This window comes from Melospiza melodia, chromosome 1, assembly GCF_035770615.1.
Source record: "Melospiza melodia melodia isolate bMelMel2 chromosome 1, bMelMel2.pri, whole genome shotgun sequence".
NCBI classification, from domain to species: domain Eukaryota; kingdom Metazoa; phylum Chordata; class Aves; order Passeriformes; family Passerellidae; genus Melospiza; species Melospiza melodia.
Genome location: NC_086194.1, coordinates 155440476 through 155572716, shown reverse-complemented (window position 1 = coordinate 155572716; position 132241 = coordinate 155440476). Strand labels below are relative to the sequence as shown.

The 132241-nt window shown below is 36.8% G+C and overlaps 3 protein-coding genes across 6 annotated transcripts; 1 reads left to right on the top strand and 2 right to left on the bottom strand.

The window, feature by feature from the left end:
• Positions 1-1398: 1398 nt before the first annotated feature.
• On the bottom strand, positions 1399-15463 carry RMDN1 (regulator of microtubule dynamics 1). Its single transcript, XM_063172902.1, has 10 exons — positions 15353-15463; positions 14634-14745; positions 11866-11953; positions 10749-10908; positions 9365-9454; positions 8688-8743; positions 6524-6611; positions 4947-4977; positions 3626-3759; positions 1399-1599 (listed from the first exon to the last, which is right to left on the bottom strand). The coding sequence occupies exons 1-10, from the start codon at positions 15461-15463 to the stop codon at positions 1561-1563; spliced, it is 909 nt and encodes a 302-aa protein (XP_063028972.1). The 3' UTR covers positions 1399-1560.
• Positions 15154-44689, top strand: CPNE3 (copine 3). 4 transcript variants are annotated; one of them, XM_063172892.1, is made up of 17 exons: positions 15154-15268; positions 18424-18482; positions 25136-25275; positions 25924-26103; positions 27261-27335; positions 27751-27822; positions 28580-28663; positions 30233-30322; positions 33624-33722; positions 34885-34971; positions 35540-35599; positions 36586-36719; positions 37145-37199; positions 37301-37352; positions 37991-38124; positions 40194-40430; positions 41819-44689. In XM_063172892.1, exons 3-17 carry the CDS (start codon positions 25144-25146, stop codon positions 41927-41929), a joined length of 1602 nt encoding a protein of 533 aa, XP_063028962.1. In that variant the 5' UTR covers positions 15154-15268; positions 18424-18482; positions 25136-25143; the 3' UTR covers positions 41930-44689. The 4 variants fall into 4 exon arrangements, with proteins under 4 accessions (XP_063028962.1, XP_063028936.1, XP_063028952.1 ...); XM_063172866.1 differs by lacking the exon at positions 15154-15268 and adding an exon at positions 15700-15762; XM_063172882.1 differs by lacking the exon at positions 15154-15268 and adding an exon at positions 16028-16194.
• A 3024-nt stretch (positions 44690-47713) lies between these two features.
• On the bottom strand, positions 47714-107008 carry CNGB3 (cyclic nucleotide gated channel subunit beta 3). The gene is made up of 18 exons (XM_063178370.1): positions 106901-107008; positions 104428-104503; positions 96260-96371; positions 81138-81292; positions 79516-79719; positions 78322-78530; positions 76278-76328; positions 74167-74253; positions 72488-72552; positions 68892-69014; positions 61747-61888; positions 59644-59803; positions 59140-59237; positions 58037-58120; positions 56353-56471; positions 51807-51953; positions 49111-49291; positions 47714-47985 (listed from the first exon to the last, which is right to left on the bottom strand). Exons 1-18 carry the CDS (start codon positions 107006-107008, stop codon positions 47752-47754), a joined length of 2355 nt encoding a protein of 784 aa, XP_063034440.1. The 3' UTR covers positions 47714-47751.
• Positions 107009-132241: the final 25233 nt, after the last annotated feature.

Genomic DNA, 132241 nt, shown 5'->3' with positions numbered 1-132241 from the left:
TGGGAATTTCAGATAGACTGTGTTGTATTTTTTTCTTTTCCCACTTGAATTCCCCATATTTCACCTATACTTGGGGAGAGTAAGACAGCAAAAAGAGGGAAGGCAGCAATGGTTGGAGATCAGACCAGGGAAGTAATACGACTTGAAGGAGCTGTTGTGTAGTTTATGGGTTTTGTTGCTTCCTTTCTTTCTGCAACTGAGCTGCTTTTCACTACACACTTCACAGCTGTTACTTTGGATATTCTTCCTTTGTGCAGCAGTAGAAAAGGCACCTAAATAAAGATGCCTCTGCCACAAAGCTACTGGAAGCAACTATGCAGATGTTTTGGTAGAATATGAATGCACAAAATTCTCTCTCAAACACTCTATCACCCACCCTGAGACACTGTAACATAGAGGACTTCATTATGATGCTCTACTAATAGAAAAATAATAGTTACTTTATGGTAGTTGGGAAAACCCTGTTTTAACTGTAGTTTTGTGGCATCAGGCCCCAGATTCTCTCTCAATCATGAAATTTTACTACTGACTTAGCTTGGTTTGTTAGTCTAAGCAATTTATGCTGTTCTTCATCTTACTCCTAGAATTACAATACCCTTTCCTAGTATATTAAATACTAGGTATTTTCTAGTAATTTTATTTTTAGGCTGTTCTATTGAGAATACCACATGTTTGGTATTTCTTCATTCTTTGGTCCACTTTTTCTCTTGGGTAATTGGAATATATTGTTTGGCTGGACACCTATGACTTCGTATTTCTGATGAAAATTCCTGCCAACACAGTAGAAGGACCAATAAGAAAGTTTTATGTCTACAAACAGAAGTCCATATCGTTCCACAGTAGTTACTGTCTAATGTACTGGGAGTGTATTTCTCCTGTTGTTACAGTCTAGGGTAAAGTGTGTGTGCTCAGCAGACATTTATAGCCACTAAATCATCACAAAGCTTCTCACTGCACGTGCTGGTATCACCCATAAAGGGATTTTCTTAGATGTTCCCTACTTGTTCTTTTTTCCTTCATTTTTTATTTTAAACCACAACACTTTCTGCAAAGTCAAACACTAGCATTTAAGAGCATTGGAATTAAGATAGTGCAGCCTTAATAATAAATCTGTAGGAGTATCTATTACTCTTGAAGGCCATTGAACCTCACAAGAAAACACTGTAGAAAAAACCTGCAAGATTATAATTATGTCATCACCCTGTCCCTCCTTTCTTTAAACTAATGCTAGTCACATTTCTTATTATTTCTCATAAATAACTTGTAGTTTAGAAGTGTAAAAAACTTAATTTAAACCCCAGGCTATCACTCTCCCAGCCTTTTCTGTCTAACTATTGACCCTGCTTGTGAATGAAGACCCCTTCATTCCCATGTAAATGAACACACAGGATCACATAATGAAACAGATCTTTCAGTTCAGATTTTAATAGAAATGAGAGGGAGACAGAAGGTCTGAGCTGTACTTTTAGTAACAGCTTCAGTAAACTGAAGTAGTATTTGGGGCCTTTTTCCTATGCTGCTGAAACCTGAGGCACTTACTTCCCATTATCTTGTTTCTTCTTATATAGAATTAAGCAGCTCCAAAGCTTCTTTCTGCACCTGAAAGAAATAAATGTAACATAACAGTCCCAGATAGTTACAGTCTCTTCTAGCAAAACTTCCCCCAAAAGTACCCAAATGTTTCCCTGCAGCTGTGACAGTCCTAGGACAAGTCATTTTTCTTCCGTAGTTTAAGATGCTCAATACTTGAAATATGAATCAGAATAAATCACTTAAGCCAGTGTCTTCAGTGTCATTCACTTAATACATAAATGAAGTTTATTTGTGTTGAATACAGACACTAGTTCTTGATTTGCTGCAGTCCAATAGGAGCATGCAGGAAACTGTCCTACCTCTGACCATGCCAAACCAGCCTAGGGATTTCAACACTTTAGACAGCAACTAAGAAGTGAGACCATTTCTGAGGCTCTGTTTGCCTAAGGTTTCCAGCTAAAACCTAGTAAAATTTTAATATGGTCTCCAACATTCATATTAAAACACTCCCCAACAACAAACTGAACAGCAAAAAAATCTCAACACTCTCTTCTCCCTTTTTAAACCACAAAAAATCTCCATCCCAACAATGGTAATGACATAGTAAGCCATGCAGACAGTGTAAGCCAGAAAACCTCTGAGTATCTGGGGTAACAAATGTTCAGAAAACCTAGTTATGCTGAAACAAGATTCAAATGTCTTTGCACAGGCCAGTTCCCTTCATAGTGGACTACCAAGTCTAGTTCCCAATGAATTTTGCATTTAACACCCAGAGAATGGAGAGAATGCTGCCTTTCTCAGTTCAGCAGCTCTGCACCCCTCTAAGAGATTAAGAAATAGATGTCAGTACCAGGAGGCCACAAGTAGCTGAAGCAGATCAGTGGTTTAACAACTTGGCCACTGCACAAAATACACTCCTGACTATACTTTTTGAATGGTTCCTAAAGAAAAACAAGTATTTGGGATCACTGGTTTCATGTGTGCCTCTGGCTACTAGTAACTGTCAGAAGAACTGACCAATTCCTTACACACCTGAGACCACTACTCCTTTAGGCTATTAAATTCCTAAACATTGTGCAAGGCACTGGAGGAATGCAAGACTTGTTTTTCCAGTCAAAGATGTTACTAAAGGAACTCAGTTTTGGAAGAAACAGTTTCAGGCTTACTAGCAAGTGTACAGAGGGATTCTGAAACACTGTCTCAGTAGTGTTTTTTTCTGAGGTGTGAAATGCAAAATCCTACCAAAGTATTTCTTATGTTGGACATTCACAGTGCTGCATCTCAACTGCAGCTTTAATGCTAAATGAAATAGAGGTCAATCAACCATAAAAAAGTCAAATGCAAATTGAGGCTTTGTTAGTTGTGATGCTAACAGGATTGTTTCTGAAAGGTAACTGCAATTGCATTGGTTTATACTAAATGCACTATCAGGTATGAACAAGTCCAATGGATTACCTCTCTTGTAAGTTCTTTGAATGTTTAGGTAGGAAGCAGATGCCTACCCTCCCAACCAAAATCCTTCTGCAGAGTTTCAAAGCGTAATTAAGTGACTCATGACATCTAGCACTGGAGATCTGCTGTCAAAGATACATTACCTTCATTTGTCTTACTCAAATCATCTGAATCTCTCCCTAGGGGCCTGGAAAGGACTGCAATGTTAAAGTTTTGTTACATCTGGGTTTTTTCTTCCTTGTGTTCCCATGATTGTGAGCTATTCCAAAATGTAATTCCTACCTTACCCATTTCAGGCACATGAAAGGTGATTCTGTGTTCACACAGAAACAGGTAGTGAGGTGCCTGTGTGACCTTCAGTAACACAGCTAAGGCTGGGTTGTTGTTGGCACAATAGAACGACCATGAAGAAGAAAGGGTAACAGTTCTCTGCTATGAATAAAACAGAGTATTTCCAACCACAGTTTCCAGAGGTGGCTAGTAACATACTAGAATTTTTTTAGTGCTGATGTGATTCTGAGTTAAAGGGTGCTGAACTATAAGTTGCCCTGAGTTACTTTTATAAGACATTCCACTGCCATGATGTCATACATATTGGATACAATATATGATTGTATGATCACAGTTCTTAACTTCCCACCTGTTTGTCCTCCTCTGTCTGTGCAGGATACTCCTTTGCTTTGCTTAACCACAGAAGAGCCATTTTCTTATTGTTTAACTTCAAGTATGTTTTCCCCAAAAAGAGCAAATTTTTGCTGTAGAAATTTGGATCAGCTGCATAGAGACAGAAGAAAAGCTTCAGATGAGAATTAGCAGCATATTATACTTTGATACTTGTTTTAGAAAACATGGTTTGGCTTTGGATAAGAAGGAAGTAAATGTAAAACTTTCACTTGTTAGATTTTTTTTTCTTCTCATAAACAATTATATTAATTAGCAGCTTGCTAGTTAATATACTAAATGACACTAGATTCCTCAGAGAGAGCAAAGCAGTGAGCTTAAAGCACAACAGCTTTGCTGTGCAGGTTTTGGGCTTTTCTGGACTTAGGAGGTACAACAGGCAATGCAACCAGCTTAGCAGGTATAGGCAAGGGAAAATGGGGCACATTTGCTAGCACATACAGACACCAGCTTAATTTTTGCTGTGCAGAAGAAACATTTTTTAAGGAGAGATTTTAACCTTGCTTTTATAAAGCACCATTCCCTATTAAAAACTAATCTTGCCTGCTGTTCATATTTACAGCACAGGCTTTCTCTATTGCTGGATTTAAGGTCAGGTTTTGAAACATATGGAGGTGTTTTGGAGGCAAATTTTGAGATGAAGTTCACTGTTCCAGTTCACAGCTGCATTACCTGACACTCGGGAAGACACACTATGAGCCTTTCCTCTAATCTTCAATAACTTAACTATGTACAAATCTTTCATAGAACACTGTCCTCCCTTGTCTTCCTTTATCTTTCAGCTAGTGAGTTTTGCTTATGGCTTCACTCCTGGAGAAATAACACGTTCATATTTTATTTTAAATCATGTGCACAGTTTAACTGTCAGATTGGCATAATACCTTCTGAAATAATAAAAAGTCTGCTTTTTCTGTTTTCTATTTAGAATACAGAGGATTTTTGAACTCTAAGAAAATTCTGAAAAAGTAACACAGAATTCCCTTTTTTGATTTCTGCTGCCTCCCTGTATTCCTGTTGAATTCCTTAGGGAAGAGTACTTTATTCTCAGGAAGGTATGAATTTCACTTTGGTATTTATACTAGATGTGTAACATACTGATAAAATATTGCAATGTAAGAGCTCAGTGTGCTGAGGGGCACACCACATTTATCACCTGATCATATTATACTGTTTTGGGTTTGGTGACTACAGTTACTAAGGTAATACTGACAGCTAGAGGTCTGCTGGAAGTCATCAATCCTAAAATATATTTTTCAGTCAAAATGAGCCACAGGTCTTACCTTCTTCTGCCATGTGGAAGTAACGAAGAGCCTGTAAAACACAAAGTTGTATTCTTTAAAGTGGAGAATAAACTCAACACAATAGTCAAACTAAAGTCTTATGCACATACCTGAAGGAGTTCCTATCCACGATATTATTTTTATTAATTCAGCATGCTACTGATGTCCAATTAGATTTGACATCATCTCAAAAGAACTAGTACTTACCCAACTATCCCCCTACTACTTTTTCCCTAAGCATAGTACCTCCTATTTGTTCCTATCAAACTGGATTGTGTTTTTCCAATTCAACTTGTCAAGATAAATTTTGGATTTTGTTTGTACTATCCAGCACATCTGCAGTTTTCTCCATCTATTTCTCATGTATAAATTTAATAGATGAAAAAAATCTTATGATTTGGGTCATTAATAAATACTGGAGAGAGAACTGACTCCCACAATGCACCAGTCAGTAACCTCTCCTGCATAAGGATAAACATCTGTGATATCTACACATTTTCCATAAGTTTCCCATCCAAAATTTCAGTCCATCCCTACCTTTTCCGAATGGTAGCAGGGGGAGGAAAAAAGCTCTCACAGAACTTGAAAGTATGGATGTATCTACAAAACAGTTTTTGTACTGAAACTGCAGAAATCTTACCAGTACAAGTTTACTTCTTCAGCAAATTTAAGTGCTACAGAACTGAATGCTGGGACTGGCATTATTCTGGCAATATTTGAAATCCTGGCTGACGCTTTGTATTCTTCTGAGAGTGGTTTTTCAGGAAAACTTACAGGCTTGACATTCCATTAAAGAGTTTTATTTCTTTTTCAAATAGCTCTTAATTTGTTTTTTGTGTAACAGCAAGCAGCCTGCCCACCCTCACTTTAAGAGAACAAAAGAGTTATTGGTTGCTCTAAACAAACAAAGATTAAAACAGCTGCACCAGTTTTTTCTATTACCAATTTAATTGTCAAGCTTCTATATATGTATGGGTGTTTAAATAAGACGCACACTGGTACTATTTTAAAGGATTAACATCTTGTTAGTATGTTGTAGGGTATATGGCAGCAAGAATGTTCATGGAAAAGAGGAACAAAAGTACTTTCAAGTGAAAAAAGCCCCACACCACATGTGGCCAGAGAATTAAAGGGTATTTGTTCATCTTAAGTAACAAAGCGAGCTGTTGCTTTTTGCATTTAATATAAGGGGACAAATTCTGTTAACTAGCAAATAGGTGCATGGCATAACACCACCATAAAAATCATCAGCACTGGACTAGTACAGGCAGTTATCTCCAACAGGGCACAACAGTAAGTACAAGCTAAGTTACACATAGTTTATTATTTTCTCATGCAAAAACTACCAAAAAATTTTACACTATTCTGTATGTGCTACAGCTGAAGAAAATTAAAGGTTTTTATGTTTTTAGATACCTTTCACTCTCATGTTCTCATTTTATTATTGACAGTTGTAAACTCACAACTCCATGCCTATTGCATAATCTGAGGTCAGTTTTTGTCAGGAAAATAAGTACAAAGTGTAACATCAGCTTTGTGGGGGGAATAACCATCTGTGAAATATTTTCATACTCTACCTCTTGAAATGTGGAAGTTGGTGGTGTGGCAAACAGTGTTGCAGCTATTTTTCTTTGGTACCATGGCATCTCAGCAAAAGAGTAACACCTGAAGGAAAAAGCAACATTTATATCTACCCTTCACATTTCACTTGTTTTCAAACAACAGTCTCAGAATTGTTGTTGGACATAAAAACTGGATGTCCTAATTGTTGGTGCCAAGAGTCAAAACTGCAGACACACTGCAAGTTCTATAAGCATGTTCTTACACCTATAAACAAAAATACAAGATGCCTGAAGCTGCTACTAAAGAAGTTTTGGTGTGTCTTTTACTGGGAACTAACTACATTAGCTAAAACTGGAACAATTACTAAGAATGAAACAGATTTTGAGCTTGAATGATTTTCATGATTTATTTATATTTTGTTCTAATGTATTTGCAAAAGCAACACAACTGAATAATGTCATTGCCTTACCTCAACACTACTTTGCTTTTCTCAATTATTTATATAAAGTAGATCTGCAGTACATTCCTGAGACTCTGATCTATAAGAATGAAAATAAATTCAAGAATCAAACCACTGTGCTCTAGGCTAAGCTATGCTTTGCTGGTTTTCTATCTACTAAATAACACAGGTAATCAATCAGTCACCTATCTTATTGGTGCTGGAAGGATTAAACATTTCTATTGAAGCATTTCAAGTGCACTGAACATTCTGAGTGCAAACATTAAACAATGATATTCACTTTGGCAGCCTCCCACTATGAGATTACAATTGCTATTAACTGTGTAAAATAGAGCATTCTAGAGGAGATGAAAAATTAGTAACTGTAAATGTTTGGAGGAGAGGCAGGCAAGACATGGAATACACTGCTGGACTTGAAATGCTGTCATTAGATGTGCCTTACCAGAACAGATTTAGTCCTGAACAGATTAGAAAGAGAAGAGGGGAAATACTCAAGAACTGGCTGATACTAAATGCCAGTTTCAAATCAAGATGGCTCTGGAATTCAGTAAGGAATAGATTTAAATATACAACATGGGAATATTTTAGAGCCAAAAGCAGCATTAATCTAACATTTCTGATAATATTTTCTAATTTTCCTTGGGAACAATGTCTGAAGTACTCTCCAGAACAAGCTTCCTGTCTCAAAACGTACTTTGAGGCTTAGTCAGTTGGTAGCATGTACTTCTGCTTAAAAGTCTGGACTATTGCAATGGAAATCATGTGGGAATGAATGGTGGATTCCAAAGGTTCTGAACTAGTAAAAAACTCTGGAGCATTTATCATTATAATTTTCTTTGATACTTAGGATCAAAAAAAAACCATGGAAAAATTGACTGTGGGTTTTAGTAGTCTTTTAGGCTAAAAATACATTACCTTTCTTTATTTTCAATCTCTCAATCTTACAATAGAGATCTCTGGTAAATCAATGTGACATCTTTGGTCTTTTTCAGACAAATAAGCAAAAGTGCTGTCTAGAGTGTCTCACTAACATGTACAGGATATTGCTTTCCATCACACCACTTGCACAGAATACCCTGGGTTAGTATGGAAAGTTCTATTTCTAGTCCATTTACCTGCTATGTAACAGTAACTCTTAGTATCATTTTCACTGAGAAGTAAATTCAATTTCAATGATTTTTGGTTAATATATATGCATAATATATATGGTTAATAAATAAAGCTCCCTTTATTTAATATAACTTTTAAAATACTGTATCCTGACAGATAGTAAAAAAAAATATTTTCAGAATACATCTCATTTTTGATAGCTTTTCAGGGACTGTATTAAGTTGCAGCCATCACTGAAATTCAATGTAAAAGTCAGTGCTGAGTTTTGATCCCATTCATAATCCAGAAAAAAATGAGCAACTACTTGCTATCACTGATGCCCACTGTGGATTCCATGAAGCAAACTTAACATCTGCAAAAGGACTTTTTAGCAGTTCCATACAAATAAATTAAATAAACAATTATTTTTCATCTTTTACAACTGCATAAGAATTGCTAGACTTTTTCAAGGCATGACTTCCTATATCTGTTCAATATGTTTTCATGCTTGCATCAATTACAAGTACATTCTATATTATTCCAAGCAGTTCTGCAATTAATGCAAGATATTTTATACTCTTGCATTTTTCTGTGCCATGCACTAACTTTAGTTCGAAAATACATCTTACCAAATCCCTATAAGATGAATTGTTGTAGCATCTTTTGGATTCAGTTCAATGGCTCTCTGGTGTGGGAAGAAAAAAACAACACAATATGTAAAGAAGTCATTCTGACACATGGATTAAAATATATTTAAAAATAGGCTTGTTAGCATACCAGACTATGGTATGTAGAATTTCAAGGCAACACACCACTTACTCAGGGCACAACTTAATCAGCTCACCTCCAAAAGTCTGATGACACTGACAGATGTCTAGCACATCTCACTGCATTTGAGACTTGGCATGTCTAGATTTTGATATAACCTCTGGTGATATAAAATTAGTAGTTCTTCATCTTCTCCAGTATTTGTCCTTTACTGTTACATAATCCACAGTTAAAAGGACAGCCACACTGCCATTTCTCAATATCACAGTTACAACTGATCTAGTCCTAAGAGGTGTCTAAAGCACTTTAGCTATTTCAAGACTCCCTTCTAAAGTGACTTAGTTAACTGCAGGACAGAATTTGTACTCCATGTTTCTGGGGCATTTCTGGAGCATATGTCACAGTAACCCAAAAACCAAAGTGCTACTAGGAAGTCTGAAGAGAAGTATGCTTTCAATATTTCACCAAAAAATCAGTTACCAGCTGTCACACAATATACATACACATTAATCTTGTCATATGCAAAAAACTGCATTACCTGGAAATGCTCTTTGATGATAATTGCATTTCCAATTTTAGTCTTGATTCCTTCATAGTCCCCAACATCACTGAGGCAAATTCCATACCACTGTAATTCAAATAAGAAGAAAACATTTAATACAGCACTATATTAACAGTACCCTTTAAAAAACTTCCAAGCAGAACAGCTGCCACTGCCACAAACAACCACCAGCAGTGCTGCAGTTCATGTTTATTTCATTAAGTTGCTGCTAAATGGTTCATTTTGTTACACTCCCACATTTTCCCCAAGTTGGTTTTTCCATCCCTTAAAGCTGTCCCGCAAGAATTCCCCTCCCTTTGTTCCAGTCTCCTCCCTGCCTGTCAAGGTAACCCTGCCAATGACCCCTGGGCCAATCCCTGATTGAAACCCCACTTAGAAATCCCCTCATCCATTGGCCCATGTGACCTTTCCCTCTTCCCTCTCCTCCCCCTGTCCTGACTGGTCCCACAGTGTTGATGTAATCCCCTCACTCCTCCCCTGAGGATTCCCTATTGGTTAACTGTTTGTATCCACCCCCTGAACAAAACCCCTTCCATATGAGGACAAGGCGCTCTTTTCATCCTGCTTCCTCCACCTGGAATAAACTTTCCCAGTGGAACCTCAAGACAAAGAGTCTCCTCCTTCCTTCTTCACCTGGTCCCTGCTGTGGCTGTAGCAGTGTGCACTGTAGAGTTTGCAGCTCTTTAGGTTCAGCTGTGGGCAAATCCCAGTCCCCAGCTGTTCCCCACTCCTGTTGTGGCTACTGGAGTGTACAGAGCCAGCCCAGGTTCTGGCAAGCTTCAGCAAAGCAGTAAGAATTTGTTGTGAACAGCTTGATCAACATCAGAGCAAGCCGCTGGTCTGCAGTCTGCATGTGTAAAGGGAATTAATGTCCTCTCCTGATCCAAGATACCAAGGCAAGTTACTACATTTTGCTGCCTCTTTGCCTGTGAGAAAAGCAGCACACACAAACCCCCCCCCCTGCAAAAAAAATGGGGGGCAGAATGTAGCCAGGGCCTGAAATATTTCCAGTGAAACTCTACAGAGCCCAGAAAAGGCAAGCTGAATGTGTGACATACAACATTTCAACATTTTTAAGGCGAAGTTGGGATAGGAGGAGCTGATTTCATCAGCTGTTATCACCCTGACCAGTCACTTCTTTCCATGGTCCTGCACTGAAAGTTTCTGCTTCCCTAGAGGAAGTTTACCTGGAAAAGTCTGAACTCAGATCTTCCAAAAACTTCAGGAAGAATTAGAAGTCTCATTCATTCTCAACTGAAAAGCTAAATTATGCTAAAGTTTCCTCAAACAGCACAATGACATTTGTTCTATTTTCTGTAAGCAGAAATCAACAAGATTTCTGTTATTTTGCAAGGCTCACCTTGTGCGCTGCAAAATTTGATTCGTTTCTTTCCAGTGCCTTTTTTGCATACTCAAGGGAGTCATATGTCAGTTTTTTCTTCTCCTCTGCAGAAGTACTACCAAGCTGAGCCAGATCCCGTGATGACCGTGCCAGCCGCCATAACAACTCTGCATCATCGCTGGTTAGGAACAGAAACACTGATTTTTTAAAGCAATCAGAGAAACAAAGAAAACAAGGAATATTTTAAAGTGTATCTCAAGTGGGTGATAGGACAACAGTGAATCATCTGTCATGCTATGCTATGGACAACTCCAAGGCAACAAACAGCAAATGAAAGCCCACTATTACAGACTGTCTGACAGTACCTTTGGCTGCCATTCTGGTCTGCAAAGCAAACACATCTGCAGGAAAGGTTTTTGTTTTCTCCAAAAAAAAGACAGATTTAAGAAACCCCAATGGTACCACTCAAAACACCAGAAGGAAAAAGAGGGATACTCTCTTCTTAGCTAGATGGTATTTTTTCCAGCACTCTGCTGATTTGTATTGATGTCTACTTGGAATACTTAAATTATTATGTGTTTTATTTTCCTTCTAATTGTATTCAAATTATTAAATTCTTCCTAGAAAAACAGTGGAAAAACCACAGATTAGCTGTACCACCAGCACATAAACCTGTACCTGAATATATATAAATATATATTTATTTATATCATTTACCAAATGGTGTATTGTAGGTTACAGTCCAAGCTTATGGATCTTAAGTTTCATTTTGTTAACATACTGCTTTGGAACAGTGATTACACTTCATTATACTTTAGATAACTACCACTGGCTTACTAATTTAATAGAGACTTTAATATCTTTCAGAATTTTGCAGTGTATTCTAAGGGATTCTTAAAGTAATGAACAACCATGACTAAAAAACTTGAATGTTAACCCTCACCTTCTAGAACTATCAGTTCTTTCTTCATTCATTTTTCCATCAGGAGGAAAAAGATCACAAGTCCTTCCTTCCTACTTACTTAAGGGTGAAAAATAGGTTCTCCAGCATTCCACAATGAGTATATCAATTGAAAAACTGATACAGAAGAGCACAGAAAAGCAGCTACACTAATGTCCCAAGGCAATGAAGTACCTGTTTTTATGCTGAACCAGCAACCGATACAGCTTTTCAGTTTCTCCACTCCCATACAGGTAGTCTGCTTGTTCAATCACATCTTCCACTTATGAAGGAATTAAAATTGTGAAAACAGAAGAACGAATGGTAGGTAGTTAAGACATCATCACCAAAACATTTTAAAGCAAGACAACTTAGCTGAAAACAACGTAGCTCATTTTTAGGCCATCACTTCAAAGTTACAAGCACAGCAGGATTGAGTAAGCAGCATGCACAATGCACAACGAGGATGACAACTGGTGCCTCTCCAGTGAGACTACAACAGCTTTCAGCATGACAGCTTTGGCTGCTGGACAGATTTAACATCCCAAGGTGTCCTTCTCAGTGCATCAGACTACTAGAAATAAGTTATTTTTTAACTTGTGAAAATGGTAGAACAGAAAAAAAAAAGTATGGAAAACGGATGAGGAGAGCAAGTGCAGTACAGAGTTGAGAGTAACAAAGCCCCTTCATTAGTATATGTAAAGAATTTAAATCTTACAATAACAATGAAAAACCTTCAACTTTTAAAAATATTCTTCATTCTCAATATGGTTCCACAGTTTAGCCAGAACATTACTGCAGTTTGAGTGAGTCCTATTATTTACTCAGAAGCCAAAACAAAACATTGCTTAAAGGTTTTCTGACCGAAGTCCAAAGGATTTTCCCAAATACAATCCCAAAAAAGACAATCTACTGAAACTCCTGCGTGTTTAAGATACTAATAGCAAAAATAATTTTGAAAATCAGAATTCGCTTTCTAGAATATCAACTTATGAACTAAGTTTCATTATTTTTATGCTTTTTCCAGAAAATACTCTGAAACACAACAGTCGTGGGGAAATATAATTTCCACAACTGCATGAATATAATAATATATGAATAATATATAAATAAATATAGCACTTGGAACAGCATACAGGAAACAGAATTATCAAACACACACTATAGAGGATTATAGCGTGAACAAGGATAGAATTAGAAGGAGAAATACCCAAAGGGAAGCAGATGGGTAATTTTGTTGATGTATGTAAATGTACAGGAGAAGAACAAGCTTCAAGTTTACTCTTCTGCCAACATCAAAGCATTAAAAAAATAGCTGTTAAGTCAAAAGCCTTGTCTAATTTTTTACAGACCTACCTTTGCTTATTGTCTCTTTGGTGTTACTCCTGGGTCCATGATCAAACTCAGAAGTCAAAACATAAGTTCTAACCCCTTTCATAAAAATTAATCATGTTTATAAGGTTTTTTTTTCAAGTTGCCTGCTAAATATGGTAGCCAATTTAAAGTCAACACAGTTTTCTTTACAGAAGCAAAACATTGAAGGCAACTGAACACAAAAGCCTCCTCTTCAGCTTGAAAATATTCTAGAATATCAATCAGTGCATTCTGGATAATTTTTAACCTTGCTGTCTCTAAATGTCTTCTTTCAACCCTTTCAAAGATAAGATAATGGTCTATGTGGGCTTTGGATTTTAGTGTCCAAAATGAGCTTCATGGTACATCTTCAGTATGATCTTCACTAAATAGTTATGTTTGCTTGCTGACCTGAACACTACGAACATATCTAAAGACTAAATGCTCAGAACTCAAAACTTCTGAATGCATTTCCCACAAGGTGTTTAATGCAAATTATTATACTTTTATTACTTTAGAGTATTTTTCATGTATTTCTGTTTTATCCTTGTTTTTACCATATTTATCACATCTTTTATAGAAAGCCCATTAGCATTGCTTTTCTTGGCAATGTAAATGTCAGATTCATGTGGGAGCACTGAAAAGACCAACTAAGCAATGTTATTTATCTTTATGTTCCTCATGAGAAATGATGAATTCTTTATTCCTCATTATTATTATTTCTTAATTGTGTAGAGTAGCTACTTCAGATCTACTCACTGATACTCCTGCACATGAAACAGCTCCTTATCCTTTTAAAAATTTATTCTCTGAATTTTTATTTCTCTCTGCATAAACATCTAAGATCTTCCTCTTTTTCAGACACAGAGAAACAGGCTACCTGAACTGGCTACTACCTCAACTATGCAGTGAGCAAGCACCCAGTTCAGGCTCATTCTCCTTTCAGTAAGGCTTACTCTGAAATTCCTTATTTAGACAGGAAGTTTTAAGTCTGCAACAATATCCCCTTTTAAGATATTGTTACTGTCCTTCCCACAGTGAGTCTATTCTTATGCAAAGGATACAAAAAACATCTTACCACTTGTTAAATTGTTTTCTAGTCGGTAAAGCAAGGCTTTGCTTACTGCATTTTAGTGTTAGGGAGATAGAAGATATTTCTCAATTTTATATGAGGAGCTATCTTGGTATTGCTCAACTAGATTAAACAGAAATTACACAGTGTTCATACTGAAAATCTCAACTAGCTAAAATTTATAGAAATATATTAAGTTTTGCTCTGCATTCCTAACAGACCCATTAACACTTAATTAAAGAGTAAATAACAGTAATTAAAGATTGGGCAACCAATTAATTATTATCCACCTTGTGCATGTGTTCTATCCCTGACAGGATTAGCTACTAATCTGCTTTCAGTTATACTAATCACTTGTTGAAGTGCTACCACATCACCCATAACCAATTCAAAAGCATCCTATCATGGAATGACACTGCATGCAGTCTTAATGGAAAAAATCAAAAGCATTACACCATTTTCCTCTATAATTCTGGTACTAAAAATTTTATATTTCATATCAGAATACCCAATATACTTCAAAATTAGAAAATATTACCTTTGAAGCTTGCATGAACCTCAGCAAAGCCAGAAATCAGTTTATGAGCTTCATAAACCAAAAAGGAGCCAGTTGAAAGCACAACTCCTCTCTGAAGGTTTTTCCTAAGCACCTGCGTAGGATCATAAGATAAGATATTAATGAACATTATCACTCCGAGTCAAAAAAGGTTTTTCTTGTCTGTATCACGGGTTATATTTCAGATTCTGAGCAAAAAAAAAGACTTTACAATTTTAAAAAAATCTTCATAATACAAAATGTCACTTCATCAAGCAAGGATTTGAAGCATATTCACCAGAAGCTCACGATTACGCCTGAAAACGAACAGAGCACTAGACTGGACACAAACCGTGAGTACGGAGCAAACACAAGGTTTGAAGCAAAAATCAAATGCGTACTGCTCAAACGAGCCCAGGGCTGTTTTCGCACAAACAAACCATTCCTTCGCTACGCCCCGCGGTGCCGGAGCCTCCGCCCGCCTCCCTCCTGCCGCGGGGGCGAGCGGCGGCCACACCCGTGGGAATCGGAGTGGATTCGGCTGGAAGAGGCCTCTGGATCACCGAGTCCAACCTCCGAGCGAACCCCACCCGGCACTGAGCACCACGTTCGGTCTTCCCCAAACGCCTCCAGGCTCGGTGACTCCCCAGCCCCCGGGCAGCGCATTCCAAGCAGTCCCTGGAAGCGGCCGCGCTCCCCGCATCGAGCGGCACCCCGGCTACCTGAGTCCCCCGGCCGCGGGGGCCGCCCATCGCCTCTCGCCGGAGCGCGGTCCCCAGGCCGGCGGGGCCGCGGCGGAAGGGCCGCGCCAGCGCCGCCATGAGCGCCGCCATCGCCGCTGCCAGCACCGCCCCCCGCCTGCGGAGGAGCCGCTCCGCTCCGCCCCGCGGCCCTGCCCGGGCTCGGGGGCACACAAGGGCAAGGGCCGCCGGCCCGGCCGGGCAGCCCGCCGTGCCGCGGGCCGGACATTGCGCGGCCGGGCCCCGAGCCACGCCAGGCCCGAGCGGCCGCTGGCCCGGCCGGGGCGGGGGGGCGCGCGCGGGGGCTCTGCGCCTGCGCCCCGGGGCGGGGCGTGTCCGGCCGCGCGGGTGTGGCCGCCGCGGGTTGGGGGTCCGGAGGCGCCGCGCTGCAGGTGAGGGTGGGGCCGGGCCGGGCCGGGCCCGAGGGCTGCCGTGTCCGGCGGGGCTTGAGCTCTCGGCCCCTCTGCCCGTCCAGTGGGACCCGTGCGGGGCTGGGACGGCCGGGCAGGGCTCCGGGCTGTCCTCGCCCTTCCTCGCGTGAAGCGTCCCCGCAGCTGCGGCCCCGCTTCCTGCGGGGGGAGCGGAGCGCGCTGCCAGCTGCGGCTGCTGGGGGATCGAGGAATCGCTGCCCCGTCCCCGCCCGCGGGTGCTGGAACTCGGTGAAGTTAAAGCTGTGGGCCTGAAGGTTTGAGTCCGTAGTGCCGGTCTCTGTGGCGGTGTAAACGCCGCTGTGAAAAGCGCCCTTACCTCTGGGAGAGGAGGTTGTCGAGAGTCAGCATCGTTCCTGAAAACCGCATGCTGTTCTTTCTGAGCTGCTGGTTTGAGTGGGTGGTTGTTTTCTTTCTTCACTGTAGTTGCATAATATATACAAGACAAATCTTAGATAATGTTCATGTTGTCATAACTTACTCTTCCACTAGGGAAAAGTTTTAAAATGTGGAACCTCTTCACCTTTCCTTGCATACTCCTATCTTCAAAGTACATTAGGTATCCTCAAAGTAATATGTATTGCCCTGCCTCCAACACTTATATTTATTTTCCCGGAGGGTTATGTCGCTGAAGATTCGAGTTAAAGATATTTCTGTCCTGGTACCAAAAGTTTGTTTAGTAAAAGTAAAAAACAGTCAAACTTAATCACAGCAATTTTTTTTCCCTGCAGCTGGAGCTTTAAATTGTAACTTTATATAGGCATACTCGTAGAGGAAAGATGTTTCAAAGTGCATGCAGAATACCAAAAAGCATTTGAAGGAAAAAAAAAAGTAGGAGAGATGCTAAAGGAGTCCTTTAACAGACGTCCTTTTGTTTATCTGTTGTGGTGCTAGGAAGAATACAGTGTTTTTGCAACAAGTATGTTTGTGCTAAATGTCTTAAAATTAAACTATACAGATTCATTGTAGGTGACTGTCAGACTAATTTCAGTTCAGGTAACAAAAGCAAAATGCTATTTCTGGTAGGCTGAATAACTAAGCTATTATTAAATGTCATCCAGAAATCCAAAGCAGCAGAATTGGTACCACAGTGCTCATACAGTCTTCTTTTATGCCCATTTTTTCTCCAGAATTGAATGCTAAAGGGAAGCCCTAGTGTTAGGGATAATAAAACTAAAATCTCAACTGTACACATATATGGGATGGAATTGAAATTTTTTTTAACCTTAGTTTGATTTAGGAACAAATGCTGTCATTACATGGTTTCCTGAATGAAATACCTTCAGGGATGAAGTTAGGGAGTAAGATACCTTCTATTCCTTCCTGTTTATTTTTCTGTGAAAGTCAGGATGCTCTTCCAACATAAGTAATATATGATCAACTTAGTATTTGTAGATCTTAGTTCCTGTTAAACCCAAGAATATTACTTCTGTTCATAGATCAGTTGGGCAAAGATTAATACTGGCCCCTCCTAGTGTGACATTTGAAGGTGTGGTATGACTTGTGCAAGCAAGTAGGCAGGAAGTAGAATTGTGGTGTGTTTTTTTTTATAATCTTAAAGGTCTTTTCCATTAACTCTGATTCTACTTGATTTCTTTGGTTTATCTTTAATATTGCTTTAGATGAGATGCTTTTGCTCAGACATTTTGAAAGGGCATTATTAAGTGTCTGAAGGGTTTATGAATAGAGGAATTTTAGGAGTTTGGTTGCTGGATCCAAGCTTCTGTTTAAGGAATAGTCTTTACTGATTTGAATCATACTTTGTTCTCTGATTGAAGGAGACTATCCTTTGGGTCCATTTTCCATCTTGTAGATGGGTCAAGTGCACTTTCACTCAGTGCTTTATCAAAGGCACAGTTGGGAGGCAGCTGAATTAGTTCAGTTTGCTTCTGGTACTTCCCCTGCCCAGAAGGGTTTTTAAAAAAATCCTCATGGCAAGAGATTAGCACATGTGATGGTTCCAGGAATTAGCATGACTATTGTGTGCCTGTTTTAGGAGCCACTGCCTGTGGATATGCAGAGCATGGCTGCTGCCTCCCAGGTGCAGGGAATGCTGAGTGCAAGTGGCTGCTGTGATACAGAGCTGGAGGGCAGCTGACTGGAGAGCACTTGGTTTGCATACAGGAAGGTTTGAAATACTTCTGGGCTACAGTGAAGTGCAATTTTGTGATAGTTGGTCTGAAAATGTTATTGTTTATACTGAGATGTGCTGGACCACTGTGGAATACTGATTTCGTGGACTTTTCTTTGTCATCCTTTAGCTGTGTAATGATGCACAGATTAGAGCATAAACAACATTGGGGGCTACTGATTTTGATCTACTTACTCTAATCTAATTGAAAAGAAAAATAATTAATGAATATGACAAAACCAGTAATTGGGTCTTTGTTCTTAAAATCTCAAAGGGCTCTTCTTGCTGCACTTTTATAATATTTAGTATATATTATTCTCTAATAAAGGCTCTGAGTTACCCTTGACTAATCCTTACCGTGCTGCTGTCATGGACACATAAAACTGTTGGATGGGTTATTTATTTTAAGAGGAACCGTAGTTCCTCAAACCTCTTACTTTGATCTGTGGGAATAACAATTCTTGGTTTTAATTTCCTTTCATTTCCATTTTTAGTGCTACTGTTGCTTGAAGCTTTAGCCTTTTGCTGAGAGGCCTGGAGGCAGATTTCTGTGGTAAGTTACTGGAACTCATTTTTAAGAACTAATATTTGTAACAGTGAAGAGGGACAATGTCCCTTGAAAAGAACTGTTAAAAGGATTAGTTTAAAACATGTGTTCACCTGCATCTTGTTTCTACAGTAAGTACAGCAAGGTTTAGTGAGATAAAGGTTTTTTCTTTCTTATGGGTAATGTTAATTATGTAGTCAATTAGTCAGTGGCTCTACACAGGGAAATTGCAATGAAGAACACACAATTTAAGATACTATTCACATTGCATAGTTGATGGATGGTTTTACATGAAATAATTGGTGTAAAGGTACTCTGATAAAGCATATAAACATATATGCAAGGAACATGTGTTCCTCTGGTTTGCTGCTGTATGCTTAAAATAATTGAATTTTGAAGTCGGAAGATCTGTATTTCTTAATTTTCTTGTTCAAGGCACAATATTACCTTTTACAGTTTAGCTCACTTGAAACATCACCTAAATACTTTTGTGTGAGGAAGATGCTGGGAAGAACTAAGCCTTTAAGATGTGCCTAAAGGGAAAACTCATGTATGCAGGATTAAAAAAAATAAAATATATAAAAAAGGACCAACAGAAAGGTATTTAGAAATAAATATCTTCTTTTGAAGTAATTTTGTGAGCAGATGTGCTATAAGTCAAATTAATAATTTCTTTGCAGTGGATTTTTTATTTAAAAATAGAATTCTAAACTTGTTCTTTGGCAATGTAGCTTACTGATAGATATTTTTATATACGGAAACAACCTGCAAATAGTTGTCTAACTTGTTATACCAGTGTGCTACCAATTCATTAGAGTATCATAAAGCTTGTATAAATAGGTGATTCATTTCCCATACAGAAAACTATGCTTCCATTCTCATGCATGCATATACCTCAGATTTCTTAAATATTAGCTTGTGTTTTTGATTGGCATAATCCCCAGTAAAATGAGTGGTGTGGTCATTAGGATTTTATCAACCTGATCTTACTTGTTTAGTTCAGAATGCTCTAATTCCCTCCTTTATACTAAATTGTGAGTATGATAATCATGGAGTCATTTAGGTTGAAAAACACCTCCAAGATCATCAAGTCCAATGTGTGACCTATCAGTGTCTTGTGAACTAGACCATGGCACTAAGTGCTGCAATGAGATGCTTCTTGAACATCTCTGAGAGTGGTGACTCCACCATCTCACTGGGCACTCCATTCAAATGCTTATCAACACTTTCCATGGAGAAATTCTGCCTGAACCTCCCCTGGCACAGCTTGAGGTTATATTCTCTTATGCCATCACTTGTTGCTTTGGAGGAGGCAACTCCCACCTGGCCACAGCCTCCTTTCAGGGCGTTGTACAGAGCAGTAACATCATCCCTGAGCCTCCTTTTCTCCAGGCTCAACACCCTCAGCTCATTCAGCCATTTGACATAGGACATACTCTTTAGACCCTTCACCAGCTCTGTTGCCCTTTTCTGACCTGCTCCAGCACCTCAATGTCCTTCCTGAACTGAGTGGGCCAGTACTGGACACAGGATTTGAGGTGTGACCTCACCAGTTCCAAGTGCAGTGGAGCAACTGCAGAATTACAGCCCTTGTCCTGCTGGCCACTCTTGTTTTGCTACAAGCCAGGATACCTTTGGGCTTCTTGGCCATCTGGACACACACTGGCTCATGTTCAGCCAGCTGTTGACCAGTATGCCCAAGTCCTTTTCCACTGGGCAGATTTTGAGCCAGTCTTTCCCAAGCCTGTGCTGCTTCATGGGGTTATTGTGCCTCAAATGCAGGATGCAGCACTTGATGTTAGTGAACCTCATACATATTTCCTGAGCTATCTCTCAGGAAGTGATAGCTGTATCAGTTCTAGTAGAAGATAAAGCTTACACTCAAGATTTTGTGTGATTCTTCAAATTCAGAATGACTGAAGCTGCTTCTAGTACTTAGCTTGTCAGCACATCAGCTGGACAATTTTTCCACCTGTATTGCTTGTTAACAAACTGAAAAGAGGAGTCATAATTCCAGTTTGGAGGTAGGATTTTTAGAGGAGCTGGTTTTTGGGGATTTTTTTCAAACGTGGTGATGAAATTAGGTTGTGAAAAAGTCTTAGCTTTTGTAACCTCATATGAAATGTCTGTTTCCTGTGAAGCACTCTGTTTCCTTAAAAACTGAATGGTTACCTTGAGATTTTAAAAATATATATTTATGTGCATGTAGCCCAAGATCACTAGCAATTGTGTTGCTACCAGACTTATCAGCGAGAGGAAGCATCCACTTGTCATAATTTCATTGTCAGCTTCTTGCAGCAGATGTAGCATTTTCTGCCTTTTTCAGTTTGGCACACAGCTGACATAAAATGCTTAGGTGTAGCATTGTGGCAAGAAGATTAGCTGATCAGGAATAGACTTCATTTGCAAGTTTCTCATGGCCATTCGGTGTTCATTTGGGCCCTGAGATATCTAAAAATTACAGATTTCTGATCTGATGACCTTAGCAGTTCACAGGAGCTAGGAAATGTTCAATGACATCAATAATTTTCATCAGAACAGGTTTGAGACTTGTGACTAAAGACAGTGATGCCAAACCCACTTCATTAGTTTTTCTGTCTTTTAGTTGGGTATTTCTGCTTGTCAGAATAATTGGGAACATGTCATTGTAATGCTCTGCAAGGTTGTCTGGGCAAGCCAATACTGTCCTCTGACACTGCAGCACAGAGAGGATTGCTGCAGTCTAGCAGTTCCCAACTGAGCTGCTAGATAGATCATTCTGATAATAGATGTGTTCCTTTCCAGGTAGAATGCCATGTTTGCAGTTTCTGTTGGAAAAAAGACAATGACTCAGTTGTTTGATGTGTACCACTTATCTTCATTAGAATCATCACTGGAGTTCAAAGAACATTCTGATCTATAAAACTGCAAGACAAGACTAGTCCTTGACTTAGATTTTTCCTTTGATAGTTACAGCTCAAACAGAAAGACTTGTCATATTCTTAGTTGACCTAGTCATGCTCTTGAGCAGGCTAGACATGGCAGAGGGTCCCTTGTGACTGTACATCACTGCAGTTCAGATGTATGTTATATATAGTAATTTTCAGTCTTTTCCTGTTCAGATACACTTTTTAAAGCCTGGCTTTTGCAATTATGAAAGCTATTTCAATAAAATGGATGATGGAGCTGTCACCTGCACACATTCTGATGTGCTTTGCCTCCCTTTATAGTATGGAGGGCAAGTTGATAACTTGAGAAAAGCAAAGGTTTTAATTAAATATGACCAACGTGGAGCACAGCTACTTTAATAACACTAACTAATTAAAGAACTAAGTCTCTTGTTTTGTGTTATAACTTAGTGGCACTTGAGGCTTTTCCTACCATAGTCTGAACAATATAATCTGTCCATGATAAGTTATTCCAGAATTCCAAATGTTCAAGTAATCTGGTCATGTAGCTAGAATATTTTACATTTGGTTTGCCTACTAGATGTGCTGTAGAATGGTATTTCAAGAGGTAATGCACCCATGGTTTATTTTCACCATCCTGAAAATATGGCAGTTTGCCAGACTTTATTACATCAAGTCCTCAAGAAGAGATTGCTTGCTTACCTGGCAGTGGCTGATCCTTGAGGATGTTTATCATCTTTAAAAACCCTGCCATCCACCTCTCAAACCTTGGGAACTTTTCAGCTAACATGGGCTTTTAGAAGTGAGAAGAATTGGGTCGATCTGTGTAATTCTTCCTTTCATGCATTTGGGACGATGAGGATTTGTGCAGCATGAGCAGAACCCTACCAGGTAGTGCTGTTTGAAAGACTCCTGACTTCACACCTGTGAAGCATGTGTACCCTCTGCAAATTCTGTAAGGTGTGCAATGTAGTAAGAGATGTGTCTCTTATTTACTAAGTTTCACTACCTTAAATACTCCTTTAGGTTAATGAGACATGACTTTTTCTTGCTAATAAGTATTTTACTAATTTTTAACATTTATAATGTTACTGAAAATCAGTATAAATATTTGCAGTAAAATGTGTCAATTTTTATGGAGAAATACTTTTTTTTAGTAAAATAGCAAAATTATTTCTGGAAATGTATTTGTTTTACAGACCTCTTCAACCTATTATAAAAATATGTATTCCTAATAGTCTCAAAACTTCTTAGAAAAATGCCTTGCATTATTTTTCATCTTGGATTTTTCAAAACTGGAAACAGTAAAGATTAAAGGACCGTCTTGTGATTTGTGAAATTTTGCTCTTTATCTGAATTTTAAGTGTCCTGCACTTAAATAAATGCATGTTCTTGTTACAAGTTGTCTTTTATCTAATATGGAGACAATTGTTGCATCTCAAATGAGCATTTCCATTTCAGGGAAGGGAGTCAGCCTTTTTATTTTTCCCTTCTCTATGCTAAAGGATGCTTTTTGCACAGCACCTCTTTCTTAATCTTCTCTTTTCCTGCATTAAATGCATAGTGGGAGAGTTGGTGACATGGAGGAGGAGAGGAAGTAACAGAATTGATGTGTCCATGTGAAAAGTACTTGAGTTGTACCAGAAGTGTGAGTACACACACAGACAAAGAGGAAAAAGCTGACCATATTTTTAGGTTGACTCAATGCTGTCCATTTACCAGTGATTTTGGAAATATTACCTTGACAAAAGAATTGGGTGCTTTCAAGAACTCTTAATAATGAGGAGTTTCAGACAAGTTGAAGCAAGAAAATTTTGAGTGGCTTGAAAATGCATCTCAGTTCAAGTTTAAATTCTGTTGCATTTCATGCAAACCCTTTCTACTTGCTGTTGCAGCATCAGTGGGAGTTAGAGCATCATTTTGTCAGCAGAAATTTGTTTTTCTGAAAACTGTCATTAAGGGGTCATGTACTGGTCTGCACTGGATTCTGTGGGAAAGGCATTGACTGTTAATGAGCTTGGTCTGGCAGCCAGGAAAGCAATAGGGAGTGGAAAATACCAGTATAAAAAAAGAGAACTAGGAATAAAGGGGCAGACTGCTTTTAAGAGGTGTGCTTTCTAAGCCTAAAAACCATTGGTCTAAAATTATTTTAGTACTTAGATCTTCACTCTTTTCTCCTCAAGGTCAATGAATTAAACTTTATGAAAGTCAGGGGAACAAAAAGATACTCCAGGAAGAAATGACATTTAGGTTTTGGGAGGTGCATCAGGACTTCTATGAATCTGACATGCTTCTTAAAATATGTGCATAGATGTTTGAGTGTTTCTTTTACAGGTAATTTGTATGTACTTCAGTGTCCAAAAGGTTCATCACTGAGATAGCAAAATGAAGATGAGATATGTGAATTGTGCCCTAGTGGAACAGAAGAAGCCTGAGGAAATTTTCCACAGACCCCACAACGTTTTCTTTCTTCTATTTTCAGTTTCTTCTTTGCCTTTTCCATGTTTCTATTCCTTTTTTCCTCTAAAAAATCACTCCTTTTCATGAAAAGTCTTATGAATACAGTGAAAGGAATAGAGCTGGGTTGGGTTAAGTACAGTTTCATATTCAAATATGAATATGTATGTTGCTAGGACAGTGACCAGATAGAAGCTGATGCCTTTCCTTCTGCCTTGTTCTCTTTGGTGTCTCATGCACTTCTAAGATAAATTAATCCAGAGGGATACTTGATCTAGACTGTGGATTTACTGGAAAAAAGGCAAACCTGAATCTAAAGAGGCTTGGGAGCTTTCAGGGTAGGCTGCTTGTGGAAAGATTTGGAAGTTTTAGTCTCTGAGTCTAGGACAATTGTACTGTAGAGGTTTACTTCCCTAAGAGTTGATGGAAATTATCAACTCTATCCTTGAAGTGTATCATTATGGAGATTTTTATATATATGTATATCTATAGAAAATAATCTGGTGCTCAGACCTTTTTGGGCTTGCAAATGCATGTTATGCCAATGTGGGATTCATAATGATAATCAAGTTTTTCTGTAGGTTTGTAATATGTATTGGTCTTAGTGGACATTGTCCAGTGGACAGTGATGGAGGTACTCAAAGAGAAAATGTAAAAATGCTTTCAGTTATTCTTTTTTTTTCATGGATCTTCACAAAGAACAGTTCTCCCAATTTCTCTGTTTTTACTTGACTTCAAAGTGTTTATTATTAAAATTTGTAGTTGTTTTTTTAGATTTACTAGAGCAAGATAACCTGTTACCTGCTTAAATGGCTTTTCCAACTCTGCCATGCTTATGGTTTCAGCACTTTGTTACAAAGATTTGATAGAGAAGTATATAATACAATGTGTTTTCCCTACTAATGAAATTATTAATAATATCTTTAAGATACTGGCATTCATGTGGGCTTTTGGATTTCATTTAAAGCTTCTGAAGTTCTATTGTCAGCAATTCAAACCACTGTGCCTTCTTTGAGGTATATCCCACTTTTCATTTGTTTCCTTGGGTGTTCTCAGAAACCTGATCTTGTTTTTTATGAGCAGATTTTGAAATTAATTTTTATACCTGTGTGGAAAAAAACAAGAGTGTGGCAGTAATACTGATATAATAATGTTGGTACATCATAAATTTTAAAATTCGCATTTGTAACCTCAAATTATGACTTTTGACAAGCTAACACTTCTTGTGATCAGTAAGAGAGTTAATGCATTGTGACAATCCTATTGTTTGCTTTTTAGTCCATTTTAATGGTGAGTTCTGTTGCTGCTTTCCAGTGTAACAAATGGCGGCGCAGTGTGTGACAAAGGTGGAGCTGACTATTTCCTGCACCAATCTCTTGGATAAAGATGTTGGTTCCAAGTCAGACCCTCTGTGTGTGCTTCTCCAGAACACAAGTGGTCAGCAGTGGTATGAGGTACATCCTGATGCTTCTCACAAATCTGCTTGCAGGACCTTTTAAAACATTACAGCATATGGTTTCATTAAAATATTTTAATTTTGTACCAGCACTTTTGAGTACTTTTTATTAGATGGTAACTCTAATAGTCTAGTAGGTTTGGATTTTTCCCTTAACTAAAAACCAAGCTATGTCAAACCACAACAAACAGTTACATGGGCAGCACATGAATAATCATTTGCTGTTAAATACTTAAACTGTCTGATTTTTAGCACTGTTCCCCCGCCATATGCGGACCAACACAAGAAGCTTTCTAAGAGATTTAATGTGCTTTTATAAATACAGTATTCCAAAACTGGGATCTCATCCTGGATTTGACAATACAAGATTTTATGTTGGTCTTTCCTGTGCAGGAATAGGTCCCACCTTAGAGGGAGTGATGAAAAATAGGTCAAGTATCCCTAACTTAGAGCAGTGGATTTTGAAATATAATGTATATATATAATATAATATTTTGTACTATAACTTATATTTAATGAAAGGTTTATAGGAAGGTACTCCTTTGTACTTTAAGAACTTTTGAATATATTTAATAATACCGCATTTGATTTTCTTGCTTGTTCAGTTTATTAAATACTGGATAAAGTGGTATCTTTCTAATTTCAGGTTGATCGCACAGAAAGAGTTAAGAATTCCTTGAACCCAAAGTTTTCCAAGAAATTCTTAATTGATTATTATTTTGAGCTTGTTCAGAAACTTAAGTTTGGAATATATGACATTGATAACAAAACCTATGATCTGAATGATGATGACTTCTTAGGAGAATTAGAATGTACGCTGGGACAGGTAAGCATGCAGATGATTACCCGTAGAATTAAGTTACTGAAAATCATTAGCCACTTTTACCTTGAGTTTATCACTATGTTCTTGTGTACTTGTAGTACTCTTAAGTTGAATAGGATGCTCTTAATTTGTTTTTTCAAGCCTCAGTTCAGTGTACATGCATTTTATTTGCAAAAGGTGTTGAAATGATGCCCTGAAATGTGCTCTAGGATGGTGACTGTTGGATTGCTAGCTAAAAGTAAGTGGGCCGTCAATGAGCACAAAGTTGTAGTAATTGCTATTTATTTACTCTAATACACAAATTCCTATTTTTATGTTCCCAAAAAGGAGAATCAGTGTAGAACAACGTATGAGTGCTCACAAAGGCCATGTTATCCTTGTAATCTGCCTCCACTCGATGCAAGCAATGATCCTGGTTCTGCCAGCTGTAGATTTACTTCTATTTCCCACTCATATTCTGCTATTGATACTATGACAATTGGGCAGCTTCTTTTAAACTTGTTCTTTTGAATAGATCCTTCAAAGGCACTTCTCAGAAGAGTTGTCTTGGGATTTTTCTTCCCCTGTGTCTTAAGCATTTATCCTTATAATGCGCTTAAAATAAAGAGGCATTGTGAACTGAAATTCAATGTCAATTAAACATTAATAATTCATTCTCAAGGTAAAGGAGGAGTAGACACACTTCTGAGGAAGCATTGCCTGAATAGGGTAAAATAAAATCAGCTGGAAACTGTGCAGGCGAAGGCTGATGATTTTTTTGAGTGACAGGCATTGTGTTTATAAATTTATTTCCTGAATCCATTTATGAAATACGCCTTGCATGCATTTTAAAGGTATGTATGGAGAACCTAAAGAACAATTTGACATTGGAACCTAAGGTATTATCTTTGTCCATGTGTGTCATGTTACTAGAAAACATTTTAATTCTTATTACTCCTGAAGCTCTGCATATGTTCATCTGCATGCGTGTTTTAAAAGTTTGAAGTGAATAAAGTATAACCTATTTATTTATAGAAGATTATGGTAAGTAAATGTAATGCTGTCATCTTCACAAAGAGGAAAATTACTAAAATGAAAATACCTCACTAACTCATTTAATTCCTTTGGAAATCTATTAAATTGTTTTAATAATGTGTGATACTCAATTTTTGTCTTGGCAGGTAGTTTCTAGCAGGACTCTGACAAAACCATTAGTACTTAAAAATGGCAAACCTGCTGGAAGAGGAAGCATTACGGTAAGAGAGTTAAGAAATAAATGTCTTCAGAGCTCATCCTTAATTGTTTCTGGGTTTTATTTTTAGTTAGTGGCTTGAATACAGTGAGTCTATTCTATAATGCTGTAAAGCAGATTTTTCCTCCACTAATCTATCTTTGCCATCAAATAGCAGCCTGCCTTCTGAATTATAAGTCCCATTGCAAACATCATGAGGGCATCCAATGGGCTTCTGGTTGGGGCATATCTTTGTCAGTGCCATCATTTATGGTAAATAGATGGAATCGAATCCCAGTGTCAAATCAAATTGTTCCTCTCCTTCCCACCCCCATTTTTTAATGCTTCGCTTGTGAGAAAACATGAGGGCCTTTTTAATGGGCATGTCATAGGAATTCTGTGAATATGAGTAAACTGAAATATTTTGTTTGCCTACCTAGATTACAGCAGAAGAAGTAAAGGATAACAGGGTGGTTGTATTGGAATTAGAAGCAAGGAAACTGGACAATAAGGTATTTAAGTGATTGCTGTTTCTCTGATAAAGTAGTAAATCAGAGTCTTGTCAAAGCAGGAAACATTTGAGTATTCTTTCTCTTTTTTGCTTATAAAATAAAATCCATTAAGATTTTACTTATACTAAAAAAGAAATTGAAGTAAGATTCCTGCAGAGTAACTTCATTGACTGTTTTGAAATGAATTGTAATGTATTTCTAAGTAAGATAAATGCATTTCAGGGGTAGTCTGTGAGCAACATGTAATGTTGTTTAAATGTAAATCTTTACATTTATTCATAAATAATAGGGAGTTTTGTATATCCATTGGTTTCAATGGATATATAAATGGTTGCCCATTACCTCTCTGAAATAAATAGTAAAAAGTGTACTTGGTGTGTATGAATTTGTTATGTTTACTATAGTGCTGGCTATCGAGAGACTTTAAAAAATAAAATTAGAAAAAAAATAGAAAAATATTTCTATTTTTACCTTCTGATTTCATGATATTTTTTTGAACTCCTTAGTTTCCTGTCTATCTACTGTAGTACTTATAGGTATAAGTATTTTGCTTGAACTGTCAGGTGTTTGATGTGTGGACATTCACCACTTTCTTTTCCTCTTTCACAGGTGGTAATATAATCAGATTTGCATTTCATCATCTAAAGCTTTTGTTCTCCGAATTTACTTTTTGTTAATCTAAGTGTGTGTTAACTGGAATTTAATGGTATTCACTCTAATGGCTGTTCTGAAATAATTGCATGTTATTTAAATACAGGATTTTTTTGGAAAGTCAGATCCTTATCTAGAATTCCACAAGCAGACTGGAGATGGAAACTGGGTGATGGTTCACAGAACAGAGGTAGGATATTTTCAGTTAACAACAAAGAGGTTAAAGTTATTTAATTTCCAGTGTGTCACAGCACTAGATATAAAATGCCTTACAAAAAGAATTGACTATCCTAGATTTGATGTGCAGACTAGTTAGAAATTGCATCATCTCTTCCACTGACTTTTCTGGGAAATCTACCTTATTCTCTTTATGCTGATTTTGATATATGCCATTCTGTTTGGAAAGAAAGTACTTTTTTTTCCCTCCAACTTTCAGCAATCTAGGAGAAAAGAAAAATTTTGAAAAAGAGCTGCATACTTAGAGACATTTGCTTAGTTCTTCCAAGTGCTGGGGTAGGACTTGGGCATTCCTGACTCTGCTGTTCTTAGGAAAGTGACACCTGGCTGTACCCTTTACTAGTGAAAGTAATGGTGCTAAATGCTTGCATAGCAAGGGCAAGCCAAGGAGAATGCAGAGTGAAGGGAAACGTGCTTGAGCAGCAGCAGCCTTTCACCCAGGAGGAGGGGTAGGGGTCCTGTGACAGCAACTGACAGGCTGAGAGTAGCTCCAGAATGTCTCACTGCAGTGGCAGCTCAGGCCCCATTACAGCTGAGGTGCTGTACCCATAGGAAGTGGTGACTGTATTCATTTTGAAGTATGGACGTTGAAGAACTATAAATCCTTTTTGTCACAGCTTCTCTATGAGGTGATTCTTCTGCTTAAGGTGCATCTTTTCTATTGTGATTTCAGTCATCAACTTTAGGAATAAATCCAGAATTTGATGTTTCACCCTAGAAATGTCTTGTGGATTAGTTCTTTATGCTACTGGTTAAAAAACCCCTCTTTTTCTAGCTACAGTTTTTATTGGTTTCATTTTGAAGAGAGATTTTTCACAACACTCCTACAGTGTTGAAAGTATTACTATTGTAAGGTGGTATTAATTAAGTAGCACACACTATGTGTACTTTCTTGTGCTTTTGTAAGATCATTGTTTGGTGTATTGGATATATTTACAGATAAAGACAAATTTTGAAGATCTTTCAGTATTATTTGTAAATAACACTTGAGATTTTAACTTGAGAGGCCTTTTATCCTCATGCACTGTTCTTACTTTACTACACCATGAATTTCTTAGGGGCATATTTCCATAAATGACATTTCAGAATAAATAATATGTGGGAGTGAGTTGTAATTTCTGAAGCACTGGTGTATTCAGAAATTGCAATGTAATATTTTTGCACATGTTTTTGGTAATGCATGGCTTTATATGTGCATGTATATATGTGTGCTTATTAAAAGAAAGCAATCATGGTCTTATTTCTGTAATGATAAATTTAACTTTTTACCGTGCAGTGGCTGAAGGGTGTAAGTAGGTGATAGTGAAGTGTAGCAAAAAATGGAGCTGAAAGAGAAATCTCTTTTTGAAATATGGCATGGTAAGAGTAGCTTGATTTGTATTGGGATTTGTAGTGCATTGACAGCAATAGTAGTCAATTGTTGTTTGCACACAAAAATCATGGCATGAAGGTATGACCCGTTATGATTGCTACTTTCCACCCCTATGAACAGTGGTGTTTTGCCTTTTTTTTTCCCCAACAGGTTATTAAAAACAACCTGAATCCTGTTTGGAGGCCCTTTAAAATCTCTCTCAATTCTCTGTGTTACAGTGACATGGATAAGTCAATCAAGGTAACATATATTAAATGTGTGTATAAATTAATGCATTAAAAGTTAAAATATGTAACAAGGGGAAGATGTGTTATTCTAGTTACTGCAGGTTTTTTGTTTCAAATTTAATTGAAAATATTAGGTTTCTTATTTGAAAGACACAGATACATTTTTTTAGGGGAAAAAAGGAAAACACTGCACATTTGTGATGTATTGTGTGGTAGAAGCTGGTCTTTGAAAGTCTGGGAAACCAGCTGAACACAAGTGTCTTTGAAACGTCCAATGCAGCTTCTTATTTTTATTGTACAGTTCTAACGTTATCTTTAACACCACCAGTATAAGCTACTGTGCAGTGAAAGAAGCATGTTGAAGGCTAGAGTATGCTTTGTTCTATGTGATGGATCTTGTAATACTTTGTTATTGGTGCAACAGGTAACATTAATGAAATTTTTAATATACTGCCTGATAAAATAAATTAGACTTATTATACTAGCTAACAGATGTGGGTCAGCTATAACTTGTGAATATCAGTTTTAGCAACTTTTTCTCTTCATATAAAACTGAATTTTCTGACAGAAAGTTAATCAAACCTGTGAAGTAATAGTTCTACCAGGGTTTTAATGTTTTCTATTTTCCAATTTTATCTAGAATAAATTGTGTTTAACTAGAGAATATTTTTCTTCATAAATTACCTTTAGGGGTGGAACTGAGGCTAAACAGCCAATCAAAATGCCATTTATAGGCTATTATGATCATGTTAGAAAGCTGGTATTTTAGCATTTGAAAAAGAAATCTGAAAACCCAAATGCAGCAAACTTCTATATTTGATGTTCTTCCTCTGGGAAGGGAAATTTAGAGCATGATTTGCCTGTAATGGGTATTAGTCATATGGCTTGAGGCAGTCCTGGAAAATCCTTAACAGCCACGGGAATCTGGGTGTTACCAGCACCTGAATGGATTTAAATACATATTTATGGAGGAGAGTAATGAACAACTTTACAAGCCCAGAACCTTCTTCCCTTGCTGCTTCTATGTTTTTTCCATCTCATCTCTTTCTGCTTCCCTTGTCCCCAAAACAGCTGTGATAGCTCTTACATCTCCATATACTATAAATATATTTCTCCTTTTCAGTAAACAGCCATACTAAAGCTATAGACCATTGATCTAAATGTATCTGTGAAGAGTTACTCTCAGCTCTGTCACCTGTTTTTTGAAATCTTACCTGGGAACTGCAGGTTTATATCCAGAGGAAATAGACTTGACTTGGAATTGTTATAGACTTGCAGACAGGCTGTTTGATTATGCCTTAACTTAGAAATGCAGGATCTATCACTTCAAACATTAGAATGTAGTCAGGATTGTATTATGGAATGTTATTGAAAGATTAAACAATGCCTTTAACACTTTTATATGCATACAGTTGCATGTGTAATGGGCTGTTTGGCATAGTAAGTAACACCGGCAATTTTTCTATGAGTGGCTTTTCACCTCTTGAAAGGCTTAGTTTGTGTATGCCCAGCAGTGCACAAACCAAGTTGATCCTTTATCTTCTGGTTATCTTCCATGTGAGTGTGTTTGCAGTCAGTGAAGTTTTTCTGTGTCTCAAATGTGAGTCTTTCATCTGGAGCATGCATGCCTAATTCTGCTGGGAAAAATATGTTCAATCACATTGTTCCCTACTGCTATTGCATGTCCAGGAGGGCATATATGGAAAGAAAGGAAATGCTTCTCTCTTGTCTGGAATAAATATTAAAAATTGGCTTAAATGGGTCAAATATATCAAGCAAGACAAATTTTTATGCCTTTGAAATAAAAAGGAGATATATTTACCAGCTGTGCTAGCAAGTATCAGAACTATTGGGTCAGGAAATATGTTACATTTTAAATTTCAGCTACTGAAGCACTTTGCTGAGTATTTGATTGGCATAATTTATGGCATTCAGAAGAATTTACATAGCATTTGCCATGAACATTAATTAGCCTGTTGGTTCTTTGGCTGCTTGTATAATTTAAGGTGCTGTTCAGTGCATGTGCATGCATTTTTTTATTATTTATTTATTTATTAGTGAATTCAAAATGTTGTAGTGCAAACTGCAAGATAGAGGTATGTTCTGTGCAGAAGAATTCCCAATCTACACATCATGTTTTGTGCTTCAATATTCCTGTTTGTTGTCAGAAATTTAATTTCTTTCAGAATCTCAAGTGTGTGTTGAAGTTGTTTGTTTTGCTTTTTTATTTCTATCTGAAATGCTCAAGTAATCAGTTAAATTGATTCTTGAATGTAAGTTACAATATTTTTAGACTTGAAAGATGGACATGCAAATAGCTGTTCAGTTTAAGCCATACATACTCTGAATATTTTTATCGAAGCTTGCATTTTGATTCCAAGTAATGTGGGATACCTACTTTACTCTTGATTTATTATTGTTTCTATTTATCATCATCATTATTAAATTATTTTAGTATATTTTTATGTGGTTTGATTAAGTTAGCTCTCATGTCTGTGTTGCTGAACTGAAATAAAATATCAGAAATGGATGAAATTCACGTAAGCTTTTATAGATAAATAACCAGCTTTTTATGTAGAAAGGTGCATTGATCACATTTTCAAAGAGAAAAAAACAAGCTGTTTTTCACTTCTGCCTTCTTTGGCAGATTGGGCTGTTAGAAGAGTGCATTGATTAAATAATAAAACTTATCATTCAACTCTCACTGTAAGAAAAGAGATTTTTAGTTCACATTCAGATCCATGAAGTGTAGATCAAAGTTTAACTGATCCACTGTTAAGTTTTCTAATCTTAAAAAATAAAAATTCATATATTGTTTCTAGCTTCAGGGCTGAACCTTCATATGTTTATGAATTCTGTGTTATTTTGAAGATTAATGAAGTAACATAAAAGTGTTACTAAAACTCTTGTGATTGCTTACATAACTGATTTACTAAATTTTTAGCTGGATGCTCAGATTCATGATGAATGTATAAAACCCTGTGTGGTTTTCCTACTCTTCCCAACACCCCATCACTCTCAAAACATAGTTCTTCAATATAATTGATGTTACTTGCTCATGTAAGACCTGACACTACTTAGTATTCTCATCTCTCCTTCACTTGAGTAGATTAGATTCAAGACTGAGTGTATTGGCATCTACCCAATTTTAATGTTTTTTAAGTGCAACCCTATGCAGTTCTAAAACTTCAATGCAAGAAAAACTCTGTGATATAAAAGATACAGGGATTGGGATGTTCAGGTTTGCCATTTCAGTGTTCATTGTTTTTGTAGGGCCATTTGTGTTACTTACACTAAGTAATGCTGCATTTTAGGTTGAGTGCTATGACTACGATGGTGATGGGTCTCATGATCTCATAGGAAGTTTTCAAACAACGATGTCAAAACTGAAGGAAGCATCTCGGTCATCACCTGTAAGTGTTACACAGTCTAAGGTGCCTGGGTGTTCTTGATAAGCTGTTTCATTCATATTGCAGCAAAACCTGGGTCACTTGGCCATGGGTGACCTCCAAGTTGGGCTAGGTCATGCCTTGACATTGCTATTGTAGTTGAGGCTGAAACAGCATTTGCATTGTTCATCCATTTTCCTAGGATTAGTGTTGTGGTTACAGTTTATTATTATGTATCTAAATGTCCCACCATCAGCACAAAAAAAAATCACTAATCATAAAAATACAGAAATAAAAAAACACTGGATGGTCAAAAGACAGAATGCAGCACAAATTTAACTACAGCTAAAAGACCAAAGCTTGTAGTATTTTTTTCAAATATTATTTAATCCTTTATGCCAAATGTGGCACTTATTAACTATTATGTATACTTCAGTGAATATGAGAAAATTCAGTATTTATGCCACTGCACAAAAATGCAGCTATGTTACATTAGGTGGCTTTTTTCTAAAGTGATACTACCCTTCCTATCTTATGAACTATAATAGTTTCCAAGCCTTTCAATAGGCAAGGTTTACATGTGGAAGACAAAAGTTAGCATAGGAAAAATAACATAAAAGTATTTGTTTTATAGATATCTGTGTTATCAACATGTTTTACCATATTTTCCTTTAGTCCTGTAAAACCTCCAGAACTATTTCTGCATTAAAAATACTGGAATCTATAGACAAGAGTGCATGCTTGTACTTTCCTAATATTTTGCGTGTTGTATTTATACTAAATAATAAAAATAATAGTAATTGCAGCCACAGCTTCTGGAAACACTGATGCTTTTTTTGAATTGCTATGTCTTTAGCAAAAAGAAAGTTGTTAGTAGAATCCTCAGAGGGAGAATGGTACAGAATTTCTTTCTTTGTTTGAAATACAAAGAATTTCTTTCTTTGTTTGAAATACAAATTTGTCAAAACAAATGTGTTTGTAGACTTTTGGATAAGAGAGGATTTCTATCTTGAGAATGTTTTTTTCTTGCTGATATTGGGCAGTCTGGGTTTAATTTTGCTGGATTATGAAATGAACTTCATTTTTAATATAAGCCCAAAGTATGAATCCTGAAATAAAAGATGATTAAACTTATTACATAAATGATACGATAATGTTTTTGTTGCATTTGTTTGCATTCATGCAGGTTGAATTTGAGTGCATCAATGAAAAGAAAAGACAGAAGAAAAAGAACTATAAAAACTCTGGCATCGTGAGCGTTAAGCATTGTGAGGTCAGTAATATATTCTGGAATTATTCTGGTTTTAAGTGTTAAGGTGTAGCAACTCTTCATCCTCAAATTGTAAGAAACTTTAAAATGTCTGAAAGTTCCACATACAGAAAATATTTAAGGGACTCTGGTTTGTACAAGAAGACAAATTGAGAGCTGAATTACATACCTGTCCCCCCTTGTCCCTTCACTTTATCTTGAGAAGAAAGGTCACTTAACAAATTAAGTAATTTCTGAACCACTGCATTTCCCAACTCGCTGTTTTATGGCAAAGTAAAAAACTGTCATAATGTGTTATTTTATAAATGAAAGTTGTTTTGGAGCTGCTTTGGTGTATGTCTATAGTTTTGTTGAAGGCCTGATTCTGATGCTGTCATGCAGCCATACTGACTGTATGGTGGCATGTGTTGCAGATATCCTGGTTGCAGTGAGTGGGTGGGATAGCTCTAGGGCAAAACTAATGCTTTTAATGGGTAAAAACAGCATATTTAGAACCTTAGAAGTTGCTACAATAATATTAGCTGGGTTTTCTCCCATTGAAAAAACTAAAATTTCTGTCTTCTATTTTTAGATTATTGTAGAGTGCACATTCCTTGATTACATCATGGGTGGGTGTCAGCTGAATTTCACCGTAAGTTAAATCATTTATATGAATACTTTTTGAGTTTTGGAGCAAATTGAAGTATAGTATTGATTGGCTGTGTACTTTATTTGATTATTGTATTTTTTTCCTTGTCAACTTCATTTTTGTTCTGTAGCATGGAGCAGGATGCTATTTTGCCAGAGTGCTTCTAGTCTGTTCAGAAAAAAATAGTCTTTACTCTTGGCAAATGGTTCTGAACCTATGGTTATGTTCATTAGGAACTAGCTAAGTTGTGTGGATGGAGATCAGTGAGAAATTTACTGTTCTTTGAAAGCAGCACACAGAGGTCATCATATGGGTTAGAACCCTTAAGTTATGTAATTTGTGAACCAAATTCATCACAACTAACAGTACGATATCTTCACCTTATTAACATGCTTCATCACCAAAGCAAAAAAGACCTGTTGAAGTCAGAGAGGCTTCTGTGGAGCCTGACTAGTTGTACTTCTGAGAAGAAAGGTGTGTGTGTGTGTGTGTGTGTGTGTGTGTATCAAGATAGAGAATTAAATTAATTTACCAGATTTTGAAGAGCTGCTGTGAATAGTAACTGAAAGCAAACACAGTGAAAGCCTGACAGTGTGCCCAGAAATCTGCAGATGCCCCATCTCTGAAAGTGTTCAAGTCCAAGTTGGATGGGGCTTTCAGTAACCTGGTCATGTGAAAGCTGTCTTTGCCCATGGCAGGGAGGTTAGAACTGGATGATCTTGAAGGCCTCTTCCAAGCGAAACCATTCTGTGATTCAGATGAAAGTAATTTTGGCCCTTCTGGAGAGATGCAGAGCTTTTGAGGGTTTTGTTGGGACATTGTTTGAAGGGTGTTAATATTCCAAGAAACCTGCATCCAAGTACTGTGCCTGTTAGAATTGTAGATGTCGTGTTTACTACTCTTTCATGGTTTTCACTTTGGCTTTGCCAGAGATAAGAAGCATAATTTAACCTTTAAGAGCAATGAGATATGACCGCTGCATTTGGCAGGTGGGGATAGATTTTACAGGCTCCAATGGAGACCCTCGCTCTCCGGACTCTCTGCATTACCTCAGCCCCAATGGAGTTAATGAATACCTAACAGCCATTTGGTCTGTCGGGATGGTTGTTCAGGATTATGATACGTAAGTGTTAGATTTTTATTTGGATCATGTTTTCACATATGTATAGACACTTGTGGTAGCTTTTTAAACCAGTGTTGAATATGCCTGCAGATATACTGGAATGCAACTTGTGAGCTAAGTTATAGAACTAAAATACCATCATATAATTGCAAGTGTAAGCTCGTGTCTACTGCAGACCAGCAGGGCTTTTCATAATGGATGAAAAGAGCAGCACTGATTTGAATATATGCTTGCATTCTTGCCAGTTCCATATTTAAGACTACTTTGGGTCCCAGAAACAATTACAGTGAGGAACTTCTGTTTAATTTTGCCTCTTAAATAACATTTTTAATGATGAAAAGCAGCACTGATAACTACACTTACTGATCTATGGCAGCTTTTAATGGAAGGTACTGACTTTGTTTTCTTTAAAATTGCTTCTTTAGAGATAAGATGTTTCCAGCCTTTGGATTTGGTGCACAAATTCCTCCCTCCTTTCAGGTAATGGAATGTGTAAATTCACTACCTAAGACAGCTGAAAGCACTTACTTCAGGAGGAGATTGTATATGCAGTCCTGACTATGTTTTCTGTGTCTTCACAGGTATCTCATGAGTTCCCAATAAATTTTAATCCTTCAAACCCATTCTGTAATGGTAAGTTTGAGAAAGTAACATCAGACCTAGAGAATAAAATACCTAAGTTGACAGCATCAAGACACTTGAAAAGTGAACTGAAGCTTGTTGTTGTAATTAATTAATTTGTTTTGTCCTGTAGCAGCAAAAATTTTATAACCAATTTCTTACTTAGGTGAAATAGCATTGCATCTGTCTTCTGTAATGATTTGTTAAAGAAGTTGTTTAAACAGGCAGGGCACAGGGAACAGTTCTCTTGTGCTGTCAAGACACTTTATGCTACTTAGCTGCTGGTGTGGAGTTGTCTGGTTTGAGTGTGGTGCTGCTAATGCCTGTTCAGTGTGGCCTCTCTGATCAGACTACCAACCACCACAAGCTGCCAGGTGAAGAGAATTGCTGTAGTTGTTTCACACCCTTGAGCACAGAGTATGTGGCCTGTCTGTTCACACAAGGCAAATCATGTTATGTATGTGCCTTAAGCATTGGTCAAAGGGGAAAGCTTCCATCGCTCATGGCTTTTTTTTCCCACCATGGTTTGTTTTAAATCTTTGCGAAATCACCTCAGGTAACTGATTTATACAGCTTTAGAAAAATCAGGTGCTTCAAAATACCCTAAATCTAATACTAAAAAAAATGAAAGATCTGTTTCTGTTCTCTAGGGATCCAAGGCATTGTTGATGCATATCGAGCCTGTCTTCCTCAAGTGAAGTTATATGGACCAACAAATTTTTCTCCAATTATAAATCATGTGGCAAGATTTGCTGCTGCAGCTACTCAGCAGCAAACAGCATCTGTAAGTTCTTTATGGTACTCGTTGTTTCTCTACTTTTTTATTGTCCTTCTTGTTTAGAAATACTTTTTTTCTCTTTTAAATTTGTGAGTGTATTCATTTGACAGTTGGCCTTTACCTTGTGAATAAATGCTTGTTACCCTTAAAACAAGAGAAAAGCTAGTTGTTTTTTGCAGATTGTACATAACAGTCCTCTTAACCAATTAAATAAATAAACTCTTCAGATTTGAAATAGAAACTGAGAAGTACACAACACCTTTATGGTATCTTCTGTTGAAAGCTCTTGCAGTGCTATACAGTTGCTAAAGTCTAATTTAGGCCTTTATATCTAAGACAGTGATTTAACCTCAGCTAAGAAAAAAATTCAACTAGCCCTTGTTTCACATTAGATAGCTGGGAGAGAGGATTAACTAAGGTAGTGAAGAAGTGGATGGTATAGCTCCTGACACATAGGTACCAACACGGATAATTACCTGTACTATAAAGGTTTAGGTGCTGTATGGGCTGTGCCCTCCTTCATATTAACATTTTATACATGAGTTGTTGACCATATTAAAAATAGAAATTCTGAAGACCAGGTCTTGAGTATTCAGTCATGTTGATAATGCATGGAAGTTCTCAAAATCCTAAATCACGGATGACAACAAATACTGGTGTATTGGATGTCCTGTAAAATCAGGAAATAAAATTAGCTATTTAAAATGTAAATTTATCTGTGGAAGCCAATTTGAAAAGGAGCTATGGATTTTCATATGCCATGAGGCTGCTAAGGTTTTACCCTGGTAGTTCTTCACTAGTAGCTGTAAAAAAAAAAAAATGTATGTATAAATATACGTATATGTATGTATGTCTATATGTCAGGAAAGGAGCAAACCTCTTGTTGGTTTTGTTTTTGTTTGGGTTTTTTTTTAACTTTTATGTAGTATGCCTAGCAACAGATTTGTTTTTCCTGCCTGAAAGGATGTATTGAAGACAATTTGCTACCTTGACATTTAATACATATCATAGTGATTTGGGGTTGGCTTTTGATTCTGATGCTGTTTTTTTTCCCAGTATGGAGGAAGTATGAGAAGAGAGAAATAAATCCAGTGTGATGTGCTATCCTGCTGTAGTTGCTTATAGCTTTCTGTGGTCATAACTGTTTTATAGATGTTCTTGCTGACGTGGGGGAGCAGACTGGCAGAAAGCAAGGAAAAAGACAAGATAAGGGAAGAACAGTTATTTGAAGGCAGATGAAGGCAGATGGGAAGGAAAGTAGTGAAGAGTGACTTCCAGGAATAATGGGGGGAATCTTTGGGGACTTGAATTTATGCTATTCAGTAAGCATATGAAATGAAGTGAGGGAACACTGGAAATTCAAGAAGTGTTTGCTAATTTCCAGACTTGGTACTTCTAGCTCATTTTTGGTGTTCCAATCCAGAACAGAAGCGAGGATGCCAACTTTTAGAAGCCCCGACAGAATAGTGGAAGCAACTCAGGTGGTAGTTAATTAAGTTACTGATGTACTACAAAGATACCTTGATAATTAACTTCATGAAGCAACTAGAAAACATAATTAGAGGAATTTGGAAATGACTGTGTGTTTCAGCACTGAAAGGTGTGGTTTAGGACTTTCTGGATACAATACAGTAAAGGGTAGTGTTTCATAAAGGTATTGATAGACCAGAAAAGAAAAAAATACAAGTTTCAAAGGTGTTACCTTTCCAAAACCTCAGTAAACTGCCTTCTATCTCAGAACAAATAATGGGAAAATAGGTTAACTGTTGGTTTGTCTGGGGATTTTGGAGGAAAGAAGGGTAATACCACTGGAGTTTTGAATGGTGGCTGCTTATTGACACCTTTTATAAAAGATTATGTTGTCCTTACAAGTTTTTCCAGATTGTGCAGATGAAACCTGACCACAAATTAGACGTTTGATTGTAAAATTCAGTGAGCGCACTGAACATGCCAAAGTGGCAACACTGTGTAGTGTTGTGAGTTTGTATGTGTATCTGTATGTGGGTTTTTCTAAGTGTACATGGCTAAATGTTTGCTGTTTCTTTGTCATAACACAGTGTTTATTGGTTTGACAGCAATACTTTATACTTCTGATCATAACGGATGGTGTGATAACAGACCTTGACCAAACTCGAACTGCCATAGTTAATGCCTCCAAGTTGCCCATGTCCATTATCATTGTTGGTGTGGGAGGAGCAGACTTTGATGCCATGGAGTTTCTTGATGGTGACGATGGAGTTCTTAGGTCCTCATCAGGAGAACCAGCTGTCAGAGACATTGTCCAATTTGTGCCATTCAGGAAGTTCCAAAATGTAAGTAATCTTACTGATATGCTTAATAAATATTGTAGAAGTATGCTGGGCTTGCTAGGATGTCCTGCATCTAATCCTAAGCTTTTGTGTAGTGTATCCAATATGTACTCTTAAGACAAGTCTTTATCAAATACAAAAAAAAAACCCCAAATCCCTCAGTTTCTACTTCCAGCACTGCATTTCTGGCTAGTTTCTGCACCTGAATGACCCTTGTAAACTCCCTCAGACTTGATTAAATGAATGGATAGTTTTTTTTATTTGTGAGGAAAAACTTACTATTACTTTTTTCTTATGGTAATTTTTATTTTTATTGTGAATGCCCATTTATGAATGTGAATTAGTCTCACAATTTAGTGCAGTATTAAAATTCAAGGCTAAGTTATAATCAGGGAGGTCAAAATCAGTAGAAACTCTGTGTGACCATGGTAGTAGTGGTAGTTTTCATTTTCATACAAGTAAATACCAAAAAAAGGTGGTGAAAGAATGAAGTCCTGGTATTCTTTAATTTCTGTAAAATCCAAGAATGTATGTGTAGGCCAATGGAAGTCAAATTTTAAGCGTCATAATGTTGAAAATAGTTGACTTAAATAAGAACCACCAAAATTTCCTCAGGATGGGCAAATAATATCAATATTTTTATTTCCATCCTAATATATATTCTAATTTTGTTTCATGTCTTCGTATTAACTTGTTAATAATACCCCTTACAACTTCTTATTTTGCTTTTATATTTTTACTTTTAATAGAAATTCTTAGTTCAATCTGAGTAACTCAGGCAAACTGAAATGAGAAAGCAAAATCAATACAGAATATGCTTATCAAGTAATGCGCTTGGATGTAGATTAACTAGGGTCATTGCTCAGTATATTATATTCACATGCTTTCAGTTTCTAGAGAAAGAGATTTTTTTTCTTATGGATATTTAGTCTTACAGTAAAAACAGTATCTACAGAAGAGCTGCTCCATAGAAATACTCATAGCTGCTCATCCATAGTTATTGTGGATGAGACTTGATGCAAAAGATTGCAGATGATTTAGACAAATCCCTGAAGGGTCATCTTAAGCAGATAGTGGAAGTATGTTTACATGGCTGAAGTCTGATATCTGCACTGCATATTTCGTGTGACAAAAGGTGTCTTCAGACATGGCAGCCCTTTACTCAGCTCCTGTTACTTCAGATGGCACAAGACAGCCATCTGATTCATGGTAACAGGAGTGAGAAGGTAAGAGGGAAGCTTCTGTCTTGTCTGTCATACAAGGGCACTGTGTAAATCCTCTGTAAAATGTCAGACTTTAAATTGGCCTCCTAGAGGAGGTGCTTATTATTTGCCTTAGAATCTTCATTAGCAGTTAGTGGAAACTGATGCTTGGTGTTCTTTTTTAATAAGTCTCCCAAAGAAGCTCTGGCTCAGTGTGTCCTGGCAGAAGTCCCTCAGCAAGTGGTGAACTACTTCAGCACCTACAAACTTCAGCCTCCTAAGAATCCTGCTGCAAAATGAATGGGCTGAGCAGAGGAAAGACTTTGTGCTTGCTTTACTTGCTGTATCTACAGACTTTGGTTCTCAATATACTTCTGTATATGTGTACTCATGCCTCTGTATCACGATGCCAGATGTTAGCTTTTGCCTACAAATCACTTTGCCAAGTGTGCCTTTAAAGGGCCAAAAATGTAATGGTATTTAAGTTTCATGTTGATTTGAGAGAGTGTGCTTAAATGGATGCATTTGATTTTGAAAGGAGTGGAAAAAAGAGTTTCTATTAAGCCACCATAACACAATTTTGATACAGGTGTTTCATATTCAGACAAGTGCCACAGAGTGTAAAGGCCCTCCTTGCACAGCTGTTTCTTCTTTGCTACTTCAGTGCCTTTGGGCAATGCCTGGGATTCAGGGCTGTGTGAACATAAGCCAAAGAAGTCATTAAAGTATATATTCTTTTATACTATGCCTTCTCTTAAGGTAGTATGGGAATAAGTAGGGTGAATTAAGGTAAACCTCTGACATCTCAGCATGGTAGTACTGGCCTATGAGGCTACTACTGTAAAGGCTGTAAGTGTTCCAATGTGCAGTGTACTGGAAAATGGAAATTCCAGATTTATTTTGGTAGGGGTTTTGTTTTGGGGTTCCATACCCCCCCCCCATAAAACAGTCATGACTATTGATATTTAAAGGGCTTTTTGTGAAGTAGGAATTTGGTTTTTAGTTTAAAAGTTTTCTCTGATTTAGAACTGCATATTTTGAGGTAAAGCAAGTTCTTCAAATTACTACTTGTATTTGCTTTTGTCATATTTTGAGTCATGTTGCTTTTCCATGAGCCCACTAATGAAAAGTGCCTACAAAAAACCCGATATTCCCTTTTTCTCTCCTTTTAGGAAGACTCAAGAAAGTCAAGTCTCTCAAGCCCTAATCCTGTAGTCGTACTGCATTTCTCTAGGGCAAAACATTTCTGATTTATTTACTTGGGTTGAGTTTTCCCTTCACCTTTTATGCCAAGTGTAAATCATGTGTTTGGTTAGTGAATAAATGAAAGTTTCTTGACCTCCAGCTGCATACTGCTTGCTGAGGATCTCCTCTGAGCCTGTCACTGTGTGTAACATAAGTGGATGGAAAGGTCACATTTATCACTTCTGAAATGCCAATCTTGAACATTAATTTTGCAGTTTCACCTTTGAAGTGGTTTAGAGTTAGACATCCAACTTATCTCATGTGGATGGTCTGGCTCTAGTATGTAAGAACAGAATGGGCTACTGCTAAATTTAGCACACTTGGACACTCAAGATTTCACCAGGTCATAGTGTATTTGACTTTTAGCTGCTGGAGCTGCATAGTGTGCTGCTTTTTTTGTTTTGGTTTGGTTTTTTTTTGTTTTTTTTTTTTTCTTTTTTGTTTTTTTTTGTTTGTTTGTTTTTTGTTGGGATTTTTTTGTGTGTTTTACATGTATAATCCTGTAGAAAGTCTGAATTCACATTAACGTTGATGGGTGAAGGATATATCTATTGATATTATATTACACAAGACATACCAAATGCTTTGTAGACAGTTGACGTTTATCAGTCGATCATGAATGGATATATTATCTCCACTCCATTTTTCTTGGTGGAAGGGGATCCTAAATACTATCAAGTAGTGAAATGTTAAGGAAGAGAGTTTGTTTCATGTTAAGCCAAGCTCTTTCCTTTTTAAAAATGTAATTCATATATTTATGTAAAAAAAATCTGTAATCATCTTTTTATCAGTGTAGTTAAAATCTGTTACTACTTTATGTACAAATTACAATGAAGTGTCATATCACATATGCAACTCAAAATGTTGAGATCAAGGAAGTTACTATAATAAACCTAAATCACACTGCTGCAAATTGAGAGTGAATGATTTTGGAAGAGTAAACTGTTTCACAGCTGTCTGCTTCATGTACACAGAGAACTGGATGCAATATTAATACTTTGCATTAATTGTAGTGGATGATAGGAGTACTACTGATAGAAGTACGGGATACTACTGAAGTTCCTCTGAGCTGTCTGCCAAAGATAAAATGCTGCACCTGTGTCATGTGTTACCAATTCCATTTTAAGTTGCCATGGAAGTGCATTTAAGTGTGTTAGTATGTATTGCTATACTAAGTATCTGCTGCATGTAAAAGAAAACCTGTTGTTCTGTCTGCATTCGATACATAAATTCTGAGTTTCTATGGTAGAGATTTCATTACCTCTTATTAGAGAATTGCTCCCATGTTCCTCAAGCTTAGGGAGTTAAAATAGCATATCAACAACATCTAATTCTCAGTGTGCCCTATTCTTTTTAAACTAAATGTTTTAGACAGGACCGTGGCAAGAACTGGTATAACTTAGAGAAGTGCAGCTAATGCCTGTTGAAAACTTCCAGGGCAGGCTAAAGTGATATTTTGAGTGAAGAAATGCAGCAGTTTGTGAGTCAAGGGGAAGGGGAGTTACTGTGCTGTTTTGCCATTTTTTCTTTATTTTCACATGTTAAAAGTGCTCAAACAGCTTTCGGGTGACAAAGCAAAATGTTGTCCAAGTTTGTAAAGTGAATGTGCTCGTAGGTCACTGGCACCACCTTGTGATAAAAGTGATGTATGGCAATCTTTGTCATCAGATGCTTTTTGCCTTGTATTGGTCATAATATATACATATGTACAGCAGAGAGCTCACCTGTAACCAGAATTTTTTACTTTTATATGTATTTCAGTTCTGATGAAGTTAACTGATTTATAATACCTGTGCATTAAAACTATCATTTCAATATACTGTTCTGTGGTGCTTTTGTATTCAGCATGTCCTGTGTAATGCTAAATGCTGTTTTTGTGATTCCTATGGTAAGTATGCCACAAATTTATAACAAGTATAAAAGGGAGAGGAAAAAATGCCTTTCCACTTAGTGGTAACGACTCTGCAGTTTATTCTTCATAAAGCATCTTAAACAGGCTTCTAGCAAGAAGCTATTCTGAAGTTGGAGAGTTTTAACTGTGACTGTTTCCTATTCTGTGCCACATTAGAGTTCTCCCATGCATGTTGTTTCATACAATTATTCAAAACTTTTTATCCCAGAACAATCTCTACATTTTAGTTAGAGAGGCATAGAGAGATGGTTACTTGTAATTTTCAAATACCTTATCCTACTTTACCCTTTAGCTTCTTTACATTCAAATGTAGCCAGATCTGAGGGACTGAATTAGGACACTAAGATACAGGAGCCAGTGTTGCAGTGGAATGCGATGCCACACAGAGACAACTGTGACACTGGAAACTGCATCTTCTAAGTGCACCAGAGCAATTCATTCTGCTTCTTCACTAATCAAGAATCTGCAGGGTGGAATTAGTTCCTGAAAGAATTTATTACATCTTACATCTTGTAAGACGTAATAAATAAACACCTGTAGTAAATATACACCTTTCTCGTATCATTCTGTCTGGTGAAAACCATACAAATAGTTGCAACTTTGATTTGTGCAGCCTTCTTGTGCCTGCCAACCCTGAGAATGGAGGAATTGTGGGAAGAGGAAAATACCCCAATAACAGAAAAGTAGGATGTCGCAGAAAACCAGATGGATGTTCTTTATGTGTGGCCGCTGTCTTCTGCACTGATACTTCCCCTAGTTTCTTTTGGGTCTAAGGAACTCAAGAGCTGTGCATAACAGTAGTCTTGCAGATAGAACTGTCAAACTTTTCTGCAAACCTGAGCTGTAGCAAAGCGGCAATTTGTGGGAAGCTCTGTCACTGCACTGAAGCACTTGGTGCTGCAGTCTCAGCCTTTACTTTGTAATTTATGTCAGTGTGTGATTGATGAACTTAATATGTGCACAGAGAGAACATTCAAAATTACCTGGTAGCATTTGTGCAGGCAGAAGGGAATTGGTTCTTTTCAATGAGAGTGAGCTTTACTCATTCATATAAAGATGCTAAAATATGGGGAATATTTTCCCCCCTTCCATAATGCTTTGACAACTCTCTCAAAAAAAAAGGATGTGAAACTATATATTGCAATTCATAGAGTATTATTATTCATATAAAGTCTCATTCATGGAACAGTTCAGCAGTATTTCTAATCTTGAGATTTCATTGAGACAGTCCTGGATGTGCAATAGATGAATAATTCTTTATGAAACAATTTAAAATTTTCTCCCCCTTTTGTGATGTCATTTTTTCATACATATCAAATAACTAGCTGCATACAAATAAAGATGGTTCTTTCCAAAAAGCAGTTGAACCTTCACCTCACTGCTAATGCAGCAGAAATTTCTTTTGAAAGACATTATGGTTTGGGTCTCGTCAGAGGATTGCGGAATATGCAACACATGGAATTCACTCATTCAGCTTTTACTTGGACAAACTTCCCACTGATTCTGGTTAGGCTTCCAGTTTTGCCTGTGATTACAGAAGTTGAAAGGCTTTAAAGAACAGGCCTACAGAATGCACAGCCTGTAGGGTCATATATAGCCTGCAAAGTGAGTGTTTTATTTTGGCATGGTGCCTTGGTGCTGGTCAGCCAAGGAGCTGTGAAGCCTGCTTTTCCACTTCTTGGCTTGGCCTCTGCATAATGTTTTTTGTTTACAAAACTGTTCATCCAGTGGTATCTGAAAGGAGATTGGGAGAGAGAGGAGATACAAACCCATAGAAGAAAAGAATGTAGTTGGGAGTTTAACTTAAAACACAGCTTCAAGCTTTTGTGTAATACTGCATCTGAGACTGATGAGTCAGTGCAGAAGGTTGGCAGTGTGGGAGCTCCTGCACGGGAGGCTATATCCCCCAGCTGTGGCACTCATGAAGGATTTACTGTAGTTCACAAATGTGGTGTAGCTAAGACATGGAGACACAGGTTTCTCTTTGTACAATTAGTCTAAGTTTATGATGGAGATGAACAATTGGAGCATGGGTTGCAACTTTGCAATGCAGAGCCAGAAAGTGTAAATCCAGCTTTTTATAAAATAGCCTTTATTTTTGAAGTAGCTGGTTTAGATACCAAGGTTCTTCAGACAGCTCTATCAAATGCTTACTTGATGAGATATAACAGGGAGCATGCCCAACCCCTTAACAAGATCAAGCAAGTAAATCAGCAGCCCAAAATTATATGTCACATCTGGAGGGTGAACTCTTTCCCATGTTAATTTGTCAGAATCAAAGACAGCTGGAGCAGATGTTTATGCTTTCAGAGGGCTGGCAACAATTATATAATCTGCTTCCCTATTGCAGATTTTGGGATTTGTTTTTTGACAATGCTTTTGTTATGTTGCCCTCTGTCCCAAGGTAAAACATACACATAGCAGCTGCTGTCTGCTCTGAGCCATGCTGGTCACAAACCCAGGTCACCGATTAGAAGTATAAGGGGAGGAGGGAGAAAGATAGAGAGAAACATAAGGAACCTTAGTAACAGTAGGCCAGTAGCAAGGAAAAGGATAACTATGGGGAGGCAGAGGAGAAAACAGAAAAGAATGCACACAAAAGCTAAGAGCAAACTGAGCAACAGGAACAACAGGAAGAAAGCAAGGATAAAAAGGAGAGGGAAGAAGAGAAGTAGGAACAAGAAAGAGTAAGAGAAAAGGGAGAGCATGAATAAAACAAGTGGTCGTGAAATACAATCTGAGCCGTAATTTCTAATACACCAAAAGTTCTTTCTTCAGTGTCAAGGTTAAGAATATAAATAATTTGTGCAGTTGTGCCAGGAGAGGAGGGCAGGAAGATGAGGAGCTGGAGTAGATTTTTCTCACACGTAGCCTCTACTTTTGTATTCTATACCCAAAAGCAAAGTCCAGCCAGGCCTCTGAATGTAGCAAGACAAATAGATGGGGCCACACCCCACAGCACCATCTATTTCTTTTCTTTCTCTTTAATTTCAACTTTAAGGATCTCTCCTTCTCCTGCTCTGGGGGATGGTGTCATACTAATGATCAGAGACTCCTTACTCGTTGTTCTCTGCATAACCGCAGGCTTAGCATCTGCCTGTGGCTTTTCCTTTTTAGCAGGGGGTGCAGAGGGGGCTGCAGGCTCCACAGGTTTCTTCTCCTCTTCTTTAGGCTTGGTCTCTGTTTCAGCTTTCGTTTCCTAGAAACAAGAAGTTTAATGTTTTCCAATACTGCAAAGGAAGTTCAGGAAGTAGTTCTGTTCTGCACATGCCATGGACAGGCACAGCATGACAACTTTATTAATGGTATGCAACACATGTAAACTTCTATTCAGATGCTGAAAATTGGTTTCTAAATGAAAAATGCAATTTCCAAATCAGAATATCAGTATAAAACCTAGAAAACACTTGTGGGTATTAAAAACATCTGCTTTTTACTAATGTAGGGGGATGAAACAGACCCGTTTGGGGGTACAGAACCCTTCCTTAGGTCTCGTCTTCCTTTATGTCCTTAAACTAGTGAAGAAAGAAAGAGTGTTATGTAAACCTTAACATACTTCACACTGCCCCCATTCCTTGGCCAAGCCTATTTGCTAATAAGTTCACAAATACACACTAAAATGAGCAGTATTTCTGCTCCAATCATATTGTTATTGTCATTGATGCGAGCAAAGTGCAAAGTTCTTTATTTTACTTAAATATAACCACAGCTATTTCAGCTATAAAAAAAATAATTCTACCACCTTTGGGTAAATATGTAGAAGTGAGCAGGTTCTTATTAACATTAGCATTTCTCAGAACAAGGTCTTATGTGGGAATTATTTTTCATCAGTTAAAACAATAGTTTTCTTATAAGTGCAAGATATTAGAGATGTAATCAGTTTTAGCTGTGTGGGCTACACTTAATAGTTTGTCTTCAGGATTTTTACCAGAGATCTGACACTGAGTTGGAAAGTTCACCATATGCCCGAGTCAGCTGGATCAGATTACTGTGTTTGGGTATTCCTGTATTTACTGTTGTTTGCATAAAATTAGAAGATCAGATGCCCTTAAGACCTTTGTAAAATCCATTTATCCTTACTTTCTTAGAGGATTTTTTGTTTGCTTGCTTTTTTTCCTTGCTTTGGTTTTCTCTGGTCTGCATAAAGTCCAGGTTCAGAAAGATGGAGCCAAATTTCAGAATTAGTGTTTACAGAGATTAGGAAAAGTGATTATATCTCAGCTACTGGGAGTTTTTGCTGTTGATTGCAGCAAGGCTGCATTTTCATCTACTCTGTTTGCCCAAGCCCTCTGCATAGATTCTACAATGTTTTCTGTGGCTTTACCTGAGTTTCTTGTTGTTTCTTCAGCTGCAGCAGCTTAGCAAGGCCTTCTCTTCCTTTTCCTCCAAGCATTGCTTTAAACAATTTTGGAGTTTCCTGTTTCTGCCCAAAGAGACTGGCCAAGCCCCGTGGCTGTTGCACTGGTGGTCCTGGGGGAGGTTTCCCCTTCTGCTTCAGCAGCACCCTGGAGAAAGAAGTGGATAAGAATACACAATGGTGCTGTGAAACTGAGTGAAGTTCCTGCAAAGTTGAAATACCACATTTATGATATTGAAGATCTGATGGCTCTTTCTTGGTTCCTAGGTCAAGTGACAAGAGCAAAATGGGAAACAGTAAAGGTTTTGCCCTAGGCTCTGGTAGAGATGGAGGCAACTGTTCAAATCTGGAGTTGCTTACCTATATCCTGGAGTACAAACAAGGGCTGGCTCAAATTAAGGTGTCACAAAAGAGATCAAAGAGAAAGATAAGGAAAGAAGAGGTGTGTGGGGAGATGGGTGCCCCATCCTGAGATGGCAGTCTCTTATCTGGCCTTCTGGATGCAAATCCAGAGAGCATTTGGTGCTCCACCAGGACTCCAGTCGGCACTTTTGGAGGAAATACTTTACCAAAGTAACTTCCAGCGTGGCTCATCTCTCATAGGTCAGGTCAGACAGTGGTACTTAGTTTTGGTCCTCTGCAGTAGAAGAAGACACCCTGACAATACAAACACTACTGCCAGCCTTGTGGCAGACTAGGTTTTCACACCGTTCCGTAGCTGCACCGATTTGCAGCCATAATGACAAGAACTGAGAATGAATAATGAGGGTAAAGATTAGATTAAAAATCCAAGATAAATGGGACCAGTAAAAAGCAGAGGGTTCCCATGCTTTCAGTTTCTATTAGATTACTGTACAGGTTTCAAGGCCACTTTTCTATCCTTGCAAAAGCCTAACTTTAAGGTTCTTTGTGAATGAAGATTATATTCACAGTCTGAAGTATAGTAAATCCCATAATGCTGTAATATTCTCCAGCATCTTGTACATTGGGAATTTCAGAAGTGAAGGGTTTACTTACTTTTTTTACTTTTTTTTTTTTTTTTCGTTGTCACAAATTATAAAAAGGTAGGCTTTAGCAGCTTGCATGCTTTATTATGCAAAAAAAATACAGGAGTTATTGGGCAGGTGATAATAGAACAAATTTCTTACTTGAATAAATCCTTTCAGTTTATTTCAAGGATCCCTTTAAGGGTGTCAGATGGCCAAAAAGAACTCTAATGAAAACTTTCCAGGGCAGAGCAACTGGTAACTTCATTCCAAAACTGACCATAACCACAATCTTTATGAAAACAGTGTACAAACTTCATCTTTGTGTCTAGTTTTGGCAGAATTTGTGGATGCCTTGACTGGTAAGGAACATGGCCTCCTGCACAGGGCAGGTAGTGCATATCTTTAAAATCTAACAGAATATCTTGTTTTTAGTCTGATACCTAGAGAGGTCTTTGAGCTCAAATGGGAGTGCAGATATAAAAGGTGTATGATTAGCTCCACAGTTTAGAAAGACTGTCTGGAGGAAGCAGAATTTAATGGATGGGCAGAATATCCCTAGGGTGGGCAAGAAAGAGAAGAGGCAGTGTGGGACAGAGACAGGAGTAACAAGGTCATACTACTTTTAGATAGAAGCTGGAGAAAAGCCAGGAATGATTGATGCTGGGGATCATTGGTCCATGCATTTGTTCCCCTTTTCTACCTGTTAATGCTAGTTTTGACGATTGAGCAGTCAGCCCATTCTGTGTCTGGTTTCCTTGTTCCTCAGGGGCATCGTGATTCTCAAGATACTGATATTTGACTACCTGGGCTGTTACAACAGGATGAATGCAGCCATTTGCTAGCATTTCCAAACAACAAAATGTCTCTCCTGTGCTATATTTAGTCTTTGGGGGAATTTCAAGTGTGTGACCAACCTTCCAACCTTTGATAGCAATTTGAGACAACAGTAAAGACCACTAGGGGTGCTGAAGTATACTAATAATGACAAACTGTTTCAAATATTTGGATCTTTTACAAGGTAGCAAGGTACTCATTTTGTCATAATTTTATGATAAAATCTGACAACACTTTGCCCTTTCAAAGCTGTGAAAATGGTGATCCTAGCAAGCTACAGCCAAAGGAAGGTGAAAAGCAATCTTGGTTGGAAATCCCATTCAGGAATGCTTTTCAATGAAATGCACAGGTATCTGATTTGTGTAGTTCCATCTTGTCAGGCCTTACTTTCAATCCATTCCTAACTGCTGCTTAAGGTTTTGGAAATGCATACAAATCTGTGGATGCATTGAAGCATATCTCTGTAGAATTAATTGCAAATGTTTTGTTGCATCTTTGAAAACCTTTTCCTTAACCAATATCTGTCCTACAGTTTCTCTCTTGGTAATTTAAGAAGTACTGATATGTGTCCTTGTCTCCTATTTTTTTTATTGTTACCTTAAATATAATGCATAAGGCAACCACATTCAGGATTTCATTCTACTTACCACATTTCCACAACCCTTGGGATTCCTTCCAAGACCATGCTTTCAACTAGAAACTACCAGGCAAATCTGACCCCGAGCACCAAATGTGTTTACAACTGTTATTTTCCAAGAAAGGAATGCAAATCGTCTAGAAGTCACGACTGTCCACCTTGCAGCCAAATGGTATGATTTAAAAACTGTTGTTAGGACATACTTTGCTTTCTTCATGAGAAGTTTTTCTGAGTCAGGATAGTTCACCAAGATTTCATTGAGTGTTTTCTTGTCCAGAATGAAAAGGTTGGCAAAACCATGAGCCACCACGTTGGCAGTCCTTCGATTTCCTCCACCCGCAGCTAGCAGGCTGGAATGAAAATAAACACCATCAGTCACAGTGTTACTTGCCCTAGTGAGGAATCTCTCTGCTGCTGCTTCTCCTCTAAAGTCACTGTAAAGCTCATGGAGCTGGCTGTTCTGTCCAGTGCTCTGTAAAGGCCCTGTGCAGTTGGGATTAGAAATTCCATCTCAGGAAGGCAAATTGTCACTGGAGGTCAGGCATATGTAGCTGCTAAGGACTGTGACAAGTTTTGCTAATAGAGATACCCACAGTTCAGACTGCACTTTCTTTAGTTCTTATGTGAACTTGGCATATCCTCAGTTTTATTGGTGAAAATTACTTGCCCCAGTAGTAGAGCAGCATTATTTACAGTGAATAAATGATTCTCCCCCAAGGATTTTTTCCTGAGTGAATAACTTTTGTGGGGCTCATGTTTTCGGTTTTCTCACATACCTCATCTCATGTTAGATGTTGGCAATGAACAATGCAGTTTAGGAAGATCTTTCAGGCTGACAGTTACAAATGTGTCTGCCAGAAAAAGAAGGCTATTTTGTTTTGAAGGTAAGACATTAGACCTGTTTGGTTAGCAGCAGTTGGCCGGAGGGGGGACATATAAGAAAGAATTAGATGTACAAATAAAAATAAATTGTTCATCCTGCACCAACCTATTGAATAGACTTCACTTGTCAGCTCTGCTGGCAAGTGAGAGAATTTGCATTCTGTCCTTACTATTAAAATTGCTCTATCACTTTATTCAAGATCTACCCCAAAATTTGTCCTTTAAAGATTTCCCAGTGAATTAATATTTTTAGAGAGCATTTAGTATTATCTAAATTTAAAAGTAATTAAAAAAAGATATTCTGAACCCCAGCAAATAGGAATCAATACCCATCTGAAGTAATAATAAAGGAGATATATATTTGTTTTAATATTAAAGATATTTATAAAGCATATTTCTAAGTATTGAATCATGTAGTTAATATATTTAATTTATAAAGGATAGTAGGAGACCTCTGCAACTGTGTGTGCAAGGCTAGTTTTACATGCCCGCAGTGTGTTTTTCTGCAATTCAAGACAGCAATCAGTACATGGACTGAAGCTGAAAATGCAGTTTATCATCTTCTTTTTAAACAATTCTCTATGATTCCTCAGATAGAATAAAACTCTTTGCACAATAGGAAAATCTGCTAAAGAAAATTGCAAATACCTTTTGAGCTCTGATGAATCACTTCTCAACAAGTCATTGAACAATCATTTTTAGGCTTTCCTAAGAGAAAGCTCATTTTATCAAGGTAGACAGGGACTAAAGAGATCAGCTTTTTCATTATGGTGATGTTGTGAGGTGAATTTTACAAGTAAGGCAGCCTTTGCTCAAACAGAATCATTTTGACTAAGGACAAAGTTATGGTACTTCAGCATTCAATCTGGTTTGGTTAGTGGTTAGTGTGTGAAGAGTTACATGACCAAATTTTTAAAACAGATACGTTTGCCTTGCAGGCATTCTTGGTAATGCAATATCTATATTAACCACAAAATTTGCTTTTTTTACCTAACAGTTTTTACTCCAGTTTTGAGCGTCAAATGCTCTAATAATAGTAGAAGTTGACAACCTTGGAATTCTTATGGTAGCAAATTAAATTTCAAGCTAAAAAGTTGTCACAGTGATGACTCAGCTTACCTATTGTTTTTGTAGCTGATCTCTGTGGGAAGCTACTGTTAATAGAAATTGGGGAATGGCTTGTGTTATCAGCTGAACATGCAGGGTTGTGGTGGCTCAGCTGGGCACCTATGTGCATATGAGGAGAACTGGTAAGTCAGGAAAGGGAAATGAGTCTGGATCTTGCTTCTGATAAGGATGTCAAACTCCAAAGGGCAGAGACTATGAAAAATAGCAGCTACTACTTTGAGGGAAATCCTGGACCAAAGTACTGGAAAACATCATCTTTCACAAAACTAAATAGTCCCTGTAGTTTGGATTTTTTATATAAAGTTTAAAATTACAAAACAACTGAAAGCTGATGCTGAGATCAAACATTTAGAGATCTTCCTGTAAAAATTTACATAAAATTGAGAAATGTTTTAATTTTTCCAGAATTAACATTTTCTGATAGGAAATACCAGTAAATGGATGAATGAGGACATCTGGCTTCAAGTGCAACTTTCTCTGGGCTAGTGAAATGCTTGTATAACTGAATTTCTCTTGTTCTGAATTGTCTTTGCTGACAGGCTCTCATTAAGACCACAATCTGTTTGCTTCTGATTCTGAAATTATTTTACGTCCCCAAACTGATATCTATACAGGAAAGTATAGATGTAGCAATGAGGGTAAAATGTTAATTGGAACTCCCATTATTTAATCCCTTTCTGTAATAATTTTCAAGGATGAAATTGTCAAGGGACATGTTTGTTTGTTACTCTTACATTGGTTTTCTAGCATAATTCAGGGAATTTTTGGAAATAAACAGTTTTTATTTTCTTCAATTCCTTTGCTCCTGGAGAATTTTAAGCATCATTGACATACATTTTTAACAGAGTTAGATTAAATAGCAAGCATATAAATCATATGCCTAATCCATTCAGAAGGAAGCTGACATATTTCTCCAAATAAATCTTGAATTGGAAATCAGAAGGAAATCAACCTGATATCAGGTTATAACCATTATAAAGTGAGAGGAAAACTTGGATGTCCTAGAAAAAGTAGTACATAATCCATTAAAGAATATTCTTTTCCATTTGCCTGTGGTATTCTCTATTCAGAAGACCTTGAAAAAATTTATATAGAAAGGCACAATACAAACTCATTATTTTCTAGCACCTTGCCACTAGGAAGAGCATATCTCTACTGATAAGCTTTGTGCATCGTGTCTGCCAGTTGCTATGGATTTTTCTCCTTGAGTTTATCCACTGCCTGATGTTTTATATGCAAATTACACGTGTCTGAATGGGTTTGCTGCTGCAGTAGGTCAGTGATGAATAAAACAAGACTAGAAGTGTAGTGTTATAGCATTGCTGAGGGTTTTGCTGGCCATATTGGCAATTATGTAAAGAGTAACACATACAGGGAAATGAATCTTTAAAGGTTGTTCTGTGGTTCTCTCATGGAAACAAGCGCTCACCTGTGTTAGATCAAAAGTGTAAAAATCACTTCCTTGTTTTGAAACCAACAGTTATAATTTCTCAGTTTAAAATACAAAGTTCTCACTTCAAATACCAGACTAATAAATAATTGAGAACCATGTGTATGTTACATATGGGGGCTGCTTTAGCTTTTCTTCTGTCTTTTCATTAGTCAGCCCTTATTGATGAGTTCATTCTCAATCTTTCTGCATAACTTACAATACAGCCTTTTGTTTGGAGGCTTTGCTCAGGTAATTATATTGTCACACAGAGAAATACCTCCCATATAACCTTCTCCAAGAACTAATATAATTTCACTTTCCCACTTAATGACCAAGTTCTGTAACTGAGATATATCAGGTGTTTTCCACTTGAGGTCTGAGCAAGTTCTGTACTCACATCACTGGATAAACTGGAATGTTTCCCCTACTACAAAGGGAGACACAACTAGAGGACAAATGTAAACCTGGACCAGAGCTGATTATTGCTTTTCAAAAGGCAGATTAAAGCTACCAGCAAGAGCATTAACAATAACAGAAAGGCAGCTGGAAGAAACCAAGGATCCATTTTATCACATGCAGCAGCACATTTATTTTATTACTTTTCCGTGGGCCATCCCCAGCAGAGGGATGCAGTGCCTAAAAATTAGCACTTGATTGGCTAACTGGGGAACTTAGCACATATGAGTTAATGGATTTTGCATAGAAAGTACATGCAGAATATAAAAACCATTTGTAGCCACCAGCAAAAAAAAATCTCATCCAGATAAATTCAGACAAAAAAATCTGGTCTATCCACCTTTTTTGTTGTCTTGTATGCTTTTAAATAAATACTTTTTCAATTTGGGTTGTCTGATTTTCAGCAATTTAATCAGCTCTTAAATTAACTGTTTTAATTGCTATTTTAGATTTTTGTATCTATTTTGTTGGAGATTAATTTTTATCTTTGCCATCTGTCATTTAATGGCACCTAGTCTTATTATACAGACAATAAAATACATTTGGTCCTCCTGTATTGCAGACAGTATAACAGAGAGATGTGTTAAATCTTTAAAATGCTAAAGAAGAAATTTATCTCTATATCCCTGTGTGCATTGATCAAAACACTGGTCTCAGATCTTACTCTTTTAATCACTGGTGCTTCACTTAGATTTTCCTTCACTTACATGCATCTCCTTGCTCAGTGTCCTCTTTGTTGATCCCACCCACTTTCTAGCCTCCCCACTGTCACACTTACCACAGAGAAGTTAAATAACCACTGATTATTTGACAAGCTCTAAAACAAATATTCAAAACTGTGAAGGACCTACCTGATCTCCCCAAATACAGCTCCTGCTCTTAGAGTAACCAGGACTTTGGTACCATCAGGGCCTCCAAGGACTTGAACTTCACCCTGTTTGATGATGTACATCTCTCTGCCAATCTCTCCCTGGGTATAATAACACATAAAGAGCCCATGTTTTAGCAATGGTTCTTGTTATTAGAATTATATTACAGGTTCTTCTTTAAATATCTTTCTACACTCTCATGAGCAGAGGGTGTACCACTATTATGAGGCAAAGCAGCAATTTAGTTTTAAAAGTGAAAAAGCAGCAGCAACAGAGCCAGGACTGAAAATGAAGGGACTTGCACTTCCTGTCTCTGCACTTGGTGCTCCAAGCTTGCATGCAGCATCTCCTTGGGGAATAGGGTGAGACTGACACACATCCAGGGGGAAGGTGGCTCCAACATTCCCTACTTCATGTTGCAGCATTAATAAGATTGCTATGGTTGTTGGTCACTTGTATAGTAGACTTATACAAGTGAGAGGCCTTTTAGCTCTGAATCAAGCTGTAATAAGTTGATAGTTCAATTTCTCATAACTTGTTAAGAACTGTTTGCATCGGACTGCAGTATCAAGGCATTGAATCTGTTGCTGTCCTTTATTCCCTCCGTTGTGTCAGAGTCCCAGCTGTAGTCTAAGATCTTTTTATCCTGTGCACTGTATAAGCAAACACACCAAACTGCTCTTCCACCCTTCTTAGCCAACAGCAATTCTGGGATTGGTCTTTGAAGGGACACATTTGATCCTTCAGTGTATTCACAAATGTTTAACTTCAGCACAGTGGAGTCAGTGGAGCCAGTGGAGCTAGCCCCATGTTCTGGGGCAGGATTGTATGCTTAACTCTGTGAGGGAGCAGGACCTTAGTGGAAAAGTTGGACCAGAACTGCTAAAGACAAGTTAAGGGGTTCTGATGGTCATTTGTGTAGGTGGTGGGACCTGTGGGTCACTTGCCAAAGCAGTACTAGTACAGATTACTGTTCATCTTCCCCAAGCTTTTGCATCTGACTTTGGTCTCTGTTTACACGCCTCCTGGAAAGAGACGTGGGCTCCCTGGTCAGAAGCTGAGATATTTACCTGTGAACTATCTGTCTGGCCAGGTTTAAGCCAAAAAGCTGAGACAAGATAGAAATATTTACTAAGAGACGACAGTGTGACAGCATTCAGCTGGAAACCTGGCTCAGAGCTGTGAGTGAAGGCAGAGCAGATCCTGCTGGAAGGAGCTCTATGGGATGCAGTGTATTTTCTAACATTCTTAAATAATCCTATCTAAGTGTGTCTGAGTACACCAATGAAGCACAGGCAAAGCATCATAGACTGAGACCTGTAGGCTGGGTTTGTATGCATAGAAGTATAGAAACATTATGTTTGATCAATTTTAAATATTAAAATTTCACGAGGTATCATTAGATAAACCATATTTACATTAAATACTTTCCCATATTACTATAATTTCATGGTTGGTAATGTAAATAATAAAATTCATATTGTCTTGTTCTAGATTGAAATTTGAGAGCATATTTGTTGTTATTACACAGAGTAGCTTAATTAATTTTATGCTTTCTAATTCAGTCAGGATTAAGTTTATTTAAAGGACATTGTTGACCGATATCTGAACTCTTTTTCTAAAACACATAATATAATTCTTATCTGAATAAAACAAGAATTCTCACCTTTTTGCAGACAAAGTCACCAGGTAAATATACAATGGATTTCAACCTTAGTAGCATGTCATATATCATCTGGGTATCACAGCCCTGTTAAAATAGAATTGATCACTCTTCTAATTCAGTATTAAAAGTGATTATTAGTGCCTCAAAAGCCAACAATACAGGAATAACCCAGGGATTTCGTAATTAGCATGCAAACTCAAAACATCATAAAGATCAGCTACTAGAGCTGAGAAAGGACTGAAAGAGTTGTTATTTCAAATACTGATGAAGTTCTCTATGGGTTGGACATATTTCCATTTTTTAATAAAGTGAAGATTTTCTGAGGAAGCTCATTTAGTGTTATGTGCAGAGCTTTATGTATCTTTTATGGGGATGTTATGGGATTTTTTTTAAACCAGTCCAGGGGAAAACAACAGATTCTGTCAAATGCTTATATGAATCTATGAATTCTACCAAAGGCTCATATGAATCTATGAATTCTATGTCTTCAACAGATGTAGAAAAAATGTACAGCCATGTAATTCTTATATAGGTATATCAAGTGATTTCTTACAAATATCCTAATAAGAAAATTTTCTGTGTGTACTTCTAAAAACTCAGGGTCTCCTTGCTTTTTTTCCAGAATACCAGTTTTGAACTACCATGGTAAGTAAAGAGAAAGCTCCTTTGCACAAAAACTGACTATGATGCAGCTTTCTGTACACCAAAGTTACATTGCCAGAACACTGAGCGTGGGTGATCTCTGAGGCAGACCTGGGTGGCCACAGCAAGGTGACTGTGTCAAAAATTAAATTATTCTCTGATATTGAGATGAATTGTACTCTGAACTCACTCACAGTCTGACCATGCCATCAGCTAGAGGATGTGGTCATAACAGGACTTTGTTCTAATCTCATTTGTTTCTTTCAAGATCACTGCCTCAACACAAAAGAAATCCAAATGCAGGCACTTGGGTTTGTTCTGACGTCTCCATTCCTGAGATATTTCTTTGACTTATTTTGCCTTGCCTACTAACAAACGTACTTAAGAGTTGCAAGATGCACAAAACAAAGTTTCTGTATGGAATACCACATATTTCTGCATTCTCTTGTAAAACTACTTACTTTGAATAAGTCCACTTTGTTGACAATGGCAAAGTTCACATCAATTGCTACAGCTAAGTGCATTTTGGTTGGCATCTGCTCCAGTAATTCTGATTCATCTGGGAAAAAAAAAAAAAAGGCAAATTAAGGAATGTCCACAAAAATGAGCAAAAATAACTTAATGGAGTTATTCTAACACTTATGAGTTCAAGTGAGGAAGAAGCTAATATGCTTTTAATAAATCTTGTCTAAAATTATTACCAAAACATTGTATTAATGAACAGAGTTTGTAGAGTAATAAGAATCTCATTTCTTTGTAGTTTCTTTCTTTTCCAAAGTAAGTTGAGCAGCCTGCTCTCACTTCCCACATGCAATTCAGAGAAGGAGAAATAAGAATTTCACTCTGTATCTGTATCTGTATCTGTATCTGTATCTGTATCTGTATCTGTATCTGTATCTGTATCTGTATCCGTATCTGTACAACCACTCTCCACTGAGACATGCTAAGTAACTGGAAATCCTCACCCAGCATTCCCTGAGAGTCCCATGTGTATTCATACCACGTTCGAACACGATTCTGCACCAATTTTGGAATGGAATAGGTGTTCATATAGGAGACAGTGTTGTCCACACAGGAACGAAAGTAGTTCTGCCCTGCTGTTGCTGCTCCAATTACGTCTCTCATCTGCAAACATCAATTGTTGTTACCACACCTTTCAGAAAAAATAGCCTTGATTTTATTTTGTCAGCAACTTATGAAATATAATACTTTTTTCAAAAAATTATGCATTTGGCTGCATGTTTTGAATAGGTGCTTCATCTGCTTTTTCAGAAACATTAGATTTAATCTGATTGTCTGATTGTAACATGATTTTAGAGGAATAGTTTCTGGGTTTTAGCTTATTCTTCTGTCTTGCAGTGTTGGACATGGATGAAAATGATAGATAATACTTTTCTTAAAAATCCATAGTAAAGCTACTCTGTATTTGGCATGCAATGCGACTTAGAAGCAAAGAAAACTGGGCTGAATTTCTGTAATAGCATCATGTGACACCACTAAAACTAAGATTGTGCCACTGTTAAACAGCTGAGATCAGTCCTAAGCTCTGAGAGCTGAAAGGTGACCTTAAAGTTTTTAGCACAGGAACATCATTTAACATTTCAACTCAAATGTGATTCAGTTTTTAGAAAGTGGATGTGTTAATGTTCATAGATGTTCCTTCTTCAAAAGAATAAGTATTCAGATGTGAGTTTAGTGGAATGGCCTCATGTGGCAGCTGCCAAGGATTAATGTGCCATGGGCTCAATTTTGCTCTTTATTACAGAGATGCAATTGATTGTAATGGGAATAAGAATTTTTAGGCAAGTGTGCTAAAGCACAAATAACTCAATAATTTTAAGGGTTCTTTGTAAACAGCAGTTATAACCAACAAACTGCAATGAAGCAGCTTGTGTGTTAAGGTTTAAAGTTTGAGACTACAAATGACTACACTGGTCACAAAAAGTCATCTGTAGAGTCTTCTTGGGGAAATGAGGCCTTCATTGATAGTTACAACAATTCAGGGAAAAGTTATAAATATGCAAGCTCCAAAGCTTAATTCTATATACTTGAATTCAGTTGTTTTCCAGAAGAAATATTTTATATGTATGTACTGTTTTATTTTTGGTAATTCTGGTTTATGGGGGAATTTTAAATCCTATAGGGAAGAGTCTCTTCAGTCACAGTGACCCCTTCTTGCAGTTCCGAAGAGCAAGACGCATATGCAATCTCTAGCTGCTTGATTGAACTTTTCAAATACTGTATTCAAAATAAGAATTACATTTCAGTTCTAATTTCGGGGTTTTTTTTAATAATTAATTTTATAACAGGCATGGAGAAATCAAAAAGTCTGGAATGGTTTCTACAGAAACTGATAATGCACAGCGTCACTCAGAAACCTCAGCATTTATTTTTCTGTAGGCAATGTGTTTTAAAACCCATGATCTAAAGACCAAGTTTAATAGTTACAAACCAGAAATATTCCAATTATGTTCATTTGGAAATAGAACTGATTTGCTGTGCTATTGGCTTTTTTATTTCCCTCCTGCCAAATGGGAGGCAAGAGAAATGAAAACCAGTTAATTTTCAGGATGACAAATATATTGTAACTTGTGGAAGAGATCAGAGTGCTGGTTTGACAAAAATAATGGGATTTCCATTAACAGAATCCTATTGGTAGTAGTACTGAGCATGACTTCCTCAACAATCACAATTTTTATTTCAGATTTAACAGTATAATGCAAATGTCAAGGATTTGTCTCTTTGGCTGTGAGTACGGAAAAAAAAAAGGAATTATACATAGTTTCAAGAGTCATCTGTGTCCTGCAGAGTCTTGGCTTTTAATCAGCTTGTGTGAAAAAGAGCTGCAAGATAGGGAACTTATTGAACATGTGTATTTATCAGAAACATAAGTTTAACATTAAAAAATTTTGACATTAAATAAGTTTGACATTATAAAAATAATGTTTGATGTTAAAATAGAGGACAGAAATGAAACTTTTTTTCAGAACTTAAGTCCATTAAATTGAATATATCTTCACTACATTACAGTAATTTGAATCTAAGTTGTTATTGATTTTTTTATGTACCTGACCAATCAAGCTGGAGAAGACAAAGACACCCATGAAATAATTCAGCAGCTGAAAAATGATCTCAAACAGCGTTTGTGGCTCTGCAAGGCCACCGATGGTGATTAAGCTCCGAACTGCCCAGTAGTAACACCTCAGGTACCTGTGGATACAAACAGCATGTTTGTTATGTGTTTGAAGTCGAGCATATGCTTAACTGACCTGACCTGAGTTGGGCCTTTCAGTCATGCTTTTCAGTCCAAAAGACTTTCAGCATTTTATAAAGGGTTGTGAATTTATAAATTATACAATTACGTAGGCCAGGTTGAGTTGAATATCTTAACTCAGAGCAAAATAAGAATGTATGGGGCATGCATATAATTTACTGTTCTCTAGTAATTCTAGGTAGCATTAAAGAAGATTTGTGTACAAAATAGCCAAGCTGGACATTACAGTGTTGGAATGCTACCAGTGAAGATGGTCAAAAGCAGTGTAAAAGTGTGGGAGACTTCCCAGAATCTCTCTGTAGCAGCATAACAGGTGCTCAAACACCTGAAGGTCCCTTTCTTTAGTGTGAGGACACCAGTGTAAAGCCCTATGGTGGGAATGACAAATGCAATACCATTCTTCTTGCGTCCATTTTTACTCCATTTGTTGTGCTGGTCTTCCTCCCACTCTGCTTCTGAGCACCCTTCATTGGCTCAGTCTGCAGGTTATGCCTAAAAAGTTTTATATTTCCACAAGCTGTGTGTTAATTCAGCTTCTCCAAACCACTAATTCAGCACTGAAAGGTTGACTCCTCTGTTAATATCTCCTAGCTGCTCATCTCCACAACTCCTTCTGCCACCTTAACAAAATCTTTCATGCCTTTTTCACTACAGAGCCTTTTGCCTTCAACTTGTGTATTTCTACTACAAGTTTATGAAAGGAGCAAAGGACCTGGACGGAATGCTTTAAAAAAGTGCCTTGGCATCTCTAAAATTCTTGTTTAAATCACTTTCTAGAACATGGTAACCTCAAGCAATGCAGCACTGCAGTGGGGAATAACTAGTTCAAATCATTGTTGTGAGAATGGTATAATTTCCTTCTTTTCGGAGCAAACAGTTGACTGGTTTAGATATATTTTTAAAAGCCTGCTATTAATTAGAATGCGACTTCCCAAGTTTCTGGATAATCAGATTTCATCTTTGCTGATGATTAGGAATGGAGCTTCATTTTCCTTAATTATAAAGTGGTATTTTCTATTACTTTAGCTGTGACTACTGCTTCTGAAGCAATGATGATTCCATATGTGTGTTGAATTTTATTGCATTTTAAATAATAATTTAAAAAACCCCAAACAACCCCCCCATCCCCAGCACTAAGACACAGAAGAAATACTTTAGGAGATAAGTTTGTTTTGAAATAGAAAGTCTCATGTGCCTTTTCTCATGCCTGCTCTGAACCTGAGGACACCTGGTCTGCTTGCAGACATGAGGTCTGTTTCAGACTCCTCTCTTTATAAGGTATGAACTCCACTATAATAACAGGTTCATGTAATAATACAGCTGCAAGGTCTGTTTTGTGCAAATATGAGAAAATAAACTCACAAAAACAACCAATTCCAATGAAATTTGCTTTTTCTTAAATCACTTGAAAGTGTTTTCAAGTTTTTCACCCAAAATACAAGCCTTTACCAAGCAATTGATACCTGCTTTTCATTACAAGGTCCCTTTTTTATTTGGTTGCGGACAAGGAAATGCAGTAACAGTGATCACTTTTACCATAATTTTCTAGTTTTAGATGTTAACAGAACTGGCCATTTTCATTCAGAGTCCTTAAAAAAATTCATTGCATATCTTCCATCTTAACATCTTTGCTTGTTAGGGATGCAAAATGAACTGCTGGATTGCCCCACAATAATATTTTCACTTGGATAAAAAAAAAATCACATATGCATGTTTCCAGCAAAGTATGCATAAGTGGCAGCTTTTTCTTAGACTTCTGTAGCATAAACAAATAATAAGAAAAATACTGAGGTCCATTTTGGAAGAATTACAGATTTAAGCATAAAATGATGCTTCTAGTTTGACTGAGCGTAATTATGTAAAGCATATTAATATACTGATTTGCCATAACTGAACATGCTGTGGTGCTTGAAACATGTATAATTGGGTAATATAAAAGTAAAGAAAACGATATTTCTGTGGTACTTTAGGAAAAAAAAGTAATTAAGCAAATCACTCACCCTCAATGGCTCTGTGTGCCAAGTTTGCAAACCACCATGAAAGACAATATAATCTTTATTCTGGGAATGTCTACAAAGAATGAAAGCAGCTCCTCAGAAGAATTTAGGGGTCACATTCTTTGCAGTGTTGTATGTCCAAAATGTGAATGTTTTTATATCTCTCTACCCTTTCTTAAGATTTAGTTAACATAGTGTATTCTTCTGCGATTTTACTTCAAAAGAAACTTTCTATTGGTAAGGTACGTGATATTCTCTATCTCTTTGGATCAGGTTTTCTCAATTTATGCATTTTTTGTTTTTATTTTAATCTGAAATGGAAGTTGCACAGTTGAAATACAGAACAGCTTTTTTCTTCCCTAAGAAGGGGGAAAATGAGATTGTAAATTTTGTTTGAGGAAAGCCAGAAAAAACAACTCCTATTTCAACAGTATTAGCAGCTCTGCTTCCTACCAGCATGTGTCTGGAAACACTCACTGTTCACTACACAGCTTACCAGCCTGCTATAAAATTACTGTTGAAGTAAACAACAGTCATGAGACAAGAAAGGGATTATTTCCTCTGCACATCATAGAGAGTATGTTTATCCTTCAGGCAACCAAAGTACTAGATTTTTCCTTTAAAAAAATCCTAGGTATGAAAATATTCAGAAACACTCCAAATAAGATACCTTGTAATATTATGTCAATAGAAAATTCTTTGTCAGAAAAGTCCATTTCAGAGCGACCTACACTTCTTTCATGGTTTTGGTTAGTGCAGGTAAATCAAGTCCTTGTACATGTGTCTCTCAACTTTTAAGGTGATATTCACATATTCATTTCAGCCCAGGGAAGCATTGCTTCAGGACTATCATGTTTGACTCCTCTCAGAATGCAGCCAGGATGGGTTTAAGCAAAGTAAAGCAGCAGCCTTCATAAACTAATGGCTTCCTCCTTGGTACCTCTTCTCGAGTGATGTGTTCATCAGGTGCCTGTGGGTCTGAGAATCTCAGGCACAGTGGAGCGAAATACAAAGCTTTTACTTAAAAAAGTAAGTAAAAGTGAAAGTCTGATGTATGAGTTGGGCTGTGCATTCACAGCTTGCCTGGAGGCACAAAACTGCCTTTGCATAGCAAGCACTGAGATCGTGACACATCAGACCAACGCACAGCTGAAAGCCACGAGACACCTTTTAAGATTTGCCAGTCTCACTGTGCATTGGGCAGTGCATACCAAAGGAGTGGATTTGTTCTAGACACTTACAGTGACCATTTTCTGGGACTTACAGATATCCACTAAGTCTGTGCCCAGAACAGGCAGGCAGCATGCTGCAGAGAAACATAATTGGGATGCAAATAGATGTCTTAAATTTGCCAAATAATTTTGCAGACTTCTTACAAACAGCAGAAGTACACCATGAGCGAAGTGAAATTATTTTTTTTCCCTAAACTTACTGCTGACCTGGAGGGTTTGCTTGAGAATTTCAGCTGCCTAGTTTTAATTTCTCTGTGAACAGCGATGAAAGAGAGACACTTCCTCGGAACAATTCAGAGCAATGACATTGTCTTGAATCCCTGAAAAGGGAAAGATTTGTGCATTTTCCTCAGGAATTAGGGAGATTGATCTTTTACTTAGGTAGTTAAGTTAGATTGTAAATAAACACATATAGTTGGAATTGTCCACTTAAGAGACCTTTTCAATATCTGCTACTGTCCTTCCATAGACTCTACGCTCTGCTGTTGCTGTGCCTCTGCATTAGGAGAGACTGAGGTCTTGCCTAACTCAAGCTGTGCACTTTTAATGCTGGAAACACACTGTGTGGCTAATTTGGGTGTGTTTCAGGGAGGTAAAGTTGACTGCCTTTTACATCTCAAGTCAAAGGGTTTGACTGAAGGCTGCTATGCAAAAGAGCTCAAGTCTTGGGCTGACACTAGCACTTTACAGCCTGGACAAAAACCAGAAAAGAATAGAGCTTGCATAAATTTGCAGGAGAGCTACTTTGATCATTTTGCTTGTGGTTTGTGTTGTGTATAGCTGTTAGTTATAGATTTAGTTCACCAGCTAGTGTGCCTGGTCAGGAATATGTATGTAATCAAAGCAATAATGGGAAATACTGTCTGTTAATTATTTTTAGACTGGAAAAGGAAAAGAAAAAAAACATCTTAGGAGTGTTGACATTATTAAGAACTGGTTTTGGCCATAACTAGCAATATTTTATGGACAAAGCAGGGATTCCACATAAAGCATTAGGGCCACTAAATCAGCGCCAGATCATTTTCTGTGCATCAGTGTAATCTGAGACAGCTAGAATTTTGGTTTACTTGTCAAACTACTTACCATCATTTTTCAAGATTAGCTAAGTAGCTATGTATCCCTAATAGTATTTCTGAATATGTTCCCATTCTTTGTGACACTACTGGCATATTTGACTTCAAATATTGTCAACCCTGAATGCTCTGTGAAAGAAAAATTATAAGTTCTCTGCTGTGCCATAATATATGCTGCAGTACTAGTCACTTTTCCTGAAAAATTGTTCTTATATCTGCTTCCCTAATAAATGAATATACCTAGAAATATCTTGTCTGATAAGCTTAAATTCACTTACATCTTTAATTAAACTAATGTTCACACGATGCCTCTGTGTGTGAAAAGAGCCTCAAACAATTGATGATTAGATTTTATGTCATGCCTAAGTCTTTAAAGCAATGACTATTTTACACAGTCAGCATTTGCTGTTAGTGGAATACAAAGCTATATTTTATGAAATGCAGCTCATTGTAGGATACTCTTTGGGGTTCTATGTTCATGGCATTATATATTCCAGTATGAGTTAGATACAGGTGAAAGAACAAAGTCATACACTCACCAAACAATTGCCAAGATGAGGTGGGTTAATGTCTTAATGAGGTTTAGATGGATATATCATAGAATCATTGAATGATTTGGGTTGGAAGGGACCTTAAATATTATTCAGTTCCAACTCTCCTACCATGGGTAGAGACACCTTCCACTAGATCAGGTTGCTCAGAGCCCCATCCAGCCTGGCCTTGAACACCTTCATGGATTCAGAGTCCACAGCCTCTCTGGGCTATATGTTCCAGTGCCTTACCCCCCTTATAGTAAGGAATTTCTTCCTAATATCCAACTTAAATGTGTCCTTTTTCAGTTTAAAATCATTCCCCCTTGTTCTATCTCTGCATCCCTTGTAAAAATTCCCTGTGCTGCCTTATGGAGGCTCTCCTTTAGGTACTGGAAGGTGCTGAGTTCTCCCCGTGCCTTCTCTCCTCCAGGCTGAACAGTCCCAACTTCCCCAGCCTGTCTTCACAGGAGAGGTGCTCCAGCCCTGGGATTAATTCAGTGGCTTCATCTGGACTCATTCCAACAGATCAATGTTTTTCTTGCATTTGGCTATTTGTATATCCAAACATACATTTTATTTAAGGATCTCAGTTTAATGCAGAACTTGAATTATCATTTTATCATCAATGTTTATGACAAATCTGCTCTAAATTCCATGCGATTGCAGTGTGACTTCATTTGAGAACTTTTTTTTGACTCCTCATGGAAAAAGCAGCACAAAATGTCAAAAAACCTGGCCACTGTGAACACACAAGGCATTGTCTGTAGTAAAGCCAGCAAATAATTTTGACTAATTGTTTTTCTGAGAAAAATGTGAAATATTTTTGTCTGTGAAAAACAGGTAATTCTTTCCTGCCTTTTCTCTAGACTGTTCTGAAGTAGCATTAAAAACTTGAAGACTCTTCTTTCAGAGTTTACGCGTTTCTTATTCTTATGTACCTTACTTTTTGTGTATGAGACAAGTATTCCTAAGAATCACATTAAAAAAATAGCTATAATGGAAATTGCTTCTGCGTTTTTCTTGTCAGATTTCTGGAAACTTCAATCCTGCAAATAAACACCCATCTACAGCTTCTCTACTTAAATGGTTCCACTAAGCTCCATGATCCTGCTTGCACATGTCTCACTGCAGTACTCAAGTTGTGTATTTTAATGGTGTGTGTAAACTTCAAATATGTCTTTTTTTTTTTTTTTTTTTCAAGAGATAACCCTGCGTATGAAAAATCAGTGCTGATATACACAAAGTTTGTTTTGCTCTTCAAGGTAGTGACAAACAAATAAGGAGCACATGTCCAAGAGAAGGATGAAAAGTTGTTTAGAAGGCAGTTTATGGCAGCATTAGGATACTATATGTGGTTTTGCAAGGAATGTAATCAAAGAACAAATTGAGCTTCTGTGGCTTTATATTATAGCCTTTGAAAGAAAAGAATGTTCATACAACTGAGCCTAATATATATCTTTGCAAAACTACACAAAGAAAATATTTTGACTTTACTTTTTTCTCTTACATCTTCTCCATCATCCTGACAAATGGTCCTTACTTTGCACCCAGCCAGTGCTGTCACAAGGAGTTTGTGGAAAATTGTGCCAAAATCATTGTTTCCTCTGAAGACGCTCTGCCACATGTTTAAGCACGACCTTCTCAAAAGATCAGAGAGAGCTGGTGGAATTTTGTCAGACTAATCACCATTGTGTGGAGGGACTAAAATGTTGCACTTTTATGACACAATGCTGTGTGGCAGCAAAAAAACTCTCTAACTCTCCCTGTGTTTCCTTTGAGGAATTGCTATACAATCCTTCTAACAGTTCCCATGTGCATATGCAATCAGTAAGTTTAATTTATGACCCTTTCTGCTTTCTAAATGTTTAATTAAGTCAGAACTTAGCACTGACTCATAAACCTATAAAAGCTCAAAGTGTTGAACCGATTATTCACTGCACCTGCCCTCCAAATAGGTGTTAATATTGAAAGCTGCTGATCAGCAGTCATGATACTGAAAATTTGCTATCTAAGCACTTAAAAAGTAAGCAGTGACATGGGAGAAGGATGGGGAGGCAGGAATGAGCAAAACAAAAATAATCTGTTGCAAAAGAAAAGGACTTACATGTTTCCTTCGCCATCATACACCCATCTAGTGCTGCCAATTCCTTCATAGTCTGAAGCCCAATAATACAGGCATGCATTAAGGTGCAAGATAAACAGCAAGTATCCAGTTGTTCGAATGACCCTATAAAAGTAAACAGATTCCTGTAAAACAACTTAAATTTTTCTTTTTTTTTTTCTTTTTTTTTTTTTTTTTTAATATAGAACCCATTACTTTTTTGGATTAGCAATGTTAATGTTAAGCCTTTGCTAAGTAATTCCCCACCTGTATTGAGTCTATGAAAAAATAGCTGGCAGTTGCCCATCTCTCACATCTGTCCAAGGTCAAATAAATATCTTCCCTAAAATATTTTTAAATTACGGTTCCCTGAGGAGTTTATACTCCACTTCTTTAAATGGCTATGAATATTTCCAGAAATTTGAAGCTATATTAATGAGCGTACAGGGTAAAAAATAATGTTTTCCAAACTCTATCCAAGATAGGCTCTAAACTTGTGAACCAAAGCCAAGAAATGTCTGAGGTCAGAAATGAGTTGCTTTACAAGACCTGTAGTCTAAAACCTGCAGTAGATCCTCTAAACAGTATGATTTAGTTGTACAGCAGGAGTTATATCATTCCTAATCCCAGTTCTTATGCTTGTGGCCAGTGCTTTGAAGAATACCAATGATTAAGCACCAAGCAGCTTTGTGTTTAATACAATAATGATCTCATTGTATAACCTCTGTTCAGAGCATGGGGATCAAAAGAAATGTCTCCTGGATTTAGCTATAGAAATATTCATACAAGCAGGGGATGAATAAGCAGGAAAAGGGCAGGACTTGCCTAAACACAGACTGGTAGTTAATGAGTTTATCTGCTACAGCTAGAATTCAACAGCATTATGCAGTACAGAATAGCTGATTAAGTGCTTTTATGAGAATTTAATAAGATCCAACTAAGTTGGATCTATAAACAAAGGTAATGGGAGCCAATATCTCTGTGGTTACTTCATGAAGCACTCCTCTGCTGCTTCTTCAGGTACCTTTTTATGCCCTCCTTGGTCTTTCCGTGCCATTAGATAACCTACCTAAGTGTATTATTCTTCTTTATGATGCTCACAAATGAATGTTATTTCTCTGTTTAAAAGTTGGTGTGCTTCCAGGACAGCTCTGTTTAGGATTGCAAGCTACAGAGAACAGCATAGAGCTGTTGTGGTCTTGTAATGCTGCAATATTGTCCATGCTAGGTCTTCTGTTCAAGTTTGAATCCATGAAAGTGGACTCCTGAGGTCTGAGTGGAGATTCCAGAAACCTCTGCTCTGTTATATTTCTCCAGACATATATTGAACATATCACAATGAGAAGATGTAAGTAACTCATGCTAGCTCTATTTCTACAAACTCAAACTAATTAGTTTGAGGAAGGAATTCCCCTTGCTGTAGAAGCTTAGTTTGATATTATCTAGCTATTATTTGGTGCCTTATTGCTCAAAGTGTGGTTTCACCAATCTCAGACCAAAGCATGATTGCCACATTAAAATTAAATGAAGTAGTTTGCACAAAAAGACTGGGGTTTTAAAGATTTTTTAGCTCCTGCTTGTACTCTTCTGTAAAACTACCCCTGTTGTCCATTTGTCAATGAGAAAACCAGGAGTCAGTGTTTTCTGAAGTATGAATTAGAAAACAGATTCGCTTTGAAATATTTAGATTCTGCAGTTTACATTCTGCAAGTGATTTAATACTGGAAATCTGAGTGGGCCTTTGGCCAGGAAGCAAAGACAAGCAGCAAACACAGTTGTGGTTCTTAACCAATATCATGCTAAAAAACCTCTCTGACAGGGCAGAGTGGCTGGCTCTGCTACTGCATACATTTTACAGGACCAGTGAGATTTTGCTCTGTGTGTCTTAGCCTTTCAAAATGAGCACTTTTCCTATTTTTGACATGTAAATAAATATCACATCCTTCGAAGCTGGTCTAGCTTGAGGATATACGCACCCCCTTTACAACTTCTCCTTTGAATCTTCATCTCCCATTCCATATTTTTATAAGAGTGTGAAACTCTGTCCCTTGAAAAACTTTATTTGGGTGAAAATCAGTTTTAAATTTGTTCTCATTTCTTTGAAATCCATGTACTTATAACAGTATTGTTATACAAAAACTAATTACTTGAGTCAGAATTGTCTATATAATTATATATTATCTATAGATAGTGTATCTCTCAATAATCTCTGCAAATGTTATAGGAAATACAGAAAAAATATTGAATTATGACTCCAAAAAGCAAAGAATATAATATGGAAAATAATTAATTTAAAAATAATTAATTTTAAAGCTTATCAATAGTAGAACAAGTTAAACGCCATGGGCAGATGAAGGTTCATTCTTAAAAAAAATGAAATTAGAAACTGAAGAGGGCAGAGATTCAGAAACTGACAAGAAATTTCTTCATCTTGTGGAAATTCAGTCCTCTCTTAAACGAAAATAATTTTAAAAAAATTCAAAAACCAAACCAAACCAAAGAAAACCTAAATCAAACCACAACAGAATCTTCCATAAGCAAAAAGAGAAGTAAATATAGGAATAAATTTTGTGAAGTTCAGCATATCAAAACTATTTTAGTATAACTTTCAAACCTTCAAGTTTTGTTTTATTTCGTAGGTACATGAAAAAATGAAAGAGCAGATATTTGAACCTCTTTTTGAACTTTAGCTTGTTTTTAAATCTCATAAAATATCTCATTGGAATGTATTAATATCAAGTGTGCTGTTTAACTGCCATAATCTCTGAAATGAAATAAGATGGTAGCCAATATATTTCTACAACACCAGCAGACAGGAACAATACATGCCCCAAAACTGGGATAGGGAAAAGGATTTATTGGTGTAGGAATTACGCAAGGTAAACCAGTGCTGAAGACTTTGACAATAATGATAACAAAGCAGATGGGTTCCTTGCACCTTAGCAGCATCACTGGCAGCCCAGGGGCCTATGAGTGTTGCCATAGCTCTGCCCTGGACTACTTGAGTTGGATCCAAAATTCTTTCTGCCAATGCAGAAGGTGAGAACACAGTTCAGCAGACTACAGCTACAATCACTATTTGTGAACTGTGCTGAATTGATCCTCATTCCAGCTGTAGTCAGGGCAGTGGAGGATCAAGTTTCTGAACATGCCAGGTTCATGGGGAGAGCATGTTTGAAGAAAAATGTTGACATAGGCCCAGGCTCATAACTCCTATTAAGTACAAATAAACAGCTTCTGAGGGTTTGGAACCACTATTAGCAACCTAAAGAAAGTGTTCTTTAGCTCTTTCAGAAAAGAAACTTTCTGAAACTTCTCATCAATTAAATTTTGGCAGAAGCCTCAGTTTGGTGAAAATTTTGCCAGAAGCAGGCCAGCTGAACTGAGCTAGATTTCATACATAAGTGAGGCCTTATATATATATATATATATATAATTTTAATGATTACCATAAAGGCAGATATTTAAAAAAACCCTTTAAACGGAACAGTTAAAGATGTATCATATTTCACCCAATGCTTAACTGACAACTCATGAAATAATTTGAAATGCATTCTGTGCCAAGCTTTGCATGCCACTTGAGTTTTATCAGCACATACCTGTAGATGTATGCTTTTTCCATAATAGCTTCCAAACGATCATTAAACTCAAAGAACGTGTTATGCTGAATGGAAAACAAATAAAAGTAATCTAATCATTATTTTTCAGTACACATTTTTTTTATAATAGTACTGGCATTAATTCACATACACATTTTGAAAATGGATTTTTCAGCAATCAAACTTTCTATAAATATTGGTTCTGGCCAGGACAGGGTTAATTTTTGCAGTAGCTGGGAGAGGCATGACTAACACTCATGCTATTCTATACAATCTCAGGTCATTGCTGGGAGTGGGATAAAGGGACTGTTTCTTCTAGGGAAGAAAGCTGTTCCTTTCTGTTGAGAAAATCTAGCTGAGGGAGCTGTCTGGTATTGTTTATTATCGGGGAGTTTTTCCACGTGAATCACTTCTTTTCTTACACCCTCTGTCATTAGCAATGTTGTTGCTAGTGTTATTTTCTTGTCTCATTGTTGTTTCCAGTAAATTGTTCTTATCTCAACCTGTGATCATTGCCTTTTGTGCCTCCAGTTGAAGGTGGAGAGGGACCAGGCATGCAGTTTTAGTGGGAGTACTAAATTGGAGAACACTATTCCTAAACCATGACAAACATTTAACAAAAATATGAGCTGAAAAACAAAGATAAATTTGAGTCAAGTGTTTTTCTGGGTGTTGAGTGATTACAGAAATAACCTTGCTGTTTGGGTCAGAGTACTTCAGATTAACAACTTCTACTGCCTCATACATATATAATTGCTTGGGCAACATGATCACAAAGAATTACATGCATTTTTTCTCTTCCTGAAATTCCAGTAACTTTCCCCTAAGTGATCATATGTATCAACAGCCACATTCTAGAGGATACTCTGTATCAATGGCAGCTGTATCAAATTATTCCTGTTCAGTATTTGCAGTTGATCAATCAGGGATTGCATGTAGCTTTTTCCTTTGTTTTGGTTCAATACACAGCTGGTTGCCTAATACAAGGTACTATTTAACTTTTCATTATTTCATATTATTTTAGTTCTGATTTAAGGAATTTTTGAAGTTTTATTGAATACCAAAATGAAGAACACCTTCGTTTTATTGCCAGAGTTCTGTATTCTCCCAGCTTTAAATGAAAGCCAATTCTTTGTAAGCATGTTGATTGTGTGCAGAGAAATGCATTTAGCCACACAGTGGCCCGTGTTCTAATCCCTTCTCAGACCTTTCATTACACAACTTCAAGGTCTTTGGAGTTGATAACAAAAGTAGGTTTGTGTTTTCTGTGTATAGTTTTTGTCCTCAAAATTACTTCCTATGTTTTTGAACACCTGACATGAGCAACTCAAAGGGAAGGTACATTGGCATTACTTAGTGATTTTTTTTTAATCTTTGAGAACGGAACAGTTAATTTGAGATTAATCTAGTTTAAATAATGTGAAAAATAGCTTAAATCAAAAAATACTTTTTAATGTTAGGAAATAATAAGGTCAGAAGAAAAATAAGAAAATAAGGACTTAATTTGGCTAGACTATGACCTGTATTTTTTGTTTCTTTATTAAGTTATGTTGTACCTTAGCCTGAAGATATTTTAAAGTTTCTAAATTTCATATTCCTAAATATTATAAAAAAAATTTCTGTGGCATTGCAAAAACATCTAGGCATGGTTAGCAATCCATCACTAACACAGATCTTACCTTCAGCATCCTGTTTGCTCGAAGTGCTGGATTAAATCCAAAGAAGAAGTATAAAATGTCAAATGGAAACACCGATATCACATCAAGCTGTTAAAGAGCAGAGAGGTCAATTTAAACTTCATAGTAATCATAATGTATTTACTTGCTGTCAAAAGCCTGCTTAGACTGAATCATGACTGTGATGATATTTGAAGAGTCAGCATGCTAAGCATGTAGCTTCCTAGGTACTGGCAGGTAAGATTATCTCCTTGAAAACACCAACAGCTTGGCTCTGCCCTGCTTTTGAGTCCCCTGTGCCTGAGATTTTAATCTGTTTCATGTGGATTATTAACAGTATCTCATATATTTGATCATTAATACATTCTGTTTTTTCAGCTGTAGTTCTGATCGGACTAAAATGTTTGGCATGGAGCTGGTGAGTGCATGTGGGGAGGCCACTACACAAGCACGTCTTAAAAGGCCTTTAAAACACTTCTTAAAAGCAATTCTTAAAGGTCCTTCTTGAAAGCTTTCAAACAAGGCTGCCTAAAGCAATTTGAGGGAGCACAATGAGTTAGATTTCTTGCTTGCAACCTACAAAAGGCATGTGTTCCAAACAACAGTTTCATATTCATCGTAGGATAATAAATTTGACTGAGTTGTATTTTTTTTGGTTGTGTTTTTTGTTTTTTGGTTTTTTTTTTTTTTTTTTTTTGTTGGTTGGTTGGTTTGCAGTTTCTTTTCTTCTATCAAAATTTTATGCTGCTTCTTCCCATATCACTCAAAATTTTATGCTGCTTCTTCCCATATCACTAAGGTTTTCAACATCTCCCTGCAGTCCATCAACAATGTGATTACTCTTCTTATATGTATCTTTATTATTTCCTAAGATAGAGAAGGAAAGCTGTGGCAAATTTATCTTTTCCTTTTTAAAGATCTTGGGATACCTTGCTTTGTTGCTGCTATTGCTTGGAAGAGAGGGATGTCTAACTCTGGGCTTCATCTCACTGAATCAGAAATGTGTTTGCTCTGAGGGGTGTGAATTGTGTTGGCAGCAGCCACCCTGCAGCTCTGACCTTTTATTCCATGCAGGCAAGAAGCAATTAATACCTGAACAGTGTGCAAAGCAAACCAAGAAATTGATTGAGAGAAACAGCCTCTTATGGTCTCCTTTCTCTCCCACTCTCAGACAAATGTCTAAGAGGAGGGAAAATTTAGTCAAAAGTGCATTAATATCAGTAACTGCTAATTAGTACCGAATCATATGACAAATTCCCACACTATATCTATATCTTGTGTGTCATGACAAAACTCACATTAGTTTTTTTCAGAAATCAAGAGCCCTAAACATACCTCAAGTGGGAACTTAAACTCCTACAAATCCACTTTGACTGTATGGTGTATATCCTGCATTTTGGATAGCTTAATATCAAGTATTTAAGTAATGATACCAGTCACTGAGAAAAAAAGCAACTCTGAACAACACAGGTGCAAAAATAGAGAAGGGGAGAGGGCAATGACTGAGGTGTGTGCTTATAGTAACAGACCTGTAAGTTCATCAGGAATTCAATAAACTACCTATCTTCCACTGACAAATAACCCCAACATTTAGGAGCAACATTAAGAATTTTCCTAAATCAAATTCATCTTTGTTTTTATAAAGTGCCATGACCATAAAAAAATCTTAGTTTGAATTATTGGCTCCTGTCAGTTATGAAATGTTCATTACAATGAGGTACTTCAAAAGAGTTTACAGAATAATTATCATCTCTCTTCAGGAGTTTTAATTTTTTTAAACAAATCTCTGGCAAATAGTGCTATTGTCTTTAGTGTGTGCTGGGATGACCTCTCAAAAACTAATCAAATTCTATTTTATTAATTTGTTACAATTCCAAAATAATACTTAAAATTGCATTTATAAATAATCTCTCTTGCAGTTAAACACTGTTTATGAAGATGTCAGTCTTCAGCTGGTGAGCCATTGTTTCATTGTACGCCATTACATTATATGCCATTGAGCCAATGTTTTCTGGTGATGTTCTTAAACCAACAGTGATTTTCAGTGAATGAAAGAAAAGTCCTGTGAACAGGCAGCAGTTCACATTGGCATCAGTAAGACAGGTTCTACTTACCCGAAACTTCACAGAGCTGCGGTAGAATTTCTCTGTTTCTGCTCTGTCTGACTACAGTGATAATGAAAGGAGAAAAGGGCAGAGTCAAGATCAAAATGTCAAGGATGAGCCTCTGCTATTCCACAGGACAGTAGTGGTGATGACAGTTAAATTAATGATGGTCTAAAAGTATGAATGGAGAAATATCTGTATGTATTTCTGAGAAGAAGTACTGTTATTAGTACAGCTTACATTAGATCAGATTTTATTAGAATCACTTGAAAAAATGACAGGTGGGGTTTGTCTGTTTTTTTCCAATCAGGGTGTTGGTCTAGAAAATTACATTACATTTTTTCCACAAAACTTCCCTCTCAAGACAACTGTATCACTTCATGTTCAACCCAACCCCCTTCATTTCATGGCAAAAAAATGCATTTATCTGTAGTGATTCCAAGAACAACTCAAAGAGTGTTTCAAATGATGCTGTACAAAATTAGCTCCTTGAAAGCTAACATTACCATTCTAGCATTACAATAATCAACACTGCATTCATTAGTAATGATTAGCTTTTATTTTTAAATTGTTCTTCACTGGAACTGATGCTAATGTAATAAGAAAGGATAATCACAAGTATATAAAGAAATTTATCTATTATTGTACTTTCTGTATTTATATCAGGGAAATTTTAAAAATAGCTTTAAGATCTTAATCATATTTCCATTCCAACTTTCACTATTATCACTTTAAACATTAAACTTAATGCAAGAGATCAGGCAGGAGATGGTTTCTGTGCACTAAAATCTGTGAATTGTAGAAATAGCTTCAAGGGAAATAGAAGCTGAGCTTCATATTTTAGAGTTTTAACTTTTTTCATAAAAATTGAGTTTTGTGGATTTAGGCAAATCTAGTTACTGAATATCTTAATGTGGAAAAATACGTTCCACTGCACTGCATTTAATATCTATTGAAATTATATTAGCACAGCTTGGTCTGTAAAGGTATCAATAATATCGTGTATGTACAATGTATAAATTTTTTCTAAAAGCACTAATTAGATTAGTTTTCTAAAAAACTAATCTCTAGAAAACTAACATTTTCTAAAATCCAAATTAGATTTGAAGATATATAATTTTGAATTTTCTGTCTGTTGGGCCCAGTAAAGTCAGGTTGAAGTAATCAAAACTTTTTTTTTCTGAATTAGGTATCTTTTTTCTATAAGATGTCAAAGAATCGAAAGCAGGGAAGACTAAAGAAAAGTTAACATTTTAGATACCCTTTGGTAGATTAAAGGCAAACTTTCAGATACTTGTTTAAAATTTTATTTTACATTTCTCTATAAAAAGATAACACAAAAATTGTAGCAAGAATCAAAATTGAACATACTTATTTCCCCAAAAGTGATTATCTCAAATAAGTTATTTTCAAAGTATCCAAAAATTACAAGGATTTGCTCTGATTTTGGAAAAAATAAAACCACCATGTCAATATCTGTTACAAAGCATGCATATCCTGTCCAACCCTAGCGGAATATGCCCTGTCTTCAACTGTGATTCTTGTACAAATAGGTGAAAATTTCACAAAAACATACAAACATACATTTATATTTATATTTATATTTATATTTATATTTATATTTATATTTATATTTATATTTATATTTATATTTATATTTATATTTATATTTATATTTATATTTATATTTATATTTATATTTATATTTATATTTATATTTATGCACAATTACATATGACCACTGATTCCAATGAGGAATCTGTTTGGAGCTGTACGCCTGTTTCAGCTGTTCTCATCTGTTACTTTCAAATCTGAAATCTTGAGTTTTTTCCAATTTTTAATGATTCAGGTAATGGATGTATTTCTTCCCACATAGGATAACGGAACGTCAGTCTAGAATGGAAGGTCAGTGATGAAAAATATATGAACCCTTTGACAGATAAAAAAGTTACATAGATTTGACACAGTGATACAAAAGAAGTGTCAGCTTGGATGAATTTCTATATTCTAACACACAACCACTGCCCATGGAAGTCCCACTTTCAATACTTACTATTATGTCTCCCCCTTTGATAAACCGCACTCGGGGCTGGAAAACGATCAAGTCGCACAGGTAGCAGAGGTCGCAGATGACATCGATGACAAACCAGTAGATGGTGTTACTGGGGGTTTGGTACGGGAACACGTAGCGCAGGGGGATGAACCAGCAGTTCCAGTTATAGGCAATTGTCACAAGCATCAGCCACGCCACGTAGCGGCGGTCTGCAAGGAAGAACATTGAACACAGAGGTGTGAACTTGGGGCCCGCTGCCATGCTTTAGCCACGTTCATTCTGCTGCAGCCTCTGGGAATGCTTCAGCCCAGACCCACCTACCATTCTCCCTTTTGCAGCTGGAACGGTGCTTAAGTGATATAGCTTGGAAAGAGGAGTCACACAAGGAATTTTCAAAAATGAAAGCATATTCAGTGCACCTGAAGAAACTTACATGATCAAATATAATTATTGCATATAAGATATTGCATCTTGCTCATGTATATGATAACTGACAAAATAATTATTTGGCTGTCACGGACATATTTTATGAAAAACTCTTTTGCTAGGATATTTTCTCCTGAGAAGCTGAGAGGCCTCAGAAATGAAATGTAAACAATAATTATCTACTGCTGTGGAATGGAACAGGTGCATCTTTGATTGGTCTCATGCGGTTGCTTTTAATTAATGGCCAATCACAGTCTAGCTGTCAGGGACTCTCTGGTCAATCACAAGATTTTATTATCATTCTTTTCTATTCCTTCCGAGCCTTCTGATGAAATCCTTTCTTCTATTCTTTTAGTATAGTTTTAATATATAATTTTCTTTTAATATAATATATATCATAAAATAATAAATCAGCCTTCTGAAACATGGAGTCAAGACTCTCATCTCTTCCCATATTGAGGTTGTCTGCAAATTCCACATTTGGCCCTAATGAATGGTACAAATTCCAGATCAAGAAACAGAAGACTTGGGTTCTAATTCTTGTCAGTTTCCATTACACTTTTTTGCGTACCATCTTTAAAACTGATGTCAATTTTCCCTGTTTGGAATAAATGTTTTTTAGGACAGGACCCCTGTGTCCCTGGGAATCGCAAACTGGAATGTGTTTCTTATGGTGCCTCACAGATGTGAGCCCGTGTAAGCCACCATGTGGTACGAGGTCACTTCAATATGACTTTACCCCATTCTATTACACAGATTTAAATTTACCTGTGTATGAGTCAATGGTATCTGGTAGCTTCATATACTCCATGTATTTTTTCAGTGGAGGTTTTTTGAATTTACAGCACAGCATATCACAGTAATGATCCTCCTCTGGCTTTGCTTCTGCCTCCTCTTTCTTTTCATCTTTTTTTTCATCTTTTTTTTCATCTTTTTTTTCATCTTTTGCTGGGGGTGGAGGCTTCTTTGGTGCTAGACACATAGATTACCAAAAATATAGGCATTTTAATAATCGCTCAATTAATTCACCCTGGTTTAACATGAAGATAAGCTTCATCATGTTAAAATATCTTCTAAAAACACTGGGCAGTGAATAAATTCATTCTATTAAATACATAGAAAACCACTTGAAGAATAAAATCACCACTGGTATAAACATGTACATCTGCTATCCTGAACTTAGATTACAGAGTGCAGTATCTCTATTGCTGAATTTCCCTGGACATTGCTTACAAGTTACACCTTTTATAAAACTGACAAGAAAATTGCTAATTCATAATTTAGCATTCACTAACACAACTGAGTATTTATCTTTACATGACTGGTGCAAAGAATGAATGCAGTGAGGATGGAGATAAGAAAAGACAGCTGTATCATGGGCTGATCTCTCCCCTCTCCTGAGACCTGATATGCAAGATGCAGCAGGTGAAACTACTGGGAAGCCCATGTTTTTTAACATTTCTAGGCTGATAAAAGCCTTGAAGCACTCCTTTGAACCCAGTTCTTGCATCTTTGAGCTGGATAATCTTGTTTGCACGTGTGTCCTATTAATTCTGGTGGCTTTACCTCTGATTAGGATACACAGTCTTAGCAGTAATATGACAAACTGGATCTATAATAAGTTAGGAAATAAAGATCATAAGTTCTACAAAGAGAACAAAAGATGTAGATCAGCAAATATACAATTTAGAAAAAAAATTCCTTTATCAGTTGATATAGTTTATTATTCTTCAGGGACCATTTTTATAGCTTTTTAAAAACCACATACACAATGAACAGCTACTAAAAAGTGCCAGAACATAAACCCACCACACTAATTTCTTTGTGGAAAGGAAAGTCAAACTTTCCTTTGAAGAGGAGAAAAATTGATTTATATTTCATATTTTGTCAAAAGTCAATGATTGATTAATATCAGATGAGTTTGCTCTATTTAAAGCATGGACTTAAAATCTTCAGTGTGTCCAGATTTCTGTTAAGGCTAAAATTTTTTTTACTTTATTTCCACAGAAGATCCCATATCAAAGTGACTAACATCCACTCATAAGATATATGTTTCTTCATATGTTTCGGATTCATCTTCATGAATAAACATCTCTGGGAGCTATTTCAAAATACAGAAAACTTATTGACATGAATGATTCTAGATACTGCCTCTATAAGCTTTTCCCACAAATTCTTCAGTGATGTCATTCAAAGGGAGGGTGTACTTTAGGATTGTGGCTTACTGTAGAGAAATAGGGATAAATTGACTTCATAGGGCACAAAGTGATCCTTTCCAGTGGATAAACACACTACACTTACAAAAAAATTATCACCGTATTTTCTGTTACTACAAAATTATTTTCAGTTTTAAACTGAGCAAATGCACAGCTATTTCTAGAGGCACTTACAAGTTGGAGGACTTGCTTCGGGTGAAGATATCACTGGGTCATTCAGCTTTTCCTTGTAGGCATTTGCCCTTTCACGCAATTTCTTGACAATCTCTTGAAGCTGGGCATCAGCATACTCATTTGTTTGGGGACCGGGACCTGCTGGCTTCTGTGCACTGGTTAAAACAAAAGGGGGAAAAAGGCTTCATGTACTGGAAATCAATGGAAGGAAACAGTGGCAATTCTATTTCTGAACTGAATTCAGACATTGAGATTGGATCTTTAGTGAGCACAGTGTTTGTTCATATCACTTCATTCACGCTAAGTGGAAACCCAAGTTTCCTGCTCTTGCCTCCTGCTCATGCCAGCCGCAGCCTGTGTGTTATTTCAAGCAGAGGTCAGGGTACCCTGTTTAGCCTGCTGCACTAATGGCTTCCCACTGCTGCTGTTCACCAAGTTCTACTGTGGCTGTGTAGGGCCAAGAGTTTTCCTGATGTATTCACTAAGTTACACGGCATCCTCTTCACATCTGTGTGTAAAAATGTGCTCATTGTGATATGAGCACAATGAGGCAATATCCTAGTGATGACAGGAAGTGCAGGTGGAGGAGGAGGGACTTATGCTTACTTTACACTTTCTAATGTTGGGAAAATTTGTTTCATCTATGATTTTTATGGTTTGTCATAGCTTACATGAGGTAAAAAACAATTGCATCTGTTTTCAGTGGAAACAAAATACTGGTCTTCTTGCTGAGGTTTCTTCTTTTTCTGCTAAGAGTTTGCTCAGGGTCATAGTAACACTAAGCTGATATTGCAGCACTCACAGCATCTGTTCAAACCTGAGAACTATTGATTTTCAAACACTTGCAGACTCATACTCTGCACTGAAACGAACGCTTTCATTAGGTTTTATGCATGCTGGGCAGTCAAATATAACATCCAGGTGAAAGTGATTCTTGATCAACTCTTCAGTGCTTATTCTTACTTGAAATTTCATCCTTGATTATTTGCTACTGTCTGATTTTGCAGACTGGGGTTGTTTTTGAGTGTAACTCAGCTGGCAGCTGGGCCACACATTTGCACTTCCTCTATGTAGAGACCAGGATATGGGAATCTTTTTCTGTGTCCTTGACTCAGCCCTTCTCAGCTGATGTGATGCACGGGTGTCAGAGATGGTTGGAAATGGCTGGGACTGACACAAGGCAGCTTGAAGTCTCCTTGCCACAGGTCACACTTGCAACCTTGTACTGAAATTCTGAAAGCTATGCCCAATATAGGAGCTACAGCAGGAAATGGTTCTTTCTTTCTTAACAGTTTTTCGGCTCTCACAAGTTCCACAGGGATGTGGCTACAGCAAGAGTAGCAGCAGATCAAAAGTGACATATGCTTGAAATGCCCAGATTCTTGAGAAAATCTTCCCAAATGTGAGTAGGGGAAAAGTGGTATGGCAGTACCTTGGGTAGGGAAGAAATGAACACTGCTGCAAAAGTGCTCTTTGAATAAACACCATGTCTCCTCAAAACCTAAACCTACTTTGAAATTTCTAACAGAAGGAGCTGTAGCTAAAAAAGGAGAGTGTCAGAGTGGGATGTGTCTAGCTTTTTGAGAAGCAGTTTTCTGGAGACACAACACAAATCACAGTGCCCAAGGAAGTATAATTTAAGCTTAAAAAAATCCTTCAGCAATAAAACCATTGGATAAAGTGGAGATATGCTCCACTTAGAAGCAGAAGCAAAAGTTTGGAATTATATGCTTGTCATTCCTCTATATTAAGCCTTGTATATTGTCTCTTTCTTAAAACTCCTCAGACAGGAGATTAATCAAAACAGTTCTGATACATTTTGTAATCTCATCACAGTTCCTTTTGTGTCACATTGTCCCTTTGCTCAGGCCATCTGTAAGGTAATGACATTTCTGGTTTTGAGCTAACATCTCACAATTCATTTTTTGCTTCTATGCAAAGACTTTAAAATAGTTCTTAGTCTTTGTTGTTGCTGTATTTGCTCAGGTCATTAACTATCTTATAGTTACATACCCTTACCACAAGAGTCATGACAAAGACCCCTACTAACTTCTTTCTAGGAATAAGCTACAAACTGCTTGAGATTCTCCTCCAGTTTCACAGATATTCCAACAAAAGTTAAAGTCTCCTCTATCATGAATTTGGTACAATTTAGCACAGAGCAGCCATGTTTCTATTTGGTACTGATTAGAATCTATGTGACTTAGTCTAAAGTTATTTGCCCTGCAGTTGATGACAAATTGATTTTCCTTGCCCTACTTCTCATTTGGCTTGCATTACGTCCTATTCCATTATTTTCTTGTAACAAGATGCTTACTTTAAATTTTCTTTGGTTAATACAGGTGGAAGAGAAGGAAGCATGTTGAACACTGCTAATTTGAGGATGTTTATTGTATGTGTACTTTGTGTGGGGGTGCACTTTAAATTGCCTGGGCAAATGAAGTCCATTGAAACTTCACTAAATTACTTTTAATTAAACTTGACTCCTTCTGTCCCATCTTATCTTTGACCTTTGTGCAGTATGTTACAATAGGCCTAGGTCTGTCTTACTTAGTCTCTATGTAGTCCTTTACAGAGTGGAAATGTTTATTCCCTGTACAAGTTACTTCATGTGGCCTAGGAAATGAAAGTCAGGATGGCAACTCATGTACTATGCACACAGTCTTACTACTATCACAAACATATTTTGTTTAATGATAGCAATATATGTAAAATGAGAAGTATAATAATAATATAGTTTTCTAATATTTTTCTGTGACAGTGGTCACAAGGGTTTTCAGGGTGAGAGAGAGACAAGAATGTTGAATGAATCCATGTTCAGAAGGCTTGATTTATTATTTTATGATATATATATTACATTATAACTATACAAAAAGGAAATAGAAGGAAAAGTTCTCAGAAGGCTAGCTAAGCTAAGAATAGAAAAGAATGAATAACAAAGTTCTGTGTCCCAGCAGAGAGTGAGAACAGCTCTGCTGTGAGTGGCCAGTAAATCCAAACATCCACAGGAGACCAATCATGGACACACCTGTTGCATTCCACAGCAGCAGATAACCATTGTTTACATTTGTTGCTGAGGCCACAGCTTCTCAGAAGGGAGAAAAATCCCAAGAAAGGATTTTTCACAAAATATTTCTGTGACATTTTTCACTTCTAGATTTTATTTTTGTAAAACTTGTAGACTTAAACTTGTTTTTTTTAGTGATAAAATTGCAGTGCTTTTATTCTCCTCAAGCCACAAGAAAAGATTTTGACACCTATAGCATAATTAAAGAATATCACCTTGAAATAGGCTATGGAAATACTGTATTGAGTATACTAATGTATGCAACAGCTGTTAAGGACTGTGGCTTGAAAGTTTTCTGTGTTAAAAGTTCAAATAAACAGTGATAAGAGATGCAAAAGTTCAGAAGTCTTGCCCTTTTCTAAGTTGCCATCTGGGGTTTTAATTCCTCTCTGTTTCTGGCCATGAACACCAAATACCTGAGTTCAATTTCACATTTAATCTACCTGGTGACCCCTGAGAAAATGTATTTTATAAATGTATGCTGCCTGGAAAATATCCATAATACTTTTTGCTGATTTCAGTTATAACCCTATTTTATTTGCAGCACCTAAGAAACTTTCTGCTAATTACACGGAAATAGAGTTCTTGGTCCTGCTTTCAATGCTTTTATTGAGCTCTGATGTTGTGATTTGTGATTGCATTTACAATCTCTGTCTTGAAAAAAAAAGTCTTTTCTGAATAAATTAGGGAGAATCTCTGATTCAGATAATCAGTTTTCAGAAGGATATGATAATACACAGAGCATGATGGCACAGATGAGAAAGATTTTAGAGAGAAAGAAAAATGTATTTGCAAGCATCATGATATGTATTGATTCAAAAATACGTCCTCAATTTTTGCTGACAATCCCAGTGTGAGTAATACTATGGAAGCTCTGAGTTCCAAGTCTAAGATTGGTCATCCTAAATTACTAGGAAAGCTAGTAATAGAAAAAATCCAACATACTAGTCACTTGCTTGGTACAGCAATAGAGGTATTCCAAAAAGCTAAATTCCCCTATTTTTGTTCTACTGTCTTTATAGTCCAAAGAAGGCTTCCCTGAGGAGAGGTTCAGAATGACTGAGATAGGTTTCTGCTTGAATTGCCTGTGAACAGAGACTATTTTTCTCCTCCTTTATCTGCACAGGATGCTGATGGGATTTTAGGAGTGAGCTTTAATAGTCCCCTTCATGATTTTGCTACAAGATGTAGTAGTGTACTAATGATTTTTAATAGGGCATTGGATTTGGAAGACTAAAAAGTAAGAAGGATTCCTATGCAGGAAAATTTGAGTTATTTAGTCCAAGTAATAGAAATGAGGACAAATCTAATGCCCCATACTACAGACACGTACTTAGAATCAAATTGTAGGAATGTTGTTTGTAAATGCTGAGATCATCAGTTGCAGGTGACAAAGGGATAAATGTCCGAGTGTTTAGTCAAAGGCAAGTTGCCTACGAGCCATACATAATCTGGCTATGGAAAACACTGGTGCAAATATAACTGTAGAATGCATATTACATACTGCCAAGGAAGTAAATATTAACATTGGAATATAGCCCAATGTGAAAATTATTCTGACCAACTATACTCAAAAGGTGCATTCCCATCATCTAAGACACGAGAAAGTCTCTTAGATTGGTCAAGGTTACTGGGAACATGACTTTGAAAAGGACAAAAAACCAGATTGAGACATAATAAGATCACTGTCTATGAGATCAAATTTTGGTGCTGAATCATGGGAAAATAGGTATTTGAGCTGAGAAAAAGTATTGTGAGAAGAATAAATGTGAATAGAGGAACAGTGAATTATCATGAGTTAAATATATGAAGAAAGTTTTCAAGCCTTTAATGACCAGAATTTTAAGCAGCTTTCATTATGAGTGAGGAGCAGTTGAAAGAAGTGAGATAGACTTCACGATTATATTAGCTAAGATCATGAAGACTGTTGTAGGCTGTGATTCCCAAGAAAGTAAAAGAATGTATGCAGCCTGACATGAAATCCTTTTCATCAAACAAACCTGAAATTTATAAAAGTTTGGGAAGTGGATAAGTGACTTAACCTGTATATTTGCCATCTATTTCTTATTCAAAATATCTTAACAGTTCAAGTGCTAAGAAAGTAAGTTTCTAAGATATATAGATTATCTTAAAGTCTTGGAACAAGCTGTTCACACATTAGATTCCATGGACTTTCAAAAAGCTCTTATTTAAATTGTAATTTTCCTGAACTGTCTTGAAACAAGTGCCTTCCTCTGACCCATCATCTTTTCCTTTAATCACAGAATCATCAAAGTTGGAAGAGAACTTCAAGATATTCTAGTCCAACAGTCAACCCAGCACCATCACAGTTATCCCTAAACCAAGCGCCACATCCAGACACTTGCCTTTTCCACTCTTTCACTGATGACTTTTTTTCCCTAATACAAATCTGAACCACTCCTAGCAAGGGAAAGTGTCTGATAAAGGCCCATTTTTACTGATACAGAAGATTGTGTCCTTTTCTATTTGATGCATTTTTTAAATACTGGCAGTATATTGACTTTTCTTTGCAATAAAATAGAATAAATCACATTTTTATTTAACTTCATTTTAGGATTGAGTTGTTCTTCACAACATAATTTTATTTTAAAGTAATGTTCCTTTGTCATACTATATATTTTATTATGTGTTTCATGTATTTAAACATCGTGACACCATAATATTTGTGTTGGTTTTGGTTTAATGTATGCATAAGCAAGAATGGGCCATAGGCACTTAGGAGCTTCATGCAGAAAACATGTAAGAAAATTTTGCCATTGGAATTCATGATTTTCCCTTAGTTCAGAATCTTTGTACAGAGATCATGCTTATTTGGGCCCTAAAAAAATGTTCTTGAAAAAAAAATGCATAGATCATCCATTTCCCAGACCATGTGTTGTGTTCATAAAGCAAAATAGATATGGAAGCAACAGTGTTCAAGGAAGGCACTATCTTTCAGATTTATCCACTGGTATTGAGCTCAGAATAAACTCCTTGATGCAATGCAGACTGAAATCTCATAATCTAGGCTGCAGAGATTCCTGCTTTTTAGCTAAACTTTATTTCACAGCAGCTTCTCTGACAATCCTCCTAGTTATTTAGTCACAACAACCTGTGAATCCTCTAATCTTCTTTACAGTACTCTCAAAGGAGAAGTCTGTCTCAATGCTGAACACATGGAACTCTCACTGAGGTACCAGATTAAAATGTGAATAAGATTTTATTTTAATTAAAATTCTGCAGTAGGAACTATAAAAGAAGTAGAAAGAAAGTAGTAGGGATTTTGAAAGAATCAATTAGCTGTGAAAAAATCACCTTTCCTGAAGGTAACAGGTGATATATTGTTTTTTAATTGCACTATTTATTATGATGTGAGAAATAAGGACAGAATAATTTCTAATACTAATTGCTTTAGAGCAAAGGTACAATAATCTAAAGAAGTAACTTTCATTTATTTCCTTATCTGGTGCTGTTTTGTCATTGTTTCTTATCTGTAAGTAATTAAATTTGACTGGGGCATCTGCCATTTCTCAGGAATTTTTAACATTTTAGCATTTAAATACAAACACATATCTTACATACATAAGCCTTTAATTTACAACTATGTAAAATAATTTAATCAAAGTACATGTTTGTACAGAGTTCATCAGCACAACACAAACACTTCCTATTTTCTATCTTTCAGTTTTCTTAATATGCAGGGAATTAAAAACAAAAATAAAAATGCCATAAAATTTCCCACTGTGAATATTTTCAAAGGTAGGAAAAAAGTCTCAAATTTGAAAAACTTTATTTCCAATACATGCTTTTGTTTGTCATCTGTCTTCATAGAGTCCCTAAAATAATCATACAACCATAAGGCTCTAGAGATGTTTGAGATATCCTGTCCTCACAGCTCCAAGCAGGATCAGGTACACCTGAAATATTCTTATCTAACCTTTTCTTAAATATCTCTTGGCTAGTCATGTCTATTCCGTAATTTTTCTGAAGAATTTATTTCTGTGCTTCACTAGCTTCCTTTTAGAATTTCTTTTTCCTCAATGTAAATCTCTTTTGGTACAATTTGTCCTATGCATTTTCAACATGGGGTAAAATTTAGGGGCCTTTCTCTTTTATCTCACTTTTTGTCCATCTGCACATTTTAATATTTTCATTTTTATTTTTTTTTCCCAAACAAAAAGGATTTGGTACAAGGGTAATAATTATATGATGAATAAGAATGTCGGGTAATTCTATAATTAAGCGTGTGTTCTCAAACTTCATGCCATGGGCCATGGGCCATTGCTGCCCTTGCTAATTATATAAAATTACCTTGGTGTGACCATCTTTGTTGCAAATCTACCTTCATTGGGGTAAACTGTTACAGCACAACCTGTGTAGGAGCTGACTACATGTACCTTTCCCAGGATCACACAGAATCTTGGAGAGAAAGAACCTACTCTTCTGAGATGACTTCCAATCACTGCTATTCAGGACCATCCTCTCCCCTTCTGCAGGACCCCAGCACATTCCTTTCCAAACACAGCAGCAGGGCAGGTGTGCTCCCTGCAGACCCTGCTCACCACTCCTCTCCTCCTGGGTATCCCTTACCCTGGGTACTGAATAAACCTGGGCTGCCAGATGTGTTTGACTTCCCATCTGACCCTCATACATCCACCTGTCACTGCTTCCTCTGTTCCTCTCTTGGGCTGCACGACATGGGATGTTTTCATCCTAAATTGCTAAGATTTGGGAAGAGGGTAAATAACTGGAGATGGGGTGTTTTAATAAAATATGTTGGACAAGATTAAACATAGGCATGAAGACTTACACTTGTCATGAAGTAATGATCAGTTTTGTTTTACTAAATGGCAAGCATTATGCTTTAGATTTATACACCTCTTAGATTTATCAATAAAGGCCTTGATATATATGCAAATGTTTGGTACAAATGCGATTTAACTACAAATGCAATTTAAATATAAATGTTTTATATTACACATAGTAGTGTCCGTGTCACAATGCTCATTGCTTGCTTTTTTCCTCGAAAATGACTCAACATATAATAGCAGAGATAAAATTTTAAATAAATTATCTTTTCTCTCTTTACAAAAATGTCTCTTACTTTAAAAAATACTAAGTGAATGTAGAATTTACACAAAATGCACAGAAATTGCATTTAACCAAAGAAATCAATCAACAGCAAATTATGACAAATAATACCCTTACTTTGTTACATATTCAAAAAACCCCAATTTTTTCCATTGACACAGTTAGCAATAAATATGTATGAATACTATGAGTATATGATTTGAAACAATGCAAGGATAAAAAAATCCTGCATTTCAGTCTGTATAATGACATATTTACCCTTTCCTCACTTCATTTATTCTTCAATGAAGAACTTCTGAATTCACTACTTTTTAATTTCAGGCTGCCTACTTGATTGCCATGCAGAGTGAGTGAAATTAAATAGCAAGGGTAACTGCATCCTGCAGATCGGATAGAATTTAAAGGCTCTGGGAAAAGACATCTCAGCAAAGATTACAGCAAGTTTAATCCATTTTGGTACAGACAGCACACCATCACCTTTCTATTTAATTCACAGGTTCTCAATGTAGTCATTCCAGAAACTCAAGTCCTAGAAGTAGAAGTAAAAGGCTCTGAAAAAAAAGGCCTAAGCAGAGGGAACATAAGTGCTAAGAAAAGTATTTTATTTTTTAAAACATTAATGTATTTTAAGTCAGGCCTAATAAATATATTAGATGCATTCTATCTGTTTACCATTTCAGGTAAACAGATAGAACGATTAGCTGAAAACAACTAAGGAAATGTATTAGCCTCTCCCTAAAATGTACTTGGAACTGTTTTTAAACTGGGATTTTTTGTAAGGCCCAGCATCGGCCTTGTTATACTTCATCTAAATGTGATTGGAGTTTATTGCCATGAGTGTTGTTTTGGTACATCCCTGGTGCTCCTACAGTAACCAAGGATTTCTGGAGACTCTGCAGAGGGTTGATACTGGGTTTGTTTCACTAATGTGCTGAGATTTTATACTTGTGGTAGGACATAGTTTCTCTAAGGTGCATCTACTGGGTGAATTGATGTGTTGTAACTAGTGGATAGCAAGCACTAATAAGCACAGTAATTTTCTTTTTCGAGGCTATTGAGGTAATGAAGTGCATTACTCACTAAGAACATGCTACCAGCAGGAGTTCTTTTTATTAACCTGGCTATGCACCACGTAGCAAATTGCCTCTTAATCTTTGTTTTGTTTTCTTTTCTTGCTATTAGGCAAATTAAAGAGGGAAAAAAATCTTTTTAAAGGACTGGTAGAGTCTATTAAGTAATAGGACGTAGCTATGAAAATGGCAAACCACAAGCATGAAGTTCAGTTTGCCTGAACCACCCATGGTCATATGGAAGCTTGCAGTACTGGAATTCCTTTTTTTTTAGAAAACGTTGAAAGCTGTTTCTGCATTTGAAAAAGCAAAACCAAGTGAGTATGCTTTCTGGGTGGGAATGATATTTTTAAAATAAGTTTAATATTTTTTTAAAATGTATTTAATGCATTTTATATTTTTTTATATTTTGTTTGTAATAACTATATTCTGAAGGTGGCATATCAGATATAATGTTTTGTTCCTCTCTAAACATAACTGAGAATGTGTAAGATTTTGAGATGAAATCTAAAAGCATAGAAAGTCTCAGTTACCCAATGCAATTTTTTCCTGTCTGTGATCTTGACTATTTAGCCTCCAAATATGGATTATTATTATTTCATGCAGTATTTTGCATGGCAGGGCTCATGATCTTTGACTGGGGTTTCAGTGTACTGCCTTAGTATAAATAGTACATTGTAATCGCTTTGGTAATCTGGGAAGATGAAATACTCTTACAAATTCAACAGGGCTTAAAGGCTTTTAAAAGACACAGAGGAGAGAAGAGGTCACAGAGGCTCTTTTTGTCCTTCCATTTCCTCTGATCTCTACTCTCAGGTGCTTTGTTTACCTTCTTCCACACTCTATCTTTTCCAGGACTTGATGCAATTTTGTCTCATACCTTGCAGCTTTGTGCTAGTTTCTTGTTAATAAGGCTCCCCGTCTTCTATTAGAGTGCAAATGAGGTGCTGAGTGCTCTTCTGCTCCCTTATTTCTTGCTGTGAAGAGACAGGGTAGTCCTAGCCCACCCTTCCAGAGGTTATTATTGCTCAGCAATTAGCTATTAATGAAAATTACCAGTTGCTCTGTTATATTATAAATAAAGATAGAGGGGAGAAAAAAATAAATTGGCAGACAGAGCCAATTTGTGTGCAGTTCTATCCAAGCCATTAGGAAACAGATATTAAATGTTTCAGTCTCTAGGCTGTAATTCAGTGCTTGGTACATCCTCCATTCTTGAGGGTTTCTTCTTTCAGACATAGTGTTCAGGGGGCTGAGACCAGTGCTGCGTCTGTCTAGTCTTTATTAAAGTCCATCACCATGTACTGGAGTATTTAAAAAAAATGAGGATGTGCTGAGGGGGAAAGGAAAATTTTTTTTTTTTTTTTTTTTTTTTTTATGGACAGACAATTTCTATGGGAATTTTTAGGAGCAAATGCAGTATTGGTCAAAGGTTTTCATTCACTTAGCAAGCAAGCAAAAAAAAGAATTTACTCTTTTACAGGAAATTATAATAATGTGCTGTTCCAAACAGTAAAATTGCCTTCCTTCACTCTTCCTTACTCTATGTATCTGAGCTTGCACAGATGTATTTTAAAAAATTAAATGTCACAGTAACAGCAGATAAGGTGAAAACTTTTCTATTAACATTTCCATGAAATTTGATGAGTTCTGGAAGCATATGATTTGTGAATAAAAAACATATCCATGAACCTTATTTCATTATCTATATTACTCAGGCATATGGCCATACTGATTATTTCTTCCAAATCAGCTGACTTTTGATTAAACTTTGACTCTTGAAAGATAATTAGCATAAAAAAATAATCTACACAAATTAATTGCCCTGGGACTCCCAGCAGGACTTTCACCCACAATCTGTGCCCATGGATCTTTGTTGTCCATCTCAGGTCAGGCTTTGGTCACTGCCTGGGCAATGTTTAGGTGTGTCTACTGCCAGTTCTGCCTCTGGTCCTGTCTCCCAGACAGATTTTGGACCCGTCTTGCAGCCTTGTCTCTAGCCCTGTCTCTGACCCTGTCTTTTTTTCCTGACTGGACTCCCTGGATGGACTCTAAACCTGGTCCACCACTTGGCCTTGTAGATGGAGCCTGTTGCTAGGATCCTGCTGTGCTTGCTGCGCTCAGACCCTGTGAGGGTGACCCTTGTTGGTAAGAGCATGTTTGTGCTGGGGTTATCTTGGCTCTCCTCTCAGTGAACTCCTTACAGCAACCTGAAATACATCTGGGCAAAGTCTAAAATTCCAGTTAAGAAAATCCTACCAGTGATTTTGCCAATCTTGATTTCCATAACAATATCATAGAATCATAGAATTGTTTGATTTCCAATAGAACTTTAAAGATCATTTAGTCCATCCCATCTGCTTTGGACAGGGACATTGTCCGATAGATCAAGTTGCTCAGAGCCACGTCCAACCTGACCTTGAACAACTTCCAACAATGGGACATCCACAACTTCTCTGACAAGCCAGTGTCTTACCACTCTCATCACAAAAAATTTCATCCTTATATGTAGTCTAAATCTGCCTTCTTTAAAATCATCACCCCCTGCAGAATTGCAAGAAAAATCATAATTCTCTTAGCCTTTCCTCATAGGAGAGATGCTCCACCTCTCTGATTATTTTTGTGGTCAATGTCTCTCCTGTACTGAGGACTTCAGAGCTGGGTGCAGCACTTCTGGTGGAATCTCAGCAGGCTGGAGTAGACAAGGGTGAATCACCTTCCTTGACATGCTGGCCACACTTTTTTGACGCAGCCTGGGATACAGTTGGCTCTCAGTTCTGAGCATACACTGCCATCCCACGGCTAATTTTTCATTCACCAATGTATCTCCAAGTCCTTCTCTGCAGGTCTGCTCTCAATCTCTTCATCATGCAGGCTCTGCGGGTAGGGGTAATTAGTGTAAGCCATGTGCAGAACACTGCACTTGGTCTTTTTGAAAAGCATGTGTAGGCCCACCTCTCAAGCCTGTCAAGGTCCCTCTGGATGGCATCCATTCCCTCCAGTTTGTAGGCTGCACCACACAGTTTGATGTTGCCCAAGGGGTAGTACTCCTTACTAATCTCTATTTGAGAAGTGTCCAAAAACATGGATTAAACAGTAACAGAGAAAAATCTTGGACAAAAGGACTCTTAGTTGACTATCCTGACTGTCCTAGCAGTCCTTGAAACGGCTTTGACTAATAAAACTAGCGTTTTTCCAAATTACTCCCAGGTATGGAAATACCTAGAAATTAGCAATGAACAAACTCTTCAGGAAGCATATTTTATTGTTCTAGTTGGCCTCAGTGCTAGACAGTGGTTTGAGCGTGTTTCATTTACTGCTATTTTTGTAGATCACATGTATCTATTTGACTCAAATTCTCAGCTTTTCTAGATGTGATAAAGGCAGTTGATTTCCCTAAAAATATTCTAGTGAGCAAATTTGAACACACAGACTCAATAAGGCAGTAGTAACCTTGATAAGGAATGGGGTCTTAATAGACTTCCATGAACCTTAAGAAGCAATAAATTAAATTCTCTCAAATGCACATTTTAAAAATCATTCTTCCTTCAGCTCTGACAGTCATACAACAGATCTGGTTAATTTAGTTTCATACCAGTGCAATTACACCAGACTACTGCAGAATTTAGGGAGTAACTATTTTGGCAGTACACTTTACCAAATATTTACTGTATTTTTAGAAACTGTTGCTCAAATTAGACTGACTAGGTATATCTGAATAGACATCTTACACTGTGTCAGAACACCTCTGAGAAAGCAATGTTTAATGTAAATATTTTGAATTTTCTTTTAACAGACAGATTTTGTTTCTACTAATAAGAAGCATACCCTTTTGTTTCATAAGCACATAATTATGTTAACCATGGTTACAAGATTTACTAGTGAAACTGTAAGCATTGAATAACATATTGTATGATGACAAAAAAGGAGATTCTTATCTAGGTTCTCATTTTTGACCTACCGATTCACATTGAAGTGACTAAGTTATTTATAACTTTTCCATTCTTTCTAGTCAGAGTTATTTTTAATTGCATCTATTATTTTATAGAGGCATGTGCAGTAGCATTTTGCTTGATTATTTCCAGACACAAAGTCTGTCTTAGTAAAGAGAAGAAAGTATGTAGTTAATTTATCATCTCTATAAACTAACTCCATGTCAGGGAAAGATTTTTCTTTGTGTCATTAGGACAATCAAATAGAAGGTAAAAACAAGCAGGAGGATTTTTTACCCAGTTCTGTATTTAGTGTATCAGTTTTTCTCCACTCAAAGTGATCTCAAAATGCAGAAACTTCATGATGCATAGCAATGGGCCATGTGAGAGTAAAGACTTGAAGATGACTGACTAGATAACAGCTTTCCATAAAAGGATCTGGGGGTCCTGGGGGACAACAAATTGAGTATGAATCCACACTGTGTTCTAGCAAGTAATGAGGGCTAACTGATTTAGAAAGAGCACCAGAGGTGCACAGCTAGAGTATGAGAGAGAAAAGAAGCAAGTTAAAGCAAAGGAAAATTTAATTCCATTTAGTTTTCATTATAAGGGGGTTCAAAGGGTGGACCAGTTTGCCCAGAGAAATTATGGAAATTCCGTTATTGATGATATAGATTCACAATTATGCTGAAAAAAGTTTTGGGTGCCTTGATCTAACCTGGGAGTTGGGTCTAACCTCCAAATATTTTCAGCAGGACTTTGGACCTCATTCCTTCTGGAGAAGCCTCCCAGCCTGAGCTGTTCTATCAAGACCTCTATTTTCCATAGTGACACAGAGAGTGTCTTCAAGGGCACACTCAGCAAGTTTGCAGATGACACCAAGCTGGGTGGTGTAATCTGCAGGACTAAAGGAGAGCCAAAAGTATGATCAGAAGTCTGGGGCACTTCTCCTAAGAGGAAAGGCTGAGAGAGTTGAGGTTTGTCAGTCTGGGGAAGAGAAAGCTTCAGGGAGAACTTATCGCTAGCCTTTTAGTATTTGAAGGGGGTCTGGAAGAAAGGTGTGGGCAAACATTTTAGGCGGGGTTGTGACATTACCAGATTTAACATTTTTAAACATAGAGAGGGCAAATTTAGATTAGATATAAAGAAGAAATTTTTTACAGCATGACTGGTGGAACATTGGCACCTGTTAGGCAGAGGTGGTGGATGCTCCATCCCTGGAAATATTCAAGGCCAGCTGGTATGGGGCTTTGAGCAACTTGAGCCACTTACAGCTGTCCCTGCTCATTACATAGGGGTTGGACTTGTAATGACAACCTTTAAAAGTCCCTACCAACCCAAAGAATTCTATTATTCCATAAATTTATGAATCTCTGCTTCTGAAATGACTATAAACTATTCAAAGCTTATTGCTTTCTAGACTTCATTTTTATTTTCACAAAACAGTCACCTCGGCTTTTTACAAAGCTTGAATGACACTAGATTCTCCCCTGAAGGAATACTACTCTTTCATTTGTTTGTCTCTTCCCAGCAAGAGATAGCACTAATCTTCTGATTATGGAGACTAATGCTGATTTAATGGCATAACTCAGGAAAAAAATGTGCAGGGTGAAAATTTCAAGTTGAAATGATGCGACAAACATTCCAGATATTCAGGGCAGCATTCTGGGACTTTCTTTTTTGCTAAGATATAGTAACAATTAAGCAGCAGCACTGCTAAAGTTTGCATGTAACTGTAATTGAGAAAATCCTTTTCCTCATTCCTGCAATTTAGGATGATGTACATAACAAACTATCAAAATCATATAATAAATGAATGCCTCAGAAATGCTACCTAGAAATTGAAATAAAGCTCTTCGGATCCTTACAGGATGGACTTTTAAAGAACAGATATATGGCACACAGAATGTTAAGTCAGGATGCCAGGTAGAATCTTCAAATTTTTAAATTACATTTACTCACTTAGCATCTTCTTTCCCATTTTTGAGTTCATGCTCTTGCTGTTGAGTTGTCTTAGCTGGTTCAGTTGAGTTTTCAGGTTTTGAAGGCTCAGGTGCCTTTGCTGATTCTGTATCTAGAAAAAAATGTTTTAATTTTAAAAAATGAATTTTTAAACAATTATAATAATAATTTTGAAGGAATCACAGTCTGTGTGACATTATTTCTTCAGTAGATAAGCACTAAGAGACACAACTTCTAGGACCTGACCTCTGAACAGTATCCTGCATAAATCTGTTTCAGTGCTAACTGTAACTGCATGTTTATGATAAGTTCACCTTTTAGAATATGTAATTTACTTGTGGTTTTTAGATAGATTCATCAGTAGACAGCTCAACAATGGTCAATTCAGAGCTCTTCTGTATTTTTGAGGGACAAGAAGTGATGCAGCAAGGTAGAGGACAGATAGATCTGTCCAGAAATTCCTTGTGAAATACAGGAAAAAAGTGAAGAGTAGCTAATTTTCTTACAAATAGAAATGCTAATAAAATTATCTGTGCTTCAGTGTTTGTACTCCATCAAAGATGTTGCTTCAGCTGCCATGACAGTATTGTTCATTGCTGAGTAAATTATGATGGAAATATATAATTAAGGATGTGAATCTGTTGTACTTTGTCTAGTCTATTTCTTCATTTCTGTTACTAGTAACTTTTTTGAAGTCATCTAAGTAGGAAGTCTGTGGAGTTTGAAGCAAATGGCATGGTCTCTTGCCATTTGAGTGGCCTTAAGTCATGCTTTCTTATAACTCCTCCATATCTTTTTTTAAACTTCCATGTCGAAAAAGAATTTGATAGATCTCACCAGTCTGACACTTTGCATAATGGAGAACCAAGCTCAGCCTTCATAAATACTTGAAGTAATATAATGATAGAGGAAAAATTTGGCAGCAAAACATGGCAACAAATAAATCAGGAGTGTTGTATTTGCTGTTGTATGTGCTGTATTTTAAGTTTGAGACAGCTCAAAGAAAAATTTTTAATATTTTACATGGATCCTCTAAAGTTACTTTTCTGATCGTTAAACACCATATTTAGGTGTTTAACTATCCATAATTCCTTTAAAAGAAGTAAAAAATTCCAGCACTTGTTGCAGCTTCTGCTCCCTTTTTAATTCATGGTTTGTAGTATCCCAGTTCTCCCTGCCTTGGCTCCACAATCCAAAAAGCCAAGTACTCAATCAAGAGTGACAGCAAAGCTAATCTCAACATTTCTGTAATCACCTCACTTTGGGATTTTTTTTGTTATAGTAGTTACTCCTAGCTGTATAGTAGCAGTTTGAGTACAGAACAGAAAAAGTGCTTTTGCTTTGCTATAGTTCAGGAAGGGAAGAATTTCTTTCGTAGAATTCCCAGCCAGCTCCACTGTCTTGCTCTAGCAGCCTGACCAGTATCACATCTATGCTTCCCCTCCCATCTCTACTGGTTGGATATATATAAATGTAGAACTTGTCATGGCTAGCAGTTACTAATATAAAAAGCAAGAGTTTCCTGAGCTGCTTCTTTTGTCTGCTCAAAAGCACATTTTAGTTCAACTTAATAATCAACTGACATGATCTTATTATATTTTGAATCCACAATATATTGTTTTATAGGGTGATTCACAAAACATTGACTCACTTTTATCTTCTTTTTTTGTCTGTGGAAGCAATATTTCCATCAGAACACTCATGCATAATGTCTATTTCATATTAATTAAATATATATGGTAAAATACTTCCTTCTACTGTTAACTTCTTAGTGACTTTTATCAAAATGTAGTAATTTTAAAAGACATTGTTGCTTAAAAACTACTACATGATTGCATAATGATAGTGTAGTACTAATTATAGTTGAGTTGCTATGTATGTAATACAGCTGTAAATGTTACCACTCATTTCTGATGTTTATTACTGGGATTAGTGTAAGCAATGCTGATTTAAAGAACATTTAATGTTGCTCTTTTTTGTTCCTTCAGTAATGAAAAATAATCCTGCAAATCTGATTGGCCTGAACTATCTTGACCTGTTTTCCAATACTTGGCAGAAACACAGAAGTGAATTAGTCATGGTAGACAAAAAGACAAAGATAAAGGAATACTTTATATTTCTTCTGTTGAATATATATTTGATGGTTACTTGAAAACTCTTTGTAGCTTGATGTTTGTGCTCTGTGCTGGTTTCAGCTGGGGTAGAGTTAATTTTCACCAGTGGCTGCTGCTGGATCTGGGCTGAGCACAGGGCTGATAATACAGAGATGGTTTTGTTATTTCTAGGCAGGGCTTGCACAGTGGTGAGGAGACTGAGGTTGCATGGAAGCCTGTGAAAGACATGGGTGGAACAGCTGACCCTAAGTGACCAAAGAGATATTCCAGGCCATAAGACACTTTAAATACCACTAACCATGCTCAGTACATAAACTGGAGGAAAGAAGTAGGAAGGAAGTTGTGAGTGATTGTACCTAACTTCCCAAGTAAGTGTTGCACACGACTGGAACCCTGCTTTCCTGGAGGTGGCTGTCAATGGGAATGGAATTAATTCCTTGGTTTGCTTTGCCTGTGTGCATGGCCTTTGCCTTCCCTAATAAACTGATGAAATATCTAAACTCACAAGTTTTCTAGCTTTTATCCTTCTGATTCTCTCCCCAGTTCTGCTGGTCAGGGAGTTAGTAAGAGGCTGTGTGGGGCTTGGTTGGTTGCTGGGGTTAAACTGCAATATGCCTGCATGATAACATTAATTTAATAAAATTAATTTAATATACAATCAATGGTGCCAATTTTAATGGTTCATGGAAACAATTGAGGGTAGACAGCATTGTTTGAAACAGGAAAAGGTGTATAAAGACATGGTTAGAGCCTGTTAGTAAGAGGCAGAGTGACTAATGTTTGAGTAATTTGTTCTTTTTAGCAGTGACGTATTATCTGCCTTAGAAACATAATTTTAAGCACTTAAAATCAGTAATTTTTTTGACATTTCCTCTTTTTTGCAAAGTGTTAGACATTTATAAATATGTTAGAAGTCTCATATTGGCTTTTAAGCATTATTGCCTGCAAAGTAGCATAGAGAGCAGGTTCTCTTGGATAGCCAGAGTAAAGACTGATTTGGCATTTGGAGCAATGGAATGGAAACAAGAGAACCAGTCTACAAACTCCTGTGATGCTTGTGACATAGTTAGTCATTTTCCTGATTGCCCTTGCCTCACAGAGGTGTTCTTGAGCTATCCAAAACATCTAAAAATGGCTATAGGGTCACAAAGATCTCAAGAAAGAATAACAACACAGAAAACCTATGGATGAAGGAGAGAAAAGACTTCAGGTTTGTAATCTTCTTCTGATATGAAAAATTTGAGCAGTGAAATGGCGCTGCGAGCATGGCATTTCTTGAAGCAACATTTCTTGAACAAATGCTATGTACAGGGAAATAAAGTTCAGAAATCAACGGGTGAAATAAAAGATCAATAAGTAGATCCGTCTTAACCCTCAACTTCAGTGGCTAAAAAAAGTATTATTTAAGTTTATTTTCTATGAAAGAAAGATTGTATGAAGAAGTTGCATTTGTTCCCCTAACATTTAGACGTGTCACTCATGTGAAAAATGAAGATCTGAGAGGAGTTAAAAGACTTCACATCAGCAGGAGTGATTAAAGCTGATTAAACATATTTAAGTCCTTGGTAATCTTTGAAAAAATATTTTTTTTTTTATATTATTTTATGGAAATAATAGCTGCCTGTTTTCTGATGCCAGTGATGAGCATAAAGGATAACGTGACAAGGAATAAGATTATTTCAAAATCTCTATAGATTGGCAGGTTTAGTCTATTGGGCTGCGGCTTATAAATTCACATATTTCATTTGTATATTTTGAAATAAAAACCATTTTTTTAAGTCTGGATTTACTGGTGTTAAGGGACAGGTCTTGTCTTGCTGCTGAAGGGCAATTTAGGAGTCAAATTCATAACAAGCCAAACAAAGGTTTTAGCAAAATTTCATGTTTAATTCAAATCACCCTTCTCAGAGTTTTAACTCAGTTGTAGGCCATGCAGAGTTAGTTGGTACCTAATTAACCAGAATTAGCCAAGCTTTTACAGCATGGGATTTCGGTACCCTCAATAAATACATTTGATTCATTTCTATCTCCAGGAAGGGAGAGCAACCATGTTCTGTATAACAGCTTGTGATCAAGCCTCTCCTCTTGGCTCTGGGCCTTATTTATTTGCGATAGGGTCAAATACATGTTGGGATGGGTTTTTACCTCCTTTTTAAAAGATTCAACAATTGTAATATAAATTGTTGAATCTTTTGATATATACTATAAATATATACTGAAATAAAAGTCCTTCATTCTTTCTGCATGGTTACTGTTTTGTTTAACTGCTAGGTTCATTCTGTGATCCATGTGTAGGTCAGTTACATGCTCCACTCTAATTTCTCGGATTCCATAGGGTTTTGCTTTCTTTTCGGCACGATGGCCCAGAGGTTAGGAGGGCTATGGAACTTCCTCCCACTCCTCTCTAGCCTGGGTTTTACACAGGTAGTTAGGCAGCTCTGCAAGAGTGGGAGAGATATGGGTTTGAACCCTCTTATTATGAAAGAGGCAGGGTGTAACAGGTAGGCTAATATGTCAGAGGGGACAGCTGCCAAAGCTTCTGCCTTTTCTTGTCTTCTTAGTGTTAAAGTGACAGTTCCTCAAGTACCTGAACAGAAGAGGAAGTCCAGAGTGAATTGAAGTTCCTTTTGAGCACCCCTTCCTCTGTGGGGCTGCACTGCTTACTTGAGATACCTGCCAAAGCATCTAGGCTCTGAATATGCAATTCCAGCATGTATAGAACTACCTATGGTAGTTTAGCTTTCTCACTCAAGTCCTACCAAGGACAAAGCTATGCCAATATGCATTGTAATAAAAGCTGAATAAATGTGACTGTGAGTTTGGAAAACATCTTTGTGACCCTTGTTTGTCACCCTTGAGCCAAGAATGACACAAGAACAGATGACAAAAGCAAGAGGAGAAAAGAAGGGTTTATTACAAAAGATTCTTTGATTCTTATAGAGTGATACGATACATTCGACTTGATTGGCTACTTAATAAAAAACATCTTTCTCAAAAACAGTCCTTGGAGAAGAACAGAAAAACAAGGTGGGACAACACCACGTGTAGATTATTTATATTAACAAGTTTATCACATTCCTACAATTCCCTAAAAATCCTCACAAGCCACTGTGAGAAATGATTGCCATTTCTCTCTCCCTGACTGGCTGGCATGCACACTTGTTGATTTAGTAGAAGATCAAAACCCAAAATATTGGAAACAGTCAAGTTTCTAGTAAGGGAAAAGCATGAAGATGAGGACAGACTTCAGATAAATACTAAAATGTAGTTGAAAAGAATCAAACTGGAATTATATGTCAGGAGAATGAAATAAATTATAAAACAGAGAATGATAATGCAGTCAGCAGCTAACAGGTGGAGGCTGGATATGTCCTTCTAAAGAGAGCACCAACAGAGCTATTGAACAGCAGTGGGTAAAACAAGGGAAGCATTTGTATAGCCAGTCAATTATGGGACATGATAAATATGCAAAGAAATTATAGCAATTGGATTCAATATCACGGAGAACCTGTAATTAGGTGAATCACACCTTGTTAAGTACACACAAAAAATTCAGGGAACAAATTAAAAAAATGTATCCATTATGGAACAAACTGACTAAGCAGAGAGAATTAATTACAGAGTGAAGTAGTTATGCAAAGAATTAATCATAAAGCAAGTTAGTGATAGAGAGGGCAACTGAGGGGGCAGAAATAGGGCAATGAGTGTCCAACAAAGAAGCCAAAAGTACCAGGGGTTCCTGGCTAACCTAAGTGGCCAAGTTTTAATCAAGCAGGTTCCAATGGTACCTCCTGTTGGATTTTCATGTGTGCTGGAAACATTGTGGTACTTTGTGAAGTACGTAGAGAAAGGAAAAAGGTAATGGCTGGTTTTGGTGATGAGAAAAGAAGGGGGTGAAGATAAGCTCTACTCAGTCTGTTGATTTGCATTTAGCACTATGGAATTGCAAACTGATACTATGATTAAGAGTTTTCCTGGTCTATTTTGTTTTGATTATGCCAGAGAAAGTAACAAGAGGCCTTGGAAAGGCTTTTCTCTAACACATTTGAAGTTCTCCATTTAGCTGATCTGCCTTAACTAATGTTGTTTGGGCTCTGACTGTACTCCAAATTTGTACATACAGCTTAAATGCTTTCTCTAACCTCTCATCCTCTGCTTACCCACACAAATTCTCATTTTCTTCTTCCAGAAGATTATCACACAATTTTGAGTCTGACACAAAGTTCACAAAATTTTGCAGAAATTTATCTGGACCCTCCTGTGAACTGCTTTAGATTAACTTCCATTTTCTGTCCAGAGATAAAGAAGTTCCTTATTTGGCTCAGATGACAGGGACTTACATTCAGAGTGGTGAAAATCATAAGCTCCTCCTGAGTGTGGTCCCTGTAAATTTTCTGGCTTGTGAAGCCATTGTCTATCTAATTAATTAATACTCTTCATGTCTTGTTGCAGCTGTTTGAAAATGAGATTTGAAGTACCTTCCAAAAGAATGATAGATTTAAAAATATCCCCAAAACACAGGGACCCTAACTCAGTTATTAAAATTTCCTGAAGTAACTAATGGTGTAGTTGCTATTATACCATCACTTATATTTTAGAAGGAAAAAAAAGTAGTTGATTATGGCAAAATATATCTCAATTAGTTATATTTATCTGTAAAATTAGATTAAAGTTTTACGGGAAACAAAAAGAATTTCTGTACTGATACTCCATTCTGTCATGAGGTAGTATCTGTGACTTAATGTTGCTAAAAAAGCCAAATATCAAATTTGGTTTTTTCCATTGCTGCTACAGTTAATTCAGGTCAGACTTTGTTTTCTCTTAATTTCATGCTGCAGCCATTATATAACAAGACAATTGCGTTAAATGGACTTTGTTTAAAGTTTCATTACATGAGGAAACAAATTGTGACACTTGCTATTACACAAACACAAGTCAGGTTTATGAAAGTTTCCTTATAATCTCCTTCCAGTTGCTTCACTCTTAGTTATTTTTTATCACAAAAAACTGGAGATTCCTCAGTCTTTGCTTTGCTGCTTCAGTGAAATGAACATGAACATGAACCGCCCTCCTAAAGGAAAAGCATGAGGTGACAGGAAGCCTGGGCTCTGTTTTTCTCCAGGAGTGGAGGATGGAAAAGGAAAGGGCTGCACCGCTCGTGCTGTGAGGGAGGGAGGGAGGAGGGGATGTGGCCCAGCAGCGTTTGGTGCTTCACCCATCCTGAGCCTTTATTTTGGTAGCAGGTGTAAGCAGTTATTCAGGCTCTGGTATGCCCAAAACAGGCTTGGCTACTGGAGGTGGGGGAAGAGGGGGGCAGGACAGCCATGGCCAGTGGCCTCTGTTTCCAGAAACCAACTGCTTAGGCAGAAAATTACCTCATTACTGCCCTGAGTTCTATGTTTCTGAGTACCAGTCCCGAATAGCTTCTGAACGGGGATGCAAATATTTCTAACAGCATTGTTTTGTTTTGACGTTTGGTTTTTTTTTTTTTTTTTTTTTTTTTTTTTTAATTAAATTTTTGGACGTATTTTGCATTTGTTTTTATTTTTTTTTTGGTTTTTTTTTTTAAGTTTGGAATGGCTGTTCAGTGAAATATTTGAATGTCAGATAGTTAAAAGTCTGACTTATTTTTTCTTGTACATCTTGTATTTTCTGATATCTCTTCTGGCGAGAAGAGTGAGTAAAGAGACATTAAAAATATGTTTGTTTTTTTTTTCTTAAGCCACTAAATACCTTTATTTTAAGATTTCTAAGGAGCCAAATTGCAGTAAGAGCACATAGAGCTTCCTAGACTAGCTGATCCGAGGGGCAAGCTCATGAAGGCACTGTGCGCTTGAAATCTTGTTGCCTTTTGTTATTATTGGATACTGTTCCTATATTTGTAACAAATCATTGGCCTGGGGTCAATGACAATTCAGAGATCTTAATTCCTTCCACAAAGAAAAAATAAGAGCTCCTGCCAGAGCACTAGGAAAACAACAGTTAAATTTACAATCCTATAGAGAATACATATACTGTGTCCCCATAATCTTTGAAAACTCATAAATTACTGACCTTGTTGCTTTGGGTTAGGCTCTGCTTTATTATTGGCCTCTGCTTTCTGTGGTTCATTTGTTGTTTTATTTTCATCCTTAAAAAAATACACAAGATTAGAAGCTGTAGATTGTCATTGTTGAGGATGATAAGGGTAGTTTGATGTCTGCAACATTTTTGTAGGAACTTGATTAAGCTGCCACACACGGACCATTGTTCCTGGGTGTTCTGTGTGTTTCCATATGGATTTGCCGAAGGGCTTGTGATGGGTGTTGAAATCAAACACTGGAATCTTCACATCCTTGGTGCAAACCCAGCTGCTCAGCTTAGAGATGCAGAGTTGTCTTGTTCAGTGCTGCCTCTCACCAGCCAATGTGCATCTCTGAGCGAGTCACGATTCTGCCTGAACATCCTGCTGGGCTGACACACCCGGCGTATTTTGACCTACCTTACCACAATGACACATCTCAATCTGTACAAAATACTGAGATGATATCAACTTTCACTGCAAAATATTAACTTCCTCCCACACTTGCTGACTTAGATCCATTGACCAAATCCTTGTGTACCTGTACCTTGACTCATCTCAGTTTTAACAGAGTGGCCTTTGGAGGAAGGAGTGAGATGTGCATGGGGAGTCCTAGGCCTCCACAGTACTATGTAACAACATTGTGTTAATCAATCAGCATTTGTTATCCCATGTAGAATGATTTTTCCTGGTGTGCAGCAGGCTTATTAATAGAAAAGGGTATTGGGTTGTATCAGCATATGGAAAAATTATTTGACATTAGGATCTTTCAGATCTTCATACACTTTTTTTTTCTTTTCTTTTCCTAGATCAGTGACCTTCTTTTTGTTTGTGTTTCTGAGAATAAATTGGTTTGATTTTTTGTGGGTTTTTTTCCCTATGAAAATATTTGTGTTTTCCTGCCTGTTTTTATTTGAAGAATCAGGCACTGAAGTTCTAATATACATATGTATAGAGAACTAAATTATAAATTTTATATACATATTTATAGGTAAGTATATTATCATTCCAATCCTTGAGTATGCAAAGTCTGTGCATACTCAAGGCTTTTGCATGATGTTTTGTTGTAAAGGTTGTTTTCTTTGTTTCAGGCTCACTCCTAATAGAATAAGTACATAAATTAGTGCATTAATCAGTATAGTAACCATTTACCAGACATTATGTACTTTCTTCTCTTTCTTCTTTACTCTTTAGATGGTATCTCCATGCAGGCAAGAAATGTCTTAATCCCTAATCCATTCATGTGCCTCCATTTTAGCAGAGTTTTGAACAGTGTAGGCTGATGATGATACAACCTGAATGTTGTGGTGATGTACGAAATTATTCTCACCAAAAAACTAATCCTTGTCTCCAGTGAAACCTAAATAGATCTGTTTTACTGGAGTACCTTGCCAAGTGAGGTATCAGTCTGCACAGGAATAACCTGTTGACATACAGGAGTTTTCTTCTTTCAAAACATTATTTTATTGACACAAGAATACTGAACTGTAAAAGCATGAACAATGCCTGTAGATCTGCAGTATTTAAAGGTTATTGAACATAGATATTTTTGCCATTTTTTTGTGGATGACAATATGGATATGCCAACTTACTTAAAATTAACTTTATAATGGAGAGGTTTTGACTGTTTCAATAGGCGTGAATGATTAATAGCGTGAATGATTAATATCAGACTGATATTAAAGAACTTTTGTCACTTCCATAATTATTTGGTGAAGCCATAAATTGTTGTCGTTTTGTCTTGTAAAGTTTTGATTATGTCAAGTTGGAAAAAGCAAAAATGTTTTTTGGAAATTATAGGGAAAAGATAAAGTTCAAAGGCAATGAAAGAAAAAGTACTTATCATTTTGCTCCTGTTTAAAATGTTTCATAATTAAATAGAAAACAATGAATTAACTTTTATGGTGGAGAAATAGTTTATAAAAATATAGACTGTAGACTAAAATGACAGACTTTATTTTTCCTAGAGGATTTACATTATCAAAAACAAGCTGAAAAAAGGATTTCTTTAAAAAGCTACTAAATTACTTTGTCTTTCCAGTGTTTATCAGGAAGCAGGCTGATATATACCTGCATGACATTCTAATATTCAGAAAGGACACACTGACATTTCCTGCCAGAAGGAAACAAGATGCATAAAATATATCATCATATGTAAAGCAGCAGTACCTGTATCTCTAATTCTCCATTTGCAATGTTGATCACGACCTCTCATAAGCCTGTACTATTTCAGGTTGTCCCTATTTGGAAAGCAGCTTTCAAAAGGAGAAAATTGTATTTTCTTCATAAAGAAAAGATGGTAAGGTAGAGGAGAATAAATAAATTTATTTCATTTTTCTAAATAAAGATTGATACCATATTCAGTAAGTATATTTGAAATTCTAACCTTTGGTATTTACTTACATAAATACATTCTAAACAAAAAGATTCTATTAATGAGTCTGTAACAGACAAAAAAAACCATACCTGGCCTGTGGATGCCTTTGGTGGTGGAGGGGCACCTTCATCCTTGCAATCTGCTATCTCAGGTGCTAATTTTGGTCTAGAAAATACTGATTTTAGTTTTCTAAACATCTTGCCTCTTCAGGTCCCCTGAAGCCTCTACGACTCTTTTGCCATGAACAGGTTTATAGCGCATGTTTTCTTGCCATCAGTAATCAAGCCAATTAGACAGTTAATCAGGTTTAGGTCTGATTAGTGCCTTAGAGAAATTTCTTGCACAGTCTATTTCACTGGCAGTTTTTTGGTCAACATTAGCAATTTTTCTTTTTATCTTGTAGAATAAGTTATTTGTAAATTTTTTTTAATCTTAACAGTTAAACCATATACAGTTTTACTTTTCATGCAAGAAGTCAGAGGAGAGTGATTTTGTTTTCTTTTTAGAATAAACCAGTGTCTAATCTTTTACGTATTGGATATTAACCACTTAATTTATGTTTAGAGATAGGTTTTAAGTTGTTAGCATATCTGTAATTTAGCCAGGAAATGAAAATAATTAATTAATAAATAACCAAAAATACAATACCTGATGCCTCAAAAGATTCAATTTCTTTGCAGTCCTTTTAAGTGCATGACAATAAAAGGTCTTCTCTTGGGGATTGTTTTGGCAACTTTATACCTTGTCTCATTCTTCTTATTTGAAAACATGGAAAAAAAAATCATCCTTCATTTTCTAATGTGTTTACGGGCAATACGATTTTTGGTGTCTTAGATTTTGATGAGAATAAGTGTTAGGTGAGTGAATACTCTATAAATTAATAAAACATAGTTTATAACTGGGACATGGTATTGAGATTCTTTAGGCTTTGGATCATCCTATATAATTCAGGTATGGTTTAGTTTATCGGTAAATTCAGTTTCAAGTATCTCTAATGCCATGTAGATTAAGCTCCTGCTGGCAAGGATCTTTATAAATTAATTGTCCCTTTTTATCCTTAATTTCACTGTATGTATTACTAGTCTAGGCCTTCACTTTGAGCTTTGAATTTGAGCTAACAGCTAATGATTTATGCTGATCATCAAGGCATCAAGAAGTACAGAAACCTACTCCTCTGATTTATCCTTTGAATGACATATTTAGCAATTTCCTTGAAGTATTGAAAATGTCCCTCCTTGGAGTTTATCATCTGGCAAGGATGGTTTTTAATCCTTATTCTAACATAGTACTAACTGTAAGAATGAACCAATAATGTTTATTAGATTGCAAGTTTTTTCCTTCCAATGAAACTTATGAAGCAAACCTTGTAATAGTTGGCCAGATTTCAGTTTTGTAACTGGGAACCTCCCCCGGGCATGATTAATTCATAGGTGTCACATACGGCAACGTCTCAGAACTTCCCCTTTTTATTTGCCTCTATGACCTGATTTACTTTAAAAGCTATGTAATTCTTGCTAATCTTTCACATTGTTTTTAAAATTAGTGTTTCAGTCAGTAAATTACAAATTAATATCTAAAGTATTTTCAATTATTTATGTGGGTCAGGACAATAGGTAGCTTCTTTTCTTCTGGATGTGAATTTTTACATTGCGCCATAGCAGAAGAATCTTAGACAACAAGTTAGTTTTTGAAATTTCTATTGTGAAATTTCAGTGAATTAAATTGACCAACTCAGGTAACTTTAAACGATAGCAACATCCAAACCATATTTGTATACTGAGCCTTTTTTGGGAGTAACCATTTTTTCATTAAAAAAAATTCTTAATTTCTAAAATCTTTCAGAACAGGTAGTTTTGCTCCTTGTTTATTAAAAATGGTAAAGCTCTGCATAAAAAGCCATAATGCAATGAAAATATGTAGCATTCATATGTAATATCTCATAAGAAAATATGTATCTCTCAAGAATTTCTGCAAAATTATGACCAGTCATCTTTTAAATATGCAAATAATATGTTCAAATACTTTTTGTAAATATAGTGTTTATGCTGGCATCTAATTTAAAATTAAGAGGCATGGAAAAGGGATGTAGCAGACATTAAAAGGAAAGTGCCATTGGGAATATGTGCACACTATGGACATCCACAGTTAATGAATGTTAGATTTGCTTAGTCTGTGACTAATTAAACAAATGTTCAAAACCCCTTCATATGATCTGATTTTGTAAAGAATAAGCAGATTACAACAAAATTTGTATTTTGTTGCCAATAGAGGTACAAATTCATGTCTTGCCCTGGTAAAATGACTGATCTCCTTCAATGTATCAAATTTTTTTCTATGTACAATGGCTATTTAGGTATTTTTACCACATTTTGAGCATACTAAAAGCACATCAGTGAATTGAACACTGTGATGCACTGTTAAGTAAGAAGATTAGGAGTGCAGCAGAAAAGAAGATAGGCTGTGCAGTTGGCTTCTTAGCTACATTGCCTTTGGCCAGGGCTTACTGGCTGCTGTATTTATGGTAAACCCCTGAGGGTACAGAGATTTCAAGCCTCCCTCATGTATTCTTTAGCTACAGGATGACTACATACTATATCTATTATTGATTTACCTCCCATCTCTTTGTTTTTTTGTTTTTTCTTTAAGGACATATTTTTTTACAGTAAAGAATGTGACATATGCATTGGCTTTTCAAACTTCTGATAAGACTTATTCAAAGGATTTTATTTTCAATCTTAAAGAGAGCAGTACTTAAATCATAAGAATATACAAAAGGAAACGTGACTTCTTTTTCTGAATAATTAGACGAGTTGGTAATTGGAAGAGATTCCTTTTTTCAGGACTATTTCTTGAGGTGGTTTGGTTTGGTTTTTATTGTTCTTTTCTTGCCTGGAACTTGTAATAAAATGCTTGAAAGCACCGTGAGCACAGATTTAACTCCCAGTGTAGTTAATAGGCATAGATTGAATTCCAAGGACTGATTTTCATTCCTCCAAAGGTAGTGTCATTTGCTCCATTTGTTTGAATGTACAGATCAATAGATATCACTTGGAATCTTTATTTTGTATTGTCATGTGTTACATTTTAAAAAGACCAATGCCTGAGTTTCACTTCTGCTCAGATAGTCTCTACATGCAAAATGAGGTGTGCAGATGTTTTTCATAGGTATCTTTCTTCAGTTTATCTTTGTGATTTAAGGATCTTGACAGCTAAAAGTAGTACATCTTTCTTTAGAGCGCTGTAATAATAGTCAGAAAAAAGCTGAATCTCAGACTTTTCATAATTTTTGCTTTTTCAGAGCATAATATTTGAAAATTTTCACTATTTCTGTGAGTTATTGAAAATTATAGCAGTAATTTATCTGTCTTCCTTAATGCTAGGGGTTTTGTTAAAAGACTTTGCTTATTTTTTCCTCAGATTAAAATTGTTTTTGGAGCTCAGATTGTTCATATCTACTTATTGTCTTCTTTTTTAAACAGAGGTGATAATATCTTCTAACTAACTCTACCTGAATAAAGAAAATGAATTCATGCTTTCTATGGAAATCTATATCCTTAGGAATATTATCACAGTCATGGCCAGGTGTATTTATTACAACTTTGGTATTCAGTGAGGTATTTAAAGAAATTTCAAAGATTTCTTACAGGATGATTCCTTTGCCATTTTAATATATCTAATTTTGCACTGATTCATAAGGCTTTTAATAAGTTGCAGTTTATATGCTGCCACAAATCTTCTTCACCCTAAGTTTGAGGCAATAATAAGTCCTGTGGTCTGGAGAAATCTGAAAATTTGTAATAACTTGATTGTTTGGACTTAAATGAATGCAGATTTTAATTTTAAATTCAGTTTTATTTTTAAATTCCGATCAAAGGATTTATTCAGCTTACAGCAAAGAGGAGATCGAAACACTTCTTCGACAATATTCTGAAAGGAGACAAAATGTTATTTCCTATTCCTTTTCACAGTCCTCTATATAAAATTACTTAGTAAAACTGAGAGCCATATCCTAAAGGCTCATTTTCTAGAGGCTGCACCAGATCCTGGCCAGCTTTGAGTATGATCATAGAATCATGCTGTAATGTGATGTGTGGGTTGTAGGAGGTGACAAAATGGATTGTCAGCCTGCCAAAATTATAATGGCCGATGCCACTTTTTGCTAGTGACCTCCTTTGATGAAAGTGACACGTGAGTTAAAGGAGTGGGATTTAAGATAGAAGAAAAATGCAAACCTCTTTATGTTTAGTTATGACATTCATCTGCAGGCACAATAAAAGCTGAGGAAAGGTTCTTTTCTTGTCTCCTAGTAGAAGGTACACTTTCCCTAGCATGTCTGGCTTTTTTTCTTATTTTTTTCCTGTCATTTTGGCATCTCTTTTTTCCCTCAGAGCAAAAAAAAAAAAAAAAAAAAAAACAAATCCAGGCACCATAAATAGATGTTTATGTCTGTATTTCTTACATGTCCTTATGGGCAGAATTTCTTTAGTAACATCATTGTCACTGCCTAAAATGTGACTCATCATATGAGAAAGCTTTATCTGCTAAGACAGAGCTCAAAAGTGTCTCACTTAAATGAGTATTCAAAATTAGTCTCTGAACCTAAAGCCAAAAAGGAACAGACCCTCCAGAAAGGTAGCTGCAAAAACTGCTTGGAGGATTCTCAGCCTGGGCTACATCACTGAAAGAATGAAGAGTCCTGCAGACCCTCCATGAAGACCACATAATCTCAAACCAGCAAGTTAGGGTCTCCTCAAGTACCTTCATGGCTACACAGTACTTGTTTGGGATGTGAGTGAGGTCGCTCTCATGTCAGAAGCAAACAAAACCTAAAATAGAGTGGTCTCCTGCCATATTCAGCCACTTCGAAACCTTATTCTGCTGGGGTCATAGTCCCCTTTCCTTTCCTATTTTTTATCTCTATGAAGAACAATAGATTGCTATAAAAGGAAATAAATTCTCTGTCACAACATTTAGATGGGAAATTGCCTGTATGTGGTCCACTGGATATTTCCCAGGGGAATCCCTCTGTGTGTAAGGCACTTCAAGGAAAACTGAAGTAGTTCAAAATATGAAGTTCAAGTGCTAGAGCTTTTAAAAATATGCTTATGCTGGTTTAAAACCCAGCGGGAACTTCAGACCCACTCAAGCTATCTTCCTTTCTTCCCATCCAATAGCGGATGAAACACTATGAGAGAGCAGAAGATGTAATCACAATTTGCTAATAAATTGCAATAACCACAACAACATGAATAAAAGTGTACAAAAGAGGGTGTTTTACCCACAAAAGGGTATTTACCATGGAACAAACAAAAACGCCTGCTGAAAACAGTGCCTGGTGTGGTTTTCCCGAAGGAAAAATGAGGACTGGCCTCTGCTGAAACCATGCCATGATGTTACAGGTACAGAATTAAACAGTGTTAGAAACTGTGCAAGAGACCCTTGTTTCTCTAACAACGACAATGTGAGATGAGCTCAAACATCATTCTGTACTGCTAAATATTTTTGGTGAGTACACAGTGTACCTGTTTACAGTAGGAAAGTTGACAAGGGCTCCTTTGCTGAATGTCTTCAGTAGGAAGCCTCAGGAGGAAGGGAGGGAGGGGAGACAAGCTTTTCCTTTGAAAGGTCTGACTCCTGGACTGGAGCCTGCATTTCAGTGTGGAGCTGCATGGACTGCCTTTGCACCAAATTAAAAAAACTTTTATGGAAAACTACTGGACAAGTAGTTTTTTTCTGCTGAAGGGTATTTACACCAAGAGTTAGAAAACTGAGTCACTTTGGTAAAATTATTTTCCCTCAAATGCTAAAAAGAGCAGTTAGGTCTCTGAACTGTGCAAGCACACACTAAAATAATAGGCTGTCAAAAATTTCAGAAAAATGTCAAGACTTCCAAAACTGTGTTTCTGCTGCTTTGTTTTCAAGCCTTATAAAATAGCATTAATCTGGAAGGCTTCTTATTGTTAAAAAAAATGATATTGTGATGTTGGTTTCAGAACCACTGCTTCACATGTATTTTATACTCAAAAGAAAAATGCAAGGGTTATTCTATAGTAACTATATTTATGTATTAAACTATGATTTCACACCAGTCTAGTAGGTTATAATTTACTTATTTAACCACTGATCATTACTTCTCTTATGTAGATCAGTGCTTCTCTTATCCCTGGATAACAAGGATGGTAGAGTGGTAGAAAAGAATTTAATTCCCTTAAATAAACTCAAACAAAACATTGGGTAAGTTTGTCTTTCACATGTGTGAGTGCATCAGGAAAAGGAAACTTCATTGTACATGCGAAGAAGAGATATTCTTGAACATCTGGATCTCAAATTTTGATAAGATTTAAGTCTAAATCCTTCATCTTGGAATTCAGAACCATCTAATATGAGGTAAAAAGGAGCCCCAATTAAAAAAAGGCATTTTTTCTTTGAAAAATCACAACACAAAATCAAAAATCCACAGACGACAAACCAACCAACAGAGCACAAAAAACAAATCAAACCAATGAAATAAGAAGTAATTTTGCTCAGAATACTTGCAGTACATAATCTCATTCTTGATGCCAGGTTTCTGTCCAATATCATCTCAACATTTTGCAATCATAATCTCTTATAGGAGTAAAGTAGGGGTGGGGAAAAAGAGAGAAGGAAACAGTTCCTTACACTGAAAAATATCTGAAGGTGATCAGGATAGAACTGTAATTTCATGTTCAATATCTCTGACCTTTTGAAAATTCCTTTTGTAATAAAAATGAGATTTTTAAGAAACAGAAGCAAATGTGTTAACTTAAGTGATGCGGTTCCCCCTATTTTTTTTTCTTAAGAGTACCTCTCAATTACTTTAGTTATAAGAGCTCGACATGCATTCTTGAGGAGGGACTGTGGAGATGATGATATGGCTTGATTTAGATGAAAAAGGACCCAGAAGTGCAAGACCGGTACCTGTGGGGAAGAGCAGAAACAAGTGTGGGGAAAAAACATCTGTGGCCACTGTACTGTCTTGCAAGAAAATGATCACTGTGGGGAGGGGAGGAATAGAGGCTTATACACTTAGGGTCTTTCATGCCAGCAATATTAACACTTGTGTATGTTAACACTTCTATCTGAGGGAAATGGAAATAGAAATTTGGTTATAAATTGCATATCTTCTGGAAAGCTGAAATTCATCATGCTATCAAAAGAAGAAAAACTCTCAGAAGTGTGTAATGTATTCCTCTAAAAGCATCATATTTTCTATGTACCCTCAGAGCATCCTATTCCCTCTGCAGTTGTGCTAAGCCTTCTGTTTCTGCTAACATAAATATTTAAAGCATGCCACCAATACAAACTACGTCATCTAGTCAACAACATGGTAACAAACTGCAAACTGAGTACTGCAAAAACAGTGCCTTAGCAGAGAAAAAACCCCTGCACCTTAAACATGGAGGTAGTTTGGTATAATTGATTAAGCATTGAACTGGGACTTAGCTCAGTTTCAGTCAGCCCATCAAATATTTGCATTTTTCCTTTGTGTACTTTCCTCTCCTTAAAAGTAATTACTGCCTGTGGAGGCTTTCCCTGTCATGCACAAATCAAGACTAATGTATATTTTTTAAAATTCTAGCCCTGTTTTGTCAACTTTTAGAGTTGTCATGATTGAGAAATAAATTGTTTGGATGGGGAAACTTCTGGTGGAAGGAATAGGAATTCTAATTTTTAATTCATTGTTAATGGTACTTAACGCTCCAGTTTCCTCTAATGAGATAGTGCATTATGGAAACATTCACATTAGGAAATATTAACTCTTTGTGTAAGTAGCTTGGCTCAGAAAAGTAGTGTCTAACATAATTAAGCTGTTCCAAGTTCTGTACTGGCTTCTGCTTTCTCTCATCATCTTCTTTTTAAAGGGAAAAGTGAGAATATTTTAGTGCAATTATCTTGTGAATTCTATCATAACCTTAAATCCAGGAGTTGTCTTTGGTTCTGACCTCTGACAAAAAGGGATTCGTATTCACAGTTCCCATTCTTTCATAATACTAGGCTGACCTTTGGTAAAGATGAAAATAACTATCTTCAACATCTGCTATTGAATCAGTATAGCTGTTTCTATTATAACACAAAGATTAGAAGGAGAGCCAGAGCAAGTGTTAGCCCTGCACTTCCATCATTTGGGAAGCATAGAGCAGACTGGAAACTTCCCCTGTAAAGATGGGAAATTTTGTATAAATAATTTCATTTCCACTTATTGGATAAAATACAAAAAAACTTGTAGGAGTGAAAAATCAAATGGAAATACCTTTTAATAAGCCTTGACTCTAGAGTAATCACGACCTGACCAGCCTCCAGTTCAAGAGGGTCTGGTGTTAATGATGGACTTGATTTAGCAACTCATTTGATTAAGTAATAAAAGGCAGAAGAACAATGACTCCATAAGCAAGCCAGGCTCCATTTCTAGTTTCTCCTGCACCTCTCTTTTGCAAGTATAACATTGATTTTACTTCTGATAAAATGTGATCAGCTCCAAGGGAAGTAGTAGAGGCTAGTGTTTCTAGAGACATAATACAGTGTGATAGATTTGAAAAGGGTATTGCATGGCAAAAAAAAGTCCTTTATTGGCTTGGTTGACCTATTCTATTCACTTTATGTTTGCAGGAAGGGGTTTACTTATGTTTAGGTAATGCTATGAAGAATACATATTCCCATTTTACTAATATATTTTGGGGACAATGTGAATGAAAAGGTATTCTTTACTTGCAAATTTTAAATTGATAAGTTGTTACTCGCACATCCTCTCCTAATGAAATATAATTCATCAATATTTGATATTTCCATCCCACAGATAAGAAAATTCTGCCTCTATTGGGGCCTGCTAACCACAACATTTTAAAACTCACCTGATTTCTCTTCATTTTAGTTCATTATCTCTTTAACCTCAATATTCCCACCTCTCCCCAAAAGCATCTTTCATTAGTTTTAAGGTTACCTCTACACAGCTGTCAGATAATTTAAGGAGAAGGGTAGCTTAACTTTCTTTAATTCAGTGTGCTGAAGTAAGCTTGCACCCATTTTAAACATCGGTCTGTCTCCTGTGTTCCTATGTACCACTGGAATGGTTCTTGTGGGAATACAACAGTTGTGAAAGGCAGTTATTTGCCCAAGTGATTTTTCTACTTGCCATCATCTGTCATTCTTTTTGATTCTGTTCTCCTGGGAAATGTGCATATGGATATATCTAAAAAAGGTGAATTCCTTCACTGAAGTTGTAAATGGAAAAAAGTGATGTAATTAGTTTTCTCTTTAAAGTTCACCATGTCCATAAGTCTTTGAAAAAAATGTGTCTTAAATGTTAGGAGTTATACGTGAATGTTTTTAGACTGCAGTAGTGTGTGCTGGACAGAAACCTAGGTAAAGAGATTCTAAAGGTGATATAGCATGTTTGGTGGTAAAATGCAGCAAAATATTTGCTTTTCTAAGTCACTAGTACTTCTATTTAAGGATGAAAAACTTTTAAAGAACACCTGAAGAATTTAAAGGAATAAAATAGAGCACATCTTTTCCCCCCTTCGGCATTAGACTTTGCTAATATATTTGATATCATGTTTAAGATTGTTTTTGAAAAAAAGAAAGTTCTTGCTGTTTAGGCAAATAGATTTATTTAGTATTTAAAAGCTCAATCAGTGCTGTACAAGCTGGAAAGAAGCCATTTCCTTTCTGTTATAGATTTAGCTTCGTTATGGTTTTCAATGCCACAAAACTGCCATTTCTTATTCAGATAAAATATGACTTTTTTTCTCTCCCCAGCCATTAATCAAAAGCACTAGTAAGTTCATGATTAAGCAGTTTATGAAGAGCAGTAAATTTTATCAGGGAGAGAGAAGATTTATATTTCTCTTTAAAATTATAGTTTTTCCAGTTATAAAACAGCAGAGCAGTAGTTGCTTTTACTTCAGATGAAATCCTGGAAAAGTTCTAAGTTTTAACTTTCCTGTTTGTTTATAAATCTCTGTTTGGTCTTTAACAAAGACCTCATATTTTTAAGGACACCTGACTGATAGAGAGGGACTAAAGCTGCGAGCTCCAGGGTAATCTCATTCTTCTACTTTTCTCATGTGTGTGTATAAGAAGAACATGAAGGATGTCATCTACTCCAGTTACCCATATTTTTACATCCTCAACACCTTTGTATTGTGAGAAACATGTTTCTTCACTAGATTAAAAAATCTTCCCCCCTTTTCACTGCCAAATTGGTGTCAACCCAGAAAACCCATGAGTCATGTTATCAGCCACACAGTTACTAATTTTTACTTGCATAATGATCTGAATTTTCTTTCTTTCTTTTTCTTTCTTTCTTTCTTTCTTTCTTTCTTTCTTTCTTTCTTTCTTTCTTTCTTTCTTTCTTTCTTTCTTTCTTTCTTTCTTTCTTTCTTTCTTTCTTTCTTTCTTTCTTTCTTTCTTTCTTTCTTTCTTTCTTTCTTTCTTTCTTTCTTTCTTTCTTTCTTTCTTTCTTTCTTTCCTTCCTTCCTTCCTTCCTTCCTTCCTTCCTTCCTTCCTTCCTTCCTTCCTTCCTTCCTTCCTTCCTTCCTTCCTTCCTTCCTTCCTTCCTTCCTTCCTTCCTTCCTTCCTTCCTTCCTTCCTTCCTTCCTTCCTTCCTTCCTTCTTTCCTTTCTTTCTCATTTTCCATTTTGCAAAATGTCTCTTAAATCTTCTGATTTCCCTCTTCAGCTTGTTTAAAATCAATAAACATTATATTCATGTTTGGATATTTCATGTTGGTTCCTACCATGCCAATGCCAGAGAATCCTGAGATCCAGGATCACTTTGTTCTGAGACCACTAGACCTGCTCCTCCTGTCAGAGCTCCAATGCTGTGTCCTGCTGAAAATCACATCAGGTGTTACAGCAGGTGTCCTTCCCCAACTTCCTCACTCTAATTTATTTTCTGTCAGAGACAAAGCAGCCTGTACAAGCCATGGTTGCACTTTTTTGGGATATCAACTGGTGGTCTCTTAGCAAGAGCAGCAGCAATTTCTAAGTGGAGCTTCTTGCATCAGTGATACACAAAGCAACTCACAGTCAAAGCTCTTCAGCTAGGTTTTTGGATAAGAAGTTTATTGAAACCATGCCAGGGATGACAATGGTCTTGTGGACAAATGTGTTTTTTTCTGATAATTGAGAAAAACTGGTTTGTAGACCATGAGTTGAAAAGTCCTGCTATTTAATAATACACACATTGAGCAGTTTTGAAGGTAGTGCTACAGCCCCAGCAAGAGACTGAGTGCATCCCTTCCATGTCAGTAATTGAGAGTGCTCTATTCTTTGATTAAGAGCTAAGTTAGACCTCTGCAAAGAGGTTTCATTGCTTACCTCCCTTTTAGGTCAATAAATACTGAATGGCTATTACAGTATAAGGCACACAGAAATACCTTTCATGATTGTAATCCTGAATGCTTAGGGACCAGATCTGCTGAATTTACAACCAAATGCTACAGATTTGGAGCTTCCTGCTGCAGCCTCTAATCTCCTGCTGAGTACTACTTAAAACTCTTCTTGTATTAATTTATTCTAGTATGTAATGTTGCATGAGAAGGCACCTCTTGTGTCTCAAGGTCTTGCTTCCTTATTAAAGTTTATGGGTATGTACTGCAGTCGTCTGGAAATTAATCAAATTTCATCTTAGGCATTAGTAAAACATTAGGTTTACATTCTCCCATGTCAGGGTTTTTCTAAAAAGCTGTGTAGCCTGTGTAGTTAAATTACAGATTTGTCCTACTATTTTTTTACAAATAGCCAATCTCTGCTTTCAGCACTACTCCTCTTCACAGGTGTCCTCAAGCACAAGTGATGGGAAAGTTGTCAGATAATTGCACCACTGTCAGCTGGACAAGAATGTACTTTTTTCATATACTCTCAGCTGTTTGTATTTTGATAGACAAAAAGAGGTAAAAAAATCCCAAACATTTTCTGTGTGCAAATATGATCCTGGACTCACTGGAGAAACAGCCTGTTTGTTAAGATAATGTAATGTCTTTAAAGTTGCTTTTAACACAGACTGAAAATTACATTTTTGGTTTCTGTATGGAAAAAAATATTTCATACAGAATATGTAAACATTTCAATATAGATGTTTCTTAAGTTTTTTTTTTTAATAGGAGAAAGCAGGTTTTGCTGTACTGCTATGTAACACAAAAACATGAGATAAATACGTCCTACAAGACAAGCTACACAGGGGAGTTTATGCATCCCCATTAAATCCAGCAGCCTAATTGCATGCAAAGCTAAAAATGGCTTTGAGATGCTTACTGCCTGCAGAATATGACAGGAAACTGTTCTTTCTTAATAGAAAATACAATAACTTCAGCCACCTACTATGCTTTAGCCTTTTGTAAATATCAAGCTCCAAATAATCTGTCACTTTCTTGCCAACTGTTTTCATTTTATTAATTGTTTCTTAATCTGGTTTTATATTCTATTTGCTCTATTTGTATTTATTTTCTCTTTTTCACACACCTGTCCAATGAGTTTAAAAATGAAGACGTGCAAAATAATTTTATTTGAAAATAAACACTGTATTAAAAAAAAACCTCTGTATGGTCATCTAAATGTAACATGCTTATTCTCGCGTCTTTACTTGGTCCTAAAGTGCAGAGACTGAGATTCTGAGATTCATCCCAACTATCTGAAGGGGGAGCAGTAGGCCTCCTGAAGGGAGATTAGGCTTGTTTGTGCCTTTCTTCTAATAACATTATGAAAGACATCAGGACAAATGAATTCTTGAGTTGGACAATGCAGATGAGAGTCTGACATGGTCTCTTAGAGGTCTTGTAGCAAAGCCACAAGGATTTAAATACAGAGATTTCTTCTCTAACAGATGGGCAATTTTGCTCAGTGATGCATGTTAACTCTATAATGTCATAGCACAGAAGGCATGATACTGCAGTAGCACTCAAGGATGACAGTGTCCTTCTCTATTTCTGTCTCCTCTTGGAAGATGCACAGCTTTTCTGTGTTCTGGACTGAGTCACCAAATCCTGCTCTTAGCACAATTTGCATTGTAGAGTTCTCCTGCATCATCTTTTTATTTCTTTTCCTCTCTGTGAAATGGAGAGCCACAGCTGCTCGTCAACATTTTGCTACTTTTTCAAAGATAATTCAAAGAATAGCTTGGAGGGGGCATTGGGGTGAGGTGTCTGTGTTTTTCCTGTACTTTCATTTGTTAAAAGATGGACTATTAATCATAGAATCACAGAATGGCCTGAGTTGGAAGGGAAGGTAACGATCACATAATTCCAATCCCCTGCCATGGACAGGAACATCTTCTACTAGGCCAGCTTGCTCTAGGTCCCCTCCAGCTTGGTCTTAAACACTTCCAGGAATGGGGCATCCACAGCATCTCTGGTCAACTTGTTCCAGTGTTCCATCCCTCTGACCTCTTCATGGCTCTCATCTGGACTTGTTGCAGCCAGTTCCCATCCTGCTGGTCACATTTCTTTTGGTGCAGGGTACAGCTGGCTTTCTGGGCTCAAGCATGTGATGCCAAGGCATGTCAAGCTTCTATTCAGCCAACATCTCCCAATCCTTTTTGCCAAGGTCTGATCTCAATCCATTCTTCATCCAGCCTGTATTTGTGATTGGGATTGTCCCAATCCAGGTGCAAGCCCTTGCATTTGGTCTTGTTGAACTTCATTGGATTCTCACAGGCTCACATCTCAAAGTCTTGTCAAAGTCCTCTGGATGCATCCCTTCCTTCCAGGGTTTTGATATCACCTCTCTCAACTTGGTGTTTTTGACAAACTTGCTGAGGGTGCATTCAATCCCACTGACAGTGCTCCTGACATAGATGTTGTACGTCCCAACACCAGCCCTTGAGGAATGCCACTCTTGGGACAAAAGGGATAAAAGTGAAAGAATAGTGAAGAGGATACTAGATTTGCTTGAAAGGCCTTGCAGCTGGGAATGCCAAAGCATGGAGAATAAGGGTGAGGGAAAGCCCATATTTTATGCCTATTGCTGTTTCCCCTCTGTTTTGAGAAGTGGAATTTCATAGAGATCATGTAGGTGTTCTGAGAGACTTGGAGGCACTCTCGTGTGCATGCTTGAGCTCTCTATTCTGGGAGGAAGAAGGAGGAAGAAGATCACAGCTCAGAGATCATTAAGAGCACAGGGGAGGTCACAGCATGCTGGCAAATTGCGAGCAATGGGCCCTTGATAAACTGGTGCCCCTCCTTTTGCTAGGGTGGACTAAGCCTGGTGGCTCCGGCATTCCCCTTGTGTGCCTCTGCCTGGGTGCTTCTTAAGGATCCTCTGGTTAACGAGGAAAGGAAATAAATGTACTGTTTACATTTCAGGGGTGGTTTTGTGGTTTTTGTGGCTTTCTGCTTGTCAACTCACACAGCCATTCATCACCAGTCTCTGCTTGGCCATTAAGCTGTTGAGGACAACTCTTTGAAAGTGACCATCCAGTCAGTTCCTTATACACCAGTTGGTCAATCCATCAAATGCAAATTAAAGTTTTTCCAGTTTAGAGAAAAGAAAATTTTACACTGTAGGACAGTGTCAAATTCTTTACATTGTCAAATTCTTTACAAAGTCCAGGTGGATGACATCCATTGCTTTTCCCTTATCCATCAAATCTACAGTCCCATCATAAAATGCCACTAAATTCGTCAGGAACAATTTTCCCTTAGAGATGCTGTCACCAGTCACCTCCTTATTTCACATCTGCCTCAGCATAGTTTCCAGGACAGTCTGCTCCATAAACTTCGTGGATGTGGAGGTCAGACTGACCAGCCTGTAGTTCCCTGGGTCTTCCTTTCCTAATGTAGACAGAAAAAATCCAAAAATGGCTGCTAACTTTGGATGTTAGATTGATCTAAAGAATTATTATACTCCATAATACATACATAATCCATACATACCAGGCATGGTTACTTGGTATATGCAATACAAATGGGTGGAAATGTTGGATTGTGATCTATCAGAAAAGTCGTTAAAATTGAATTTTAGTGCTTCAAGGGGGTGTGTCTATTCCATGTTATCATGGCAAGTCCGTGGGTTAGGATTGGGATCCCATTTGATGATCGAGTTTGCTGGTCTTGCATTGTGGACATATGGAAGGGTTAAGACTATTTCTGGGACATTCTCTCTCCTTGCTCCTATTAGGAGCTGACATACATCCTTTTACTTTCTCAGGTGCAGAAGTCAGGACAGCTTGGTGTCGAAGGGTGACTCACAGTGCTATGCCATCTTAGATGGCTGCCTCTTTTGCTTATGTGGCTCTCAATTGGCTGCCTGCCTTAGACTCCTAAAATATGATTGTCTCTGACATGAGTTAAAAACATCCCCATAATGCACGTTGTGAATGTTATGTAACTTATCTTCTCATTTGACCAGCTACTCAAAACCCACCATATCTCTTAACAGACCCACACCTCCTAACACCAATGTGCCAAATATGTGCTGGAAACTGAAAATTACCTGAAATCCTTGTGATCAGAAAATGCAGAGCTCAGTTTATGATCCAACATATATAAAGGACATTATGATTTTACAGGATGTCCAAATATTTATTCAGCTTCCGAATAGACAAAGTGAACATGGTGTCTGCTAAAAAGAGTTAATGGTATAAAAAGTAGTCAAAAGGGCAGGGTATTTTTATAAATTCAAGAAATATGCATGTGTGAAAAATTAAAGAAGTGTTCTCCCTTGAATTTAACAGAGATTTAGCTGAAGAGAATATATTGTGTTCCATGCCTGAGTTGATCACAGTATGAATGATTAAAAGGGGAATGGAAGTAGCAATTAAATAAGCTATTGGAAATGAGATTGCAAAGACTGGAAGAGCCAAGAGGCTATTTGGATGTTCAGTATACAAAAAAATCCAAGACAAGAGAGCAATTTTCACAGAATTTTGAAGGCAAAAATAATGAGACATTTATATATAGTGAAGAGACAATTTTCTATAGAGAAAGTTCCATAGCCAACATGATGATTACACATTGCTGCACTTTAGGACAAAGGTAAATGTGACTCGATGTCAGAGTCATGATAGATCCAGATGCTATGAAGTCTGCTGGTGAGAAAAAGAGGAATAACTTTCTTGATCTTCTCACTTGGTTACAATGGCATCTTAATCCTGGAATACGTCTTAAATTTAAAAACCATCCCTCCATTTCTGCTGTGGTTTAGACCCAGGGTGAGTGGGCTCTCACACTTTTTTGGAGTTTGTTTAATTGTTCAGTAAACATCTTCCTTGGAATAAAAACAAATTAAACATATAGAGCACTTTCTTTGTCTGTGGATTAAGTTTCATTCTATGAAGCCATAAACTCAGGAATTGTGGCTCTTCTCTGTTCTATATAATTTTTCTCTTGGTGTTTTTACTGTCTAGAAGTATAACTGTGTGTATATATTTTTAATGCTTTCCAATAATCCCTTAGGATTTGTGAATCAAGGACTACTGTATCCGTGATGAGAATTTGTGTTTGGATAGGAACATAAGTCTTGCAATCCCTTGGGATAAGAATTTTTATAGCATTTCTTCATAAACTTTTTTATTCAAGAGAAAAAGTTTTAAATTACTTGAAAGATATTTTGAGAAGAAAATCATTAAACAAGATACATAGTTTTCTAGAGAAACTGACAATAAAGAGAGGGGAAAATTGTTTTTTTTGAAAGAAAGATAGTGGAGCAGTTACTGAGCTATAAACAGAAGTAGGCTCAAATATATTAGGGTCTTAAACAATGCATATGTCAAAAAAAATTTAATGTTCAACTATGCAACCAATCACTCAAATGACACCTATTGTGAAGGAAAAAATGTTCTTCAAATCCGTGAAAAGTGAAATATTTCAAAACACAAATCTCAGTGGATTTGTGTTTCTGCAACATTTCTTGCACATTTTCACCATTTACTGGTTTAGAACATTTTCAATACTCTTCAGTTTAAAAAAGGTTCACAAGAGGTTAATAGGAGTTCTTAGTAAAAGGACCCATTTAGGAATGGATGAGTTCTTATCCATTGTCCCGAGACTGAAGAGTCGATTGAATGAAGAGCCACATCATTTAGTCTGTCCTTGTCAAGTCCATTTTATTCATTGTTAAGGCCACTGTCAGATACATAAGCTTTTACATGGCATTGTATTGCACATGCCATATATATTGAGTACTTTATTTTCAGTGGTTTATATCTGCCAACAAAGCAAATTGTTGGAATGCTACTCATTGAGTGCTGAATTTCTTTCCTTTTTGATTGAACTTGGATTGTGGTATGTCTCAATTCAGTTTCAAAATAGACTTTCTGGCTATTTTTTCCAATAAGAAACAATGAAAAGATATTAATTTGAACAAATATTTTGTAGAACTCTTCCTTATAACTATGCTACAAATTTGAAGAGACAAGCCTGGTCATCTTCCATCTTTGTTGCATCTCAATGGGCTTGTAGACTTCCTAGTTTATGGACAGCACAAAACTGTTGGAACTTGCAATCACAAAAAAATCAGAATTAGGCTGTAATGGAACAGTGCAGGAGGGAAAAAAGGCTCTGAAGAAAAAAACATGTGCCTTTTAGAAGAATTTTACCTGTGCCTTGCTTCTGATATAAGAATACCTGCCTTGCAAGTATTGGTGAGGAAGAATTCCCAAATCCATAGGATGGCTGAGCTAGATTGGAAGAGGCACCACAGCTGAGGACAGATGTCAAGAAGCTGTGCCTGATCTGATGAGCCCTGCTGGTGCTGCTCTGCAGTCCCAGGGCTGGGGAGAGCAGGGGGAGCTGCTGGGAGCCCCTGTGCAGCTCTGCACAGTTCTACGTGCGCTGCAGGGCAGGAGGTGGCACGAAGGACACCTGAGAATTGTGAGTGCTTTAAAACTCCTGCCATGTGGCTGCTGCTCACATCAGCTTCAACAACAGGAATTTTAACACAGGGAGGGTGAAAGCTTCAGCTTTGGCTGGCTTTTAGATGGGCAAAATACCTCTGGGGCAGATATTTAAGGAACTCAGGACTCCTAGGACAGCAGCATGAGCAGTTTAAAATTATGGTGAAAGCATAGAAAGAATGAATCTTGTTGGGACTTCAAGAAAGACAATTGGATTAGTGTTAGTGTGTAATTTTCCACAGGAAAGGCTTTTTACATGAGAATATGTTGCTTCAACAAAATGGAACTTTTTCTGGAATAACACATGGTGAATCTGACTGGAAATATTTTTTAATCAAGGGATGAATTTTTAAATTAAAAAAAAAATAGTAGGAGAGAGACCTGAATGGCAAAGAGGCTATGTCAAGATCAATTTAATATTTTCTTTCAAGTGGGTTAATCTCCCTGAGTTATGATAGGGAATTTTAAGAAAAGTATCTTCAACCATAGAACTTGAATTTATTAAGAGATGATGGAAGTAGGAAATACGTGCCAGGTGACCATTAGAACTGCTCATGGATAAGGTGGATAATACTTTATGTAAGAATAGTTTTTAGTGCTCCTCTCTCCACAGGTATAACAATTCTTGATGAGTTTTATTCTATTTTTTAATACTGAAATTTTTTTTTTTTTTATGAAGGTATTGCACACTGTGAAATTAAGTAATAATAGTCCTACATACAATCTTTTCTAGCTAACTGCTGTAGTCCTTTCATTGTAGTAGTCCTCACTACTTTCTTGGAAAGTTGTTATTTATTCTGCTTATAAATAATTTTGTGTTTGCCAATGTAAGCATAAAAGAGTCCAAGTCTGAGCTAAGAAATAAAAATGAATTGTATATCTCTACCTTTCAGGATATGTCCAAAGACAGTAAATTAGCTAATTGCTAAAAGCTTCTTTCAGAGCTCTGCTGCCTCCAAACTTACAATAAAACCCCAAGGCAATCTCAGGTCAAATAAATAATACTGCAAACATAGCATTTCCATTGTTCTGCTTTAATTTAAGGCTTAGGTTACATGGACCATTGCATTAAGCTGTTAGAACATCATGAAAAGTTTTCCTGGAATCAGAAGAAGTACTTTAAGGGGAGGAAAAACAATGTTTTGTTGGGATTTACAGGTTATACTCATTCAGAATTTCTGTAATTTTGCAGTTTTTCAGCTCCCCAATACAAATGAGACACAGTGTAACAGAACAGCATGGATTGCAATAATAAAGGGATAATGCTTTTAGCCTAACTTTTAAAATAATATCAGGCTTACACAGACATGTTGCCTGTCTTTAGTTCACCACTGCAATTTTTTTGTGTTGACAAATTTGCGTGGACAAATCTGAAAAAATCTTAAATGTACAAACCTCTGAGGATATTAGAGAGAGGTTTGAATTTGTGTTCCTGCTGATGGCGCAGGTAAATGTTAACTGTGAGCTGATCAAATGGAAATCAGCCAGCCAAGAAATCTATGAACAGTTATTTTTATGCCCATAGCTCTGAATCAACCAACTGCATGGTGGATTGTGCTTCACCAAAGTGGCTGGGCAGGAGGCAGGCTGGTCTGGAATCCAGAGAATGAAAGCAAAATATGATGTTGTCATTCCTTGGGAGAGATGCTATGTTGCACACTGTGATCACTGAGGTTTGCTCTTCTCCTTAGAAAGTAATTTGGGATGCAAATGATAGCTGCACTCTTCTTTAATACCTCCATCACCCCCCCCCCAACCCCCCCAAAAATAAATTCTATCCAGATTTTATCTTTAGGACTTTCATTTCATGTCTAATATAATTTTGTAGTAATTTGGTCTTTGAAGCAAGTGCTGTGTCATCAGTGCTCAGAACCATACTGATTCTACTTACAAACTCGTATCAACATATTGGAAAGAGAAAAGAAAGCCCTGAAAGACTAAAAAATATATCTAATATGTATTTATTATTACATTATTATTATTATTATTATTATTATTATTATTATTATTATTATTATTATTATTATTAATAATAATAATAATAATAATAATTGTATAATTATTATGGAATTGTTATATTATTATTATTATAATTATATTATTATTATAAAAACATCCTAGTACTAGAGTTCATGTTTCATCAATTCATTTTGAGTGATCCTCGCCAGTTGTTTTTCAGTTCTGCCTTGATGAACTTCTGGAATACTGTTATAATTCTGGAGAATTTCTGCTGAGTGTTCAAAATGCTTTGTGTTTGAGACCTCGAGCCTGAAAAACACAGATTTTTTCCAGTGCTAACTTCATTTCCCTTGAAGTAAAGTAAAAAAGGAGAAAACTGCAGGAACTTAGTAACATTGAAGTATAGGGTGGAGAAATCAGCATATACAACTCAAATGGTTATGATGGGTAAAACTCTTGACTTTGCTTCTTGAGTGCTAGAAGATTTTTTTTCTTTTAAAAGAGATGGAATCAAATAGTTAAAGATTTAAACAGACTCACTTCAACTTTCTTATGATTTTCTGTGGATTAAATCATATTTAGAGCCTGACACTTCTTCTCAGATAAAATTTAAATGCAGACAACCTTCTTTGAAGATAGTGGAATAGTTCCAGTGCAAAATTGGCTCCATTGTGAGGGTAATCAGGCCAGTTAGCGGCAATACGAGAAAGATGACAGAAGCGTTACCCATGGGAAGTACATATAGTTACTTTAGTCCCTGCAGGATATCTCTCTATGCACTTCAAAGAGTGCAGTCAATAGAATAAATACCTTGGTCACATTCTGAAAATGACACTTCTGAAAAAGGCAGTTATTAGTGGTTTGAGTTTCTGGTGTTCAGAGCATTTAAAGGTGAGATGTGCAGCCCTGTGTACTGAGATTCAAAGGATGGCAAATAGACATAAAAAGTTTTCTCATTTATTTTAGTGAATAAATATAAGATCAGAAAAAAAATAGTCCTGCTAAGATTGGAGACAGCTTTCCCTTGGTCTCTCCAGTAAGTCTCTTTGAAAGATGGGTATCACCATTTTTTAATGTGAAAAGAGTAGTAGTCTTGCATTTAAATTGAGTACCTCAGCATTCAGAGTTTCAGATGAGTTTCTCAGTGTTCCTTGTGTTATGTGAATTGGGTAATTGCTCTTCTTCTCATCTGAAAAAATCAGTACATTTCTGGTTTGTCACTGTAAAAAATTCAGTTATCACTAGAAAAGTATTTAATGTTCTGTTTGCTGTCAGGTTCTTTCCTCTGCCTAAGCTCTGCACAGTACAGAAATAGGTTTGGGTGCACAGAAACAGTAGTAAAACTTTCATCCTTACAACTGAATTTTCTTGTTCCTACCCCAGTAACACTGTTCCTACCCCAGTAACACGTCGTCCAGCTGCAGAAAACCAAGTAAGCTGGGGTCTGTCCACAGCAATATAGCAATACTCAGAATATCTATGGTGGAATTAGGCTAGATAGGTTCCTGAAAGCAGTAAAATTTAGCAGATCTTGCAGCAGGAAACAGGAATGCAGAGACAACTGCAATCTTCTGCCTTGGATGTTCCTTTGGATGTGCACCCATCAGGGACACTTGTTCACTTGGTGTCAAAAAGCTCCATCTCATCTGGTTTCTACTGTGTCCTTGTCCTTGGCAGCAGTACACTAATTGCCTAGTCAGAGCTCTACTCTTTGTTACACCTGTGTTTGTGTGTAAATGCCAAGAAGTTATGATGTTTAGCAGTAGTGAGAAAATGGTTACAAAGATATTCTTAAAGTATCATTTTTAGGGAACTAATGTGAAATTGTGAAATGCAAATTTCAAACAAATGTGATTCAGTGAACCAGAAACAAATTAGCTGCCTCTTTAAAATGTCATTAACACATTCAGTGATGCCTTATTTATTAACATCTTCAGACAGAAAATAGTACTAGGCTGAAACAAAAGCTGACTTTGAATTACACTGTCCAAATACATGCATGAAATATTGCTTGATTTTCTAAATTCTAGCGGACTTAATGTGTTCATGTTTTACACTCAGAAACAGGGAGTATACAGATTTTCCTCAGTCTCTCAGAGGGGCTGCCTGCCCTGGAGAGGGATGACCTTTATGTACACATTACTTTGGAAATCTATTGAAACAAAATGGATGCTCCTTACACGGGGGTGCAATGCCACAGTGTAATCATGTCACTTTTCCCCTCTTCCTAAAGCTTCATCGACGTACAGGTGCTGCCACAACTGTCTCCATCTAAACTGATGCTGTTTCTGATGATCAGACAACATGTCTGGGAAATGCTTCTGTGCTGGTTATGCACATATTTTTGTTCTCCTTCTCTGCCTGGTGTATATTTGTTGGGAGGAATTCTGATCTTTTTGTGTCATTACAATCTAAATTTTTTGCTCTTTTTTATATCTCAGTGGAGTGAAGGACTTCAAAAAGATGTAAAAGAGTGACATAAAAACTTCAGCTTCTAAATTCTGTGCATTTTTCCAGAGTCATTTTAAGTCTGAGTGAGGTTTGAGGCATAGCTGTATAAAATAATGGCAACACATAACCCAAGTAATGCAATAGAAAATGTTGTAAACTCTGACTTAGAAGTACACAGACTCCTGTGCTTGACTATTTCTTGGAGTTTCTATAAGAGTTCACTTGAGGTATTGATTTTAGTAGGATAGTAGCAGGCATGGAAACAATGAAATTCTGTGCTATTTATTTTTCTAAAATGTAGGTACCAAAGCAAAACTTATTCTGATTTCTACTTCATGCTCTATTTTCCTTCTTCGAAGTGTCAGAGAAAAACCATGGAAACAAAATGAAGTGTAGGGATGGAGGCAAATGCAGGACAGAAAAGCAAAGCTATTAAATTAGTTTTGAGATGAAAAAAACTATTTCATCATGGAGAGAGATTAACAGCGATTTCAAGTCTCTTGAATTTGGATTACTTTGCTCTTGCATATGCCTTAAATCAAGTAGAACAGTTAGTAAACAACTTCAAGCCTTTCTTTATGAGCATCAGAAGTTGTAAATTTGCATCAATTAATAAATGCAACTATTTGAAACAGAAACTAGGGTCTGCTTTTGCTGAAGTCATGTGCAGAACCCCAAACTGACTCTAAAGTTCAGGGTGAGGGACCTGCTCTGTCCAGTAAGCATTGTCTAGCACATCCATGTAGTCAAAACACACCTGTTTCAGATAGAGTAGCATGTTCAAAAGCTGGAATTATGGAATAGCTATGGAGCTTCTATAGGTTGTCTGACTCAATCCCTGCTCAAATCCAGGATAACCTAAGGCATTTGCTCATGACCTTGTTCAGTCAAGTTTTGAATGCCTTCAAAGAGGAACATTAATCAGCTGGGTAAGCTGCTCTCGTGGCTGATCACCTAAATTATGATTTTTTCCGAATACCTGTGTCTATCACCCACCACCTTATTGCTGTCACCACCAAGGGCTGTCACACTCTCTTGTCCTGCTGCCTTGTGGGGCAGCATCTCCAGCTAGGTCACCATTTGCCTTCTCCTGAAAACTGAATAAACCTGGCTCTCAGCTTCACTCTGCATGCCATGGACTTCTGCCCACTGCCCATCTGTCTGGCCTCTGCTGAGCTCATTTCACTGTCACTTCTCTGTATCCCTCCTAAAGTTTCTGTTATGCCCAAAGTGCAAGGGATGTTGCTTTCTTTTTTTCTGGGTATGCTTCCAACTTCCTCCTACTGAAGGTAAGGAGCAGGAGAGAAATTTATGGAGTAGGTTACATATAGTATCTCTTCCTGCCTGTTTTTACTGCATAGTGAAAGAATTTTGCAGTAACAGAAATTGTACATCCACAACAGAGGTATTTTTTATAATTTCAAATCATACTGTTTTAAAACTGAATTGAAGTGATTTGTCTGAATGAATGAGGGCAAATGAGGTTGCTAGGAAGCCAAATGTTGTTTATCCAGGGAGTTCAGAGGGAAGAACGAATTTAGATCCAGCTGTGCAAAAGTATGAAATACTTATCCAAGAAAATTACATAATCATAATTCTGCCCTACATCATTTGCAAAGAAAGATCAAATATATTGGTTAAACTGCTTAATTTAACCAGAGTTCAAAACAACTAAAATGTTATAGCTAGAGGTATAAGGTTTTGTGTGGTGTCAGAACACAAAAAAGGTAAAGTTCCACTGTAAGTAAAACTTCCTTGTAGTAGAAAAAATTATCCCAAATCTTCACACACAGATTTTGTACAATTTTTTAGTGACTTATAGCTAGAGGTACGTGCAGCCATACTGTGAATACTGAACTTTGCCTCCTGTGACACTCTCAAAACCTAGAGCTACATGGCAAAGGCCATCAGGAATCTCTTTATACTGTTTTGCAAAATAGGTTAGTCATCTTAACCCACCAAAACATCAGAAGTAAACTTTACGTTCCTCTTCACTACCTTACAACATGCAAAATTCTTCAAAAATCTTCTCTTTCACAAAGTGGTGTATTTTATCAAGGAAAACATAAATAGTGCTTTAAACCCATATTCTGCAAATTAGGCTTACAGATGGTTGTTGTACCACATCTCACATCATCAATATAGACTAGCAACCTTCATTTTAATATATATGTTTTGTGGGATTCATGAGACATTTAAGTGATGGAAATTTATACTGAACTGATTAGGTGTTTCCTCCTTTTTCCCTATATAACTTACAAAAGGTCAATGTGTATATTAACAAAATCCTCCTGGAAATTCATAAAGGTAAAAAGCAAAGCCTGCATGCAGACAGGTGAGCAATCAAACACAAAATACAAATTAAACACAGGACCTTTCTTGATTTATGAGATCTCTTATTATTGCATTTGTAAATGCATTATTTTCTTTTCTCCCCTCTGGCAGTCTTGTGTCCCCTCAAATTATGAACATTAGAGAAGATATGAAAATAATAATCCAAGAGTAATTAAAACCAAGTTGTAAAATACGGAACTACTGAAACAAGATATTTCAGAGTATACTATGGGAAAGAACAGTTAAAATTAATATTTTTAAATCACCTTGATAATACAGGTAAGTAGATATTGGTTAATGTTTCAAAAGTTCTGGATATAAAAAGATATTTAGGCACTGTGATGCACATGCCTTCACAGGATCTATGCTGAGACTCACAATCACATGCCAAGGGCCAGGTGCCTAAATAGGCCAACAGCTTGTGTCACACTCTAGGACCTTGCAGAAATTCTGCCTTACTTGAATTTCATTACAGAGGAAATGTATTTGGGCAAGACTGTCTGGGTCATCCCTGGCTCCTTTAATCCAAACCAAAGTGTAATTATTCTTGGCACGTAAGAGAGTCATTGAAACCCAGCAAAACAGTCATTTTAAGGTCTGCGCCCTCCTTGGTACTGTGTGTTCTAGGCACATCTACTCTGTTATGGAAGAGCACCAGGACAGGCAGGGTAGGCAGAAATGGTAGTTTTTCCCATCTTTTGGAAAGTCTTAACCATTATGCCACTGGGAATACAAGATTCAAGGGGCAGTATAAGACATGCATGAGGGAGCATGCCTTTGCATTAATGTTAGGGTGCATAATGGGGAAAGGTCTGTAGCCACTTCAAATTCCTTGC

Bases quoted from the DNA above. Each gene is read 5' to 3' on its own strand.
- CPNE3 (XM_063172892.1), top strand. From the start codon at position 25,144: ATGGCGGCGCAGTGTGTGACAAAGGTGGAGCTGACTATTTCCTGCACC. The intron at 28,664-30,232 runs GTAGGATATTTT...TTTCCCCAACAG, and splicing joins TGATGGTTCACAGAACAGAG to GTTATTAAAAACAACCTGAA. The intron at 36,720-37,144 runs GTAAGTGTTAGA...TTGCTTCTTTAG, and splicing joins GTTGTTCAGGATTATGATAC to AGATAAGATGTTTCCAGCCT.
- CNGB3 (XM_063178370.1), bottom strand. From the start codon at position 107,008: ATGTTTAGAAAACTAAAATCAGTATTTTCTAGACCAAAATTAGCACCT. The intron at 76,329-78,321 runs GTAAGTATTGAA...TTATCACTGTAG, and splicing joins TCAAAGGGGGAGACATAATA to TCAGACAGAGCAGAAACAGA. The intron at 72,553-74,166 runs GTAAGATCTGTG...TTTTCCATTCAG, and splicing joins GAGCAAACAGGATGCTGAAG to CATAACACGTTCTTTGAGTT.
- RMDN1 (XM_063172902.1), bottom strand. From the start codon at position 15,463: ATGGCGGCGCTCATGGCGGCGCTGGCGCGGCCCTTCCGCCGCGGCCCC. The intron at 14,746-15,352 runs GTAGCCGGGGTG...GATCCTACGCAG, and splicing joins CCCGCGGCCGGGGGACTCAG to GTGCTTAGGAAAAACCTTCA. The intron at 3,760-4,946 runs GTAAGACCTGTG...GTCTCTATGCAG, and splicing joins CTTCCACATGGCAGAAGAAG to CTGATCCAAATTTCTACAGC.